This window comes from Pleurodeles waltl, chromosome 7 (genome assembly GCF_031143425.1).
Source record: "Pleurodeles waltl isolate 20211129_DDA chromosome 7, aPleWal1.hap1.20221129, whole genome shotgun sequence".
NCBI classification, from domain to species: Eukaryota; Metazoa; Chordata; class Amphibia; order Caudata; family Salamandridae; genus Pleurodeles; species Pleurodeles waltl.
In genome coordinates, this window is record NC_090446.1 from 224,798,888 (window position 1) to 224,943,066 (window position 144,179).

General features: G+C 43.7%; 1 protein-coding gene across 5 annotated transcripts; it reads right to left on the minus strand.

Moving 5' to 3' along the window:
* Positions 1–76,935: 76,935 nt before the first annotated feature.
* Positions 76,936–117,926, minus strand: TFAP2C (transcription factor AP-2 gamma). 5 transcript variants are annotated; one of them, XM_069243597.1, is made up of 7 exons: positions 117,785–117,926; positions 96,417–96,887; positions 94,656–94,707; positions 89,991–90,213; positions 84,498–84,616; positions 83,179–83,320; positions 76,936–78,729 (listed from the first exon to the last, which is right to left on the minus strand). In XM_069243597.1, the coding sequence occupies exons 1-7, from the start codon at positions 117,812–117,814 to the stop codon at positions 78,444–78,446; spliced, it is 1,323 nt and encodes a 440-aa protein (XP_069099698.1). In that variant the 5' UTR covers positions 117,815–117,926; the 3' UTR covers positions 76,936–78,443. The 5 variants fall into 5 exon arrangements, with proteins under 5 accessions (XP_069099698.1, XP_069099699.1, XP_069099697.1 ...); XM_069243598.1 differs by lacking the exon at positions 117,785–117,926 and adding an exon at positions 117,277–117,301; XM_069243596.1 differs by lacking the exon at positions 117,785–117,926 and adding an exon at positions 101,151–101,352.
* Between the last annotated feature and the right edge of the window lie 26,253 nt (positions 117,927–144,179).

A 144,179-nucleotide genomic window follows, 5' to 3' on the forward strand; every position in this document is an offset into this window, starting at 1 on the left:
CACGCATGCCTTTACCACGAATATACCTTTACCACACATGCCTTTCGTTGTAAAGGCATGAATGGTAAAGGTGCATGCGTGGTAAAGGTTTTAAAGGTAAGTACAGGTACGTATTAAGTGGGTTAAGTGATATATATATATATATATATATATATATATATATATATATATATATATATATATATCGTATTTATGGTGGGTAACAGTTATTGGTGGTAATTGCATTTCTAAGTTTTACGTGGGTATGGGTTTTAGGGGTAGTAAGGGCATCTTTAGGTTTTAGGGTGGGTATGGGTTTTGGGGTGGTAAGGGCATTTTTAGGTTTTAGGGGGGTATGGGTTTTGGGGTGGTAAGGAATTTTTAGGTTTTAGGGTGGGTATGGGTTTTGGGGTGGTAAGGGATTTTTTACGTTTTAGGGTGGGTATTGGTTTTGGGGTGGTAAGGAAATTTTTAGGTTTAAGGGTGAGTATGGGTTTTTGGGTGGTAAGGGCATTTTTAGGGTGGGCATGGGTTTTGGGTTGATAAGGTTATTTCTAGTGTTTAGGGTGGGTATGGGTTTTGGGGTGGTAAGTTTATTTTAGGTTTTAGGGTTGGTATGGGTTTTTGGAGTGGTAATGGCATTTTTAGGTTTTAGGCTGGTTATGGCTTTTTGGGTGGTAGGGCATTTTTAGGTTTTAGGGTAGGCATGGGTTTTGGGGTGGGAAGGTTATTTTTTAGGTTTTAAAGTGGGTTTGGGTTTTGGGGTGGTAAGGTTATTTTTAGGTTTTAGGGTGGGTATTGGTTTTGGGGTCATAAGGGCATTTTTAGGTTTTAGGGTGGCTATGGGGTTTGGGGTGGTAAGGGCATTTTTAGGTTTTAGGCTGAGTATGGGTTTTGGGGTGGTAAGGGCATTTTTAAGTTTTAGGGTGGGTATGGGTTTTGAGGTGGTAAGGGATTTTTTAGGTTTTAGGGTGGGCGTGGGTTTTGGAGTGGTAAGGGCATTTCTAGATTTTAGGGTGGGCATGGCTTTTGGGGTGGTAAGGGTATTTTTAGGTTTTAGGGTGGGCATGGGTTTTGGGGTGATAAGGTTATTTTTAGCTTTTAAGGTGGTATGGGTCTTGGGGTGGTAAGGTTATTTTTTGGTTTTAGGGTGGAAATGGGTTTTGGGGTGGTAAGGACACTTTTAGGTTTTAGTGTGGGTATGGGGTTTTGGGGTGGTAAGAGCATTTTTAGGTTTTAGGATGGGTATGGCTTTTTGGATGGTAGGCCATTTTCAGGTTTTTACATGGGCATGGATGGGGTGATCAGGTTATTTTTAGGTTTTAGGGTGGGTTTGGGTTTTGGGGTGGTAATATTACTTTTAGGTTTCAGAGTGGGTATGGGTTTTTGGGTGGGAAGGGCATTTTTAGGTTTTAGGGTGGGTACGGGGTTTTGGGGTGGTAAGGGCATTTTTAGGTGTAAGGTTGGGTATGGGTTTTGGGGTGGTAAGGGCATTTTTAGGTTTTAGGGTGGGTACGGGTTTTGGGATGGTAAGGGCTTTTTTAGGTTTAAGGGTGAGTATGGGTTTTTGGGTGGTAAGGGCATTTTTAGGGTGGGCATGGGTTTTGGGTTGATAAGGTTATTTCTAGTGTTTAGGGTGGGTATGGGTTTGGGGATGTTAATTTATTTTAGGTTTTAGGGTGGGTATGGGTTTTGGATTGATAAGGTTATTTCTAGTGTTTAGGGTGGGTATGGGTTTTGGGGTGGTAAGTTTATTTTAGGTTCTAGGGTGGGTATGTGTTTTGGAGTGGTAATGGCATTTTTAGGTTTTAGGGTAGGCGTGGGTTATGGGGTGGGAAGGTTATTTTTTAGGTTTTAAGGTGGGTTTGAGATTTGGGGTAGTAAGGTTATTTTTAGGTTTTAGGGTGGGTATTGGTTTTGGGGTGGTAAGGGCATTTTTAGGTTTTAGGGCGGGTATGGGGTTTGGGGTGGTAAGGGCATTTTTAGGTTTTAGGCTCAGTATGGGTTTTGGGGTGGTAAGGGCATTTTTAAGTTTTATGGTGGGTATGGGTTTTGAGGTGGTAAGGGAATTTTTAGGTTTTAGGGTGGGTGTGGGTTTTGGAGTGGTAAGAGCATTTCTAGATTTTAGATTGGGCATGGGTTTTGAGGTGGTAAGGGTATTATTAGCTTTTAGGGTGGGTATGGGTTTTTGGGTGGTAAGGGCATTTTTAGGTTTTAGGGTGGGCATGGCTTTTGGGGTGGTAAGGGTATTTTTCGGTTTTAGAGTGGGCATGGGTTTTGGGGTGATAAGGTTATTTTTAGGTTTTAAGGTGGTAGGGTCTTGGGGTGGTAAGGTTATTTTTTGGTTTTAGGGTGGATATGGGTTTTGGGGTGGTAAGGACACTTTTAGGTTTTAGGGTGGGTATGGGGTTTTGGGGTGGTAAGAGCATTTTTAGTTTTTAGGATGGGTTTGGCTTTTTGGGTGGTAGGCCATTTTCAGGTTTTAACATGGGCATGGATGGGGAGATAAGGTTATTTTTAGGTTTTAGGGTGGGTTTGGGTTTTGGTGTGGTAGTCTTACTTTTAGGTTTCAGAGTGGGTATGGGTTTTTGGGTGGGAAGGGCATTTTTAGGTTTTAGGGTGGGTACGGGGTTTTGGGGTGGTAAGGGCATTTTAAGGTGTAAGGTTGGGTATGGGTTTTGGGGTGGTAAGGGCATTTTTAGGTTTTAGGGTGGGTACGGGTTTTGGGGTGGTAAGGGCTTTTTTAGGTTTTAGGGTGGGCATGGGTTTTGGGGTGATAAGGTTATTTTTTAGGTTTTAAGGTGGGTTTGGGGTGATAAGGTTATTTTTAGGTTTTAGGGTGGGTATGGGTTTTGGGGTGGTTAGGGCATTTTTAGGTTTTAGGGTGGTTATGGGTTTTGGGGTGGTAAGGGAAAATATAGGTTTTAGGGTGGGTATGGGAATTGGGGTGGTAAGGGGTGTTTAGGTTTTAGGGTGGGTATGGGTTTTGGTGTGGTAAGGTAATTTTTAGGGTTTAGGGTAGGTAGGGTTTTTAGGTGGAAAGGTGTGTTTGTGTATATATATATATATATATATATATATATATATATATATATATAAATAAATATATATATACATATAATTTTATATATATTATATCCATATGTACATATATATATATATATACACACACACACACATATATATGTGAGTGTGTGTGTATATATATATATATATATATATACATATATATATATATATATATATATATATATATATATATATATATATATATATAATAATGTATGTTATACTTACCTCTAGTTTTTACCATGCATACGCCTTTACTACAAAATTTTCATGGTAAAGACATTTGTGGTAAAAACATATGCATTATAAAAACATTTCGTGGTAAGTGCATGCGTGGTAATGACCATGCATTGTACTTACCGCATTGTAAAGGCATGCGTTGTAAGTGCATGCGCTGTTCCATCATACATCCATTATTGCATAGCTATGAGTGTATGTATTTATGAAAACCTCAAACTCAGATATGAGATGAACAGATTAAATAATGTTGGGGGGAGGGTGCAGCCATATTTTAAACCTCGTCCTGTTGGAATGGCTCTGGATAGACCCTTGTTTGTTCCCAGGCTGACCTTTGCCCAGGTTTCCGAGGACAATAGCTATATTGACCAAAGAAGGTTGGCTGGGATGCTCAATGAGGCTAATTTGTGCCACAACAAGTTCCTCTCAACATGGTTGAAGGATTTGGAAAAGACAATGAAGCACATGTAGAGGAGTTGCTTATTCTGAGTTTGGTTCAATATAAGGATGCTAAGCACAACTAGGTTTTCTGTTGTACTCGAGCTGGGGCAGAAGCCTGTTTGGTTGCATGAAAACCGCCCAGTGTCCTACGACCATTTCTCCATTTCATGTAAGAGGATTCCAGCGAAGATTTGTGCCTCGGTGTCTAGTAGTGCAATTAAACAATAGTTGTCAGAGGCCACATAAGTGACTGAGTGTTTGGACACAGTTTCTGAATGAGTGTTTGGACACAGTTTCTGAATTCTCAAGGCCTAATAACAATCTTGGTATGGCACATTGTAGAGTCTGAAAATGCGAGTTTTGTAAGAATGTATTTTAAGATTGCTGTAGCCCAAAGGAGATAAAACTATTCCCTAGATCATAGTCTTACAGCCAACAAGTAGAAGGAGTGGAACAATCTTAAAGGTTTGCAGTTGAAATTACTTTGACAGGTGGAGGCTTGAATGAAAGCAGTGTGTTAACATTGATTCCAAGGATTCTGAGCTTGCTGGCAGGATCAATAGTGGTACCCATAGTGGAAGACCACCAAGCATGGGGCCATAGAAAAGACAAAACTCCTAAAATAAGGGCCTCCGTTTTCACACTGTTCAATTACAGGGGGTTGGAGGCTATCTAGTCAGGCACAGATGTTAGGCACTCATGAAGCCAGGATTGTGTGGAAGAGGACTCAAGATCTATGTCACTGGTCATTTGGGTATCAGCTGGACAGCAGAAAATGCTGAAGCCAAAACAGTGAATAAGAGCCGCCAATGGAAAGACATAAGCATTAAAGAGTGTTGAACTCAAAGAAGTGCCTCCCATGTCAGGACACTCTCTCCCACCCTACCCTCAGATATACAATGCAGTAGGGTGGAGTTAAGAGAAAGAGTCAAAGGCAGTGGACAGGTCCAAGAGTCATACACAGCACTAGCTCTAGGATCCATAATCATGCAGAGACTGTTCAGTCAGCAACAGTAAGAGGTTTGGTGCAATGACCTGAGCAAAGTCTAGCCTGGGATGAAATCAACAAAGAGTGCAACATGGAAAGCAACAAGACAAGACATTTAGGAGGATTGGACGGATTCATTTTCAAGAGTGGTTGAACTAACACCAGATTCCAACCTTTCGGGACACTCAATCCGAGAATAATTTGGTTACAGAGTTGGGTATGAGCTGAAACCATACGAGCTGCTTCCATCTGCATTATTCAAGTCTGAGAAGCCTCTAAAAGGGGAAACATCCTAAACAACTAGGTCCTAAACAACTATTTGCCTAAATCTCTACTGCTAAACAACTAAAAAGTCTCTACAAAGAAGTACTGAACAACTACTGTCTAAATAACGATTTTGCCTAAATAACGATTGCCTGAACAACAAATTTTAAGGTAAGTTTTTCTTTTTTTATGGTTTATTAGCTGTTTCGAATTTATTTATATATATATATATATTGACCAGTCCAAAGCTGTAATACTGTGCCTGGAGTGGTAAATGGCTTTTGTCATTTTACAGCTCGGCAAGGATGACACTATGTCAATCCTATGCTTAAAGATTTTGCTGTACAAGTGGCAAAAGACTTTGTCACTATCTAGCTCGGCTGGGATAGCACTGTGCTGATCCTATGCTTAAAGACTTTGCTAGATAAGCAGACATTTGAGGTGAGCAAATCTAGAGTGTCGCTGGTGTTGCAGGGTGCTCCTTACTAGAGCAGCTCTCCACCTAAAATTGGGAACTTCCCAGAGTTCTCCTTTGTTTTTTGCATATATATATATATATATATATATATATATATATATATATATATATATATATATATACACATATATATTATATATATATATTTATCTATATAAACTACTGAACAATTACTGTCTAAACAACAATTTTGCCTGAAAAACGATTAAGTTTTTCTTTTTTTTTATGGTTTATTAGTTGTTTAGAAATTATATACGGTGTAGAGTTTTTTTTTGTTGTTTAGCAGTAGTGGTTTAGGCAAGTAGTTGTTTAGGACCTAGTTGTTCCATCACATATTCCTCTAAAAGGAATCCAGATTTAGCATTAGCACACCTAAATAGAGTGAAAAATGTTATCCAAAGGAAAAAAAGAGGCAGACTCCTATCTTTTGCTATGTTAAGACAATCAGAAAGTTGACCCAAAGGTGAAGGGCTCAGGAACCCAACTCAGATTTCTCTCAAGTCTGTCAATAGAGAAAATGAATACATTGTCATAAATCACTTGCAAGGTCAAAATTATAGGACAATGTCATACAGTGCTAGTGAGATCACTCATAATTTCAAAGATTTCTGTGGGAGCATTTAAGTGCTTTTGATACAGGATAAGTGAAATTCCGGTCTGGTTCTTCAAATTGTTATTCATTACTTTTATGTCAAAGCCCATAATGAGAGCCCATAATGAGGCGAGCTTTCATGTGGCTTCTGCCTGTCTGTCTCAACATACCTTGGTTGTGGGTGATAGCTAGCGCTGTAGACTTTGCACCTGGGGGACCAGATTCGATCTCAGCATTAGCTCAACATCCAGTGAATCCAGGCGAATCACTTAACTTCCCAATCCCTTTAAACAATGAATTTGGGTCGAGTTTGCACTATATAAAAACTGCCAAAGGTGCACACAGCAATAAAAACATAACCTTAACATAAGAAATGTTGCTCTGTGACAATCTGGGCCAAGTACAGAGTTTACATGACAATTGTCTTGCGTTTAGATCATTAACGGTTCATGTTTCAAAACTGTCACTTTTAATATAGAACTCCTCAGTGTAGTACTGAAATGTGACATATTAATATCAAATCTTCTATTTGCTAAAGAAATAAACTTTTTTTTTATGTTGATAAGACTTTATCATATCATATGTCAGCTCAATAATATACTATTCTGCTTTCTGTAATTTTAGAAATGCTGTAATGTCTATGTTAATTTCGAGAGAAAATACTATAAACTGTTATTGCAAAAGAAAAAACACTGCGGTGCCAAAGACAAGCCCTTGTGTGCCCCTCTTCGCCCGCTGTGCATAGTTTTGAACTCCCTGGACCATTTACTACCCAGTCCTCAGAGAGGTGTTCTCATTCTAACTTATTTCAAAGAACAACTGATATATCTTGAATCTACCACTAAACACACAGTAGTGTACTGTGTGACCCACATGCTTTCACAAAAATATTACAATGGCTTCCTCTATCGCACTCTTAGCAGAACCTACTCTACTTCTATGTAAGGCCTATATAGAAGGTCTTCACGAGACAGTTTGGCATTCGGGCTAAGGATAAGGCAGTGATCGATTATGTGACTCATATGTAATAAGTGATTGTGGAGAAGAGCCAGAGAATATTTTCACTTATACTTCCTAAAAACATATCTTCAGTTGTTATTCCTCACAAATAGAAAATTGGAAAGTGTTCCTAGAGAATTCATTCATACCACATGTGGACTGTGACGTCAGCCGCGGGGTACCTGGCAAAGCTTCACAGAAGGATTACCTGCTTGATATACCACGAGGTGTAATTATGTTAAATACAAGTGACCTCAATAAACACTTGCAAAGTGCTTCAGTGCCTTGGTTGGTCTAAATTACATAAACAATGATCTGTTGCTCTTACAATGGAGCTTAACGCCTCGAATATGAGTGCAAATAAACCGGGTTTCGGAATTTTACAGGCGTGTTAAATATGTTAAATAACACCTTTTACATGTTGAGCCCCTCCCCCACCAAAAAAAAAAGGCATATTCTGTGGGTTTTGATGCTTTCCGCAAGAAAGTCTTCATGTCCCACTATTTACTAGTCGTTTTCCCCCCATTACATTTCAGCAGGTTTAACCTGCCAAAACATACTAGGAAGAATATTCAACTTTATGGTCCCGGTTGCACCCAGTATTCTCCATGATTGATAAACACAGACATCCACGATGATGTTTAAATATGATGTACTTGTAATCGTGGCCCAAGAATCATGCACTGAATGGATAAATAATGTTCCTTTCAACTGTACTCAGTTCTGGATCAGGTGTGTTTCGTATTGGGCATGTGATAATGTGGAATACATGGTGTGTCTTGGCTGGTGGCTGTCATCGTCTAACCGTGACATTACAGGGAGGGAATGGCACGAGCTAATTCTAGTTAATTGTACAGATACAGTTGGATTGACAAACTCCTTTGTTGTTTTGCAAATCTGTTTGTATCAGTGCGCAAGCAGGAGATCATGCCCTGTGCTTTCGTACTTGCTTCCTTCAGTGCATTCGAGCCACCTTTGATTCCACGGTGCTTAACGTTACCAAATTATTCCTTGTCATCTTTTCCAAGTCCTGGGCTTCTTTAACGACCAAATGCATTCTGGGAGTTGCAGCCTTGGTTCCCTTCTGTTGAACCCATGGGACTAACCGCGCTGGAAAACAATGATTTATAAAAGGAAAACACAAGACTGGAACATGGTGTCTCGGACACCTGAAGTCCTCTCGGAACCACAGTGACACGTGTTGTTCTCTTAAGTACCAGGAACTCTGATCCATACAAGCCATCTGCTGAAAAATAAATGGTGTTCAGGAAGTGAAAGCCGAGTTCACCAAGGTTGGCCCATAAAATCTTTCTGAAGAATGAAACCACCAAACCCCTTAAGCCCAACACCACCCCTACTAAGCACTAAATACCGTTCAGCCAAAGAACTAAAGCCACTAATAAATGGCAGAGGTTTTCCTTTCTTTTCGCATTTCAGATCTTATTTTTCACGACCAAAAGGTTCAGTATGTAACCGCCATCAAGCAGACTGTCTTTTCATTCTATTTCTGTGTGAAAACACCTTTACAGAGTAAAAATAGAACAAATACTCATTTGACGGAATTCAAGGCGCCTGCAGCATAATTACGTGCGGTGATTCTGCAGCTGGTGCGATAGCACTGTATTGGGGCCCTGCGTTCTGTGTGGTGCACTGCTCCCCATACCTCCATGCACGATGATGCACAAAAACAACAGGGGTAGCAGAAGGGACATTACATGCCCTTTGACTGTCACATAGGAGGAAGTGATATCATAGCACTCAAAGTTTTCACAGGAAGTGATGTCATAAGACCTCTGAACCTAATGAGGTAATATTAATTACATCAATAAAGTTAAGAACAATAGCTAATTGCAACAGTAATGAAATACTACAATGGTTACTAAAGCAGATACGCTTATTTTAGCTACCAATAATATATGAAGTAGAATACTGACATGAATAGTCAGGTTTTCATCCATTACCTCTCAGTGTTTCACCACAATTTCTACCTCTGACACAATATGTCACACCTCTTTCTTTCACAATCTCTTCCTCTTCCGAAGGTCATCCTTAGTATCCTTCTAACCTCCACAGCTATGTTATCTCCTTTCTTTACAGTCTTCCTCCCACCACAACATCTTTGTCTCTCTTATTCCTCTCCATGTTGCCCATTTTTTTTTTACTTCACCCACTCTATTCCCTCCACCTTAGTAACACGTTAACAGTCTTGAAGCACCAATTCGCTTTAAAATCTCTGCTCTCATTCTCACACCTATGGTCCATGTTCCCGCCAACTGCCACCTTTAATTGTCTCACACCGACTGCTCACCTCTTTCGCAACACACGTGCCTTTCATTCCCTCCCCGCATCCTGACAGTCTCACTCCTCTTTCTGTTTTTCTCAGGTTTCTTTGCACCTCCTTCACTCTCTCTTTTACAATCGGCCTACTTCGTCAAAATCAATCAGGCCCATATTTATACTTTTGTTGCGCTGCATTTGCGTTATTTTTTGATGCAAAAGCGGCACAAACTCAGGGGCATATTTATACTCTGCACCAAATTAGCGTCATTTTATTTTACTCTAATTCGGTGCAAACTAACTCCATATTTATACTTTGGTGCTAGACCCGTCTAGCGCCAAATTTATGGAGTTAAAGACATTTTTTGGAAGTGGAGACCTACCTTGCCTTAATGAGATGCAAGGTAGGCGTTCCCGTGCAAAAAATTACTCTATGGCCTTAACGCCATATTTAGGGGCATATTTATACTCTGGGGCATATTTATACTTTGTTTGCATCAAATTAGCGTCATTTTTTTAAACTCTAATTCGGTGCAAAACTAACTCCATATTTATACTTTGGTGCTAGACCCATCTATCACCAAAGCCCTGAATTATACTTTTTTTGCACTGCATTAACGTCATTTTTTGATGCAAAAGTGGTGCAAACTTACAAAATATTGGCCCTTATTTATACATTTTGCTGCAAAACTGCACTAACTCAATTTTACACCAAAAAGTTTACCACCGGCTTGCACCATTTCTGTGCACCAGCCGGGCACCATATTTATAGAATGGTGCAAGCCGATGCAAAGGGTACGCTAGAGTAAAAAAAAAATGACTTTAGTCGGGTGGGGCTGGCGGTATAGAAGAAGAGGGTTTAGCACCAAAAAATGACTTTAGGCAGGTTAGAGCAAAAAAAAATGACTCTAACCAGATTAGTGCAATTTTATGGTGCTAAACCTACCATGCCACATGACTCCTGCCTTAGAAAAGGTAGGAGTCATGCCCACTACCCCAATGGCCAGCACAGAGGACAAGGGTCCCTTGGGCATGACCATTGCACCCTGTGCCATGTATGGGGCCCATTTCAGGGCCCCTATGGCACTTTCAAAAATAAAATGCAATCTTACCAGTACTTACCTGGGATGGGGTCCCCATCCTCCGCAGTCCCTCTGGTGAGGGTGGGGGTGCCCCTGGGGCCTGGTGAGGGCACCTGTGGGCTTATTCTATGGTGTTCCACCATGGGAATAGGCCCACAGGTCCCCTGACGCCTGCCCTGACCAGGCTTTAAAAAATGGGGCAAAGCAGGCTTTGGCCCATTTTGTGACCCCCTCCTCCCTCCCTTGCACCATTTTTGCATGTGAGTATAAATATGGCGTTAAGGCCAAAGAGTCATTTTTTTGTACGGGAACGCCTACCTTGCATCTCATTAAGGCAAGGTAGGTTTCCACTTTCCAAAAATGACTTTAGCTCCATAATTTTGGCGCTAGACGGATCTAGCACCAAAGCATAATTATGGAGTTAGTTTTGCACCGAATTAGAGTTTAAAAAAATGACGCTAATTCAGTGCAAACAGAGTATAAATATCCCCCTTAGCGTAAAACAATGACGCTAATCTGGTTAGAGTAATTTATTTTGACTCTAACCTGCCTTACGTCATTTTTTTTTTACGCCAGCCTACCCTTTGCATCATCTTGCACCATTCCATAAATATGGTGCCCAGCTGGTGCTAAAAAATGGTGCAAGCCTGTGCAAAACTTTTTGGTGCAAAACTGCGTTAGTGCAGTTTTGCACCAAAAAGTATAAATAAGGCCCTCAGAGAATACAATGACATTGTGTAAGTTTGTGCCGCTTTTGCGTCACAAAATGACGCAAATGCGGGGCGACAAAAGCATAAACATTGGCCTCAGTGTCATTCCCTCAGTGTTGTTTCTACAGTTTCTCCACTTACATATATCTATTTCAATTTCTCTCCTAACTCCACCTCTTTCTCACCACCATTCTCGTTTCACTTCACTTGCAGAACTTGAATTCTCAGACCCCAATCCCTCCCAGTTTCGATTTCATCTCACTTGTATCTTTGACCACTAATATCCTCATCTCTTCATTTTCAATTTTAGTTAGGTTTAATGCTTTCATTCTCTCCACATCACAGCAGTTGATTTCTCTTTCTCAGGTGCTCTCATATCTTTATACCTCCGTATCCCTGTTTTGCTCTGACCTCACCTGTACATTAAACATTTTCGAAAACGTATCTACTAAATTCCATCTTAGTCTATCACAATGTTCTTGCACAATAGCTACACTCTCATCTCCACCTTTCTCAGTTTATGTGGTTCACTGAAGTCTCTGTTGCTTCCCTGACTTCGCACCAGTAGTGGTTAGTGACATTTAAAAGTGGTGGGGCGAAACAGCAGGACTTGGGGCCTATGGCTAAGGGCGCTCTCACAAGTCTGCCACGTCAAATTAGTTTGACTCTATGAGTCAGAAAAAAATACTTTGTTGAAATGAATTAAAACAAAAGTACTTACCGACCCCCATATGCAGGAAAGACCTGGAGACACGGGACGCCAGGACGAAAAATCCACCGTTCCCAGAAACCACGTACCCTCCGAGCCTGACTCGGAAGTGAAGAGTCAAACACCTAATCAGTCAAGGAGCTGTTCTCATGCTGTTTGCTAACACAGTGCTGTTTTTCGGACTAGGAGCCTGTACCTGCAGTCTGCCCGGCTGTTACACAGCTTATATTGGTGTGGCTGAAGTGAGCATGTCGGGGTGGCCGTTGAAAGACATCCAGCCAGTTCGACATGCACACTTTATGTTTATGTAAGTCATTATTGCTGCCAATCAGCAGCAGGAATGGTCCCAGCTCTTGAGAGAGACGGTGCACTTCAAATGGTCACGTCCATTGACCATTTTATATAATTTACATTTTCTACAGTTGCTGCATTCGCAAGAGGGGGGGCGGTGCATTTTGAACTTAAAGGAGGACCCACCACTGCTACACTCCCTTATTTGCATGCTTCAAACCTGGCCCCCATGACTCTGTTACATTCCTGGACAAGGGGACAAGGTGGTAGCTTGCGGGCCCCGGAAACAGGCGTGGGCCGGATTGGATCGGTCAGGGGCAGTAGGCTAAAGGTGGCCCAAGTTTGAGTTTGGGCGGTCACCCAGGGTCAGCAGCCATTGGCTGCTAGGTGATGGGCGGGGGCGCCTGGGCAGGCATCAGGGGCAGCTCACTAGTTAAATAATGAGCAGGGCTACCTGATGGCCCTCTTTTCGCTGCTGGCTGCCCCTGGTGACTGCGGACATGCCCCCTCCCCTTTTTTCAGACCAGATTTTAAATGCTTCTTACCAGAATTTGGGAAGGAGCTAAATTCCCAGCGAATCACTATGCCATAGACCATTTGAAGCAACCGAGACTGTCAGTAGACTCTGGGTATGCAGATAAGATTCTTATAATGAGGAGATTAGTCGCTTACCACATTCAGGCTTTAAAGTGGCAACTACATTTCCAGATTTAAGCCTTAGACCAATTGGCAATAAGGAATGTTGAGGTTTGCAGGAATACCCCTTGAGACTTCCCAAGAGTGTAGGGGGAGAAGGAAGGGATGTCAGCTTATTATGGGCATCTTTCATGGATGACCAGGGGACTCTCCGGTAACTTCTGCCTTGGAGAAGGCTCTCAGGCATGTACTTATGTGACACTCCCTGGCTCAACTTGAGCGAGGGCACAGTCACTCTGGAATGGAGTTTACAACCTTATATCAATTGGCCTAGTAGAATGTTGAGGTTCACAGGTTAATGGCCCTTGAGGCCCCCCGAGAATGTAGGAAGGAGAAAGGAAGGGACACCAGCTTATTATGGACCTCCTTAGTGGATGACCAGTAGAGTGCCCAGCAGGTTGCAGAAGGCTCTCAAGAATGTACTTATTTAACAGTCCTTGGCTCAGCCTGAGTGAACGCATAGGCACTCTGAAATGTCCAGTGGACTATTTTATATATTACAAGTGTTGGTATATGAATGTGTGAATATGTGTAGATATATATGGGTATGTATATATAGTTATGTATTTTTATATGTGCTTGTACGTATGTGTATATATATATATATGTGGGTACATATATATGTGTGTGTGTGCTATAGCAGGCACCCTTTAGAAGAAGGTTTGTATTAATGAAGGATTCCATCACTGTTCTTTTTTCACTAGGTCAAGTCAGATCCCTTTCTTAACTTCGTATTTGTTGATTTCAAGTGCTGTCAATGACTTTGAATAGGTGTGTGGTAAACTTTTGCAACACAGCAAGTGTAATTTGGTACCTGAAGTGTCATGCTCATCCCATGTCACAGACTTTCCTTCCAAAACATTGTAAGGTCAGAGTGACCAGTTGCTCAAAGTACTTCAGAGGAAGGTTGGTTCCCTGTCTCAATTATTCTGTTCATGACAATATGATATCCTTTATCCCGCCCCTCGATGGGCTATATGGTGCGAAGGAATTCAATGTGATATTGCTCTCCTGTTAACTAGGCGGAATGGAGGAGGGGAATACACCAAAAAGAGGCTATTATGAATGGTGAGTTCCACGGGTGTCACATTGCAAAACCCTGCAGATTTGTCAGGCAGCATTCCCCCTTCCCCCATATAAGTCAGCACCACAGGCAGGCTGCTCACCAAATAACTTTCCACCCTTCCTTAACATTGGACGGCAATAACCAGATAGACAGAAAGGAGGGTCAGTAAAGGAAAAACAGGCTTCAAAGGGCACTACGTGTGCCTTAACATGAAGTGGATACAATGGATGCACATCAGTAAAGAATTGTATTCTGTCTCCATCAGTTTTTTCCATTAGGTCGCATGGCTTACGCCAATGCTTGGATCCTCGGTCTTTACTTCGTTGGGAGTGCAAGGTCAACAAGCTCAGAACCAGTTTATCAGGCAGGCATGTTATCAGGAGAATCTTAGTTGAAGCTTCAAGGAGATTGCCACTGTAAGCTAAAAGGTGTCTGGGCTTGGTTTTTTGTGGGGACACATGTCATCCTGAAGGATAGTCTGGAGGTGGGACTGATCGTCTGAAGAGCCTGAATGAATTAGATTAATCAGGCATCTTGACCAAGCAACAGTTGCTAAAACACAGGTTGTAAAAGTTTGTTTAGTGTGGTGCCTCCAGGTGAGTTGTTCTTCACATAGATAGGGCGTCAAGCGGTCCATGAAGAAATCGGTGTCACTTGTTATGTTTGACATAGTTTACAATATATCAAAACATACAGGAATCTGGGGGAGGCCTGGCTGGTCGGAAAACCATCCAGGCCTGTGGCGGAGGAGGAGTCATGTTTGGCCAAAAGAACAGGTAGACAACCTTGGCATCAAGGATATAAGTCCAGGCGAATTCAGGATGGAATCTGTTTTTAAGCCTTTAACTGAAGCCGGGGCAGGGGTACTGCGGTCTTTATTGAAAGGCTGAGGACGTCCGCTACCGCGATTGTCCATAGCTGGGCAGGGTACTCCATTACACGGCCCTGGGGATACTGGGGGATGGTGGGCTGCGCCAGTGGACTGAGGTATGGCGCTGTTGACAAGGCCCATCTCCCAACAGGTGCCAGGGAGAGTCCCATTTATTGGGTTGCTCTGGCATGGTTGTTTGGGGGACCAGCTGTCCTGCTGGCCCAAGGTCCCTCTGTCTTGAGGGGACAAGTGAGTTCACCTTGTAAAGGACAGCTTATTGAGGGACCAGCAGGGTTTCATCCCAGGTCCAAGTCAATGAAATCAGTCAATGCCACAAGGGGCATGGGGAGTGGTCAACCATGATTCCTCATGTATTTGGTATTTGCTAAAATTGTTCATATATTAGTATTGAATATTTGTTAGGAATTTCATATATTAGTTATACACATGTGATAATTACGATGCTATCCTGTACAAAATGTACCTTAACATGAGAAAAGACATTTTTTCGTGTTTATGAGATGTAATAAATAAGGCCGGAGAATGTTTCATTCTCTAACGCAATAATGGCATCTTGTATTGTGTCCTTGCAGAATTATTCATGGATGTGTAGATGTGTAATGTTTGAGTGGTTGAGATATGACCGGTCTCGCTGTGGTCCCCCACCTGTGGACAAGGGGACGAGGTGGACGCTTCCTGCACAAAAACAATCTTGAGGGATGTTTTCCTCTTTCTATGTGTGCTCCAAGAGGAAAAAATTAGGAGAAATAAAACTATTTTTTCTCATTACGCCAACCCTGGGAAGGCGTAAGGTTTTGGCACTGTCCCAGGAGTACGCAATTAAGTAAATCTGAGGCAGCATCAAAAGCCAAGGGTATTGCATGGGGAAAACCCACCGCAATACCCATGGAACGCCTCCCTGTTGCGGAGGACGGCAATGCAGCGGCATGGGCTGCTTTGCCGTACTCCATGTCTATGAGGCCACGCAAAGAGGCTTAACGTGGCACCACAGATGTGGTTGAGAGGCTTGTGCCACCGGAGGGTCAAAAATAGTGACACTCCGGCGGTGCAAGCTTCTTGTAAATATGCCCCAACGTTCATACAAAGTCGTACTTCACAGGAAGCAGCTGAGCATGACAGTGGCATAAAGTTCAAAATGATGCGATACAGAATGTGGAGAGGTACCCTCACAAGTGAGGCTTCATATGAGCAGGAGCTTTGCAGACTTACATTACAAAACACATAAAATGCATGTGCATGAGATGTGTAAGCCTGTCTCACAAAGCAGCTGCAGTTTTTTTCTGCACGGTGCTGTTTTCCTTCCCTGCACTAGGATCTATGGCATCCGTGTCACACTACTGACATAAACCCGAACGTGATATACCAAAGTGCCGTTAAATCATATTTAACACCACAAAAGTATCATTTTGAAATTACCGTTTTGGCAAAGTAGAAGCAGCCAACAAACACAGAAGATTATCTAAAGGTTTGATGTCCCTTACTGAAGTACCACTCTGACACAGGCCTCCTGCGCCAGCGGGCCCGGGTCCCGCCATATCGGCAGTGATGTCTAATGAGCTCGTGCTTATTACAGCCGTGGAAAGTCGGCACCTGCTCTCACCTCGGTGGGCCTGGCTCCCAGCATGCTACCTGCCTCCGCTCGCCCGCTTACCGACATATGGCCCCGTGCTTACAAGGCGGGAACAAAAAGCTGACATACTTTTCCTGATGGTTGAGGCCGGGCCACTGCACGGGCGACTGGTTTCATTAGTGCTCGGATTATAGGAACAAAGTGAAGGGCTGGATTTCCAATCAATGTCTTTTTGTGGGGGGCGGGAAGGGGCTGTAACCCATTTTAAGTGCAAAATCCTTGCCAGCATGATACCATGTGATCTTAGTGTCGGGAGGAGTCTATCCGTATCCAGTTGTATGCAGGACTAAATACAAAATAAATATTAAATAAAATGAAAACGCTTTGCATAGGAGAAAAAGTACTTCTTTCCTAAAGCAGTATTCATATTAGAGACAATAATAAAAAAAATCGTCTTTTCTCTCTTTTGCCCAACATTTATCTTGACTTTGACAACAGGTAAGCGCAAAGGACAGCCGTTCATTAAATAACAACTGTTGGTCTTATTTTGGTGCTAAATTGTATTCAATCCTTTTTTAACTTGATTTGTAGATCCGAAATTTTAAACTCTTGTGAAGAAAGGCATATCATTTTATATTTTCAAAACTCTAATCTAGCCATTAATTCCGATTCAGGAGAAAGGCTAATTTTTTAAACTTTAAAATATATATATTTTTTGGCTTTCTCTCACCTAGAACTTTCTCCACTCTAATGCAAGTTACTGGGGAAATTGTGATTCCCCAATATTTCCAAATAGTCCATTAATGGTACATCCATACGTGCCTTGTCAGTCTCCGGTGCAGTTTTGGAACCTTCCGCAGTCACAAGGTTCTTGAATGTACAAAACTAATATGTGAAATTACCAAGCGCTTATATTTTGACAACAAAATCGTGGCCCCCAGCATAGCAACTCTGCGGAAGTGAAGACCAAACAGCCAAAAGAGAGATTGTGCTCGAATCCGTAACAATCATGCTAAATGAATGAGTCTTGAGGTGTGAGGTCCTTTGTGTGTTTGAGGTTTCAACTGTGTCTCCGGTAACCTAATACCTATTTCACATGGGTAAACAAAAGTAGCCACAGTGTGCCAGGATAATGCTCCTAAATGGTAACGCCCTGTTAGACTGGGGGCCTGAATTACAGCTTGCCGGGTGGAGTCCTCCGTCACAAATGTGAGAGTTACCCAGCCCACTGGATACCGGCTGCACTATATGCAATGACACTTGCAACACAGCAGCCCGGATACTTGTCACATTTGTGAAGTATCCAATTCGCCAATCTATAAATCAGGATCTAAATATCTTAATAAAAGGCAGCAAAGTCAGAAATGGAGGTTATAAAAGTTAAATTGGGGAAAGTGCCCATGGAAGAAAGAGCATGTCACACCAGGTTAAATGACAACTAACAGGAAGGCGTATTTGTGCCAAGGTTATGTTACAATCCGTTTCAAAACGTTAACATGAATGCCGCATTTCTCTGATTGCTTAGTACACTTAGTACACTTTTTTAATGCAGCAAAACAATATCACATTCACAAACACAATTCCATAGGGGTAAGTGATGATAAGTATTGTCCAAAAGACTTTCGTTGCAGGACTAAGAAAAGGAAAGGTGGGTCAAAAAAGTAAAAAATGGCATCCAAGTGTCTACCAGGACTGTCCCTTCCAGAATGTCTGAGTTAATCTGACTTAATGCCATCATCAACATGTCTAGGTTGTATGCCATAGACTACCCTGGAACAAAATGAGTCTGATTGCGTAGCACCAGCACGGTAACAGAGATGATAGGCTGTGTTATAACTCTTGGAAGAATTATTTCATCGAAGGTGACTAAAGGTGGTGGCCCATAAGAGGAACATGACTCCCTTGGGTTCCCAGTAATAACATGACAAGAGGATCCCACACTGTTGTCTGCCATTGAATTTGCACGCACACTTATAAGGGATATAGCAACAATAGTCCACCTGACTTTTACAAACTTCTCCAGCTAAGCCATCTGTTCCCAGTGCTCTCTTCCTTTAAGCTGCATGGTGGCTCCTTTAATCTCATGTAATGGGTGTAAAATGCTGGCTCTGTATGAGAAATGAAAAATGAGATATAGTGTGCACAGAGCCCAGGGGTTCCCCAGAGGCTTAACAGAGGCTAAAGTAGAAAATACTAATGATCTCTTTTGTGGTAGTGTGGTCAAACAGTTAGGCTTATCAAAGGGTAGTGCAAAGCATTTGTTGAACACACACTCAAGAAATGAGGCACACACTCAATGACTAACTCCAGGCCAATTGGTTTTATATAGCAAAAATATATTTGTTACTTCATTTCTAGAACCAAAATATTCTCATTGTAGGTAAGAACAGTAGTAAGTATGCATCAAACATATGTAGCAAATGTACTTTGTTTAGGTTTGGCAATTAAAACAGTTTACAGGAATGTACAATTTTTCACCTTCAAAAGTTGATACAGTGCAATTTTCGATACAGTTCTAGGGGAGGAAAAGTGCAGTTTTGGGGTAATTACTCGACTTACAGTTCCGGTCTATGGGGAGTAGGAAGTCCGCTGATCAAGGTTCAAGTTGATCCCAAACATACACCACCAGCAACATGGGGCCCGTCAGGTGCAGAGGTCAAAGTTGGTGTTGGATTTAGACTGGGATCCTATGGAGACTGGGGGCACTCAGAAACAGATCTGTTGGCAGGTATGTACCTGCGACTTCAGAGGGCAGACCAGGGGAGTTTAGGTGAGCACCGGGGTGGGCCATGGGTTAGCACCGAACACACACCCTCAGCAGCAGAGTGGTGGACGGGTGTAGGGTGCAAACACAGCATTGGGCTCCCAATTCTTTTCAATAGGGGATCCCCGGGATCACAGAGATGATGCAAGCTGGGTCCAGGGGGTCCAGTCCAGAAAACCAATGGCTGGACAAGGAGGAGGGCTGCCTGCTGAATGTTGCTGGACTGTTGGTCGGATTTCCCGAGGCCAGGGGGCGGCGGGTGCATGGGTACCTTTGGGCATCGGGTATGTGCGTCTGGTTCTCCCACGGTCGGGGGGGTCTTCTGGATTTAGGTTGCAGGCATCGTTGTGTTGACCAAGTGGGGTCAACCCAGGGTGGATACAAGGTTGGAATCACGTGGGGACCTGCTCTGGAGTGGTGAGCCGCCTGGACATGGGCCATGGGGGTCAGGTGCAGAGTGGCCAAGACTCGCAGATCTGGGGCTGTTATGTAGTCCTTTATGGAGTTCCTTGTGGACAAGGCTTCTGTCCTCGGGAGTTCTTGGTCCTCTGCTGGTCAGGCAGTCCTCTGGAAGTTTGTAGAGGTCACTGATCCTGTAAGATGTGTCGCCTTTTTGTAGCACAGCTTCTGAAGCTGCTGACTGGCCAGTATGGCTGGGGTCAAGTCAGTTGGTGTCTGAGTCTTCTCTCTTAGGGTCAGCTTAGCAGTCCTTCTTCTTGCTTCTTTCTCCCTTTCCTCTTGAGGTTGCCAGGAATCTGGTGAACTAGGACCAGGGGTGGCCTTAAACCCTAGATTTAGGGGTGTTACAGGGGTCAGAGGGCAGTAGCCAAGGGCTACTGTCCCTGAGGGTGGCTATACCCTTCCTGTGCCCACTATCTTTGGGAAGCGGGCACATTCCTAACCCGATTGGTCCCTGTCCTCCAACCAAGATGGAGGATTCTTCAGGGAGAGGGTCACTTCAGCTCTGAACAACTTAGGGGTGAACCTAGCTGGAGTGGTCCCTCCATCCAATTTTATCGAATTTTCTCGTCGGACTTGCCACCAAAAGTGGGGCTTCATCCAGAGGGTGGGCATCGCTACTATCTGTCGTGGAGGCACTGTAACAGGATGCCTGAGCCTTTGAGGCTTACCACCAAGTGTTTCAGTTCCTGCAGTGGTGAGGTGTGATGCACCTCCACCAAGAGCAGGCTTTATTTCTAACTCCAAAGAGCACCCCCTGGGGTCTTTTAGTGGCAGGCTAGTGGCAGGCTGGCAGAGATTGGGCCTTACACTAAAGGGTTAGTTAAAATACAGGGGGCACCTCTAAGATGCACTCTTGGTGCATTTTACAATAAATACAACACAGGCATCAGTGTGGGTTTATTGTGCTAAGAATTTTCATACTAAACTTCCCAGCCCTCAGTGAAGCCATCATAGAGCTATGGAGTTCATAATGACAAACTTCCAGCCCATGTACTTAATATGGCTATACTGAAATTACAGTTCCTAAGAATAGAACTAGACACTGCAGTGGAATATTGCTTATACAGCTATGCCCTTACCTGTGGTACAGTGTACCCTGCCTTAGGGCTGTACGGCATGCTAGAAGGGTGAATTATGACTTACCTATGCCACAGGCAGTGGGTTGTAGGCATGGTACCCTGAGAGGGGTGCCATGTTGACCTTACCTTTTTCTCCCCACAAGCACACACAATCGGCAATGGCAGTGTACATGTGCTTGGTGAGGTGTCCCTTAGGGTGGCACAATAGCAGCTGCAGTCCTTAAGGACACTCCCTGGTCACAGAGATCTTGGCACCACTGGTACTTTTTACAAGAGACTTAGCTGTGTGCCAGGGGTGTGCCAATTGTGGGAACAATGGCACAGTTTAGGGAAAGAACACTGGTGTTGGGGCCTGGTCAGCTGGATCCCAGCATACCCCTGTCAACTCAGCATCAATATCAGGCAAAAAGTGTGGGGGGGGGGGGGGTAACCATGCCAAAAGGGTCACTTTCCTACAATGGGTTCATTCAATGGTTTCTCATATCACCCTCAATTCAAGGCCACTTGAACAAGGGATTTGTAAATATCATTTATTGACTCACTCCTATTAACAACAGAGATTGTGAGATATTACTATTTGAACAAAGCAGTGATCTGAGAGTCAACCACCTGGTCCCCATCTGTTCCCATCCTGATTTTTGACCTCTTTGTACATGGCTTCCTCTCATCTGACAGCAATACAGCCAGTGCAGTCTCTTTCCCCATAGGAAATCACATTTTTACACAATGGCAGCCAATATCTTTATGTCCCTAGTGGTTTGTGCAGTTTGTCAAGGGGTGTGATCTCCCTTTCTATTTAGTTTATGCCTTTAAAGCTTTAAGCAGTAACCATGAATACACACTTTAAACACCTCCCAAATACCAGATATTTTGTCTGCAAACTAAACACGACCTCCATCAGAATATTCCATTAGAAATGCTAGGCAAACAGACTTATTTAATTCTGGGATTTGCAAAGTGACAGCTAAGTGAAAATGATCCTAGAGGATTTTAAGGTTACAATACACAACCACTTTCCAGTTGGCTAATCGCCAACACACAGAAAAAGATATTTTGTCATCAGTGTCATCTTGAGGATTTTGGGTGTCCCAGGCAAGACATACTTTGGTGCCCCTATTCAGAGCAGCTTTGAATTGTATTATCTATCCTGCCAAGCCTGCATGATGCTCAACAATATCATACCTTCATACAAAAAACAGGTGAAACAGGTCTTGTCCAGTTCCCCAAAATCCTAACAATGGCACAGAGTAGAAAGAGTCAGAGTCAGAAGTGGAGGACGAAAGAGAGAATGAAGGCGGTTCTGACACAAATTTAGAAAACATCTAACTAGGGCTCTATCAAAATAGTGCGGTTGGTACCTAGAAAGAAATAAAAGCAACAAAGCAACAAAAACAATTGGATCAGCAAGCTAAGATAGTCTTCATCATCAGGACATTAGTTCGGTCCTCAAGGCATCAGGATTCAGCATCAAAGTTCATAAAATGCAAAGTTTTTAAGCATTAGAGTAAAGCGTGTGTCTAGACGCTCAGTAAAGTAATGGCCTCTCGGCAAGAAAGAAAATGAGCAAATGTGCTGCCTCCCATCAGTGCAGTCCAGCTAAGTGAAATTTCCTAAAATTACTTCCCAAGTCCCTATTGGTCAAGGAATGGCATATTCGCACTTTGTCTAATAAAACTAAAATATAAAACTCTATAATTTCTACTAGTACTCAGTTCACATGTCGCTGATTGGCTTCTCTTTTAAAGCCCTCGTCGTGTGGCTTGTCAGGTAACAATATTGTTGCAGCTTATACTCCAGTCTGTGTCTCTATTGTTCTCTTCCTGAGAAAGTCAGTCTTACACACATTACACTTATACTGTTACATTTTACAAGAACATCATCTTCTAGCAAGCGGTTCTCATGAGAAAGACTTTTAGCTAGGAGCACATTTAGCTAGCACAGTGGAAAATTACAATTTAACTCTCTAAGCAAACATTTTATTAATCGGTTCAGAAATACAGCTTTGCATGAGGTCGTGCAAATAGGCCAAGACCTTGGCTAAGTTAGGACATAAAATTAATAAAGCTAAGACGTAATGTGTAACCCTCAATATGATGTACTACTATATTAATCAAACATAAGCTTCATATTTCATATTAATAAGCCATTAATAAGTATACTTTGTGAACACTGGCTGCCACTCACGTGGACACATTTTCTAAAGCGTGCATCATTTTCCTCTATGTTATTTAATTTTCTACACAAATCCATTACTTAGAATACATGAATATTCATTAATATTTTTATTATAACACCTCCTCTAACAATAGCACTGTAAAGATTCCCCTGGTATGTGTTGTACCGTGTAAAACATATCTGTGACAACTCCATGGCATAAAAATGTTGCATTTGGTATGGGTCTTGCAGCATTGCAATGTTGTCCATCCGCTCAACCCTACACACCATCAACCTGAAGCTGTCAATTAACCCATTCCACCCCCCAACAGTAGGCCAACCAAGCACATACGGCGATGCAGACTTGAAACTATCAGTATACGCTACAGAGACTTTCATCTTCTGCGCCTCTGTACACAGTACTGCTTTATATCAGGAAGGTGTGATCCTGCCTGTGCAGTTTGCCTCTACGGATGATCTAGGAGTGCTTCAGTCCTGATCCGCCTTGCTATTGTGCTCTCACCAACAGTATGAATCAGTTCCTTAAGCTTATGCCTGTGGGATCTTCCCCATCCTACACCTGATCTTTTCTAACAGGTCTGCACCAGTATCGGGCGAAGTGAAGAAATAGATCTCATCATCAAAAACTACTCTTAATCTGTCTGAACATATCATCACACAAAATAAATTGTTTATGCAGCGTTTTCTTCACTGAGCCAGAGGTATTTGTAGCATTTCTTATGGCTGCGGTGAAAAATAAGGGACATAGATAAAAAGTACTCCTTTCTCATCGTCTTGATTTCTAGGTCATGTTGCCTGTAGTTCAGAATAAGGGCAATGATTGGTCGGGGAGGTGGACCAGAGGCAACACCAGTTGAAGGTCGAAGAATTCACGACCTCCCTCAGGAACTGTTTCCCGAGTTATAGATGTGTGCAGTTCGGCCTACCCAGGATACATAAATTATACTTTGAGCATGGGCCTCTACTCTATGTCTGTTTTTGATTTCCCTAAATGTACCGTCAAGCTTCCAAATCTAGAGAGGGAGCGGCTCGCACCATAGTTTCCAACATGCTGACCCTATTTTCTGTTTTGCTTTAACTCTCTCCTAGTCTATCCACAGGGCATTTCATGGCCCCCACCTCCGATTCGATCCACCAATCTTAGTGAATACAGCCTTACTACCTGCCTTGATTTCCAAGCCAAAACGTTTCAGCACTGTGTGAACCTGTGTACTGTAAAACTGCCCAGCCTTCCTTCCTTCTCCTTGTTTTGTTTTTCTTTATTTTGTCTCCACATGAGGTAAGCAGAAAGACCATCACAGTCAGTCAGGAGCAAACTCTGCTCTGGCTGTTTCAGATCTCTGGGTGTAAGGCTTCTCTTTTTTTATGGTCAATTGGGCTCGTCCAGCTGTAAGATGCTGCTCACAAGGCCTAGGACAAAAGCAAAGGCCCAGTCTAGTCTCGCGCAGTCATCTTATGAACTGAGGGTTCTGGACCAATGGCCTGACCAGGACTGGTCTCGAAATCCATGAACCAATCAGCAGCTGGATCTCCAAAAGTCCTCTGCAAAGGTCTCTCCTCTTGGTGTGTGCAAAACCTGCCCCAACTAAATCATTGTTTGAAGATGGTCCTGCCCACACATGACTTAACTCTGTCACCACCCCAGAGTTGAGGTGCAAAGGGCTCAAGCTAGAGATCGTCTCCCAAGATCCCACAGCAGCCACATTGGGCATGAACACAATACTACTGTGGCACTACAGGACCCTCAGCTCGAACTTCTCCTCTTCGCTCCAGGACTATTGTGGTGATTCCCTCAGGCCACACCAGCACTAAGCACTGCCCGGGCTACGTGGCTGCACCTTGGCCCTGGATCCCAGCATCAGAAACTGTAGTAGATATCTGCTTAATAGAAGTGCATTTTGTCTCCTGGGGGTGACAGGCAAGCAATGGTAGCGTTGGATTTCAGTTTCGGTTCATATTAAGATATAATACAATTTTCAAGGCTATTCTGTGCCCCACTTTAAAAGCTGTCTCTGTCACTAACCTCCAGCAACCACCCTCTCTCTTAGCACTTTTCCATCATAGAAGAGCTTGTCTTGTAATAAGACCCTTATTGCATGGCAAATGCAAACTCCTACTCTGCATCACGGGGACCTAGGAATCAATTCTAACCACCACACCCCAGCATATGCAACTTATAGCAGCTATTCCAATTTGTATGCCATTGTACCTGATAAATGCTGAGGGATGTTCAGTATTAGAACAGGCTGCAGCCCTTTATGGGGCAAAAATTTGGGAAGCAGGAAGCATTAGTGGTCTAACGATAAAAGAAAATAATTTCATGAGATTATTATTCAACCTGCCCACGAGTACAATGATGGTTCCCTTGATTTATAATACAGAGCTAAAAAGAATTGGTGACTTAGCTGCATTAGAACCATTGTTATTCTGAGCAAGATTGTGGTCATCCCCTGAACTCCCTATAGACATGCTATGGAAGAGGTAATGGACTATAGGAACTGTAATCATATCCTGTGGTTCTGTCATATCGAAACACAAGTCAATGACTCAGGGTTGAGCTTGTACTGGAACAACCCAGCACTGACAAACAACCATACTAGATTAATGATCAAGGAGCCATTTTGTGAAAACAAAATAATTGCGAGCCAACCCACCCCAAAGGCAGGAGCTCTGATTGACAAATTTTTAACTTTTAAGCCTGCTCCAGCTTTGGAATCTTAAATAGATGTATATGTACTTCCTTATGCACGAACATTATATATAACATTCAAGTTGGGCATATTGCAAGTGAACAAATTTACAAAAAAGTGAAAGACCAATTGAGTTAGATCAACACACTGTGCACTTTGTAAATACTCAAATGAGGATCATTTATGTTTTTTTGTCAAGCGTATATAAAACCAAAAATGTCTTGGATAACACTACTCTCTAATGCTCTGGGCATAATAATTTTCAAGATAGTGCACAGAGTTTTAAGTCCAATAGTAACCCTAATTTATTCATAAGCATCAGCAACTATTCACAAGCACTACGGATAATAAGGAAATGGAGGGGGCCTTTTCTTTAATTTGTCAATTATCTGCTCCTTTGTATACTTGGCAAGATTCAACTGCTGAGATATATTTATTGCTTTTAAATGAATTGGTATTGCACACACAGAATAGAATTCTGAAGGTATTTTTTTTATTTTTTTATATATGAGTAATTGTTTTATACTTCTATTAATATATCATCAGGGTTTTATATGAATTGTGCTGCTGGATGATATGAGTGATGATGTTTTATTAATGTATCGTATTTTGTAATGGCTTATTTGTGTGGTATTATATGAGCTTAGTCCTGAAATAAACAATGAACTACTACTACTCAATACCATTGTCAAGACTAGACCTTCCTGTTATTTTCTTAAACCCATAAGTAGGATTCTTCTAGGATTCTTAAAGACATACGGTTTTCCATTACATGCTATTGGATAAACCAGATAAATGATTTCTTGTGACTATGCACATCCCTGGACTGGCTAAAATGATGTGATGTCTACTCCATTCTTTAAAAATAAAGTAACTGGATCCTGAAGTTTTATCTACCCTTTGGGTGGTTTCCAATCTTCCAATTTAAGCTAAAGTCCATAAGGTTCAGCCTAAACCTTTCTTAGCTAGAAATCTACTTTTCAGGTGTGTTTCAATATTGTTTTAGGTCAGGATGCAGCAGGGAAACTGCAAATGTAAAAATAGTTGTTGATGAAATTTGCACTTTAAACAAAGGTCCTCTTCATTATGGATCTGTAGAGAGCTTTAGACACAGTAACCACTCTACTGTCCTTTAAATTCTACACAATAGACTGGTTAGGGCAACAGTCAACAGATGGATTTTTTCATACCTCAGAATATAGATTTTCCACTGCCTGGTTGAAAGAAAATCTGGATTTTATTAAAGGCCTGGGGGCTAAAATTATGCAATATCCTTTATTGCCAGTACTCACAGCAGCTCCTTTAAAAGAACAAAGAACTTAGAACAACAATCTAAGAAAAGCACAGAGCCCCTAAACTTCTACCTTCTTTTTAGCAACTGTGGCTGAACATAGTTAAAACAGATTCAAATAGTCCTTGATATTGAGTTTGTATCCAGCCAAACAAACTCCTCAAACGTTCCTTAAAAAAGAAATCCACAACCTCGATCTTCATCAAACTTGGCCTTGTGGCTACAAAATAAATTAAGCAAAAATTAAATTAGGGTGTGGCTAATAGGAAGGATAATGTTTGCCTCCATGTCTTTATTAAAATCCAGATTTTCTTCACACCAAGCTGTGGAAAATCTGCACTTTATGGCAAGACCCAGAAGCTAACATTATGCAAGTTCATAGTCAATACTGTTACAACGGACAATTAACCACATTTTCAATTGGTTTAAAATACAATCTTCTAAAAGTCACATCATTGGACCAATCAGCACATCACAGAATGTCTTGCAAAGGACATCCCTTCATAAAAACTTTAGAAGCACCGGGTCCTCTTATTGACTGTTTACCAAACATGCTAACAGCCGCACCAGCTCTACTCATTATCTCTCACCCATCTTGCAAGCGTTGGAGAAGGCACCACTTTGCAAGGTTTCTTGAAAGAAATAAGTAGTTGACTCACTCCAATAGGTCTCACCCCTGATGTTCTCTTCTCGTACCCTTTCACACACTTTACCATACACAAATTCTCTTTCTCATAAAAAGAACAAAATATTTAAAACAAACTTGTTTTCGTTCTTTTAGTTAAAGAGAAACATACACTCTCAGGAGAACAAATTCTGCTTGTAGTATCAAGCGCTTTCACATCCGATACCCTCCTAAAAGAAATCAAACACAGTAAAATTGTCAACTTTATGGAAAGATCTTTTAATGATAATGACTCATTTGAATCACAACTAATCAAAAAAATATCAGACTTTAGACACATGCCAAACTGATTTATAACTGGAAACTGTGGGTTTTATTATTCTAATGCTTTTCATCAACCTACAATCCACCACATCATGATCCATTTACCAACTGATGATCTGCTGCTATTGCAGAGTCATATACAGTCACTGTGCTGAGGGACAAACCATGTTCAAACTTCTCAGTTAAATAAGTTACCACTTCCATTGAGGACACCGAAAGGGGATCAAAGTCCTTCTCCATGCACCAGCAAACCCATTTCTTCCATGCCAGTATATACATCTTTCTAGTTCCTAGAACCTAGGTTTCTTTAAAAAGTGTCAAGGCCTGTTGTGTAAGGCCTGGTACTTCCCATACTTTCCTGAAATGTTCCATACCACCTGTCTCAATTGATCTGAGATCACTAAGTTGTGCAACTCCCCTGTTGGACTCAGCATAGGTTCTGGAAACCTAGGCAACTGAATGGGAAAGTCCGCTGATAACTTCAACAGAACTGTTGTCTCCTTCCATCTGCGAACCATAATAGTCACACAGGCAATCACTGAGAAAGGGGGAAACACATACGGACTGAGACCTTTCGAAATCTGCCAAAAGGCATCCATCTCAGCTGACTCCAGATCTGGACGCCAGCTGAAAAATGTCCTCACTTGTGCATTCAACCTGTTGCCAAAGAGGCCCACCCCAAAAAGAACCCAAACACTTCTATTTGAAAGAAAATCATCCTGTTCAAAATCCAGTCGATCAAATTCTTGAAATTCCAAGAAAACCATTTCACCACCACATTGCTCAGAGCCGGAATGTCTCTGGTTGAACACAAACTTTCCTCTAAAGACAATAATCTCAAAACACCTTTGCTGTAGCTGTCAAACCTTTCAGTTTCGACATCCTAATTTGTTGACATACTGAACTGCTGACACATTGTCCACGTGCAGGAGCACTGTGCATTTCCCCCTGTCCTGCGTAAAACATTTTACCACAAAGGATCCTGCTAGTAACTCAAGACAGTGTATATGCATCTTTTTCTCCTAGTCTGTCCAGCGCCTTCCTGCCAATAGTAAACTACATCTAGCCCCCCAACCATGTAAACTCGCATCTGATTCTTTTATCAACTCCGGGGTTCCAACAAAAATCACTCTTCCATTCCAAGCTTCCATATTCATAATCACCATTTGAGCTCTTCTCTCACCTGCTCTGATAAAACAATTTCCTCTGAATATTTCAAACCACTTTTCAAATGCACTGCCCTCCACCTCTGCAAGGTCAGATAATACCAAGGTCAGGAAAAATAGCCAAAGTTGTAGAAGATGAAAGACCAACAACACAAGCCAACATTCTCAAGTAGATCTCACTTTTTAGTAACTCTCTTCGAAGTTCCTTCCTTATTCTTTTCAATGTTTCTATTGGTAGCTTTAAGGCACCAACTACCGTATTTATTAAAAATCCTAAAAACTCTGTTCCCTGTTTTGGAACTAAACAAGACTTCTTCTTGTTGACCACAAAACCTAATGATTCCAATAATCTGTCAGACATATTTGTGTATTCCATAACTCTTGCATTGCTCTGATCCATGATCAATATATCTTCAAGATATATGATCAACCTGACACCTCTTTCCATCAGTAAAGACTCTACCAGTCACAAAATCTTTGTAAAACACAGAGGGGCTGTGAAAGACCAAATGGAAGGCAAATAAACTTCCAAGTCTTCCAGCCCCATCTGGACAAGAGATACCTCTGATGCTGTTCCTACAGGGGAACTGTAGGATAAGCATCCTTTCAATCCAGCTGAGTCAACCAATCTCCTGTTTGCAAAATGGCCATCAACATATTCCTTCCTTCCATTTTGAAATTGTGATACATTACCCAGTCATTTAAATTTCTCAAGTTTATAACCAGCCTCATACCTTTGTCTTTTTTTTCTACTAGGAAAATATTGCTCACAAAAACTCCCTGTTCTTGAAATACTTCCGCAGTCGCTCCTTTCTATATTGAATTCCAGACTTCCTTTTCCGCTAGCTTTGCTCGATCTAGACCGATCTGAAAACCACATGGAACCCAACTTTCAACTGGTTACTTTATGAAATTGATACCCTGTATCAGCCTCTTACACCTAAGGATCTCTTGTCACCTGAAACCAATTGTGAGAAAATTGGGCAAGTCTGTCGTCCAACTTTATAGAGATAGCAGCAAGGTCTAACCTTCCCTGATCCTCAAAAATGATGATCGTTTCATCCTCTACGTCCCCTAGAATGTTGGTGCTGTGGATAGAGGGCAGAGGTTTTCCAAGCACCTTGTGAAGGGCCATATCCTCTAGAAAATGAAGATCTTATAACTTCCACCCCTTCGGCCGGATAAACGACCCCTGTATCTTTCGGTCCCTCCAAAAACATGATCATTAAAGACTTTCTTTATATCTTTCTGGGACTTCTGTATAAAGGAATAAGCCCCTATAAATATTGACATAGACCTTATAAAATCATCACCAAACTGAAGGCCTTTAGCAGATGCCCCGCCTCATTGTTATCTAGATCAACCAAATAGGGATACATTTTTAGTTGTATACTTTTCCTGCGCTCTACCGAAAGAGCAGTAGTAGTATTGCCTAATAGACAAACAGCTCGTTAGACCCACTGATGAAGCTCTTCCACATACAACAATGGTTTGTTCACATTAGCCTTCTCAACCAAATAATTTTTTGTTAGGAGTCCAACTACATCTAGTAACTGATTCAGACACATACAGAAACCATTGTCTAAACTTTACGGGGATCTCTCCTCATTTTCCCAATAAATGCCAAAATCTTTGGATCTAATTCTGGATTAACCATAAGTTTATCTTTGAAAGATGGTCTTGGACACTATGACCTCAACCTGACCCTGACGTCTTTTGGAATTTGCTTCTTGATCCATGAATAAACATAACTAGCAACATGCTCCAGAGCCAACCACTCTGGAGAAAGCAGATGTAGGAGAAGGAAAGGATCAAACATAGAATCCCCTAAAGGATCTTTTAAAATCTTCACCTTAGACTCCTTCATAGCCTCCTTATTCTCTTTCAATTTAATTACTTCATCACCCTCTGACCCAGCAGACTCAAACTTTGATGAACAATTTATTTCCACCTCTGCACTCCCAGGGGACTCATCAAAGTACACCACAGAGTGCTTACGACCTCTTTTTAAACTCTTATTTTCCTTTTCTGGGCCTTTGTACTGCCCACCATGCTTGTCCTCAACACTTCCATGGCCTGTATTCCCACAGCCTCCTTGTTCTGACAATGCAGACTTCCTTCTCTTCGCTAGTGTACCTTCTACTGAAAGGTGCTTCCTTTTACTAGCAATCTTTCCACCTTTTTGAACACAGGACATCTCCCCTGCTGACCAAACGTTTTCTTCCTCTGAGGCACCTATGTTTTTAGTTCAAATAGCTTCCAATTTCTTCTCAAGCTTAACACTCAACTCCACCGACGTTATGTCAAGGACTCATTTGAACCTTTCTTCAATTAAAGTCTCTTCACTCACCTTAATTCTAAATTCACTCATTTTGTAAATATATCTTTTTGGTTTCAAACACCAGTAAACAACAAAGTAAGTACACCCACAGAAATACAACAACCATCAAAACCCCGCTGACTAGTTCAATATGTAACTGTTAAAACTATCAACCTAAACGGTCACTAGCTAAACATATACTTCCTTAACTAAATGAAATTCTTCACAATTCATAAAGATGTTTGCCTCATGAGGTTACCTAACCAATCAGAACCTGCTTAAGGTGTCCTCGCTGTGCTCATCAAACGTAGGAAAGTCTTCACCACGACATGAACATACTGTCTAATGAAACCAAGGGCCAATCAAAATATATATTACTCAAATAAGAATTCTCAATATTTACCAAGCTGCAAATATAATAATATTAAAAATAATCTGAATTTTCATTCAATATTAGACTATGTAATCTAAACAATAGTCTCTCCTCTATCTCTATCCCTGTGAAAATTCAGAGTGATGTCAAATGCCAAAGCTTTGAGGATCAATCGGCCAGCAACACTGATAATGATTCCAGTAAGTAATGTACAATTAATAATCATTACTAGTATGGCTTTTTTTAATTGAAAAAAATCCCCTTGACCGGCCGATTTTAACAACCGCTGCCTAATTTTGATGCCACGCGACCATCTCACACACATGCGTGCACTCCTTCACTTGAACAGCAACTCAAAGAGGCCTGACGCCCTGAATCCGCCGCACAGACAGATGTGTTTAGAACCCAGAGAGCGCTCAGGCAACAGACACTACTTGAGGTGTCCTCGCGACCTTCATATTTAAACTAAGTGCATTCGCTAGTGAACTGAAACGCGCTCATCAAATGTCAGAAAATCTGCCCAGCGACATGAACATACTGCTCAATTAAACCAAGGGCCATTCAAAATATATATAACTCAAATAAGAATTCTCAATATTTACCAAGCTGCAAATACAATAATATTAAAAACAATCTGAGTGTTCAACCAATATTAGACTATGTAATCTAAAAACACATCAAGCAACAATCTCTCTCCCAACGTGTACATGTTCAAAATAAAAAAAACATGATCTTGGATACATACAATCAAAACCACATCACCCATCATACACATACGTACTTAACTGCAGGAGTAGCAAAAAAAAGGTGGGAGGTTGGGGGGGTTGTGCTTGTATTAGATTGGTGCTCTAAGTTCTGTGTTCTTTTAAAGACTCTGCTGGGAGTAGTGGCTATAAAGGATATTGCATAATGTTAGCCTCCAGGTCTTGCCATAAAATCCATTGTAAACATATGAAAGTAGAAAACGGTTGCCAACCCCTCTATGCTCCATTGAGGTGTTCCTCAAGGTTCTGTTCTGTTTCACGTTCTCTGAAATCTGTATAGGGACCACTTTCCACCTCTCCCAAATACCCAAGCTTCATGGACCATTTTAAACTGACAAAACAAAGCTCCATATGAGAACTGTCTCTCCTAAAAACATTGAAATCACTACACTAGTTCTGGATGAAATACAGTTATGAATTGTGTAACACCACCTTAGGCTCAACCCACTTATAACAGAGTTGCATCTCATCTCATCCCCTAACCTTTCGATCCAAAACCTGGCTCATCACACTGTGTATGATGAACTACCCTCCAAGTATTGTGGAGAGTGCCGAATCACTACACATTTTTGGGGCATGCATCTGAACCTTCAAAAGCAGAGCAACTCATTGACTACAGAAGTACATCTTCAGCTTAGGCACCTACCAAGTATTAAATCTCCCGTCTCCAAAGATGAAAGAAACAAGTGATTCCATTCCTTTTGTTATCAAGGTTGCATTACAATAACTCACTTCTGGAAAAATTCTAAAACTACACATGGTACCTCTCAAGACAGCCCTGCACACAACATCTTAGTCTGCCACTTGCTCAAGAAAATATGACCATATATCTCCATTTCCGATCACAGTGCAATGAATTTCATGGCATGCCATATGAACTCGTCCCCTCTCCCATCAACGTCTACTCCTGGGCATTATGGCCCTCATTCTGACCTTGGCGGGCGGCGGAGGCCGCCCGCCAAAGTCCCGCCGTCAGGTTACCGTTCCGCGGTCGAAAGACCGCGGCGGTAATTCTGACTTTCCCGCTGGGCTGGTGGGCGGTCGCCTTCAGACCGCCAGCCAGCCCAGCGGGAAAGAGGCTTCCACGATGAAGCCGGCTCGGAATCGAGCCGGCGGAGTGGAAGCTGTGCGACGGGTGCAGTTGCACCCGTCGCGTATTTCACTGTCTGCGCAGCAGACAGTGAAATACATGTAGGGGCCCTCTTACGGGGGCCCCTGCAATGCCCATGCCAGTGGCATGGGCACTGCAGGGGCCCCCAGGGGCCCCGCGACCCCCCCTACCGCCATCCGGATCTCGGCGGTCCGACCGCCGGGATCTGGATGGCGGTAGGGGGGGTCGGAATCCCCGCGGCGGTGCAGCAAGCTGCGCCGCCGCGGAGGATTCAATGGGGCCGCGGTACACTGGCGGGACCCCGCCAGTGGTGCCGGTCCGACCGCGGCTTTACCGCCGCGGTCGGAATCCCCATTGGAGCACCGCCGGCCTGTCGGCGGTGCTCCCGCGGTCCTCCGCCCTGGCGGTCAAAGACCGCCAGGGTCAGAATGACCACCTATGTGTGGAAGGACTCAAGCGTCCCAGGATTGTGGCAAAAAAAATTGTGATGCACCGTTGTTACCCCCACATCACCAGTACAGTCAATCCTGTCACCATGCAGGCATACCCAAAAGTGATGATTTCATGCTTCATCTGAGAGGTAGGTTTTCAGGATTCCAGGATCCATCATTCTGCCACGTGGGCATGGCTTGGTCCTTGTTGATGTGTGCTTGGGCTCTGACTTTCACTGGGCCTGGGAGTAATTTTGATTATGCTGGAGTAACGTTGGTAATTTCACATCATTTTTTGACAGGGAATCATCGATGATAACGTGACTATGCCCGCTTTCATAACTAAGTGTAATTTGAGGGAAGAAATTTAAATTGTACTACAAGAGCACAGTTGCAAGTAAAAGAAGCTGTTTGCACTGATTTTCATGTTTTTTGCATGTTGCTCCATTTTCTTAGCTCAAAATGCATCCTTCCATCTATTTTGGACACAATTGTGCATTTTGTGGTAAGAAACTAGCACTAAATTCCAGGAGTAAGTTAGAGGGAAATCTTACGTTCAGTACACATCGAGTGAGTGTGAGTGGTTGCTCGCACTGCTATTCATGATCTGTTGCAATAAACGCTTAGATGCAAAATGCATTCTTGCATCAAATTTTGGCACAAGGGGTCATCTTTTTTCAATAAGAAGATAGCACTAAATGCAGAATTACTTTTGAGCAATCTTGCAGAATTTTTAGGTAACACTGCGTGAATATGCTACACAGAATTACATGAGTTATACCCATCGCTAGTTTTTAGATGTGTTCCTCTCCTTGGGCTCAGCTCATTATCTTCATTTCTGGCTCTCTTCTCCAAACTTCTTTAAGCAAGAGGTCAAGAACATGTTCCCAGAAATGTTCTGTTTGTTACACTTCTTGAAATTCCATCAGCAGGGTCACTGCTAAGATTTTCCTTACATCCTTGGACTTCTTTGACCTCTCCCAGCATTGTCTTCAGAGAAATAAAATTAGAGATAGCTAGGGAAAGTTATTTATTACTTGTTTGGACTGTAAGACTCATGTTGAGCCACTGAACTGTCCCATGCCCCTACAAACTGGGATTCTGCCGTCCCTCAAGGTCATTTTGTAACAAGTGTTTCTTGGTCCTCCACAGTGTGATATGCAGGTCATTTGCAAGCGTTTGTTTCTGACTGGTGTCTCAAGTTGTGTAACCTGAACAACTCCCACAGGACATCAGGGAAAGATCAGTTTCATGACTATTCTTCTAATAAGATTAAGTTACTGTGCTTGTGTTTAATGATTATGCCAGTGCATCATTTTCTAGAGTAAATCTTTTATTATTTTAGTCTTTTGCTTTCACCATTCATGCGAAATCCATTTAAATGAAAAATGTGTGCATTTAAAGTTGATGTACGAGCAGAGAGTAACAGTAGTCTTGTATTCTGTTTAGTATATAAAACAGACCTTACTCACAAAAGACCACAGAAAATTTGAGGGATCCTTCATTTGACGAGCTGAGCTCTGTGACTGCACATAAATAATGTCTCTAAAGTGACTTCTATTATACCTCTATCCCCTTTCTTCCCTGTCCGCCATAAGTGCAGAGTGAAGTTCTGGACGTGCTCGATGCTGTGACGGGGAAGGAGACAAATGGTTCCACATCATTCCTGCAGCGACATTCAGATCAATAAGAAAGTGGTGACTTGAGTCTGAAAATGACTACCCATCAAAGAGGAAGAATCTGTAAGTCCCCTTATGGAAATAAAATGAGAATAGTCTGGGAATATCTATATACAGTTTAAACAGGTAAAAAGTACTGGATCGTCTTTGCACATTTGCATAAAGTACGAAATTTTTTAGCTTGATCACGAAGGTATTTGAGAGTATTTAAAAGAGGACTCCTGTAGCACATCTTCTAGGTCTCATAAATGCGTGTGTGAATTGGCCCCGTGTTGTGGCTCACCTCCTCTTCCTCTCAGGGACATAACACAAGCCCCTGCGGAGTATGAAGGGCTCCAGACCTTCAAGGGGAATCCCCTGCAGTCAAAGCTCACTGCTAGTCTCTGAGATAAAGGGTCTCAAGGGCCCCTCAAAACATACTGCAGGGAGGACCCATTATTTTGAGTTGCGCCACTCCTTCGGCCTCGTTTGTGAGTTTTTTTTTGTTTGTTTGTTTTTTTGCTTTTTCTCATCAACGGGGCTTCCTCCGGACTGAAAGTTAAATGCGGGCAGGCGAACATCTCGACTTGTTTCACTGATGACTCTTTAGTCGGCGCCGGAGTTATTTCTGCAATGGTTTGCAGCTGACTGGGCCACATTTGCCCTTTCTTAGGCCGCAAGGATGTTGACTGCACCCAGGACTTTGTAAAAACAGTTCCTGCAAGAACGTCCTATGGTTGGATAGTCACCCTCCCTGGGAGTTAGAGGAGATTGACATCTGGTTTTAGTCTTACTGCCCTTAGGTGCGGGCACTAGCTACAGTTAATTGCCTGCTCCATCTTTCTTGGATCTGACATGAGGATCAGGAATATAATTTCAGCCGTGGGTAATCGACGGCCATTACTGTCCAGAGTTTATGGTAATAACTCTCAATTTGTTAGCAGTATGTCTGGAAGGACAGCACTTGCATTTTATCTTATTCAAAGCTACATTTATACGATGCAGACCAAATTATTGCAAATTACTGCATAAACGTATAGTGGCCTTTAAAATACTTTATCACAAAAATAACCGATCACCACTGTGCTTTTTTAAAGATTCTTACTCTTTCAGCGTACATAAGTGAAGGTACAGAAGGCTCCACTGTCTGCATGATGCCAGACTTGGCCAGGAAACATAAGCCTGTGGAGTCAACCTGACATTCGGAGTGTAGGACTGTTCTCACGTTTCTGGATGTGTAGAGAGCAGATGGGAACTCGCTGGTTCTGACAAAAGTGTTTAAACACAAGCTGGCTTTGCAGCACACGTATGAAAATCTTTTTTCCTGGACCAGATCAAGCCCATTTGAGGATATAATTTGTTTCCTCTAACAAGTGAACATAAATCGGCAGAGGTCAACCTTCTCCTCTGTGACAGCATCGTTCACCTACCTATAAAGGAAACTTCATATCAGCACTGACATTCGTAAGAAAACTGTCCTTCTGACCACTCCCATTCAAAATGTAAGTCTGGAAATAAATAAACTTTATTGAAAGATGCATAGAATCTGACATCCTCGCCCTTCAACTAGTCCAACATGTTAGCGCCATAAGTAGAAATGTGTCACACTAAGTTATGGTTATGTTTCGTATTGTTATCATGATGTTATGCTAAGTTATACTATGTTATGGTAGTTTAGGTTATGTAATGCTCTGCGAGGTTTGGTTAACTACTTAGGGCCATATTTATGGCATGGTTTGCATCGCTCTTGTGTCACGCACCATGGTGCAAGAGCGACGCAAACCTTAAGTGAGAGTAATGAAGCCATGCAAGGCCACCTTGCACGGCCCGGCGTGGCTTCATAAGTCTCGAATAAAGTAACGCAGTGCAAATTGCTCTGTTACATTACTTGGCACCAGGGAGGCATTTTCATGGGTGTTGTGTTGGTTCTCCTGAACAACATCCATGGATTTTGATGCATTCCCAGATTTACAAGAACGTTTAATCTTGGGAATGCAACTAAAAGATACACCTCACCAGGAGAGGCGTAACAAAGAAAACTATGTTTAATTCTTGTTTTTTCCTCTTTCTATGTGTGCTGCAGAAAGAGGAAACGACCTCTCAGGATTGTTTTTGTGCAGGGAGGTGTCCTTTCCTGCACAAAACAATCCTTCATGCAACGCAGGCATCCTTGCACCATGGTGCAAAGGTGCCTGTGTTGGCGCTCTGCTGCCATAAGGGCCCCAGCACATGGGGAAAGGACAGGAATGTACCGTATTGGATAAATATGGTGCATTTCTGCCCTTTCCCTGCGACGCAGGGCAGTGCACCAAGGTGACTGGCTGCACTGCCCTATGCCACAAAGCCCTTAAACACGGGTCTTAGTATTTGACAACGACATTTGGTGTGGTATTGTGGCATAGTTGTTTTATACAGAAGTGCTTGAAGGCCACAAAGCATGCGTGTGTTCCTGGAGAAGTGTTCCTGGAGAAGGACTCCTGGAGGCATGTTCCATTGGGTTATAATGCTGGTGTTGCAGAGGAGATGTTTGAAGTGTCTACAGTGCATGGTCCTCTTAGAAGTACAAGAAATGGTTAAAGAGGTGTGGATGGGTATGTCGCATGAGAGCTAAAGTGTACTCCAACACTCTTGCTACAGGCTTGTTCATGCAACCAATCCTCAGTGTTACTGAGAGTTTTCCATAAAATACAGCAGACTTTCCGTACATACCATGGTCTTCAGTGGCATTCCAGACATTCTATTGTTTAGGCTGTGAGATCATTCGTGGACCATGGTTCCACCGTGCTGTTGATTCTGAGCTGGATGGGAGAATCTCAGAGTGAGTCAGTAAACAGCAGCTGTATTTAGGAACATCTCATCTCAATTCTATGGTGTTTCATGTTGTGCTGAAGCAGGGAGCCCCCCCCCAAGATCCTTATGAAGGCGTTACAATAATGTCTATTATAAAGACAACCCAGATACAATAAGCAAGGAACATAGAGAAGATCAAGCACTGAATTGACTGATTTTTAGAGAATCCAATACCAATATTACAGACAAATGAACCCCCTCTGAAGACTGTCCAGATTTGCTATGCAAGAAATACTGTGTCACCTAAAGTTGAGAGAGGGAGTATGAGAATTTCTCAGGTTAGAGACTGCCATGTCCAATCAACACGAATGTGAGATGTTGACAAGAGGAAGTTACTCGGGCAGCAGACCTTTTTCAGACTATATGCCTGGAAGGGGTTTGATTGGATGGACGAGTTGGAGGTCTAGAGATGTCAGAGTAATATTTACATCACATAGTACCGTTTGTTAGGCACTGAATCATTGCACTTTATTAATGTGGTTTGTAGTTATTAATGAGATACTTTCATACATTACCTATCCCTTATGTGAAGAAAGGTTTGATGAAGGACATTCACAGCAGTTCTTAGTCTCTGATTTTGTTCCAATTCGAAAACTGAATGGTTTGCAGCAAAGCATAGCAGGGACCAATGTTTTGGACCAAGGTGCTGACATAGAGCAATGTCTTAGTGTTGGTATGAAAAAACCTCTTGCATGGTGATGGACGTGCACCCCTGTCCTGAGTGCCCCAATGGTAATGCTGGTAATGATGTCTTGATCCCTGACAATGGTTTTTGTTGTCATGGTCGAACATGGATCATGCGTATGCACCCTGACATAGACTTGTCTCATGAATTGTAGTCTTTTCGGCCCACGAGGGGCACCCAAAGCATTACCCTTATAGTGGTGAAAGGCTATTACCTTTGCCAGGAGCTAAGCAGCATGAGCGCCCTGGTGGCAGCATAATATGTAGTGATCAGAAGAAGTGAACAGGCCTTTTTACCTGTGTCTTTGGATTGAGGCCTACAGGCTCGCTCAATTAAATTTCCACTACGGTGTGCTTAACACATCCTTGGCCTACAATGGTTAGGTGTGTAGTGCTACACAGTGCATGTGGTTATACATGTGCTGAGTGAATGGAATGTGCACCTGTGAATGGTACAATACAATGCTGATGCAGTGCTAGGTAGTGTGTGTGCATTATGTACATGTGCTGGTTTATGTGTGCCTGCAAATCGTACAGTACGAGGATATAAGCTATGCAGTGACTGTATGTTATAGGAACGTGCCGGGTGTAGATGTGCCTGTGAATGGTACAATACATGGAACAGTCTGGGCTCCATTTTGGAAAACACAGGCCTAACTGGAGGAACATCAGGAGGTGGAGGTATTTCTCCCCCCGACATATATGTGGATTGCTACCTTCCTGTGAGCTGGGTAGGACACACTGAGGGAACGGACAGACAGGCTCATAACTGTACTTCACACATACTCTTTGATTCAGAGAGAAGTCACTATGAAGAGGACTTGGCACATCTCAGGAAGCACATCAGGCTGATAAAAGAATCATAAAGAGTATGGTTGCGGCACTGGGGTAACATTTTGATACACATAACACTGTAGCTGATATCCAGGTGTAAACCTCTAGTCACCGCAATGGCATGTGTTGCGGGACTATCAGATTTGGAGCAGCTCCTGCTGTGACAGACTACTTTAAGGGGAAAGAGAGAAGAGAGGAGTGGGCACTTAAACACAAACTTCAAAGATACAAGCTCTAAATTACATTTGGTGTTTGTAAGTGGACTATAAGAAAGAGAGCTTGAGGCCCAGAAAAATTGTCAAGCAGACAATTGAGCTGTGTGAGGAAGAGAATCTCTGCAAGGTTTCTGCCTGTGACCAAGACTGGGGTCAAGGCCTGCCAGTCTTCCAACTAGGTCAGGGGACATCACCAAGGGAATCCAATACCACCTGCTTGCCGAGTCCAATGTGCCCTATGAGAAAGAAGTGAGTGTTGGAGGGAGCAAGGTCCAGCTGGGGATCCTGGTGATTGGATCCTTGTAATGAGATGGCTGCTGCACCAATAGGGTCGTTACCTCTGAGCATGTTAAAGCCAGTGACCCCCATATGCCAAAGGAGGGCTGCCGTAAAGTGTGCCGTGGGTGTTGCTGCACAGATCGGGTCAGGCCGGTGCCAGTGGGCAGGTCCGAACTTGATGAACCAGGATGCCAGGTGGGGCCACCATGAAGATTACTGTCATGCTGTTTGGGCATTAGCTCATGTTCAGAGTAAGTTGGTGACACCGTCTGTGAGGTAGAATCATCGTTAAGTTTGTTGTTGTGCTGATTGGGCCGTAGCCCGTGGACAGAGTGAGGATGGTGACTCCGTGTACCGGAGAGGCCACCAGGACAGAGCAAGAAGTGTGCTCCAGTCAAGACTGTGGCCGAGAGGAAGAGGCCACTGTGGTGATACATGCAGACCTAAGCTCTGACTGAGGACTGGTGGCATGAGCTTGAAATCTTCCCAACCTGTGGCGAGTACCCAAAGAAACGTACCCATGTCTGAAGAGTATTGAGGACCCCCCACCCGGCCGCGGCCTCCACACAACCGCATGTTAGGAACTCGAGGACACCCAACCGCTGCCTCTGCAGGTCTGCATGAGAGGATTACTGGGACACACCTGTGAGCGGGAGTGCTTGGAGTCTTCAGTCTTGTAGGTCTTGTTGGTGTAATAAAGATGTATCAAAGGTCTAACGGCATCAGGGCCTCAGCGATGGTACGCTTTTGACCATAATAAAGAGTTGGAGTGGGACTCCTGAGACTAGGACTATGAGTTGGGCTTATCCTGGATGTCACCTATAGTGAATGGGGAATAATCACTACTGCTAGTGAGAGGGGAGTAATAATCAGGAACCTGCCAATTAAAACACTTGAGCCTTGACCTCAGTGGATATTTTTTTCTGAATTTTGTATTTTGCTTTGTATTGGCATATAAATACTCCTTGTTTCACAGTAGCAAGTATCTGACTGGACAATCAGTTATTGCTTCTGCTGATCGCATTTTGAGTTGTGAGCCTTTGTTCAATTATCCCTCCCACCCACTCACCCAGTGACTAACTCCTACCGAGAAGTCTTGTTCTGGGTGACCCGCGATACTACTGAGAGCAGCACTTGGTCCAGTTACTCAGGATCCATGGTAGGTTGAGCTCTGGGACATCAGGTATAAAAGGCCTCAAACACCATGGTTGGGACCAGTAGATACTACTGGCCCTATGAATGGGGTCCTGACACTTAGCGCTCTACATCCAGTAACATAGAATACATTTCTGAGCCTTCTGAAGGGGTGATATGTTCTTTTTATGGTATTCAATATATGCCAGTGCTACAATGTCATAAGTGTAGAAAATACTTCTTTCAATATGGTCCAGGTAAGTTTTGCAGAGTTTCTAGCCGAGGGCCCTGCAAGCTCCAATCAGAGCCAAAGAAGGCAGTTTTCATTTAAAATTTCCCTTCATTTCAGACCTTCGTTGGAAAAAACACCTTGGCACTGGGATGCCCGGGTGATGATCTAGAAGATGGGGAGCACCACAGTTGCATAATTCTTGACAAGAGTGGGCGCCATGTTGGTTAAGCAGGTTAGGCAATTATTAAAGGAAGAAAGAAATTCACAACAAGACGCTTTTGTATAATCCACAAAAATGTCATGTATTTACTATAAAAAGTACTATCTAGGAGTGGGGAGCAACCTCCTTGATGAAGACTGAGGATTAACATGGTAAAATGAACAACACATATAAATACAGTTCCAAATTGTTTTAAAAAGTAAAACAAAGTCACATAAACGAGAGGAGCAATCAAAGCACTCCTCCACAAACCACAAATTTATCAAAAGCAAAAAAGAACAGATGATGGATAGAATGCAGCACAAAACAGGTCTGTGACTGGGGTGAATGTTTGCATTGTTAAGAATTCTATTAATCATCTGTTCTTTTTGCTTTTGTCTTCTTAAGTGTGAAGGGTATGCCCAGACGTGGGTGCCATGCACACTGTGCCACTGGATTCAAGCTAGCCTGATGGATTAGGGGTGATATCCCAACACCAGTCCCAGGATGCTCGTTTGCAGTCCAGGGAGAACCTGGCCTGGCAGTTCAGGCTGGACTGTTCCCATAGGGGTGCAGGGTCAAGACTGATTTGCATATAGCTGGGTTTAAACTGGGGTGCTGTGGTGATCAAAAATACCATGGAATAAATTCAGATCTGTGACTGTGGGTGAACGTTTGCATTGTTCTATGTTCAGCTTTCCATCCATCATCATTTCTTTATGCTTTTGTCACCCTAAGTGGGAACGGTATGCCCAGACGTGGGTCTCATGCACACTATGGCTTTGGATTCAAGTTAGCCTGGCTAATGAGGGGTGATAGCCTGAAACCGGTCCCAGGATGCTTGTTTCTCTGTCCAGGGAGGACCTGGCCTGGTAGTTAGGTCTGGGCTGTTTCCATGAGGAGCAGGGTAAAGACTGATTTTCATAGGGCTGGGTTCAAATTGGAATGGCGTAGTGAGCAAAACAACAATGGATTAAACTAGATCTGTGACTGTGGGTGAGTGTTTGCATTGTTCAGCACTCCGTCCATCATCCTTTTGTGTTACTTTCTAAATGTGGCATTTCTATAATAGTAATGTAAAATCCGACCACACCAGTAAACAGGATTTCTCACTGCCATTCTAGACATACCAAACATGCCAACGTTAGTCCTTTCAGATCAGAAATTACCACTTAAGAATATATAAGGGAATTCCCAATGCTAACCTATGAGAGAAGCAGCCCCCACAGTAGTGAAAAACGAGATGGACTGGTTGTCCCTAGTAGGACATGTAAAACATATCAGCACATGTCCTGCTTTTTACATACACAACACCTTACTCATAGGACTATCTAGGGCCTACGTTAGGGGTGACATGCATGTAGTGAAAAAAGGGAGTCTGAATTGCCAAGTCAATGAGGCAGTAAACTGTGCGTGCAGGCACTGCAGTGGAAGGCATTAGACATGTTTGAAAGGCTGCTTTTGTGGATGGGGCAATTAGCACTGCAGGCCCACTGCAAATTACAGGCCTTGGGCCCATGGTATACCAATTCACAAGGGACTTAGAAGTAACTTAAATATGCCAAACAGGTGTAAGCCAATTATACCAAGATTTAGGGGGGAGATCACATGCACTTTGTGTAGGAGGCTGGCCTGGCTTGTAGTGGGTACCAAGGGGTACTTACACTCTGTACCAGGTCCAGTTATCCCTTATTAGTGTAGAAGAGGTGTTTCTAGCAGCTTAGGCTGATAGAAGGAAGCTATAGCAGAGCAGCTTAGGCTGAACTAGGAGACATGCAAAGCTCCTACTATACCACTGGTGTCATATGCACAATATCATAAGAAAACACAATACACAGATATACTAAAAATAAAGGTACTTTATTTTTATGACAATATGCCAAAAGTATCTCAGTGAGTACCCTCAGTATGAGGATGGCAAATATACACAAGATATATGTACACAATACCAAAAATATGCAGTAATAGCAAAAGGAAGTAATGCAAGCAGTGTAAAGTTACAATAGATTGCACTAGGAGCACATAGGTATAGGGGCCACCCAAAGCATATACTCCAAAAGTGGAATGCAAATCACGAATGGACCCCAAACCTATGTGAGCTTGTAGAGGGTCGCTGGGACTGTAAGAAAACAGTGAGGGTTAGAAAAATAGCCCAAGCCAAGACCCTGAAAAGTAGGTGTAAAGTGCACCTATAACCCCCAGAGAGCACAGAAGTCGTGATAGGGGTTTCTGCAAGGAAGACCGACACCAGCAAAGCAACAACAGTGGATTTCTGGACCTGAGTACCTGTGAAACAAGGGGACCAAGTCCAAGAGTCACGACAATGTCGAGAGTGGGCAGATGCCCAGGAAATGCCCACTGAGGGTGTAAAGAAGTTTCCACCGGATGGTAGAAGCTGTGGAATCTGCAAGAACAAAGAGGACTAGGAACTTCCCCTTTGGAGGATGGATGTCCCACGTCGTGAAGAAGCTTGCAGAGGTGTTCCCACGCAGAAAGACTGCAAACAAGCCTTGCTAGCTGCAAGGGTCATGGTTAGGGTTTTTGGATGCTGCTGTGGCCCAGGAGGGACCAGGAGGTCGCCACTTGAATGAGGAGACAGAGAGGGCGCCCAGCAAGTCAGGGAGCCCTCACAGAAGCAGGCAGCACCCGCAGAAGTACCAGAACAGGCACTTAGAAGAGGAGTGAACCGGAGTTCACCCGAAGTCACAAAAGGGAGTCCCAAGACACCGGAGGACAACTCAGAAGGTTGTGCACTGCAGGTTAGAGTGTCGGGGACCCAGGCTTGGCTGTGCACGAAGGAAATCCTGGAAGAGTGCACAGGAGCCGGAGCAGCTGCAAATCAAGCGGTACCCAGCAAAGCAGTCTAGCGTGGGAAGGCAAGGACTTACCTCCACCAAACTTGGACTGAAGAGTCACTGGACTGTGGGAGTCACTTGGACAGAGTTGCTGAGTTCCAGGGACCACGCTCGTTGTGCTGAGAGGGGACCCAGAGGACCGGTGATGCAGTCTTTTGGTGCCTGCGGTTGCAGGGGGAAGATTCCGTCGACCCACTGGAGATTCCTTCAGAGCTCCTGGTGCAAGAAGGAGGCAGGCTACCCCCAGAGCATGCACCACCAGGAAACAGGCGAGAAAGCCAGCAGGATGAAGCGATACAAGGTTGCAGTAGTCGTCTTTGCTACTTTGTTGCGGTTTTGCAGGCATCCTGAGCAGTCAGCGGTCGATCCTTTGGCAGAAGGTGAAGAGGGAGATGCAGAGGAACTCTGATGAGCTCTTGCATTCGGTATCTGAAGAATTCCCCAAAGTAGAGACCCTAAATAGCCAGAAAAGGAGGTTTGGCTACCTAGGAAGGAGGATAGGCTAGTAACACAGGTAAGAGCCTATCAGAAGGAGTCTCTGACGTCACCTGCTGGCCCTGGCCACTCAGAGCAGTCCAGTGTGCCAGCACACCTCTGAATCCAAGATGGCAGAGGTCTGGGGCACACTGGAGGAGATCTGGGCACCTCCCCTGGGAGGTGCAGGTCAGGGGAGTGGTCACTCCCCTTTCCTTTGTCCAGTTTCGCGCCAGAGCAGGGCTGGGGGATCCCTGAACCGGTGTAGACTGGCTTATGCAGAGATGGGCACCATCTGTGCCCATCAAAGCATTTCCAGAGGCTGGGGGAGGCTACTCCTCCCCAGCCCTGACACCTTTTTCCAAAGGGAGAGGGTGTAACACCCTCTCTCTGAGGAAGTCCTTTGTTCTGCCTTCCTGGGCCAGGCCTGGCTGGACCCCAGGAGGGCAGAAACCTGTCTGAGGGGTTGGCAGCAGCAGCAGCTGCGGTGAAAACCCGGGAAAGGTAGTTTGGCAGTACCCGGGTCTGTGCTAGAGACTCGGGGGATCATGGAATTGTCTCCCCAATGCCAGAATGGCATTGGGGTGACAATTCCATGATCTTAGACATGTTACATGGCCATGTTCGGAGTTACCATTGTGACGCTATACATAGGTATATTGCACGCGTGTAATGGTGCCCCCGCACTCACAACGTCCGGGGAATTTGCCCTGAACGATGTGGGGCTCCTTGGCTAGTGCCAGGGTGCCCACACACTAAGTAACTTTGCACCCAACCTTCACCAGGTGAAGGTTAGACATATAGGTGACTTATAAGTTACTTAAGTGCAGTGGTAAATGGCTGTGAAATAACGTGGACATTATTTCACTCAAGCTGCAGTGGCAGGCCTGTGTAAGAATTGTCAGAGCTCCTTATGGGTGGCAAAAGAAATGCTGCAGCCCATAGGGATCTCCTGGAACCCCAATACCCTGGGTACCTCAGTACCATATACTAGGGAATTATAAGGGTGTTCCAGTATGCCAATGTGAATTGGTGAAATTGGTCACTAGCCTGTTAGTGACAATTTAGAAAGCAGAGAGAGCATAACCACTGAGGTTCTGGTTAGCAGAGCCTCAGTGAGACAGTTAGTCATCACACAGGGAACACATACAGGGCACACTTATGAGCACTGGGGCCCTGGCTGACAGGGTCCCAGTGACACATACACTAAAACAACATATATACAGTGAAATATGGGGGTAACATGCCAGGCAAGATGGTACTTTCCTACACTTTGGCACTGATTAGCTGTGCTAAAGTGCCCAGAGTCTTAAAACCAACAAAAAGAGGGTCAGAAAAATAGGAGAAGAAAGGTAAAGAAGTTTGGGAATAACACTGCAGAAAGAGCAATTTCCATCATAACCCCTGCCAGTCTAAAACCAGTGTAGACCAATCAATAAATGTATAGGCTTCCCTGCTTGGGGTGATAGAACATGGGCAATGGCCCGTAACTCCAGTGGCAGCACTTGCGAGTTCTACGTTACCCTGTACCCAGTTGGATCACTCTGTCCATGCTCCTAGAGCTCACTTTATTTATTCCATTTCTCACCAGTTCCGGGGTGGTACCCCAAGACTGGTCACCCAGCCCACAGTCTGTACTCTCAGGCTGGACAAGGGTCAGTGTCAAGGCTTTCCTCCCTCTGCCCCTGCTACTGGGGTTCCAAACCCTCCTTTTTGGGAGTGGTACCCCTAGAATCCAGAACTGTCAGTCCAGGACTGGGATAGTACCAGTTGGCAGGGTAGACTCACAGATGGTAGAGTCTAGGTGCAGATAGATGCAAGATATTTTATGTCCCTGAGGCTTCAGTTCAGAAAGCCAGCAAACAAACCCTTGCAGACACTCTGGCTTCTGGATTCATCAGATGCAGGTCCAGTGTTTCTAACCCAGGTAAGAGGGCAGCAGATCAGCATACCAAAGCAGGAGTCCAGCAGAGTACAGTCCAGCAGAATGGCAGTGCTTCAGCAGCACAGTACTCCTTCTTCCTGGCAGGGAATCTACAGATCCAGAAGTGGGGAGAAGCTTCTAGAGGCATGTTTTGGAAATACACAGATGCCCTACGTTTCCTGTCCTGGCCCCAGGCTAACTACAGGAGGTATGCAGCCCTTTGTGTGGAGACATCCTATTCAGATCTAAGTGTGTCTTGGCCCAGCTCCTTCCTCCCATCACGCCAGGAGTGGCCCATCTAGTAACACCTAAGTACCCTTTGTGTGGCTGTCTAGGAGGAATACATAAAGCTCACTGCCAACTACACCCAGTCATGTGACCAGAGGGAGGCTGCAGGCACCAAAAGTCTAAAGTGAGAAAAGGCCAACTTTCTAAAAGTGGCATTTTCAGAAGCACAAACAGTGCTGCAGGACAACTAGTAGCATTTAATTTACAGGCCCTGGGCACATGTAGTGCACTTTGCTAGAGACATATATGTAAATTAAATATGCCAATGTGGTATAAGCCAATGATACCATGTTCTGAGCAGAATGCGCAAGCACATTAGCACTGTTTAGCAGTGGTAAAGCATGCAAAGCCTTAAGGCCGGCAATGACAAAGCCATCAAAAACAGGAAGTCTGAAGGAAAAACGTTAGATGAAAACCATGCCCAGGATGCCAAGGATGCCAAGTCTACCAGGGGACTTTGAAAATAAGGAACTTTTAACTTTTGACATATTTTTGCATGAAATCGACAAGGCAGCTTGGGTCTCACCTGATCGGCGGAGGTCCACCACAAAGAATCTTCTGTCAATATATGTTACAGGTATCATCCTGAGAGACTTTAGATCCTCTGTCACAACCTTTACTTGCATATATTGTTTGATGCCGATACCTGAGACATAGCAATTTTGTCCCTTACAGGATAGGACCTGAAAGAGTATCTGTACACCATCTCCAAAGCAGGTATTTCCAGTTAGACTATGAATCTGATGACATGCCAAGCTTAGCTTGTTGAGTGATCCACCACCATCTGCAGTGTTTAGCTGTCGATAGGTGCTACTTATGAAATACTTTAGAAGGCACTTTGGGTGGGATCTCAAATCATTTTTGACTGGTGCTATTTAATATCATTGGGGCTAGGTTAAGGCAGTGGTTAGTGCAAACAACTTTTACAAGTGAGTAATGAAAGCAGGTTTCAGGTGGTGGTATTATGTGGTAAGAACGTATGTGCATTGATGATGTCAGCCAATTTGGGGAGGTTGTGATGTGTCCTGTTTTTGATCAGCTTTGTTTTTGAGCTGCATTATTACAATATGATGTGTTCTGTTTTGTTGTGTTGGGCTTACCAAGTTTTTATTTGCTATATTGCTTTGGTTATTGTATTGCATTATGTTTTATTGTTTACTTTACATCTGTCAACATATGCGGCTAGATTTCCAGGCAAAAGCAGCAGAAACCTTTAAAGTTTCAGTAACAAGAAAACATTTACCACTGTTTAAGGTAGGTAAACATCACTGCTCCTACTCAACTATTTAAGATACCAACCAGCCCAAAAATGTTTAAGAAATCATGGGCTATAATATACTTAGGGCACACTGTCCCTGTTAATTTAATTTTGATAGTATTTTTCTTTTTTTATACATTTCACTTCCTTTCAGACGCATTGTAATGGCACAGTTTCTATTCTTGTTACCATAAGGATCATGGCTGTGCTTTGTTGGGTGACCAGGCATCCCGGATTTGCTGGTATAGTCCAGGTTTTTCATCATCTGTCCTGTCCCGGAAGATTTCACTAAATTCAGCACATGCGCGGGTCAACTAAGCATAGAAGGAGGCAAGCTTTTATGTGTTCCAGTGTGGGATTGGCTACCATCCTTTTCAGAAAGCAATTTAATTTATACAGAAAATACTATGTGCAAAAGTTGAATTTTCCTGATAATACCTCCTTTTCTGTGTTTTCTAAGTAGATGAGTGCTGTCAATTAAGTCCTTTTGTGCTCCTTGGTAATGTCACGTTGTGGTTCTCCTATGTTTGTGAAACCTCCTGCTTTTTTCAAAATGAGGCCCCCAAGTGATGTGCCACCTCTACGAGTCAGCACCAAGAACTTAAGAGTCTGAGTGACATGAAACATTTCAACTGCTGTAGAAAAGAGGACAATTAAATCATCTGGTGCTCGTCATCATGCTGGTACATCCTTTAATGTCATCCCCCCTAAGCAGTTCTTAATTTTTGCTTGTTGTTTCTGGTGCCGAGCACCAACACTTAATTTTGAGGGCCGGCACATATTTCTCTACCTCAAGCATTTACTGCGAGCAAAAGATACATATGGGAAAGACAGAGGAAGAGAAACACGAAAAAGCGTCACAATGGGAGAAAGCTGTAAGAGTGAGCTGAAGGGGCAGGGAGTGGCTGTAAATGCATTGAAGAGGCACGAGATGTCTTCAGGATTACACTGCCTCAGTATTCCTTGTTCACACATTTAATTGCAGCAGCAAAGGAGGGCTTTGGGCACCAGCACGTTTTTATACACAAATCAAGCACTGCCTCAATGTTCACAGGCTAGACAACTGCAGGATAAAGAGAAATCAAAGGTGAAGTAGATAGACATAGCACGTGCTTCCAGGACACATCGCACACACAGACACAAATATAATAAGTGGTGTAATGCAAAATATGGTGAGGCTGTTGAGTCTCACATATCTTTCAGTTATGCTCTGGTCTGGTTTGGGGCTCCCTGAAGCACTGTGGGTGCCTTGAACGGTTAAGGTGCCCCACGCGACGCAGGGGCAGTAGGGGCCTCTGTTACGTCCCTACATACAATACATTGCGGGACCTTACCAAAATGAAGGGGTCTTATATGTGCAACAGTGCTGCTAAAAAAGTAGGGAAAGATATAATCAACTATTTAATAACTACACGCCCCCTCTGGGGGCTATTAGTAGTCCGGCAATCATGTGGCAAATCTCAATGGAACTTAGCAACATGTGGCAGAACCAAGTAAAGCACCTTTCGGACCTTCGTTAAATTTGTTTTAGTTTACTCTATGAAATGGCGGCCTTGATTCGTGACTCTTTCATTTTAATTCTGCCCTGGAATCACGGGCCTTTAAAAACGGCGACGATGGGCTGCATACACACAGCATGATATAACGCTGCATTTAGAAATGTCTTTATCGGTGAAACTGAGATAGGCTGTTTTTGGACTGTAATTGCACTTCCAATGGCAATTACGTCATACTTTTAATTACTCCTATACCTGGTAGGAGACCACCCTCTGTGCGCGCAGTATTTCCTGTTTGAGGACTTTTTCCTGCCAGCCGTGGTAAACATTGCCTTTTGCTCTGGTGGATGCCAAGGTCTGGAAAGATGCATTTACATGCGCGAGTTCTAATCAAGACAGAAAACAGGACAACAAATGTGACTAGGCTGGGAATGCATTCCTCTGACTGCCACTTTAATAAACATCAAACATAAATAAAGATGTTCCTCGGCATGTTCCACTCTATCAAAAACATATGTGGAGTCATCTGCGCCCTGGAAGTCTGTTTGCAGCATCTCAGCAGACTGGAACAGTGTCCCAACTGCTATGAACGCTCATGGATTCAATTACAGAGCCGCGTGGGGGGGTGCAATCGAACACAGGGGCAGAAAGTGTTTACTTCCGCTGCGCAGCACACCATTAGGGACCTCTTGCTCGCAAAGGATAAACTCTAGATATGAAGATCCGCAGTAGGTCATTCCCTGAATAACCAGAAAATCTTCAGTGACTGTGCCTTGGCAAAGGAACTGACCACAAGGGGGTAGACGGGGGTGTGAGGGGGTCGGGCACAATAAAGCATTCTCAATCTTGGCATTAATACCTAAACCAGAATGCTGTCAACAGGCTGTCTCAGGCCTAACTTCTGAGAAGGTTTAATCAAAACAGCATGTCTTGGTAAGAATAGCAGTAGTTATCGTTTGTTAACCCATCGGAAAAGACAGAATTCAGCTACTAGCTGGACTGAAGACAATCAGTTCAGGCTTTAAAGAACCCATTTATGGGAGGAGGGTAAGGGGGCGATGAAGAGAATGGTGAATCATGGGCCTGATACGCTAGCATTTGTTCATATAAGATTCACTAAGGAGACGTGGCATTATGAAGAGGGGCGGACGAAGAGTCCGTGGGAGTCACGCGTTTCACTTATGAATACTCAGAATATGACTGTGCACTCATTTTCTCCTTATACTTTGGCTCAGGTCAAACCTTTGGCATGCAGCTGAACTTCAGAGGACAAAGAGTGGAAAGTGGGCCCCATGCAGATCAATCTGTAGTATTACTCAAGGAAGGGACATCTGAATTCTGGGAGGGCCAGTTGCGCCGTATGTTGATAGAGTGCAGTTACTAGTTGAATTAGCAGGTCCTGGTTGCGCACCATAACTCCACCCTAACTCTACCTATTCATTGACTCCCTCCCATCTTGAAGGCAAAGAGCTGTATTCTAAAGAACGGATGACAGAAAAGTCCTCAGCATAGTGAAGACATGTACCCCTGACATGACTGCCCAACTATATTGTTGTGTGGATCCATAATGCTAGAATATTTGTTGTAGGTGAACACGTATCATGCGTGTCTACCATGAAATAGGCCTGTCTCAAGGACTGAGGTCTTATTGGACTGGAAGAAGCACCCAAAGTGCTACCCTCATAGTGGTGAAGGCTACTGGCTTCACCACGAATTAACCAGCACAAGCGCGGCAGGGGCAGCATACCTTTTTAGTGACCAGTAGTAATGAGCAGGTCCTTTCTACCCTGTCTCACTACAGTGAGGCCTACAGGCTCAATCACCATTTAAAAGTTCAGCTGCTGTGTGTTTAACTCACCCTTGGCTTACATCAGGTTGATGTTGAAGTGCATACGTCAAGAAAACTTGTGCTGAATGCAGGTGAGCGCACAAGACATACACTACACAGAGGGCAGTATGGAACAGTGTGCACATAGTAAACGTGTGTGTGCTGGCAGTGTGTGTTTAAAGTGACATACTCTGGTGCATTACTGAAAGACAGTGTGCACAGACTTAGTGCATGTGCTGCTTGTGGGAATACTGATGCTAGCACAGTAAATGGGCACAACAGTACTAGACAGAAGGATGCACTGTGAATGTACACCAAGTACAGAAGTGCTAGCACCGGTACATTATATGGAGAACTTTGGGTTCCATTTTGGGAAGGCCAGGCCTTCCCGGTGAAAACATGAGGAGATGAGAAATCCCCCTAGATGGAGTTGTAGATTGCTGCATTCCTATAAGGCGGGTGTGACAAGCACTGGATGACAGGAAGCCAGGCTCTTCCTGTGCACTTCAAAGGGCTCTTTGATTTAGTGGCAGATCACAAGGAAGGGGCCTGGACACAACTCAGGAAGAGGTACGTGGGAATGAAAGGATAGGGCTGAGGTCCCAGGATTAGTCTTTGATGCATACCTCTCTGTGGCTGACATCCAGTTGTGAACTTTGGTTACTCCCATGAATCTTGTTGTGGGTTAATCAGCTTTAGAGTTCTGCCTGCTGTGACAGAAATGCTTTCAGAAGAAAAATGAAGGGGCGAAATGTCAATTTTAAAGAAGCAGAACCCATATATAAAACTTCAAATGTCCAGACCCTCAATCATATTTGGTGTCTGAATAGAATTATAAGTAGGGGAGTCTGAGACCCCCAACTAGTCATCTACTCAGCAGTCAGCTGTGCTGCATGAGGGGGAGAGGCTCTGCAAGACTTTCTCCTGTGATCAGGACTAGACGCACATCCTGCTAGTCTCCCTGGTGGGTAATGGGATACCAAACCAAGACCACCTGATCTGGTGTTTGGAGCACCAGTACCTTCCTGCTCTTCAAGAGTGGCATGCCCCTGAGACAGAGGGGCATGTTGGAGGTAGCAAGATTCATAGCAGGATCCTAGAAGTGTGAGGTCCCTGAGTGAGGTGTGAGGAGCACTGATCAGGGCGTTGCCTGTGTGCATCATTGTGAGCTTGGCGACCCCATGTGCTAAGAGGTGCTGCTGTGCACTAATGACCAGTGCCACATCCATCAGGCCGTCACCCATGTGCAGCATTGGGGAAGTTGGTTACCCTATATGCCAGGAGGGGGCGCTGGGTGCCAAAGAACTGTGCTACTTCGATCGGGCCATAGCCTGTGTGTGGAAAAGTTGCAGTGACCTCGTGTGCCAGGAGGGGCCATAGGGGAGGCACCTTGACGCTAGCAAGACCCAACAAGCGAGTTCATTGGAGCGATTACGTTTGCCAGGAGGGTCGCTCAGAGCACTAAGGCCGGAGGTCCGGGTCATTGCCCATGACCCAAAAGTGCTGCTACGACCAAGACATGGGGAGTTTTGTGACCTAAGAAGCCTGAGGACAGAGGAAACACTTTTGGAGCCACGCTTGAGCATAGATACTGCACCCAACCCCAAGTAAAGAAAGAAATGACTAACTGTGTGTGGCTGCAGCTGGAGCAACTTCGATTGTCAAGACATAGGCTCAGAAGAGACAGTCTGCACCTGCCAGGAGCTCCATGTGTGAACTTTGTCAGGATCCGCACCACCGGAGTGGGTACGTTGGGAACTGGGCCTACCAGATACCGGAGGATATAACACCTTTGGTTTTTCCAACCCTACTTGACTCTAAGTGATTACAACTTACTGACTAAATCTGAGAGGGAGATGCCCCATGACCGGGCCTAGTAGTTTACACTCATTGGATGTCACCATATGTGAATGAGGAATGACAACACTTGTTACATGGGCATCGGGGAGTGGCCTGACAACTAGATTGCCTACCTAACATGGGGAACTATGCTATTGCTTTTTGAATGTCATTTACCTTTTGCATGAGCAGACTTAAAAATAAAATATTTATTTTCATACAGAAACAAGTATTTGGATGGATATTGATTTATTGTGTACGCTGCTTGCAAGTTGAGTTATGAGTCTCGTTCACTAAACTGTATCTACACATCCCCTCCAATGGAGCCTTGACTGCCCATGCCACACTATTAAATGAGAGTCAGGTGAAGAAGGGGGTGCTTGAACCAGTTGAGTCAATCCATATTATGGTGGGCCTGAACATCAGAACCACCTCGGCTGAGCCCAGTAGCTCCTGAGTGCCCTGTAGCCCCTCTAAATGGGGTTCTGACAATGGACAAAAAAGGAGCCTTGATAATGGGCATTAGTAACATAGAGTTGCTCAAATATGTTTCTTATTGGCCAGTGCACATCCTAATCAAAATTCACTAATTTGGTGCGCACCCAACTCTTAAATATTAATTGATTCACATTTTCACACACATTGAAGGAATACAGCTGCATTTCACAGGATTTGGAAATAGGATCACAGTGATGGGACTTCATCACAGACTCTGAAGATGCTTGGACCTTCTTGTGCTATAAAAAAAAATAGAAAAATAAATTGATATCTAAATTATTAGATTCAATTTCAGACCACTATCTCCTTTTAGAAGACATTCCAGCAAAGATAATGTGTTAAATCAATATCAGATCCAATAATGTATTTTTAACAAGTAGCAAAAAAAATAACTCTCAGATGTAACCAGTATGTCTTTGTAGTTTTCCTTACAAGGGCATTGTCCAGAAGATTCTAAGCTGTTTGAATTTGGGAAGAGAAAAAGGGCCTAATGCAGAAATCTTGCTGCATTTGTTATGGTTCTACAAGCTTTTTATTCAATATTTGAGGAAGTAATTAATCTTCAAGATGGCAATATCATATTGAAAAATTCTCTTGTAACAAACGAACTTCTAACATAAAGGATGTAAAAAGTTTTCAACTATAACAGACAGGTATTCGGTGTTGTGAAGTGACAAGCTACTAAATTTGCTGAACATGTAATTTTACATTGTAATTGTAATCGTATTTATATAGCGCTTACTACCCCTGACAAGGCGTCGAAGCGCTTTTCGATGAGTAGCACGCTACTCCGGAACCCAACAAGAATTAGTGATTAGTGATGGATTAGTATCGTTAAATAATGAGTACAGTTTTAGCATTATTATGAGTTAATTTGAGCCGCGGATATGAGAGTTTGTTAGTTAGACTGGAGTAATGGAGGGGTGGAGGAGGAAATAAATCCAGAGGTGTTAATTGGGAGTATATCCTTCATTTACTCAACCCAAAGGCTTGGGATGAGTAAAGGGGGGTGGAGGGAGAAGAGTATGTGGAAGGGTTAGGGAGAGCATAGTAGCAGGGTGAGATGAATGCAGGAGAATTTAGTAGGGTTGTGTGGGAGGTCACAGAGGTAGAGTGAGGTTTGGTGAGTTAGATGTGGAGGGAAGAGCTTAGGCAGAGATATTTAGGAGATGAAAGTGGTAGAAGGGATTTGGGATGAGTCAGAGTGAGAATGGAGGATAGTTTGATAGAGACATGACATAAGAGTGATGAGTAGATAAGTGTGATAAGATGAGAGCAGGAATTCATAGATATCTAGTATAACAACCCAAAAAAAAAACAGGAGCCATGCAATGATCCACGAACATGCCAAGCACAGAAACAACATATACACATACATATATATATACATATATATATATATATATAACACACACACACACACACACATATGCACATACAATACATAATTAGAATCATGGGTAAAAAAATACTTAGACAGGTTTAAAGAGTGTGTGTGTATTTTATTGTTATGACATAGTAGCAATACATATTTTCCAAAGAAACTATAAATAAATAGAAATATACATGTAATCTGAAAAAAATATTTATCCACATAGGCATATGCAGTTCATAGTTGTTTGAAAAAGGTGGTTATGAAGGAAAGAGCCAACTCTTGAGTAGTTTTCTGAAGACAAGAAAGTTATCTGTGGCTCTTATAGTTGGGGGTAATGAATTCCATAGTTTGGTTGCTTGGACGGAGAAGGATGTACCACCTATAGTCTTTTTCTTGTATGGTGGTGTTCTAAGGCGGGGTGCCAGTCTTGAGCGGAGGGTTCTTTGTTGGATGTATTTGGTCATTTTCTTTCTGATAAAAAAGCGGTCCTGTTCCATGTATAGCTTTGTGGGTGATACAAAGCAGTTTGAAAGTGCATCTTCTGGCAACGGGTAACCAGTGTAGTGCTCTCAAGGCAGGGGAGATGTGGGCTTGCGGCTTTATATGCAGTAGTAGCCTGGCTGTGGAATTCTGGATACGTTGTCGTTTTTTCATAACAGATAGAGATGATCAATGGTAGAGGCTATTGGCATAATCCAGTTTGGATAGTACAAGTGAGATGGTAGCTTGCACCTTGTGTGGAAATCCGAGGTGGGGGAAGATGCGTCGTAAAGTCTTTAAGGTGATGAAGCTTGTGCGTGCTAATTTGTCTACTTGGGCATTCATAGTTAACTTGGAATCCATGGTGATTCCTAGGTTTTTAACGTCCTTGGATAATTTAGGAGGTGGTCCGAGATCGTCAGGCCAGACGCACAGAGGGTCATAACTTTTCCAGTCACCACATATGAGTATTTCTGTTTTGGAGGTATTTTAGTTTGAGATGGCTCCAGGTCATCCACTGATCAACGGCTCTGGGGCAACTGAAGATTTGTGAGTTTTCAATGTTTTTGGGGTCTTCTAATTTAAGTAGTATTTGTGTGTCATCTGCATAGTTGTAGCATGTGAGATGGAAGTCATTGATCAGTTCTGGTAAAGATATCATGTAGATGTTGAAAAGCAAAGGTGAGATAATTGACCCTTGGGGGACCCCTGCTTTTGTGAGGTAGGGTTCGGACGAGAAGGGGGGGCGAGTGGATGATATTTGCTCTATTTTAAAGATAGGAAGTAATCCAGTCAAGAGCAATCCCTTGTATGCCGGCTTCATGGAGTCTTTGAGTTAGGGCGTCATGGTCAACCGTATCAAAGGCAGCCTGTATTCCTTTTGTTTCTTGTATATGAGACAATTATGTATTAAACTGTGTTGACATGCAGTTAGAAACAAACACATAAGGACCAGTGAGGGTTTAAAAGATTCGCAAGAACAGCAAGATAGCTAGACTTCGGAAGGGGATGTCAAGTGAGACCTTTCACTAGATTTAAGAGCGCTTTTCACTGAGCCGAGTTTAAAAACAACCCTGAATAAAGCAGACTTCATCCAGGGTGTGAAAACATAACAAGGTCTGGCAGAGGCATTGTGCTATAGTTGCATGTATACAGTGCTTCAGGTCCTGTCAAGATTTTGGACTGGTAGCAGGCTATTTTGTGGGATTGTTATGTTTTTTGTTTTTTTTTCTTTGTTAGTGTTTTATAAAGGGAGAACCTTCTACTCTGTGTCTCCAGTAGCGGAACATAGAACCCGCTCGTCACAGTCTTATACGGATTACGCCCCAGTACATCATCAATTCACCTCCAGGAAGGATTCTAGATTTTTTTCTGCTATGGAATCTCTGAGCGCAGAGCCTTCCTTTATCTTTGCCAACCCCCAGAGTTAGGGTGGCTTGTCCTTTCCAGAAGCTGAGCTTCAACTGGGGCACCTGCTACGTTTATATTTGTAAGTGCTTCCGGTTGAGGTTTAGTTTCTGTAAAATGAGCATCATGGCCTACCCAACCGGAGTATTTTCTACGAGTAAGTCAGTAAGCGTTTACCTAGCATGTTTTATATGCCCTGTTTATATTGTACACTAAGGCTGCGTGATGGGTCATGGGGGAAACGTCTCCAACAACCTTGTGTGCCTTTGGCAATGTGATTGTTACTAGTGCGTCTTTGTGGAGATGTCCTCATGCTTCTGCGCATCAACAACCAACCACCTGAAATCGGAGGTAAACGCAGTGGGGTCGTTTTGGAAAGCTGTCCATCATCCTGGTAAAAGGAGGGAATTCCTTTGCCTACTACGAGGGTGGACGGGGCGTGGCTCACCGGGCGGAGCTTACAGGTGACTTATAAAGGGAGAACCTTCTACTCTGTTTCTCCAGGAAGAGGAAGATAGAACCCGCTATTCAAGTCAGATACAGATTATGCTCCAGTACATCATCAATTCACCTCCAGGAAGGATTCTAGATCTTTTTCTGCTATGGAATCTCTGAGCGCAGAGCCTTCCTTTATCTTTGCCAAGCCCAAGAGTTAGGGTGGCTTTTCCTTTCCAGAAGCTGAGCTTCAACTGGGGCACCTGCTACGTTTATATTTGTAAGTGCTTCCAGTTGAGGTTTAGTTTCTGTAAAATGAGCATCATGGCCTACCCAACCGGAGTATTTTCTACGAGTAAGTCAGTAAGCGTTTACCTAGCATGTTTTATATGCCCTGTTTATGTTGTACACTAAGGCTGCGTGATGGGTCATGGGGGAAACGTCTCCAACAACCTTGTGTGCCTTTGGCAATGTGATTGTTACTAGTGCGTCTTTGTGGAGATGTCCTCATGCTTCTGCGCATCAACAACCAACCACCTGAAATCGGAGGTAAACGCAGTGGGGTCGTTTTGGAAAGCTGTCCATCATCCTGGTAAAAGGAGGGAATTCCTTTGCCTACTACGAGGGTGGACGGGGCGTGGCTCACCGGGCGGAGCTTACAGGTGACTTATAAAGGGAGAACCTTCTACTCTGTTTCTCCAGGAAGAGGAAGATAGAACCCGCTATTCAAGTCAGATACAGATTATGCTCCAGTACATCATCAATTCACCTCCAGGAAGGATTCTAGATCTTTTTCTGCTATGGAATCTCTGAGCGCAGAGCCTTCCTTTATCTTTGCCAAGCCCAAGAGTTAGGGTGGCTTTTCCTTTCCAGAAGCTGAGCTTCAACTGGGGCACCTGCTACGTTTATATTTGTAAGTGCTTCCAGTTGAGGTTTAGTTTCTGTAAAATGAGCATCATGGCCTACCCAACCGGAGTATTTTCTACGAGTAAGTCAGTAAGCGTTTACCTAGCATGTTTTATATGCCCTGTTTATATTGTACACTAAAGCTACGTGAATGGACCACAGTGAAAACGTCTCCAGCAACCCTGTGTGTCCTTGGCAATGTGATTGTTACTAGTGCGTCTTTGTAGAGATGCCCTCGTGCTTCTGCGCATCAACAACGCACCACCTGAATCGGCGGTGAACGCAGTGGGGTCGTTTCGGAAAGCTGTCCATCATCCTGGTAAAAGCGGGAATTCCTTTGCCTACTTCGAGGGTTGACGGGGCGTGGCTCAGTGGGCGGAGCTTACAGGTGACTTCTAAAGGGAGAAACCTTCTACTCTGTGTCTCCAGGTGAGGAAGATAGAACCCGCGCGTCACAGTCAGATACAGATTACGCTCCAGTACATCATCAATTCACCTCCAGGAAGGATTCTAGATCTTTTTCTGCTATGGAATCTCTGAGCGCACAGCCTTGCTTTATCTTTGCCAATCCCAAGAGTTAGGGTTGCTTGTCCTTTCCAGAAGCTGAGCTTCAACTGGGGCACCTGCTACGTTTATATTTGTAAGTGCTTCCTTACATCATATAACAGTTCCCTTGAGGGAACAGAAAAAACGGGCAAAAGAAAGCAAAATGGTTTTTATGGTGGAAAAATAGGAAAAACCGCTGTGCAAGAAAAAAAAATTGCCTAAAAATGGCACCATCAAAAGGTTTGTTGGGCTGAGATCAAATTCTTGCCAGCTTTCAGGGCCAAGCAGAGCTGTAAAAGGCGATCACTTTTTTCAGCACAGTGTTTGCATTTTTTAAAGTTTAGTCCATTTATTTCCTATCTTTTGTCATTTCAACCTTCTGTAGTTTGTTGTGGAAACAGGTGTGAAACCCAATGATGAACTTAGAAAGCTAGACCCTTCTGAAAAACTGGACACATTTACAATCAGCAAGGGGTAATTTCTGTAAGTTGCTCATGAGAATACTCAGGAAAAATAGCAATTGGGACAATGTTTTTATCTAGAGTTTTTTTTTTCTCCCCAGATGGTTGATTTACAAAAACAAAACACCATTGCATCTATGAGACCGTTCTGTTTTCAGGAATATGTGGTGTTTGTTGGTTGTCCTAAAACACGTGATACCCAAAGCCAACAACTGAGCTGCAGTTTGTAATGATTTTTCATTGTATTTCAGAAATGCAGCAACTCATGAGGTAAAATTTAATGCAGGAAAAATGGGTCAGACAGATTCCAATGTATTTTTGACATGTACATAAAGTAGCGGGTTTAGTAATAATGTTTATTTTTGCACCTCAGAATTTTGGTTCGTTCATACTATCCTGTGATTCAGAAGGCAGTTTGCAAAATGTAATATTTCTTCCAGACTTTTGTTATATTTGGAAGCCAATAATGGAGAGAAATGCATTTCCTAAATACAAATCCTATACTATTCTCTGTTCCCACACTTCTCCAAATTAAAAACTCAATCCACTTGAGCAGCTGTGTCTAGTGCCTACAAAACAAAAGACCCCAAAACAGGTGGAGACATTTCCTATTAATAAATGACCTTTTCGGTGATGAGGTAGCTTAAGTATTTGGGGCCAGCTCTACCACTATCTAGGGTAACCTAGCAAACACAGACATTTTTAAAAACTAGACTCTGAGGGGTGCCAGGGGATATGCTCTCTGTGAATCATGCAATGTTTTCTTACCCACAAAGCCCAGCATACCTTAAGCTTTGTCTAAAGTCACACATTTTTCTCACATTACAGAATCTGCAAGGAGACACAAAGTTGTTACCACCTGTGTTCTCACTCTTCTTCTAAAAAGCTATCTCACTTGTGTAGCTTGCCTGGTGCTTCTTCTCAAAAGACTCGGCTGAGTCCCAAAATGGCTGGCAACACTTCCTGGTTGATGTGTTGGCAGCCAATAACATCTCAGTGTGATATTTCTGGGATCTACAGTGTCTTTGCATCCCTAGATATCTATATTTTTAACCTTTAATAACTCCAAAACTACTGAACGGATTTACACTAAATGACAAAATGTACACTTTCTGGACCAAAAGCTACATTTCTGCCAAATTTGGTGTAATTCCGTCCAGTGGCTCGGGCACCAGCTGTGTTAAAAATCCCTATAGGAAACTGCATGAGGAAAATGTGTTTTGGGACCCCCTCATTTCCTCGGCCCTCGCTTGACGAATCACCCTGAAACTTTCAAGACAGCAGCTAATGTGAGTGGCATACTAGTTCTGAAACTTTTGTGAAGATTCGTCAAACGGGGCCAAAGTTATTGGCAAAACAAAAAACACTTTTCCTAGAGCAACTAGGTCCTAACTATAACTACCTACCGGTGATCACCAGTAGGTAATATATAATAATACATACATATATATGTACACTCACACATATGGATATATATGTATGTATCTTCACACGTTCACCATCACAGTGAGAACCCTCGTATGTAGTGTGTACCACTTATCATCCTGCTTTGAAGTTGTATTCAATGCAATCTCAACCCAAGGACATTGGATCACTTTACACAAGCATCAGAATATGTTACACAAGGTCAGATTCATTTTTTTGGGTCACATGGAGTCTATATGATCTCTCCAGATTTCAATGGCATTGTAAAACATTTGCAAACAAAATGCCAATTGAACCATCACTAGTGGTAATGGGGGCCAACATTCACCTCTCCTCGCTCCACAGCAGGAGCCTTCAGATGCCGCCACTGCCGTTTCTCCTGCAAAACCAACACAGCAGCACACGCTGCCTCTGGCACCCCTTTGGCTAAAACATCACCCACTGTTTCCACTGCCTCCTGCTCAACTTTCTATCCCTATGCAAGCAAGGAACCAAGATGAGGGACACCATCACCACCCTAAACCCGACAGTCTTCTTCACAGAAATCTAGCTCAACAGCATCTCCACATCCATCATTACTGGAGCCTGCCCACTTTCTACAAGATCGTTTATAGCAACCGCATCACCAAACACATTTGTGGACTCACCATCATCTACAAAGAATCCATCAACTGCTCTACCGCAACGGACGACCAAACATCCATTTCCAGCTCAGATTAGATAGCAAAGACACCATCAAAGGCACTTTTACTTACAGGCCCCCAGAACCCTGCCCCAATTTTGGTGATATCATCCCCGATTTCATCGCCCCCCAAGTCATCGACACCAAACAGTACATCTTCCTAGGCGACCTCAATTTCCACCTCAATTACCCCAACTAAGCCAACACCACCAACCTAATGAAAAGCAGGAACAAATCTCAAATAGTCACCTACCCAATGCACATTGCAGGACACATGCTAGAACCCATTTTCACAGCCAGAAATAGAATCAAATACAGCCACACCATCAAGCTCACCTGGTCTGATCTCGCCATTGTCCATTTCACCTACACATTGGCCCACGGGCACGCCACCAGACCAACCAGCACCACTCACCGCAGCTGGAACAGAATATCCGAAAACCACTTTACCGACACCCTAAACTCCTTCCCCGACACCTCCTAAGACATCCAAAAAGCCATCAAAAGCTTCACCTCCCGGATCTCTGATAGCCTGACAGTGTTGCCCCCAGCAAAACCTAAAAATACAACATGCCCACCAGATAAGTCAGCTGGTACACCCCAGAACTAAGGACCTCGAAACAAAACTGGAAAGGAGATGGCATCCCACCAACGAGCCAACTGACAGGACTACCTTCAAGAACTCTCTCAGCCGGTACCAGACACCTCTGAAAGACAGCAAAAGGAATGCCTTAGCCAACCACATCCAAGCAAGCTAAACCCACAGCAAGAAACTCTTCAGCATCATCAAGGAAATCTCCAATCCCTCAGCGTCTAAAAACAGCATCACCCCCCTCCCAAGACCTCTAAGACACTCTCCCTGACTACTGCCATGACAAGATATCCACCATTTACAGAAACTTTGTGCCCCATCCTGCCACCACCAACCCTCAGCCCCCTAGACCCCATATACACCACAGCAACCACAAGATCACCAGATGGAACCAGCTCACCACCCAAAACACAGCCATCATCATGCACTTCGTCCACTCAGGGTCTCCCATGGACCCCTCCCATCACCACATGTTCAACTTCGGAATCTACACTAACAGCAGCAAACTCACTGACATCTTCAACACATCAATCACTTCAGCCACCTGATGAACTTGCAGCTTCTGGTGCTACAGGGCTTCAGCCTGACACACCCAGCGGCTCACATTTCACTAACGTTATCAGCAGGAGGCGTCAAGTCATGAAGACAATGATTTTGCCCACCTGATGACCCTACAGGCTTCAGGGCTGTGAGCTTATCAGCCCGCAACTGGTGATTGACAGCAGCCTGCCAGTAAGACAAGATCGGGAACAGGAGGAGAATGCAACTGAGGCGCGTGCTTTTAAAGTGAACACATTCTGTTTATCTTGACTGTTTTTTTATACTGTTAGCAACACTAGGGAAAATAAAAAGCACTTTTTGAGGAATATAAAAGGGGGCAGTGCCCCTTTACCCAGATAAGAGAACCACCCATGTCAGCCTCAACGCAGACAAAACTGAAGATGTTATCTTAGGAGCATTACCGCACCATGGGATGACTCCTGGTGGCCTACCAACCAGGGGACAACAGTCAACCCCACAGACTAAGCCAGAAACCTCTATATTATCCTGGACAACAAACTTACCATGAAGAGCCAGATCAAAACTGTCGCCTCGGCCTGCTTCGTCACCCTCCCCATGCTCAATAAGATCTTTAAGTGGCTTTTGGTTTCTAGCAGACACACCATCACCCAAGTCCTCGTTACCAGCCACCTGGACTATGGCAATGATCTGTACACCGGAATCATATCAAACCTTATGAAGCGACTACAAATCATATAGTGGCTAGACTCATCCTGAACCTTCTCAGGCACACAGTCATCACCTCCCACCTGAGGAAACTACACTGACTCCCCATACACAAGAGGTGACAATTCAAGATGCTGACCCAGGTCTACAAAGCCCTTCAGAACCAAGGACCAGCATACTTCAACCACTGCTTCAACTTCCACCTTCCCTCCAGATCCCTACAATCTACCTCCCTCTCCTGCCCCTCACACATCCGCCACTGCAATAGTGAAGGCCATTCCTTCTACCGCATCAGGAAACAAAGAGCTGCCCTGTGTGGCATGCCTTCCAGGCCATGGTGTTGGTGCAGCAAATCCCCTGCACATAAAACGTCTTCCAGCTTGTGAGCCTGTGCACAATGGACGCTGGGAAGGCATTCTATCCACACCCTGGCAGACATCTCGTGCCAGAGAGAATGAAACCATGCTCTGGAGCGCCATTTACTGCGATGAGTGAAGGGTCCGCACCTTCTCTTCAGGTTGTTAGCACTCGGATTGCACACCATGCAGCGGACTCCTTTACACGCTCCACAACAACATTCCTCCTCTCCTTCTAGCCTCTACTGTATTCTCTCCACACAAAAGCTCAACCGGGCTCCTGCACCCTATACAGGAACTCAAGCAGAGCGAAACGAGTTTCTAGGTCTTTTCACCTGACTCTATTTGCTTTTCAAGTTCCAGTTTTTCAAGCTGCTACTTGAAACAAAGCTGCCTGAAAAGAGTTACCAGGACTGAACTAAAAACACTACACTGAAGCCATAAGCACGCATAACTTGTCAGTGAATTATCTGTATGTGCATTCATGAGAGTCTGCAAGCTTTAGCAGTTAGAGCAGAATCGCACACCACCATGCAGGGCAAAGTAAATACATCAACCCTATGTTAGTTCATCCTAGGGTCAAGGGCAATGGAATGGAGATCACACACCGGATGACATGGGAAGGTGGATCTCATGTCACAACTTCTGTCCATTATCAGCCTATTGGACGATGAGCAGCGTTCATTCAATAAAAAATAGATAGAAGTGCCTGTGCCCAATTATTTTTCTTAGAAGCTTGCTGCCACTGTCTCCGAATTCCAGGGTTGCCCAACACCGCCGACTGGTCTTGATTCCACCACGTGCCTTTTTCTTCCACCACACTTCCTGCCTCATTCCTGCATGTTGTATTTTATCTGGTTTCTTTCTTCGTTACCCTTTCCTATCTTTCTCTTCTTCCTTTCTCCCTTTTATGCCTCTCTCTGGGTCTAATGATGACATACGCCTCGGGCCCAAAAAAGGAGCGTCAACCATCTGCCAAGATTGAATACAACCGATATGGAACTAGAGTAGGGAAAACAGTGCAAACTCTAGAAAGTAAACCTTGCTCTCTCAGCTTCGCTTACTTTCATTCCCCATCAATCCCTTTATGATCGTGGATAAAAGGGTGTGAAGGGGCAAGCCAGAGATAAAAGCAGGTAACACCAACTCCCCTAATTAATGTCATTGTCCACGTTCGTTTTACATCAGTCTTCCGCTGGATGGTCCCTGTTAAGACAATCATGACAGCTTCACTAGCCTGTTCCCGTCAAGAAGCTCGACTTCTTGGGGTGAGGCACACACACATTCTGTACCACGCGTTGGCCAGCCTCACACCGCAGCCTTCCTGTGGTGCTTTCCGCCTTCTCGTTAGAGCATGGCCCTGTCTACCATTAACATAACGCACTTAAGAGGCTTTCGCTCTTTCCTACCTAGGACAAGTCAAAACGAGCCTTTAAAACAGGGCGAACGCACAAGTTTGAAATCTAGTGCCCATGTAATTCTTGCATGTATTTACTAAATAAAGAAAAAATGTACTTTGTGCCAGGGTACCTGCACCCTGCCCCTTATTTAATACTTGAATATATGCATCAACACCATAGTTACCCATTTCTTCAGCTACGATGTTGATGGAAATACCAATAGCATTAAGCTAAGAAATAGTCCAGGAAGATTATGCCATGTTAATATCTCAGGCGACCGGACAGCAAACGCCAAAGTGCACAGTCCCAAGGCATTTACACGGGATTTAAATTAACACATTTCATTTTACTCTATCCAGAAAGGTGAGGTTAGGGACAAATTCCAAAACCATCCTATTTACTTCGCAGGTGACATTATTTCTCATCTGGCTGCATCATGTGCCTGGTTTCACTTAATGTGATCATCGATGAGATTAAGACACCTTTTTCTCTAATTTAGTACACCTGACATTTCAGTCAGTCCGGCACTACTTTCTTTCACACATCGTGGGCCATACAAGATTTCTGCCTTCAAATTAATATTTCTTACGGACAATAACCTAAGTTTAGAACCGGAACTAGCGCCCCTTCAAAACAGAACAATGACTTTCCCATCCTCAGGCATTTGGGAAATAATGGGTGGGTTAAACTAGATCAACCCCTACCAGCACCCCCTTCCTCCTGCAATCATTCCTTCCTACAAGCTAGCACGCTAAACAGTGCTTATCATGAAAAGGTGCTCTACTTTCCAATGTTTCCTGGTGTTACCTCACAGGGAATCATTTTTTCTCCTTACAGGCCACCTCCGAGTAAGTGTTGGTTATTCACACAAAGACGGTAAATGGCAGCCATGCTTTCATGTCGCACATTTTCGGTTGTCTGTAGATCCCTCTTGAACAGTACGCTCCCAGTATTACAATCTATATCGAAAGTGAAGATACCATCATTCCGTGTTCCTCCAGTAAATGTTCTCCCTTCCTAGTGCAATGCGCTGACAGTTTTTGAAAGAAACCAGTTTTACTTTTGCTAGGAGTGTTGTTTACCACCACCTCTACAGCAGTCTGTCCACTTCCGAAAGCTCCTCGTGTGACACCTCAATCAGGAAGTTACTGTGCCTAAATGTATGTTCTTCACCACGGCGTGGTGTTACAAGCAAGCATAGCAGACAAAAACAAAACAAGACAAAGATTAATTAAAAAGCGTCGTCCATCACCTGCTAAACTAAGGATGAGGCTTTATCAGTAAGTAGAGATTTTAAAATGTGGGCAACTCCATGAGGACCTACATCTATGGAAATCCCTCCAAATAATCCAGCGGTTACATAAATCCGGAGGGTTAACGTCCACCGAAGGTTGTAGTGCAATCTGCATGCCACAAATGCATCTAACCTTAAGTTTTCCTTCTTCACAGGTTCATAAAGTGAGCAGCACAACTTGGCAATATGGCTACTCCATATTTAAAGCAGTTAGTGGGAATCAATTGTGGGATCTGTTGTTGCTGTATTGTGTGCTCCATTGGATGTGAAAGAATCTAAGAATTAAACTATTCAACAGATAAACCCATCAAATATTTTAAAAAATGATTTCACTACATTTTGTCTTCCACATTCTAGAGATAGCACAAGAGTGATTTTTTTGCAATGGCCGCTCAGCTGACCGTGCTATGTTATCAAAGAATATCACAGTAAACTTTGCAATTGGAATGCAGAATCAAAACAGCCCCGAGATATCCAATGATCGGGTAGTATTGTCACCGATATGCAATTGATCCGGAAGAAATGATTTGAAACAATAGATCCAGAAATGTTGCCTCCCAGGCCAGTAGGTCTATCTTGAAAACATGCTCAACATAGAAATCTTCACAGGTGACAGCAAATAGTCTTGCTGGTCCAAATGACTGGCTACACGCTGCTCACATTTCTTATTACTGCAGATAGCAGATTCCTGAAGAGTATGCGGAAAAGATTTACTTCTCAGCCTAAATCTTACTTACAACATTTTATAGTTGTGGCGTTAGCAGTAGGAAGCTGAAATGAAATAAGTTGATCAACATGAGAGATATCTTATGTCATAGGTCTTTCCTGCAATGGAATTTCTTTCTGCTAAGATTTGCAGAAGTTATACACAAAGGATGCACACCTTTGAGTCATTGCATTGTTACATATTTTTAATTAGGAGCTCTGTAATTAGGTCCAAATTAGACCATCTTAAATGGTTTGATGAAGATTGTTCCAAGAGCCTGCGCCTTTTGAAAGCTGCTCTCAAAGAGCCCCCCCAGATATAAGGAGCTTGTGATGAATCGCCGGAAAGACCATCAGAGGGCCATTAAGAAACAAAAACATATATTGTGTAAGGCTGCCTTGGAGGATCTAGCCCAAGCTTGTGAACTGAAAGATGGTGTTCTATTTTGGTGGGCGATTATCAGGTCCTGTTACAACAAACATGCAGGGCCGGCACTGTGCCACCACATAGTGGAGAAGCAGTGGGTGGACCATTTCAAGTGTATCTATAATGATGAGTCTCTGGAGGGGTGAGTGGCATCAGCCTTCCCTGGTATTGGGGAAAGCCAATGTGGTTTTCACATTTGAGGAAGTTTGCCAGGGTATTCAGGCCCTTCCTCGTAATAAGGCCCCAGGTCCAGACGGTATACCTCCTGTCCTATTCTGGGATAATATTAATGTGTGGGGGGCCAGTTCTTACTCTAGTTTTAAACGCTGCAATCAGGGAAGGCTCCTCACCCTTGTGGTCCTCGGGTATTATTGTGCTGATTTTTCAGAAGGGGGGGGGGGGGGGGGGGGGGGGACAGGAACAACCCACAGTGCTATTGTCCAATATCACTTTTAGGCGTTGTGGTAAAATTTCTAGGAAGGCTATTGCTAATTAGGCTTGTGCTGGGGGCAGATGAAAATAACATACTTTGAGGTCCAGCATGGCTTTCAACCAGCAGGTTGACTATCAGCGTCCCTAACCTATATTTAATTATAAATAAAAACACTGTTGCCCAACAGGGCTTGTTTCATCTAGCATTCATAGACCTCACATCCGTTTTTGATAGGGTAAATTACAGCAAGCTTTGGGACGTGCTCCTTAAAATGGGGGCAGACCCGCAAATTCTTCTTATTTCGAACCTCCATGCTAGTACTTTGGCTGCAGTGAGGTTTTCCCTGGGAGCAGCTCTTTTAGATGACTTTAGCACTAGCAGATGTACGTCAGGGTTGCATATTAGCATCTTTGCTATTCACTCATTATATTAATGGCTTGAAATGAGCTCTTATATTGGCAACAAATTGTCCCAGGGTAGGTTTGTGTTTGTCAGTCTTACTGTACACAGACAATGCAATGTTTATGGTCTGCATAGTGGTGGGACTGCAGTCTTTCCTGGACCAATTTGCCTTCTAAATGACCAGTTTGAACGTGGATGTCAAATTTTCCAAATCATACACATTAGTAGTGGGCCCTCAATCAACACGCTCAAAAACCTTCAGGGTGAGGGTTCATATCCTGGCCAAGGTTCCAGCCTTCCCTTATCTGGAGATATTATTTAATGCCAACATGAGCTAGAATAACTTGGTGGAGGGCAAGACTAATGATTTAGTGAGGACCACAGGGGTAGTAGCCAGTTTTGCTCAGAGGTTGGGTTCATGGCAACGGATACTTTAAGTTGTTCCAGTCAAAGTGCAACTCTAAAGTGTTACATGGCAGTGAAGTATGGGGCTGCAGACAGGTGGATGGGACCCAAACTACAGAAAATATGTTTCGAAGGCAAATTCTCAGGGTCACACATAGTGCCCCGGTGTTCTCAGTACGAGGAGTTAGGTCTCAGATATATTAGTGATCTGACAGCTCTCAGGCCTTTGCTGTGTTGGATCAAGATATGGACCGGGGATAAACTTCAGCTTAACAGGTTGATTTTGTCAGACCATCTATCTCTTGATCATATGCACAAAATTCCTTGGACAGCGTAAGTGAAGGGCAACCTTGACTACCCTAGGGAGGCCAGATATGTTTTATAACTATCAGTCGTTGTGTCCACATGAGAAGAGAAGGGTTGCAGAATTGTTTTTTGAATATGCCTCTATGCAACGTGACCAGTCAGAGCTTGGGAAACCCACGATGTGGGGTCATTTTATATTAAAACGGTTCAGGGTATGAAGCCATACCTATCCTTGCTATCAAATGCTAGGGATAGGTTTGCAGTGGCTCGCTTTAGTTTTAATATGTTGCATTACCTTTTGGGCCTTTCCTAGTGGCCGGTCTAGGTTAGGCTCTTTAGGGCCCTGTGGCTGCACCAACGAGTCTCCACAGGATACCCTTCATTTTGTATTAGTGTGTAAATATTTTAGTGTTGCCAGGAGGCACTTTCTTTTACCTATTTTAACCACTTCGCTGCCAGGCCTTTTCCCCCTCCTGTGCCAGGCCTTTTTTTTTGCCTATTTGGGGGCAGTTCGCGCTTAGGCCCGCATAACTTTTTGTCCACATAAGCTAACCAAGCCAAATTTGCGTCCTTTTTTTCCAACATCCTAGGGATTCTGGAGGTACCCAGACTTTGTGGGTTCCCCTGAAAGAGGCCAAGAAATTGGCCAAAATACAGGGAAAATTTTGTTTTTTTCAAAAAAAATTTGAAAAAGTGGCTGCAGAAGAAGGCTTGTGGTTTTTCCCCTGAAAATGGCATCAACAAAGGGTTTTGCGGTGCTAAACTCAGCAGCTTCCCAGCTTTCAGGAACAGGCAGACTTGAATCAGAAAACCCAATTTTTCAACACAATTTTTGGCATTTTTCTGGGACATACCCCATTTTTGCAATTTTTTGTGCTTTCAGCCTCCTTCCAGTCAGTGACAGAAATGGGCATGAAACCAATGCTGGATCCCAGAAACCTAAACATTTCTGAAACCTAGACAAAATTCTGAATTCAGCAAGGGGTCATTTGTGTAGATCCTACAAGGGTTTCCTACAGAAAATAACAACTGAAAAAGAAAAATATTGAAATTTAGGTGAAAAAAAACAAATGTTTCTCTACGTTTTACTCTGTAACTTTTCCCTGCAATGTCAGATTATCGAAAGCAATATACCGTTACGTCTGCTGGACTCCTCTGGTTGCGGGGATATATAGGGCTTGTAGGTTCATCAAGAACCCGAGGAACCCAGAGCCAATAAATGAGCTGCACCCTGACGTGCGTTTTCATTCTATAACGGGTATACAGCAATTCATTTGCTGAAATATAAAGAGTAAAAAATTGCTATCAAGAAAACCTTTGTATTTCCAAAAAGGGCACCAAGATAAGGTGTTGAGGAGCAGTGGTTATTTGCACATCTCTGAATTCCGGGGTGACCATACTAGCATGTGAATTACAGGGCTTTTCTCAAATAGATGTCTTTTTCACACACTCTCCTATATTTGGAAGAAAAAATGTAGAGAAAGACAAGGGGCAATAACACTTGTTTGCTAATCTATGTTCCCCCAAGTCTCCCGATAAAAATGATACCTCACTTGTGTGGGTAGGTCTAGCGCCCGCGACAGGAAACGCCCCAAAGCGCAACGTGGACACATCCAAATTTTTGGAAGACAACAGAGTTGTTTTTTGTGAAGTGCCTACCTGTAGATTTTGGCCTCTAGCTCAGCCGGCACCTAGGGAAACCTACCAAACCTGTGCATTTCTGAAAACTAGAGACCTAGGGGAATCCAAGGAGGGGTGACTTGCGGGGCTCGGACCAGGTTCTGTTACCCAGAATCCTTTGCAAACCTCAAAATTTGGCTAAAAAAAACACATGTTCCTCACATTTCTGTGGCAGAAAGTTCTGGAATCTGAGAGGAGCTACAAATTTCCTTCCACCCAGCGTTTCCCCAAGTCTCCCGATAAAAATGATACCTCACTTGCGTGGGTAGGCCTAGCGCCGGCGACAGGAAACACCCCAAAGCGCAACGTGGACACATCCTAAATTTTGGAAAAAAACAGAGGTGTTTTTTGCGAAGTGCCTACCTGTAGATTTTGGCCTCTAGCTCAGCCGGCACCTAGGGAAACCTACCAAACCTGTGCATTTCTGAAAACTAGAGACCTAGGGGAATCCAAGGAGGGGTGACTTGCGGGGCTCGGACCAGGTTCTGTTACCCAGAATCCTTTGCAAACCTCAAAATTTGGCTAAAAAAAAAAAACACACGTTCCTCACATTTCGGTGACAGAAAGTTCTGGAATCTAAGAGGAGCCACAAAATTTCCTTCCACCCAGCGTTCCCCCAAGTCTCCCGATAAAATGATACCTCACTTGTGTGGGTAGGGCCTAGCGCCCGCGACAGGAAATGGCCCAAAACACAACCTGGACACATCACATTTTTTCATAGAAAACAGGGCCTACCTGTGGATTTTGGCCTCTAGCTCAGCCTGGCACCTGGGGGAAACCTAGCAAACCAGCGCATTTATGAAAACTAGAAACCCAGGGGAATCCAAGATGGGGTGAATTGTGGGGCTCTGACCAGGTTCTGTTACCCAGAATCCTTTGCAAACCTCAAAATTTGGCAAAAAAAACATGTTTTCCTCACATTTCAGTGACAGAAAGTTCTGGAATCTGAGAGGAGCCACAAAATTTCCTTCCACCTAGCGTTCCCCCAAGTCTCCCGATAAAAATGATACCTCACTTGTGTGGGTAGGCCTAGCGCCCGCGACAGGAAATGGCCCAAAACACAACCTGGACACATCACATTTTTTCATAGAAAACAGTGCCTACCTGTGGATTTTGGCCTCTAGCTCAGCCGGGCCCAGGGGGGGCAGAAATGGCCTAAATAAATTTGTCCCCAACCCCCCTGCCCCCCCGGGAGCGACCCTTGCCTATGGGGTTGCCCCCCCTTGCGTGACATTGGTGCCAAAAAAAAAATCCCCGGTGCCTAGTGGTTTCTGCCCCCCTTGGGGCAGATTGACCTACAATCGGCCAATCTGCCCCCAAGGGGGGCAGAAGATGGTCTAAATACAATTTGCCCCCCAGGGGAGCGACCCTTGCCTAATGGGGTCGCTCCCCATCTCTACAAAAACAAACAAACAAACAAACAAAAAAAAACCACAAAAAAAAAACAATTTGCCCTGGTGCCTAGAGGTTTCTGCCCCCCCGGGGGGCAGATCGGCCTAATACCAATAGGCCAATCTGCCCCCAGGGGGGGCAGAAACGGCCTAAAATAAATTTGCCCCCCCAACCCCCCCGGGGAGCGACCCTTGCCTGCAAGGTCGCTCCCCTTGCGTGACGGCGCAAAAAAAAAAGATCCCTGGTGCCTAGTGGTTTCTGCCCCCCTTGGGGGCAGATTGACCTACAATCGGCCAATCTGCCTCCAAGGGGGGCAGAAATGGTCTAAATACAATTTGCCCCCAGGGGAGCGACCCTTGCCTAATGCGTCGCTCCCCATCTCTAAAAAAACAAACAAACAAAAAAAAAAACACAAAAAAAATTGCCCTGGCGCCTAAAGGTTTCTGCCCCCCCCCGGGGTCAGATCGGCCTAATACCAATAGGCCAATCTGCCCCCAGGGGGGCAGATTGACCTACAATCGGCCAATCTGCCCCCAAGGGGGGCAGAAAATGGTCTAAATACAATTTGCCCCCCAGGGGAGCGACCCTTGCCTACAAGGTCGCTCCCCTTGCGTGACGGCGCAAAAAACAGATCCCTGGTGCCTAGTGGTTTCTGCCCCCCTTGGGGGCAGATTGACCTACAATCGGCCAATCTGCCCCCAAGGGGGCCAGAAATGGTCTAAATACAATTTGCCCCCCAGGGAGCGACCCTTGCCTAATGCGTTGCTCCCCATCTCTAAAAAGCAAACAAACAAAAAAACAAAAAAAAAAAACACAAAAAAACTATTTGCCCAGGCGCCTAGAGGTTTCTGCCCCCCCTGTGGGCAGATCGGCCTAATACTAATTAGAAATGGCCTAAAATAAATGTGCCCCCCTCACCCCTCCTTCTGTCAATTTCATAGAAAAAAAAAAATCCCTGGTGTCTAGTGGGGTTTCAAAAGCCGGATTGCAAGCAATCTGGCTTTTGAAACCCCTCGAGAGACTTCAAAGGGAAGGAAATACATTTCCTTCCCTTTGAAGCCCCTCCGGGCCTCCCCCACGTGATCGAAAGAGACGCGATGGGGGGAGGTTGTGTGATTGTCAGCGCGCGCACTGACGTCACAGGGGGGGAGGTGGGGGGGTCGGGGGTTGAAGGGGAAGGGATTCCCCTGTCAGCCCTGACCTAGGGGGGTGGGGGGGGCGGCCCTCGGAGGAGCGCTAGCGCTTCTCCCGAGGGCAGCATTCAGGACGTAATGGTTATGTCCATGGCGCCACACGGGCGCTGCCATGGACATAACCATTACGTCCGTGGCGGGGAAGGGGTTAAAAGTTCTGGGTTTTGTGCGAGCTCGCCCTGCACTAACGCACCTACAGCTTTTGCCAAACATGTAAGTTTTGTCTGCTGTTTTAAGTTTCTTTCGAGTTGCAATGAGCTTAAGGTGCCCTAGGGTTGGATTATTTCTGTTGTTGCCCCACCATATTATAAGATATCTGATGTCTTTTTTATATTGTATTTTAAAATGTGATATGAAGATATATTTTATGACTTTCTGTGCTTTTAGGATTGTAAATACAAATCGCATAAAATGTAATAAGAGCTCTGTGATAAGCAACGATAAGGAGTTTTGGAAACACCAACAGCAGATTTTGTGAAATGGCTGATGTAGGAAAACATTTTTGCATTCTGTGTTTTATATTTCGATGCAGACGGATGATAAGCTGTCACTTGTTTTCACTGGTGATGTTCCAGATAGGATCTCCCTGGATATCTCAGCAACAAACCAGCAAATCAATGTAGAGAACAGCCACACCTGTAAAATGGTCTCACAAGCTCCTCTAGAAGTCATGCAAAGCACCATGATTGCTGGAGGTGCAGGTTGAGAGTTAGTAGTGTTAGCGGTAGCAGATGTGCTGTTTACAGTGGCATGGATGAGTTCAAGTGTAGTTTAAATACAGATGAGCTTCTTTTATCTTCTTGTACTGATCTGTTGAAATGTTCTGTTTGTGAGTGATGAGTAGTATGTCCACGAGGGATGAGACTTGTGCACAGCTTTGCAACAAACAATTCGATATCAGAGGCAAATGAGTCCACTGTTCTACTTCTTCCGTTTAACATTATAAAATGTGTCAATCCATTTTAATCACACCAGGTATGTCAGAAGCAAACCTATTTTGCCAATGTAGGTGTTCATATTGCCCATAGCAGTCCCTTGTACCCGCAGATAGCATTTGCTTTTGAAAGTAAAGTTGTTGCATTTCAGGACACTTCTTGCTATGGGGATGAGCTTTTAATAAAGTATTTATTAGGAGTTTCAAATTTCAATTTGACTGTTTTTATTCACTACGACCAAGAAGAATTACTAACATCAAGAAGATTATTTATGTTGGTAATTTAATTCGTCTTCCGAGGTCCAAGATGCTGGTGTTTGATCGCTGGCCATTGCTTAGTTTCTATGCAATTCTTTGGAAACCTCAACAATCTTTGAACTTGTCTCGACTGACAAGTACAATGCAAAGGGCCACATAAAAAAATACTATCGCAGTTGACCAGATGTGCCAAATGTGAAATCGGAAAATAGGATCCAATTGCAATGGGATATCAAAGAGTGATGCTTCCACATAAAGCCACCTAGGAGATATATCTTCTGATAACGCATTGCTGCTGGTGAGACCTCCTTGGAGGTCGAGGTGACCGGAAGCTGTGGTGGAGCTGGTATTACAGCAAACTTCGGTTGAGGAACAAAGTCAAAGACTTAGTCAAACAACTGATCCCAACAACGCCTGTTCCATCAACTTGAATCAAATGGCAGATCACTCATCATTCATATGGCGTCCACATAGCTGTTCATATGGATTAAAACACTGCATGGTTCTGTAGCTTGGCCCATTGTGGTGTCATTTTAAGGATTTTGGGGACCCAGAGCAAAAAATATTTAGAAGCAGTTCGTTCTGAAGAACTTCATTTTTTTTAAAACTATTTTCTGGAAATTCAAATCTCATATGTTGAAGGAGGAGATAGAGAAACGGAAGTGAGCGAGAAAGTTCACTCTCCCAGGGACCTTTTGCAGATGGGAGGCACTGGGCACTTGCTAACTTTGCCCATGCCTTAAAACATCTCTGGAACCATATATTCTGTAGAGTACCCGAAGGGTAGATCACTTCATGCTTATTGATGATGTTCCTAGGGTCATCCAAAGCTTAAAGCGCTGTACTGCTGACCATTATAGGGTCATGGCCCCCATTACACACACCCCTAAGGGTGAGGTTCAACAACAGCAGCCAAAGGGGCGACAGGCATGGAGAAGCAGGGACTAAATTCAGTAGTGGCAGAATTCACCTCCCCCCCCCCCCCCCCCCCCCCCCCACCCCCCCCCCAAACACCCAATATCTTCAGATTATTGCTTAAGCAGCAGGAGGATGACCTCCCCAATCATGGACTCCTCATGGAGTATTTTCCAACACATACAGCATAGGTTTCCCACGCAAAAAGAACAGAGGCATGGGAATCCATTAGGGAAGGGAATCGGTTTAAAAAGAACAACCCTGTGAGTCCAGTTTGTCAGGAAAAAAGCAAGTGTGCCCTCACGAACACGTTCTCTTTTATAGGCAAGTGAGGTAAATTGTGAGGGTGAAGGGGAATGGATTAAGGAGGAAGGCAGACATATCCCAATGATCTTTTCTCTACTAGAGACAGTTATCACTGCATGGGAAACTCTGGCTTACAGAAGAAAGTGCTCTTTGGATAATTCTGACTTAAGGATGTCCCTAACTAACGCCTTCGATTTAATAAGTGTACGAGTTAACTGAGAACTTGAAAGTTCTTTAAGACTTTTAAACATACGAAGCCTGCATACATTCCATAACCACCCCCTGTCCAACATCTCCCCACAGCAGCTTTCCATTGGCCATGCCCTTCCCAAAAACAGAGCACTTCTCCTGGCCTCTGCCCCATCACTGAACATGGGTGATATGTTTCTGGACCACAGTCAGTACTAAAAGTCAATCAGCATGTGCAACACCTGTAGGAAAATCGTTCATTCATAAATTAGTAAACAGAATGTCAAAATCCATGAGTGAACTTTTGTTGTTTTTTTTAGATAGGTTCTATAAGAAAGACAAACTTCTATCCAGAATTGTTTTTATTACATGGTTATGATATACAACACGTTATACTGGGAACAATTTCCAAATATGTAAAGAAAAAGATTCATAGCCTCTTTAGAGTCCACATCGACTATGCAGCTTTCACGCTTCTATTGTGCAGACATCGATTCAGCAACCAGGCATGTGGTACACAGACGTATTGCCGTGGGAGCACACATACACACACTCAAACCCTCACACATCAGATTCAAAATGTGTTTAGTGGCATGAATTTCAATTTCAATTTCAATCTCTTTTCAGAAGAGAGAAAATACATTTTAAATACCCTGTATAACATACCTGTGCGCAAATCTAAAAGAGGTGTTTTAGTTCTCCCCCCATTACCTTTGAAATATTTAGCAAAAAAATTACACTGGAAACCCATTTATAAAAAAACGTTCTAAAAAAATTCACCAGTATTTACAAATCCCATTAAATACATAAATAACTATATACAATCAAGAAACATGGTCTCCCTTACTATACATCAAATATTCCCTGGAGTTTGAAAGGGTGCGCCTGTGGTCTGAGCCTCTGGTTTGTGCAGGTGGGGATGCGAGCAAGATTTGAGTATGTGTTTTGGTGCTCGCTTTGCTGGGACGCACATGCAAAATGCTGTGATAACCAAAAAGGGGGAAAAACAGTGCTGGCAAGAATGTGGTTATAGTACACCAGAATGGCATGTTTTAGATCTACTTTAGCAGAGCATAAATGATTAAAAAAAATGTGCCGTAAACGATGAGAAAAAAAAGAAAAAATGAAAATGAAAATTGAAAAATAATGCATAAAAGTGTAGAAATGTGCTATTAAAATGCAAACAAGTGTCCACTCGACTGGTATCCCATTCCACAGTGAAGCTGGTGTAGATCCTGAAAGATGAGTACACTACTTACCCTTGTTTTGAGCAACTGAATGTGCATTAGTGTAAATACCCTCATGTAATACTGCATACAAGCTGACCATTGACTCATGGACATATATGTGGACAAATGAATTTCATTTCGGTCTGTCTTGGCTCCATGTGCCCTTGACTTTTCTTTGTGGCCTCGCATTAATTCCATCACAGAGGCGGAAGGGTCAAGCGATAGCGCCATCCTGCCATTTTAATGAGAGACCAGGTCTGCTTAAAGGCCTAGAAAAAAATCCTTTTCTTACATTGTACGTGTTCATGGAAAATCATTTAGTGCCAGTTTTAAAGAAAAAGCAACCAAGGTAAGTTTTTTTGATTTACAATCGTATCTTTTGGTTACGTATCCACAGGGGAGGGGCACTTCAGTGTTGAAACGTCAAATTTCAAACTTACAGATCCACAAGTCCCAATGTTCCAAAACAGGGAATCGCCAACAGCTCCCGCTTTCAACGTGACTGGCATCCCCCCACCTCCTCTGCTGCAAGTCAACAGGGCCATCTCTCAATAGGGAGGGGCAGATTTTTGCGGTGGTTTCCTGAATTCAAAATTTTACAAGTCATATCACTCAGCCTGGGATCACTTCCTGTGCTTGTCCATTTTTTCAAGATTTTTGTTGCTGTCTGCCGGGCTCTGGTCTCCAGCGTTCATGTACATTTTGTCCGCTATTTTTAATGCTTCATTGAGGTAGTTCTGGACCGAAGTCATGGCTGCACAGATGGCCGCGCTGCCAAAGCCATGGGTGATGAGGCTAAAGTGAGCTAGGCAGCCCTGAATGCCGGGCTCAAGGATTGGATTAGGCCTAGCATTACCAATTGGAGTCCGGTCTTGGGTCAGAAGGTCTGTGAACTCTTTGCAGATTTGCCTGAAAATGCCAAAAGAAATCATGTCACTTAGACAGCAGTGCATACTATTTTAAATCAACGCCAGTAACATACCACAAAAAAAAACATTAAAATTAAGTTAGCATTTCTTCTATGTGCATGGTGGTCTATAGCTACATACATTTTAATCCATTGACCAATATTAGCACACGAGGCTGTGCAGAAGTGCGAAGAACAAAAGATTGTTTCACATCTAGTGCAACTGATATTTTTACTGGGGTATGAAGGTTCCACAATAATCACTACTTAATATTCAGGAGGTAAACCACAAACGAGTAAACTACTGGACCAGAATCTTGCAACTCTACATACAGGCGATGGCTTTGGTCTAGAGATGGGAAGCCAGAACACCTCTCCCATTCTAGTCTCTTTATTTTTTTTTATCTATTTGCTAAAGGGAAGAATTTGGTCTTGATTTGATCGCCTCTGCATGCTTGTGAATGTTCATTGGGCCCGAGGTGTCAGCACAACTCCATGTTTTATAGGGGTCCACCGTGGAAGAGAGGGAAATGTGGTTGGGGTAGAAAACCCTGGTGTGATACCTTTACTTTATCATTCACTAACGTCCCCCAAAAAGCAGCTTGAAGCTAATGGTATTGAAGTTGTAGGATTCCATGTACCGCACTTCAGTTTAGGTCAAACCATTGCCGGACTGAACTCTACAAAGCACCGAAGAGCAACTAAAACGGATAGATGATTTCGCACTTTCCACACTGCACCAATTTTAACTTTACAGTTAAGTTTTGGTTAATAAGTCATCAACCCTTTCTGCAAATTGTTAAGTAAGATTCTCCCAAGAACTGCGATTTCGTAGAAAATCAACTCAGCTGTTTAAGATTTTTCAAAACGTTGAAGACTAAGTAATCTATAAGATTTTTTTGGGAAAAATAACATTAAAAAGGCCCTTGCACTGAACGATGACACAAATTGGAACTCAATGAGGGACACTTGCATTGCCAGAAGAGTAGATCACAAAATGGTGACATCCAAAATACACAACCAGAAACATTTTTGATAAATCATGTAAAACTGCAGGCAAAAATAGCTAACCACAAATATAAAAAAAAAAAAAAAAAAAAATACAAATCTAATTGATAAATAAAATTAACAAAATAAAATCAATAAATAAAAGTTTAAAAAATAAAAAAAATAAAAAAAACAACACACTAAATCAAGACACCATCGCAAAACTACGTTCTGCACATTTTTGTGCAACGACAGCACAGACAACTAGGGCTACATAGAATACCATGCCAACAAGCAAAATCAAGGCTCCAGATGGTGAAATCATTCTTCAGCTTTGATGCCCATTCAGTCCTAGACGTGCCCGAGAACAAGAGCCAACAGTGGCACAGACTTCTGGCTAAGCGGGCAAGGGCTACTACAAAGTGGAACGAGACTACATTCCATAAAAGCTGGCACACAAGGTTCCATATGGCATGAATTGTTGATCACTGCTGTCCCGGACAGAATACGAATTGGCAACCTGGAGGCATACAGGCCCTGTGTCAAGCTGCTGTGCCAGTGCGCCCAATCTTCCACCAATGCCAACTTACTCCATCTGACTGTTTAAATTGTATCTTCTGTACATCATAAAACAATCTCGTCCACCCCCTCAAAGAAGCTGAATTTTAACATTTTATAACTTAGAAACATTTGCTCAGAACTGAAAACAATTCTTAGAACAAATGCATACATTTCAATTTCCCAGGCCATATAAACATAGAAACAATAAAATAAAAAAAGGTGTTCTTTGTAGACAATTTCCCGTAAGGAAAAGCTTAGTACAAAACAAGTCACCTCGTGACTCGATTCACACAATAAGGAAGTCGCATATATTATCCAGCATAAATATTTGATCAGCAACAGCGCAAAAACACCAATCCTGCTAATGGCCCATTTTACATTTAAAGCTCTCTGCATAGTTTCAATTAAGTTCTGACGCGCTAATATTTTTGCTTTAACGCCTGGGCAGTCCCTTGCCCGCTTCTCAATCCTGGCAGTTCCGCTTCATTTACCCTCATTTTCGGATCAATTTACTGCACATTCCTGTGAGAATTTTCACAGCTGCCGTTAAGTGATTTTGCAAAGGACGAATGAATTAGGGAAAGTGCTTCGAGGAAGGGGGCACATTTCCCAAGCCAATTAATTATAGTTGCGGAATATCCGCGGCATGTCCGCTAATATAAAGAATTAGACTAGTGAGTAGGAAACAGGGGTTGGGTAATTCATGCATTCATCGTCAAGCCACATGACTTCCTTCTGGTGAACTCTAGCATAAGCACAATGAGGCTTCCTCAAGATGGATGCCACGCCCTCTCCAGGCATCGGCCTGCTGAAAAGACCGTGCAATGAAGGGAGATCATGGTGCGTCCCCTTAGGAAGGCAGATTCCACTGCAAAGAACAGCAAGAGCAACAGTAGATTTGAAAATATCTCATGGAAAGGGGCACTCATAATTGACCACAACTTGAGATCCTTCTGGTAAGAAGGCATCAGTACTAAAGACAGCTTCATCGCTTGTTTGAAGCAGGTATGAGGCACGGGTGACTACGGGGCAGAAATGGATATCAGATGATGAACTTGGCCACCACAGTTGTGTTTTGGATAGGGGAACGTCTATCGCTTGCAGGATAGATGCTCCAGCGAAGCCGATCATAATGAGAGATTAGGGGATATATATATATATATACACACACACACATATATATACACACACACACATATACACACACACATACACAGTCATACTTCAGTGCAGAGCAACTCAGAATTCTAGAACCAGGTGCAAGAGAAGTGTGTGAAGAAGGTGCAGAATTAAGATAAGATTTTGTTACTTCTCTGAAATCAGAAAACGCCAAAAAAGTGGCTTTTGTATTAGGACATTAGACAAAGACAGAAGTGAAACAAGAGTGGGGGTAAAGGAGGACTACATGAGATGTGTAGTTTTTAAAGCGGAAAAGGAAATGGAGAAAACTACATGAGTCAGTTTTCGAGCTTCGGCAATGTGTCAATGAAAGACCTTTAATATTTCACCCAAATACAAATTGGATGCATTGGCAATGTAAACTGGAACGCCTTTGTATGCAAACTACTTTCCATCAGCTCTTCTAGATCTGATTAAGCATTAATTTATGTGATTAAGGGACTACAATCTATTTCTGCTCTCATACTAATGAAATTGCTGTGCCATTATGCGGATTGTTAAAAAAAGAAAAAGAAAAAAAAAAAAAACACACAACTCTGCTACAGGTGCATTAGCATGGTAAGCAACCTATAGCTACACTAAGTAAGTATTAGCCCTCATTTGAGATGACCGTGAATACAGGTAGAATTCTTGTACACAGAATTACTTATGTTTCGGGCATGAGTAATTCTGAGGTGCGAACATACATGATACTCTTAAGATTGCCCACCTGAAATGGGAATATCTGAGATTCTGTGTTTCGACAAACATTCTACCACTTTACTCCTCATTTTCCACCCACTTCTTCCAGGTGCATTTAATCCTTTTTAAAAGGAAATAAAATCTCTGGTGTGCAGGTAACCTCGATACGGCTTGTACTAGCTGAATTGGGATATGATTTGCAGACATTTCACCGCGAGGAAAACAGACTCAATCTCTATGCCAGTGTTAGCCCTACTGTGATTGCCATCTTTTTTTAACTGGGTTTACCACCCCGTGCACCCGCTTCCCTTGCCACCCTTACAACGGGTATTCTGCCAACAACAACTGCAGCCCTGTTTGATTAGCAGGCGGTGAAGTGCCCATTGGCAAGAATGGCAGGTCACAGTCTGCATACCAGAATTATCCACACCCGAGTGTGAGGGCCCTAGTCAACACATGATGGACGTAGTAGCAGGAGGACGGTAACCGCTGTACATCCAAGTTTGGTGTATATTGTACCTAGAAGTTGGACCCCTGGCACTGGCTGCACATTATAAGATAATAATGTCTTTCTTCATATACAAGGCTATTGTTGCCTCACTGATGTCAGTTCACGTTTTCTACGTTCCTCCTCTTCAAGTCTGCCGGAGCAGTTCATAAAATTACAAACTCTTAAATGAATAGCACACCATGAACCGACCACAAGGAACAAATGAACGCGGCACCCACAAACACTTCGCTGCATTAGTTGACCTCGTAGAGCAAAAGATACCCACACTGGTAAGATGTCCACAACAGGCACGTTCTGAAGACAGGTATGACAGGGTAAGAGACACAAATCACCCCCAGACCCTTGGAAGCGACAAAGCACCAGGAGAACAATGAGGCACACATTACAGTGCCACGTCACATGCCAGACCATCAATTTCAACGAGAAACCGTCATGGGAAAATGTTATTATGCCAAAACTAAGCAAGCTTCTAAGTTATAAAAAATAAACCTAAATATGAAGGCAAGGCCCTCAATGGGCACTGTGCACTTACTTAGCAGCCAGAAGCATGTTTTTCCTGCTGCCCATCTCGTTGCGCTCCATGTGAGGTCGGCTTAAGTATTCTGCGACTGCTTTTGATGGGAATTCTGTCTCACACACATATCCAAAATCCCGAGCAAGGTGGACGGCTTCACCTGAGGACAGGGACCAAAATTACAAATAATTGTTTATTTTAATTTTAAGGCAACATTTCCTAATTTTTAACAATATTCAAGTACTAGGTGCTGACAACATCAACTGACTTTATACAAACAAGGGATATCATTGTCCTTGTTGAGTTACAAAGCACACAAGATTTACTTCACGCTGAGCCCTTCCTTAGTCCTCCTTTATTCACAACCATCTATTTCTCAGAAAGTGCATCATGGGAGATTTGCATATTAAACGGAGTATTAGAGGAAGCAGGATGGAAGGTGAAATGAGGAAGACGTGCTGGAATTGGTTTGTTGTGTGCCCTTGATGAGCCATTCAGCATCTTGTTTAGAAGCAATTTCCAGGATCTTGGCATAGTCAATTTGACTGTGCAAAGTTTAGATCACTCCGTTATATTGTATTATTTTATACAATTATATTATTTAAAATGCTGTAAAGAAAGATGGAGAATAAAGATCTCCAAGCTAGTCGGTCAGTCAAGCCATCACAACAACACTCTTGCCCATAATGCTGGAGATTCTCCAATGTCTGATTAATATGACCAAGATGTGGACACCCTCCCATAAATTATCAACGCTTTCCTTTCTGAAAAGGTATTCCCTAATTGCCCAATTACTTTGCTATCACTCTGGTCAATAGCTGCCATTTTTCCCAGGTTCATGTGTGATGTGCTGCTCCAGGTAAGATTTTTTTTCCTTTGATTTCTGGGACTTGTAGTCTCCTTTTATAAAGAAATAAACACAAGTCCCAGAATTCAAAGAAAAACCCTGGACTTGAGAAGCACATCATGCATGGACCTGGGAAACTTGGCAGGCTGCTAGTCTCGACTGGATAACACAATCTCCCTTTACAGTTAATTTTTGCCCAACATGTTGAGTTTAATTATAACCCAAAATGTTGAGTTCAATTATAATCATCAATATGCACCATAAACTCAATTACAAGCTTGATTGGAGGGTGCTACGGTGAGCCAACATGCTAAGAGAAGGAAGTGGCTGTGTGCAAGTGGATTTCACTTAAAAAAAAAAATCCCTTTAGGTTTTTAACATTATAACCACCTGTGCACCCAGTAGGCTAATTTGTATAATTTCCCTAGTCATTTTCACACTCAGGATTATCAACTCATATTGCTCTTCAAAAATCACACCAAGAACCCACCTTCAACCAACGACGTCAATAAGGTCACATTGGCGGCTTTTCTTCTGCCAGCTGGGAGATTTAAGCCAATTTTGTCCAGTTTTTCACGAAGCGATCGCCCACCATTTTTGGATTTTGCTCTGAAACAATTTAATCACAGGGACATATTAGTGATGAACATAGAGGTAGGGGAAAAAAAAAGGCATCGGAATATTGAAAAATCTATTAAATTCACTTGCATTACATCACTTTCCACAATTTTCAGCACTGATATGATGTTCGACATTTGCACATTCCAGACCTCCTTGTTAGTCATGACAATTCACTACTGCAAGTAAGACAGAATTACAAGGTATTTTACTGTAGAGCGTGACTAGATTAATTACTTAACACTACGCTATACAGTCTTTTGAATTAAAGGATAACAATATGAAGGCAGAGGATGCTGTGTTTTGACTAATAGGTGCAGTTGTGAAAACAATTTAAGTAATGCGAGGACATGGGGGGCTGCTCAAGAATCTTGCAGGATGATTTGACCAGAAGCTTCACAAATGCTGGTCTTACGGGGGTTTACGGCGGTGTTTGATGGTGGGGGTTCCACAGGAACAAAATTTTCTATGCTCATGAACTTCCTCAGTAAAGCTGAAAATGCCTTACTCCTTTAACCCACCCTGTAATGCAAGACTGCCTTTCTCACTATTGTATGTGGTAGGATCAGAGGGGACAAAAAGCCTGTGGTTTTTCCAAAGTCATCTCATTAATACAGCAAAATTAGACAAGCATCAGGGCTCCACCCTCCCCGCACCCCCACCCTGAACTAGACCGCTCCTCAACACACGGTCGTCATATACACGGACACCACATGATCCAACCGCGGAACCCAGCTGACAGGAAGGATACAAGGTCAAGCACTGCTCCGTCTACTTTACACCCTTCTACGCCGGTGGCATAAGAAAGTGCCGCACCATATCGGCAGTTACATGATTGGAGCATCTCCTTGGACCTTACAGACATGTGGTACACGCTGTTCGACACCAACGTTTTCATTTCATGTAAAGGAAGAAAAAGGCCTAGCTGTCTTGCAGGTGTGTGGCTCGGAGTAGGACAAAAGGTGCAGGGTCTAGGGCTCAGAGGGGTTAATGTGCCTCAATCATCGCCTTGTTTTCCGACTATCAAGAGCATGGCAGAATGGGGGCCATTTTGCTTGTTTGAATTAAGGTAAGCTCGCTCCTCGACGTGATCACCGACCAATAACTTATTTACAGTTATAACTGTTACTGTAAATTCAGATGCTCAGAGCAATGCTGAGGTCAGCCATCAGCATAAGCATTCAAGCCTTGGTGCTATGTCGCTATTTATTCTTTGGGTGCCTGGCCACTGGGTAAATTACTCTAATGTGATTATACGAGCTTCTTGTAGTCAGGTGAGGAATGTGTCACACATCCATTAATTACTAATATTCGCAGCTGGGACGATAGCAAACTTCTCAAGCACTTCACAAACACTGCCGTTCCACCTCCTCTCCGTGGCTCTCAGCAAAGGCCTGTTTATCTAATACTTCTTTCATTAGTGCACAAGGTCAGTTTCTTCGTCCACAAAGAAACTGGGCACCATTCACATCTACAGATGCTTTATGCCTTGAACCAACGACTGTTTCACAATCCCAAGGAACAGGTAGGGTCGGACTGGCCTATTGGGCAATCTGGCAATGCCAAAGGCATGATCTGACAGGTCACTGTGCAGGCCAGTTTTTGTGGCTTTATATAGGCCTGTTTTTTTTATCCACCGGGCCATTGTTTACTGTTGATTTCCCTGATATTACCACAACTATCCCTGTAGTAAGCACAAGTACATGCAGTCTTCCACTCCTCAGAAAATATTACATAACTTGCCTGGACACGGAAAACGCCCCCGATTTGCAGTTGTGGGCCAGTATTTTAGTTATCTGATTCACTAGAGAGGACCCCTTTTATTTAGGTACTAGGACCTATATTCTGTCCCAGGCCGAGTCTGGGTACCAAATGATCATCATCCTCCAGCTCGGAAAAAAAAAAAAAAATTAGGAAGAGACCATTGTTGGCAGGTGTTGAATGAAGTAGTGGGTAAGGAGAAGAAAAGCAGCATACAAGGGAGACATCAACACAGAAGTGGGGAGGGAGAAGTACATGATGGAGAAGGAGCAGGGGAAGAAGCAGAAGTGAGGTTTAGTGAGAGCTCTGGGCGAGAAGCATATGATGGAGAGTAGGGGGTGTAAAAGAAGAATAAATATAGCAACACGGGGCGTGGGGAAAGTAAACAAGGATGAGAGCAACACAGAGGGAGTAGCATGATTGAAAAAAAACACGGAATGCATGGGGAGAAGCACACATGAGACACAAACTTTGAACTCCCATTCCCACGTGGGAGCAACGAAGAGCACGAGGGCAGGTACTTGGGGAAGGGACACATGCGGGAGTAAGCTGGGAAGCACATGTACACTCTCTCTCAACCTAACTAAAATGAAAATAAAATCCCTAATAGCAGTGGAAGGATAAAAATGAGCCAATCAAATCGAGTATAAATAGAAGAAGCTTGAGTGAATGGACAAATTCAAGATGGGCAAACTGGAACAAGCAAGGCAATTTAAATAAGGAGCGAGCAATGAGAGGGACAATAAAGCAAACCAATAGTAAGCAATAGTTAAGGTGCAAAGCCCATTGTATTTTTTTTGTAAATCCACACTGGGTCTTTCAAACCAGGCAGCTTTCACGGTCTTGTAGGCACAAAACCAGCAATATGCTAGAACAAGAGCTTGAACAGCAAACAAGGCAAGCCCGAGACAAGTTGGAAAAATTTGGTGGCTTAAGTATTTTAGAGCCAGTCAATGTAGTTTGGCAATCTATGTTTTTCCAGACACCTATCTCATGGAACCCTTACGCAGTGCTGGTGTCAGACATTACAAATTACTCATATCATAAGAAGTTATCACTGCAAAAACATTTAGGTTTCAGGTTTTAAAAAAAATATATTAAACCTAAACACTTGCAGGATCGCATCAAATGGTATTATAAACTTGTCTTTTTCCGAACCAGGGAGTCATGCAGACACCAATGAACTAGATCAATCAGGAATTTCAAGTTAAACCAGAGGGCTTATTCCGCATGAGTCTGCACAACGTATCACTGACACTGCAGGGATCAGGCTTTCCCGGGTACAGCCTTGCTACATCACTAAGATTACTGCTGTACTAAAGGTGGGATCGTGTAGTATTCATCAGTGAAAACACCTGATAAAATTGCCACATTTCCACTCAGTGTTTGACACTGCAGGATATTTGTTGTTTTGAATAAAAATGTTATGAGAATACAATAAGAAGCTACATCAAAACCCACCACCTAAACTTTGTTATTGGAGTTGTGTTGAGAGCAGACAAACCAGTTCAACTACTTTTCATACCAGTACAGACAAGCACTGACAAAAAACAAAGGTTCTGGCCTTCGTAAATTGGTGAATTTAACTTTCAGCTGCAAGGATATACCAAGACCATTAAATAAAAAATAAAAAAGTGTACCATATACTTGGAATGAAAATTGGAAAAGCAATCACAGATGTGGCTGTTTTACTAGTGATGTTTTGTTTTTTGAACCAATAAGACGCCTTTCGGTCGTGCCACGGATGATAATATTTGTGAAGGAAACAAACGAAGAATCGGGGGGGGGGGGGGGGGGAGGAACAACATTCTATTAAGGTGGCATTATTAAAAGATATCAAGACTGAATAATAAATAGCAGTTAAGTTCTAGAGCCTGGAGCCCCAACCCCCCCCCCCCCCCCCGCTCAAGAACCCCCACCCACCGCACCCTGGGATCACTTGAGGCCCCTCATAATGGTGCCTGTGCCCCAGTTTGAAGACCCTGCTAAGCATCCCATCATCAGAACTACAAAGCAATAGGCATGGAAAGTGTGCAATGATCTGTCCTGTAGCACAGGAGCCATGGCTTATTGCCACAGACCGGAAGTCCATACTAAACGCTGCCAAGATGTTTCTAGAGAAGGAGCTCTCTTCCACTCCCAGAAGTATACAAGGATGGAGCTAATTATTAAAATTAATTCCCTAAAAGGCTGCAGGTACTTTGCCTCTGAATATACAAGTGCAATAGGGGACCTAACTGCAAATGGACTAACAACGTGAAATATCCAGAGGAAATAAAGATTATAAAAATCTATCTATAAACAATACACTCCCAACCATCTCTCTCTAAGCCCCAGTCCTCTATACCTTCCTTCCACAGATACAGTTCCCTGTTACACAGGGTCTTTTGGTTGGTTGCCACATACATGTTGAAGTATCTAAAAGTAGTCCGAATCACTACGGAAAAGACAAAGCAGCATAAAATATGTATGTAACTTTATGGTTCACTTAATTTCAAAGCTATGGATCAAGCTGTACGATGGAGAAGACTCTACAGGTCTCCATTCATTTCTTGATTAGATCAATGGAGTATTCAAAGGTACAGTCCATGGTACAGGAACCAAGACAAAATGGAATCAATGCAGATTTGCACCAGAGAAGTTACCGACCTTGGACCGGTGCAGGGTGCTTCTGTCTAAGTCAATTTGAACCTCATCTGCCGCTTATGCAATTGTGATCAGGGGTGCCTGATGGACCTAATGGGCCTTTCCGAGTTAAGGGACACTGTTCTAGGGTTCGCCGAATTGAAGCCTACTAATAAGTATGGATTCACTTTTTGTGGCCTGTGTTACTGAAACTGCACACTGCATGGTGTTTCCATTGTTGATTTTCAATACTTATGCTAGAGCTTCTGTTAAGTTAATTTGGCCATGGGTTTACTAGGGGTATATCATTCAAGTGGGGTGAGAGCAGGCTCTGAAATTAGGACAATCAATACACTCGGTTTGCATTGCCCTTCATTGCTTATATGACAGACTTCATAACTCAACTTGAAAAGGGACAATTCAACTTGAATCAAGACTTTAGGACCATGTGAGCAGACGGAGGACCAAGAAGAACAAATGTAATCTACCATCAACTGCCCTTTTTCACTGTGCTATACATTGACAATAGAGAGCATTGTCTCAGATGTGCACTGATGCAAATTACACATGTCAAAGAAAGGGGTAATTTGACGCCACAACAACTTGCCAAATGCGGATTTGGGCCACTGCAACTAGTCCTGTAGTCAGGAGACTGTTGATTGCACCAATCTTCTGCCTTTTATGTAGGACATCTCTCCCCAATGGTTCAGGTCTATCTAGGTTGACGCCTGCTCAAAGAATACTGCCCCAATAAGACTTTCATTTGTCAATGACCAGAGATCTGGGTAATAGTGCCTATTCCAACTATGCATTTTTAATATTCCAAGAGAAAAGCTAGGGAGGACCTGACCTAACAGTTGAGATGAAAAGAACTCAGCCTTTCAGATTCATGCCTTACTTATTAAGAGATGAACCTGTACAATTAACAATATATTCCAACATGAATTTCAGGCTCAGCTTAAGTAATATCAACACTTACCTTCGGAGTACTCCACCCAGTAGAGAGGCATTCAAACACTCAGGAGGAGAAAGCCTTCTCTGGACCTCAGCCACTGTCACCTTGTACTTCGACGTAGAACTTAGCAGAGACAATCTCCCAGGAACAGAACAAAATACTTCATTGGGGTTTATCACCATTCCCATCAAAGCGTCTTTCTGAAATGGAATACTCAAGGCGTTGTTTTTATTCATTGATATCGGACCTGGAGAAGGGCAAATAAAATAAAAAACAACACACAAAAGGTGTTCAGTGTTAGGGAAGATCAAAAACTAAGAGGAGCCAAGTCAACTTAAAGCCAGTTTTGTAATTTTTAAAACAAGGTGTTTCCCAGAACACAAGGGATCCAATTGCACATCCTCAGAAACTGAGGAGTCCCACCCAGAAGTTATGAAACGCATAGCATTAGACTAAGGAGGAACAAGTGGAAGTTGAAGTTAGATTTTCTGCTACGAGTACTTGTGGCCAAAGACCACAACATTGCAGCTACAGAGGTGATCAGCTCACAAGAGATGGTTAAAAAGAACTCCCACGCCTGCCTTTTACATGGACATACTTGGGGTATTTTCATTTACAAAATGTGTGGTGCCAATCCATAGCATCATTAATGCTAAACCCAAAACCCCCATTTTATTGTAGGCCATCGCATTCTACAAGTTACTAGATTTCAAAGTTTTTTTTAGAGGACACAATGTTATTGGGACATATTTCCCCAATGTCCCTTCTAGATGGCACAGTCTTGGTTTCTCCAGAAATAATACACCAAACAAACATTATCCCTAAACACAAAGCCCATGGCTTGGATGGTGTAGCCCAACATGAAGTCATCTGGTGAGAATTACAACAGTAATCCAGTCAGAACAATACATAATAGTGAGTGAGTCCCATCTGAAAACTCAATTTATCAACTATGCAACGTGTCCAACTTAGTATGGAGAGTCCAGGGGCATTGTGGTTCAGGTGAGCTTCATTCTAGTTCGATGTTCAAAATCGAAGGGGTAAATCACCTCGACCAAGAAGGCAGAACTTTAACCAAAAACAAAATCATGAAAGCTACACCGCTCTGAGGCGGACACTCGCCACGAAGATTAGCACAGAGGCCTGTGTACCCTTTTGCGACACAGTTTGGATGCTCGTTTTGCTGACATCTTGTGCAAGTTTGTTTACCTCCCTTGGAATCTTCAGCCTGATAAGCAGACAGGGGGAGCGCTTAGAAACAAGCGGAGTCCGGTACCAAACAAAACATGCCAGCAGTAAGCAAAACATATAGTCCTATAATAGAACTTTTATTGGGTGAAATAAGAGGGAACACCGCTAAGAATATATACACTACAAAAAGTTATGGGAAGCCACAAAACTCATGGAACACATGCACTCTTTTGGAATACATGTGAACCATCAGTGCTAAACACCGATGAATTAATCAAATTACAATCGAAACTAAGGAAGTTAAACTGCCCAAAACACCAAAGCAATCATTTTCAAGTTGACAAACATTTAATTTTTCATTATTTCCAACAAGTCATGAAAATGCGCACATACTAAAATATGTAAGGCCTGTGAAATGCATAGCAGAAACATGCCCTGGGCACACTGGGGTTCACTAATTTTACTTCACAACTCCTGATCACCGATGGTAGTGCCACACACAGATTTCCTAGCGCCACCCACCTATACCTGCAGTCTTGAATCCAGCATTACTGTGCGAATCATTTCCAGAGCCAAAAAGCCCAGGGACAGCCGCCATGCTATGTTCATCTACAAGCCAACTAATCAACATAATGCTTATAATCGAAAAGATCTGCGTTGCTCATTCCCAAGGTTTGTGTAACTTATTTGTTGACTAAACAACGCACTGTCAATGAATTCTACTCCAATGGGAACAGAAACATACATGAAATCTATTTCTCAAAATAAAAGAAACTTTCTATACATGCATCTCTTTTTACTCAGTCAAGTAAACACCTCAATTGGAGAAGAAAAAAAAAAAAAAAAACACAACACCCATAAATGTTCAACTCAATACCTCAATGTGGCATGTAAACCCAGGCACGTGGAAGGCTGAATCATGCACTGCTAGTTAAGCAGTTAATGGCATTTTGGGGGGGGGGTTTAGTCTTGGTCCCATAGAAAGACAGGCTTCTCATTCGAGAGCTCATCTGTGCGTCATCAATTATGTAATTTAACAGCTCATGAGTGATGTAATATGTAAGGTCATAAGCAGTGCATGAAAAACTCTCTCAACATCAACATGCATTTTTGTAAATGAAGCATCGACCCGAACGCTGCATTCTTCCAAGTGAAATGAGCTAGATGACCAGTCAATCAGTTAAAAATGAATGTCTAGTAAACAGCTTATCATATCTCAAAGGCCATGGGCGCTTTTCTTTCAATAAACACATGGTGTAGTCAAAGCCTCCGCCTCACAGTGTTGTGACCAATATATCAATCTAAAGCCCAGGGACATAGCCAGAAAACACCAGGGTCACTTTAGAAAGACGCAACACAACATAACATGTTCAAGTAGGGCTATCCCAGGGACGAGTCCCCACCCATCTCAGCTTAATGATGGATAGCTGGCCAAATACAGGCTTTCCAGCTTTTTTAAGTCAGATTACATCCTCTGAGCAAGCGCAAACATTACACACCCAAGACCCTTCTTTGCCCAAACATAAAATACATTTTCTATGTGAAAGATGCAGATTGCACATTCCTAGGACTTGGTACATGTTGTTCCTTTGAAGCACAATTGTTCCGGTGCCCAGAATGGCCATACACAGACTGAATATCTTGCCTTCAACTCAGTGGTACTTCTTTTATTGTCGGACGGAAATTATCTCATCCCCACAAAGATTTCAGCTAGTTATCAGTCGTTTAAACACTGACTTCCAGGACACATGCCCATCCACTGATACCTTTCCCTAGCAGTGACAATTTCGACCTTGTTGAGAGTAGAAAAATGATAAACCGAAAAAAAGACAAAAAAAAAAAAAAACGAACACATTTTTGGAGCATCTAGGCATTTGTAATTTCAGGGTGAGACCATTTTAAGGCCCACCTTCCAGCATGGACGACACGCAGGGGTCGCAGTTGCGACCGCTGGCCTCAAAGATGGCAGAATCAGGGCCAGGAACACAGTGGCAGCCCAGCCTTATGGTCGTAGGTAGGGGCTTCACTCTGTTTTCTTTCAAGTTTTACACTAACAGTGACTAACGTTTCATTATTCACTGCTAGTGTAATACAAATGGAGCACAATTAGCTGTAATGTAGCCTTCCTTGGCAGCGGAGATAGGTTAAAAGAAAGGTGCTTTTAGAAGCATGTTGCGTGCGTGTATCTGTGCGAGTGTAAATATGTGCATGTACATGAATGCGTGTGTGAAATTGAAGGGCAAAGGGCGTTCATACACTCTAGGTTCTCAGAGTCTTAAAATGGAGTCATCCTTCAATGGGAATCTAATCTCATGAAATCAGGATTGCTGAGGAACACGCTGTTGAAGTTACAATACACTATATAAAAAGAGGTTTCAAAAGGGAATGTAATAGAGCCAATAGAATGTAAAATTAAGCACAGCAGAATCTCCAGGCTGGAGCTCCCAGGCGCTCACTTAGAGCTATCCCGCGGCTGACAAAATCCACCGTCATAGATTTAAGACCACGCAATTAGAGTGGACGAAATTGTAGCCATCCAAAAATAACCGCATTGTATTAGGAAGTACATTTTCTGCGTGCAGCCTGGAAAGCAGAGTTTTACTCCTGGCGAGTAGGTTTGAGGGGCCCGGCTGCGCGCTGGCACTTCTGTGCTTATAGGGAGCGTGTGGACACTCCCCCGAAGGCCTCACTAGTGCTGATCTGCCACACTGATGTCCTGGGAAGCACTGACTGCACGCGAGCACGGACCCACTCGTGCACGCAAAATAAGTGGAGAGGATACCACGCCACAAGCCATCGAGCAAACCACAGGTCAGTGTTCACGTTTCCAAAATTATAAACTAGCCACTCTCAAAAAATCCAAAAAAACTTAAAAAATTAATTAAAATTCGTGCCCAGTCTACACAACAATTTCACTATTCATCGGCCACGAATGACCAGAGGCCAAACTGAATCATCTCCGTCCACGATTTAGTGATTAGAAAGCACTACATAATTTATTTCAGTGGCCATGATATATAGACTTAATAGTCAAGTGTTTATGACACTCCTGTCTTAAAATCTACCTGCTCAGTTGTGTGGCTCAGAGCACCATTTCAAAGACAAAACACTTCATAAAGTGTGCAACCAGCACTCAAACCTTGCTTTTTTATTTAAAAAAAGCAACGTACAAGCCTTTGTCGGCTCTGCAAGGGACAAATTAGCACGGCTGTGTATTTCTCCTTCCAACTAACTACTTGATTAACAAATAAAAATTTGCCATCCTGTCAGGCCTAAAGCCAGACAATTGCCCTCCGAAATAAGTGTCAGTTGAAAAAAATATTTTTAAGAAACACACATTAGTTTAGGTATGCTCGCAATCTACATATCAAATTTGCATAATCAAACATTGCCATTGGCTGAACAATGTATTCAATTTATTGGGTGGGCCGAGAGCACAAGTACACCGAAGGGTAACCATGTAAAATTGGAATTGGTTCGAACTACGCCAAAACCCACCTTTTTTAATGACAGTCTGATCTTGCATTATTAAATTCTGGTCTTCCACATTCTGAAAGGTAAAATATGCATTTTAGAAGAGTTACACATTAAGACAGGAAGTCATTGAGGATGCATGCTTTCGTGTCGTGGCCACTTTAAATTTGCTTTCATATGTTTTCCAAATGTATTATCTGTGCCCAAAGCCTTACTATCCATGCCTGCCAAAGATTTTACTCCTGTCTGAATTCTAAACATTTTAGAGATTGAATGTACATTTTTACTTTAAAAAGTTTATCATTTTCAGGAAAACAAATATGCTTTATGGGCCAGACAATGACATTCTTACTAGTCGGCTTCATCTCTCAATGCTGGGTAGAAGGAAGGGATCTCAGCATCTCTACCAGACTTTGGTACCCATAACTTACAGGATACAAATCCAATAGGAGAAAGGTGACACAGAGAGCATAATGAAGGAATTTCACTACGGATAGTTATTTTGTGGCAATCCACCTATTTTTCACTTTGACCATATATTAAATGCAGACTTACTGGTTTACATGCCAGTTGTACAAGAAACAAATGTTCCTAAATGTGAACCTGAAGTCTGGTGAGGAAGAATGACTTATGACTTGAATTTGCAGAATGAGGTAGAAATTCCCCCCAATATCCACAGGGTTAATGAGGTGACTCCATGGAATTTAGTTGTTGTACAATTACTCCTCTGTAATGCTGGATAGGTTTAAATGTGTCCTCGACATTTCCGAAGTCCTGGGGTGAATTCCAATAGTTTTCTATCAGCTAGAAACAGTCATGTCAGTCAGTCATGTCCTCTCCATCTATCAGCGTGCCTTATAAGCATTAGAGCTCCAGGGATCAATTATTCAAAATCTTCATATCTAGCCTTCAAGATAATAGGTGAAAATCATGTAACAGCTTCTTGTTTAGCTGTATGCTATTATATTTTGTGGAAGTTTTTAATGTGGCACATTGCACTTGTGTTTCGCAAGTGCTTATCTCCTTATAACTGAAGGCCATGTCTGAGGTCAGAATGAGTGCCGGCCACCGAAAAATTCAACCACCTAGGCTTTACAGTGTAAACTAATGGCAAAAATGCTGCTACTTGAACTGTGCAACATTCCAGATGTTATAGGCAAGCAGAAAAAAAAAGTGGTGCAACCAGCTAAAATTTTAATTCACATTCTGAAAGGGACTGAAGGTCTCAGTTTTGGATTCTAGTTAAAGCAAAACACGTTTTTTTTTCCTCCTGTCCATCTTCTAGAAATCAAGATGTCATTCTGTCTCAAAATAGAGACACTCCCTAGTAAACATTCATGCATTCTCCCATCCTGTCTCAGCCAATTAAACCGGTTCAGTTACCAAAGATGGGGATCACCAATGAAAAGGGCAGGCCAGGCAGGAGGCCATTTTCTCCCCCAGATTGTCCCTCTGTGAATGGCCATCACATGGGTACATTTCTGTATGACACGGTTACGTCACTGACTTTTCAATTATTTGTCATATGGTATTTCAGCTCAATTGGGTTCGAAAATAAAGTGAACCAAGAATATAATGATAAGAAGGCAGGTTGATTTAAAACCTTGCCTGCAGCTTCGTTTTGAAGCTCTTTGTATACGTTTTGACAGATTATGGTCCACCGTGGTTTAATCGGCATATACTTGATTATGTGGACCCGACCAATAACAGGCAGGTTGAAGGTAGGAAGCCATTTTGTTTTACTGAAGAACTACCCACAAGCAATTGGCCCGCGCCGAGACCTACCTGTACCTCTTCCATCTGGTGTGCCATCTCGTGCAGACCCAGGTTCTCGGCCAGGTTGGCAGAGTCCAGGTTGTGCCCATGTTGCAGGAGGATCTCGGACCGCCTGTATGCGTCCCGTCGCAGCCCCACAGACCCCGCATCCAGAGCGGACAGGTGCTGGACAAGGCCCGCCCTGGAGTGGTGGGAGAGGCCAGAGGGGTCCTGGTTGTTCCTGCCGGGCCAGCCCTGTTGCTGGCTGGGGGAGGGCTGGTGAGCCTGGTGGAGTGAGTTGATGGAGAAGGGGTCGAGGTGGGAGTATGGGTCGGCCGACTGGGAATACGATAAGGGCTGGTAAGGGGGCGGGAAGTACGGAGGCTGAAAGTCAGACGAGCCGGAGTGAGAGAGAGGAGGGGCCGGACTGTACAGGTGCTGGCTCATGGCCGAAAGGTGGGGTAACCTGGGGTTCCCGTTGCTGCTGCCGTCATGTCGGTCCTGAGGAGAAAGGAAAACACAGGATATAGGTCATTGAGAACAATTGCTCCAAAAATCTGCACACATGCTTCGCATATTCAGTTTTACTTTTTTTCCCCTTCAAACGATTCAAAAATACAATTATGCGGCAATATTTTAAGACATGAATTCTAATGTCATAGAATTGCTAAAATAAAACATATGCATCGATAAAATCAATGGTTCATTAAAAAATTAGCTACGGAATGAGTAACTGCATTTTTGGCGCCAGATACTCCGTATCTAATACCTACCCCATACTGGAAGGTTGTAGAATCGAGATGGAGAGAAACAAATACGATTTGCCCAGGATCACACAATTTTGATCGGGCTGCAAAACATGTTCTGAAACTCTGGACTCCTGATTGCATAAACTGCAGTGTAGCCTTAATCACATGCCTGAGAACATGTTCTATATGGATTGATGCACCTCAGCTGTGTGATTTTTATATGTACCGACAATTCTGCAAAGTACGGCTTTCTTTAGGAGGCCCCACAGCGGAAAAGGCAGACACAAGCTTGCAAACGAGTGCCGAACTCTAAATAAACAAAAATAGAAGGGTCGCCTAAGGAGGTCAAAGCGCTTCTAATATGTGGAACAGACAGATAAACATTGGTTTTTTTTTGCTTGTCGGAATTTCAAAAATGTATAACTAAAGATAGACGCACACATACCCTCGTTACAGACAGAAAACGAAGGGTTTACACTGGTTTTACGGAAGCAGCGTCACCGTCTAACTGAGGGGAAAAAGTCAAAAGGGAGTTCTGACGGCGGGATCGCCGTTTCGTGCATCTTAAGCAGAACAGATCATGTGTGCGCTGGTTAGATTGTAGATACGTTTAAAATAAATATATAAACTACTGCAACGGTTTTATGGCTAGGTATATTGCAGCACGGCGCCGTGCCCAGATGTATTCACATGTCGGCAAGAGACTGCGATAGGGTGGAACGAGTGCTTCCGTTGCGACATATATAAATATAAATCTCGCATACTTTCTGAAGCGCGACCTCTATGCTCATGCTTTCCCCGCTTTTTTTTTGCAACGCTTTCTCTTTCTAAAAGAGATCTCTCAAGGCACCCTCATTTAGAGAGTGTCACGTTCATCGGGCTTCGTGCGGTCCTCGAAGAAACAAGATACCCTCGCCCTGCACATCCATTGCCTTTAATGGGCCCTCGGTGTTGAGAAGATTAGAAACGTGGGCACAGCCGGACACCCGCTGGATATACCATACTGGAGCCGTGGTAAAACAGTGCGTTGATGAAACGCCGCTAGGGCTGGGGAAAGTAACTGCCCTGCTCCCGCCACTGATGGGAATGAGGCGGGACGGCGTTGTCAGACCTCGCAGAAAAACACCGTCTAGAGAGCCTTGACGCAGGACAGGGACATAACGCAAGCCCCGTGTGGCGCAGGGGCCACATCCATCCAAAGGGGCCCATTCAACCCAAGACCAATGAATGGCAGTGAGCTAGGAGGCTCCACCAAACTCGTCACATTCAAGGGGGGGGTGGGGGGGGAGCTCCTTAACCAGTGTCCCAGGACTACAATGCCTACCACTCCAGTTAAAACGCGCGGAGGCCCACGCCACGATAACGGGCGCTAGATAAACACGTTAATGCAGAACGGTGTGAAAACAAAAAAAAGTATTGAGCAGTAAGAACTGTGAACTGTAGGAACCAACAAACACAACGTTTAGACAATAATCGGTTACGCACAGTCCCGTATCCCACGCTGCGTTTTTTACCTGCGCATATCCAATCCGGTTGGACTTTTCCTGGTGCGTGACCACCGGCATGTTGTTCAGGTGAGAGAATTCTTCCCAAAAATCAGTCCGCGGACTGAAGACGAGCAGGTCCGGCCTCGATTCAGGAACGGTTGGACTCCTGCTCCAAGGGAAGGGGGTTCTCACCGGTAATGCGGGTGCAAGTTAGGGCGCCAGCCTCTGGGAACTTGGGTAAGGTCCCTCCTCCTGAGAGGGGGTGCACGGGTGGTCGTGGAATCTGGGCAGGTTAGGGATGCCTGGGGCAGCGTTGAAGGGAGACGGCAGTATGTGGGTGCCGTTGAAGGCTTGCCCTGGTGTGGGATGTCACAAGATCCCCGGGTGGGGGGCGGTTCTAGGCTCTGAGAGCCTGTCCTGGAGGATGATTATGCGCCTGAAGGCTCTGTGCGTTGCCCGGGGATGGTTTGCCAGGAGGTGGGCCGGTGCGCTGCATTAAAATGTCAGGGCTCCTTAATCAGTAAAAAGGCGGGCCCAAGGGTGCGGACAGGCCCTCCCTGCTCACCAGCCGCACTGATCCGGAATGAGAGCTGCTCATCGGAAGGAGCAGGGCCAGTGGGCACATTGAGACCCCTCCCTGAGGGTGCGGGCATTACATCGGTCACTATAAACATATACAATACAAAGGGACACTTTGTTTGTTTTTTAGGGAGGAGGGGCGTGGGGCCTCGACAGGAATCGGTCGGTGCAACGATATAACCAAACATCAACAGGTATTGCATTGATTAAGCTAAGAAAAGCGTGACCAAAACGTTTCAATAAGGTGTGTATATATATATATATATATATATAAAATAACGCCGTAATGAAAACGACATTCTCCGTGGAAACAGACAAGCCTCGGTGAATATAGCTTCACATGGAGTCATCATCTTAGAATAAACATGCTTTTGGGAATATAAACATGTATCCCGCTTTGTAGGGGGGTGGGGAGGGCAGCGGGGAGCTGTGGGATAAAATATCTGGGAAATATCTTACAAAACCGTCCAGATTGACAAGAGGGCACGTAGGCTTCGTGGATGACAAAATGAATGTGACATACATACCTTATTCCTACCTTTACCACAGTGCGACAGTGGTGCAGGCCCATGCGAGAAGAGTTATGCGGAATAAATAGTGCTCACCTTTTCTGATTATTAACGGAAAGTGAGAAGGTAAAACTGCGAATTTTACCTGGCAATGTTGTATAAAGGAGGCGATAATGACAACTACTTATACAAAAAAAAAAAAAAAAAAAAAAAAAAAAAAAACACACGCATCCATCTACTTGACATACACACCGTTAGTGGCACAGACCTTATAAGCATTAATACTCAATCCCCAAAGGAAAGCAGGGGTTATGCTAAACCGCACTTTATGCGATGCGTGGCAGGAGTTATTTCTTCCCCAAGATAGCTCACGGGTTCAGCAGTAGACCGCGGCTGGTGAACTTGCTCCTCAGGGCTCACATAAGTGTGTTTCTCGCGCCCTCTGGCGGTCACAAGAGTGATCAGCGCGCTGAGGTTACGTCTTTCAACCATGAACCAACCGGTCGGACAGGCTGGTTCGTTCACCCGCATCAACTCTCCCTCAGTTTTCACTCAGCGTGTTTGTCTTATCTGTGCTTATGCATCTCCTCGAGCGACGGTGTCAGTTGGTTGACGGTGCCTCGTTTTAAAAATATATTCGAATCTAAGAGGCCTATAGTAAACACTCGGGGTAAGTAATGTAGGGTGAGAGCATATGTATCGCCGACGACTATCAGTGATGATGCGTGAATGCCCGAGGACTCCGCGGTCATGTACCTTCAGTTGCTACTTGTAGTCCTGGTGCCTGTTCGGGAGTCTGCCTCGTCAGCCTCGTGTAAAAGTGAGGCACGCCTGATTTCCGCCGCCAACACCGAAACACGGACTTCGGTGTCATTAGGCTCCTTCCCCAAACGCGGTTTTCCTGGTTCACAGTTGACGCGCTCCCTCTAACCCTTAAAGGCGTATGTGCTCCACGAGAAACAAATGTAATATTTCGAGGAAAAAGCCAAACTGAATCGCAAATAGTGCAGGGATTTGTGATTTATTTTGCGAGAGGGAGCGCCCACTCCAAAACCCAACTTCAGAAAAAAATACTTTTAAAACTAAAAAATCGAGCCCTGGCTCCACAGTGTGTGCACTTCCCACCAAACATTCCCTGCTTCAAAGAATTCGGGTTTACTAAAATGTATAACAAAGGTGCAACGGATATTTGGAAAAAAATAAACTGGGATTTTGAAATGAAGTGGCTACATTAATTGGTATCAGCCATACTCCAACGGTATAAAAGGCAACACTTCCCACGATCCACCTCTGCAGGTGGAGCCCGTGAGCAGTGGAGTAATTAGCAGCTAATTATCTTGCTAGCGCGTGAGACATCAGGGGCTGAAGCCCGCAGTCGCCAGGTGTGATCTATGGCACCAGTCTCGTGCCCACCGAGCTTCTAATCACGTCGCTGCTCACCTCGCACTCGTCCTCGTACTTCACGTTATCTGCCAGTTTCCACAGCATGGCGTCCAGTGTCCAAAAAAAGCCCAAACCAGATCCAAGCCAGGAGGGTGCAATCCGAGGCAGTGGAGATTAGGAGTACAGCGGTCCCTGAGTCGGCGCTGCCAAGCATGGGAGCTCGTTCAGAAGTGATTTCCCTCTAATGGCCACAGGGAGCTTTCCCCTGTCCTTCCCTCCCTCTCCCAGTCCTCCCACCCTGCTGCATTACCCTAGCTCCTCCCTAGGGAGGGGGAAGCGCCCTGCAGTCTGAAGGGGGTGGAGAGTGTGGGAGTTTCAGCCTGGCACACAACACTGCGCCCTGAAAGCAAGCAGGTTGGCGCACAGTGGGGTCTCCCCATCATCGGTCTGACGCTTAGCAGGGAGGGAGAGGGTGTTGTGGCAATTTCCCACACCGGTCGGGGAAGTATCGTGGGATGTAAAACTGAACGGAAGGGGCTGCCTCGAACCCATCGTGGCTGAAAGAGGTAAATCAGCCAACGGCACTTTCAGTTGCTGACGTGCGTCTCGGCGCTTCAGCAGCCTCGAGGGCCTACGTAAAACTGGGTTGGTGCACTTGCTAGTGGCCTAAAAAGGGTGTTAAGGGTCAGAGCAAGCAAAGAAGTCGTATCCCAAGTCCCGTGGTTGGGCAGTTAAAGAAAGCCAGGAGTGTGGTGCAGTGTGCCCCTCACAGACTTAGGCCCTTTGCCGCTGTAACCGCTGAACTATGGATAGTTAGGCTCTGTGCCAGTCAAGTGTGCATAACACGATGGTAATTCGAGAAGGGCAAGTGTGGGGGTCACGCTGCCCAGTAATTCTAGGGCTAGCAACATTGGCACCGTGCCCACATACGTTGTCACCACCTAGGATGAGGGAACGGGGAGATGTACGAAGCTGGTGAGTGTAGGATCACGAGCAGGGCGCAGCTTGGTCAGTAAGATTGTTGGGAACTCTGAAGCTCCCACACACCCAATCACGCTGGTACAATGTTGAAATACATTATACAGCAAGCTGGCGCACAGGAGGGGCTTAGGGGCAGGAAAGGGAGAGGAATGCAGATTGGAAGGGACACTAAGTGAGGAAAAGCACGCTATTTTGTGAAATAACCAGCATTATTGAAGTATTCCAAAACAGAGTGAGGCAAAGAGTGCGTATATTTTTGTTTGTGTTTGTAAAATTCATGGTGAAATCCGACAGACACCTCACTCTCCGACTAAAAGCCCTTGTACCAAACTATTTGTTGCAAGATACAAAGTCTGATGAGGGAAAACAAGGTGCCACAAGAGATGCCAGGGGTAGGCCCCATGCTCTGGCCAAAACAAGCATTATGCAGATATGAGAGCATTGTTTTAAGCAGAAATTATATATATATATATATATATAAAGTGACAGAACTTAACTGCAATGTTTGAATAAGTCTAGCCATATTTAAACATTGCCAACTTAACATAATCATTGTGAAAAATTCTGAGGTGGGGAATAATTATTTGTTTTCCACTGGGGGAAGGGGGGACACAATTAAAAAGTTTGAAAAGCCCTGCTTTGGGAAGGGGTTTGACTCATAATTGAAATACGTCCAGGGGACAATACCAGCTAGTAAATGTGAATCTCCCATTTGAATTCTGCTTAACTCGTAATCAGGGTCCAAGTCTAAACCACATGAGAATAATCTGTAATCTCCTTACTAAGGAAAGCCATACTTTTATGAAAATATAACAAATCACTCATCAACCTACTTCCTCACCTTCCTACCAGGAGTATTTTACTCTGGTCATCGCAGACGCCTTTATTATATAGCATTTGCCCACTCTTGGCTGGTTTTAGTCCACACTTTATAAACATTTCAGTCAATGAATTCACCTCCACATCCATTTGCACTGACCACCATGGTTCAGGATCAACCTCATCTGTACATGCGTGGTGAGCCCCCCTCCAAATGTCATCATGAGAATCAGGCTTAATGTTTGGTGATCAAGTGTGAAGGACACAAGCGTGCGTCCTGTCAGAATCATGGGCACAATATCAGCCTTTAGTGCATGGATGACGCTGGTGATGAATTATTTTAAACTGTTGGTACTGAAATGTTGACATAGCTCAAAGCTGCAATGTGGCTTTGCACCCTCCCATACTACAAACCACTGCCGAGTGGCACCCAAGACAGAGGAAGCAAGTACAGGGCACCCTTTCTCATCCACCCTGGTGCCATATACCAAAGGGAGTGGTGAGACAATGCAATGGTGATGGGTGTTCGGCATACTATGTGTTTTCCAAGCAAATACGTACTTTTCATGTTTGTAGATCTGTGTGGTCGCAGAGGTTATGGACTTTGCAATAGTTACTGGGTAGGTTCTTCTCCGACTCAACTTCATTGATGACACCTGCTCTCATGTCACGATGGTCACATTCAACAGGTCCTTGCTTTTTAGCAATAGCACTTTGGGCTGGGATGTGCAGTCTAGGCTGTCCCTTAACAGAGTGGTACTTTCACAATGCTTGCCTGTGCCTCATAAGCATATTCCAATTTGTTCATCTTCAAGTGCTTGTGTTCACAGAGCACAATCTTTTGGAACTCATGAAATCTGCACTGTTTTTTGCAGGCCACTCAATTGCTGTCAGTGGCCTGCTGCAGAGGCCTCACCACAGACTGGCCTGTGGGGCTATTAGGAAATTTCCTGACAGCCATTACTGTAGCAGAATCACCCACAAGTCATTCTCTGACATATGCCTGGCTGTATATCCAAACTGGCTGCTAGAGGCCCATCTTGGTTAAAAAATGTCCAATGTTATAACATATAGCTTCACTCCCTTGTTACACTCTTCTTGCCTTTATAGCCAGCACCTAACAAAGGCACCAAAGAGCTGTCTTTTTCAAATTAAGGTGGAAGAGTTTGCTAGAACTGTGCATTTGTCTATCCTGAGTAACGAACTCAGGAGGTGGAAAGCCAAAAGTTCCTAACATTAGTTGATAAGCCCCACTGTTCATGCATGGTAGTAGGGCAGTCCATATACCTTCTGGAGTAGCTTTATAGTGCCATCCAATAATCCTTACAGAATAAAGAAAGCATATAGTTATATTTACCCAGGTCTACATCACCAGCAATGAAGATTCCAAAGCGTCACTTTGTGTGATGAGTTATGGTTGAATGTTTAGACTCTAATAAGGCAAGCAACAAATTAACATTTTCCGTAGTTCCCTTGCTGGCTCCAAATTTCAATATATGGGCTTCAGTATGTTACAGAAGTGTTAGAAACATAAATGTTGAAAGTTAGAAAGTTAAAACATTTACATAGTGCACTCAAAGCTGGTGGGGTGGTTCTAGGCCCTGTGGTGCTAGCTGCAATTAAGAACTATTCACGAAAACTGGAGGAATTTTAACCGATCTATGAAACCTCTGGGGGAGGGTGGAGGACGGTGGGGTCCTTAGCAAAATAGGAATATTGTTCCATAATTTGTCAGCTAAAGATAAAAAAGATCCTAGCTCCCATCAAGGTAGATTTTTGTATAAAATACCACAGGAGACTGGTTTTGTAACCTTAGGTAGCTCACTGAGGATTTTCCTGCATAAGTATTATGTAGCAGTTCCCCTGAATAGTATGCTAATGTAATCCTGCCCTACAGTTTTACCAGTGAAGATTAGTGCAAGCATCCCAGGCATGGAATTACCATCCTCGCTTCATAATTGTGGCTCCCAGGTTTATGGTATTTTTTTTTAAACATTTCCTTAAGCAATTATCCATATTTATTTGTTTTACTCCACATATACATTTATCCCTATTGATTTTGTGAAAATGAACCAGAAACGATAAAGGTATACTTGCATTAGGCTAGCTGACGGATTTCAGTGTCATAATAAGTCAAGGATGATGCATTGCTTATGTCATTCTCACATGACAACCATGTGCACACCTACAATCTTTTAAGACTTCTTTAAAAAGGTTGTGTGGCAGTCTGCACAGCTGTTGGGCTGGCAATCATGCTTGACGGCATCAAAGATCACTGAAAAGAAGACTTTTTTCCATTTAAAAAAATAAATGTACCAAAATAGAAGATTGCTAGAATATATCTACCTAAAGATTGTAAACTGTGAACTTTCTTTATAATGAGTCTTGCCACTGGAATTACGCGGTGGGGAAGGACCAACTTATACGACAGGGTCACTCCTTGAAGTAGCCTCTACACTATCAATCTTCTTATTCATTCAAGATTGGTTTACTGCATAATTTAGTCAAAGTAAATTATGCGGCCTTAATCTGCACTTTTTTTGACAGCATTGCTCCAATTTTTTGTCATTTTTACACATGGTACCTTTTGGAAAATATTTCACCTCATTAGTACCAGTTTAATACTAAAATACAGCAATAGGTAACTGAAAGAGGATCAGACAAACCTTTTAAGGGCCGTCCACTGCGCAGAAGAGCGTTACCATTTTTTATTTTAAAGTAACTGTTGATCAATTTGAGCCAGAAACTATTTTTTTGAAATAGTCTGTAGATTATGCATCAGATAATGGATTATATGGAAAATGATGCAAGTCCAAGTAATGCCCCTAGGCTTTATTTTATGTCAAGCCTTTTTTCTAACACCTTCTGCCTTTCAATCACACTCTTGGAGGTTATTTTTCACTCCTGTTTTCTCGGCTGTCACTGTTTTAATTTGTTTCTCTTGCTCTACTTTCTCCGTTTTTGCAGTAATTTTGAGCAAGGTGATGAAAAATAAATTCCGACCCTCAAAGACAGGAGTTGGTGCCCACAACCTGCAAAAATTAAGCAGTGGGTGGGAGTATGGCGGAGGAGGATAATTTCTAGTATTTGCCTAAAGATCTCACATGTTTCAACTCATAGGGCATTGAGGGCAGATCTGACAGAGAAACAATCAAAGCAAACCGTGTGAACCCTAACTGAAGGAAAAAAATCTTGAACAAGCAGTATCAGCCACTCCCCAAAGTCACTCAAACTATCGTTCTGACTCTTTTAAAATGCTTTTATCATTAACTGAGATTTTGCCCATGTACCACACCATGTTGCTGCCTAGCTATGTTTGTGCAAAACTAGAACCTTTACATACGCAAGTATGTACATGCAAGGTAGCTCTGGCCTCCTTTCCGGGGGTTTTCCTGAATGTCATTAGACAGCCTTCTATCTGTGGTCATTTTTCCCCCGAGTGTCATATGTAAGTCAGCAAGTACATTTATATTTTTCAGAAATAAGCTGGAAAGCAATTCCACGTGGCGAGCCCCTCTACTTCTAGCCTGCATTCTGATCCCAGCTTTGGAAATTAGGAAAAATAAATCAATAAACAAAAAATTATAATCCTATCGCTGCATGTCAGGGTAATATCATGCTTTTTTTTTGGGGGGGGGGGGGGGGGGGGGGGAGTCATTAACCAAATCATGCCTTCTGACACTCAACATCTTTATTTACGTCATTCAAAGAACTCAGCATGTAAGAAATGATTTGTACATGAAGGCCCAGGAATGGCTATATGGTAGCCCCCAGCACCCTGTGTGTGAAGTAAATACAACAGCACCCACTGCTTCTTTCAGCCTGGTTTGCCCTATATCAAATACTTAAATTAGTTTGCATCATATATAAATAGTTGGGTCTTTAGACAATGTCATAGTTATCTGGACAACGCAGGGTTAGGTTTACCTGTTAATGAACAGGGGCGAGTTCATCATTACTGGTATAGAAAAAATAAATAAGTTATCCGTGTAGAAATTTATTTTAATAATTTGCAGCATTTATATTCTACCTCCTGGGGAAGAGTTGGAAAATACTGATATTCCTCTATAACAATATTTAGTGAGTGTCTACACCAGGACAGCTTCTGAACATACGCTGGGATGCAGCAAAGTGTGTCCCAAAACATCCTCCCACTCCAACCAGGCAATGACAACCAGGATGTTAGACTACATGTTTTATCACATCTTATTATTATGAAAGAACAGTTCAAGACATATTATTGCACTTGTCTCCCATTTTCTAAGGCACACCTAATTAAAAAGCATATTCTAACTGTTCTCTACAATATTAGAGTGTATTGGTTTAGGCCCCATTATACAGGCTAAAACTGGACACTACAATTTCTTTCCACCCCCCATCACAAAGTCGAAACCACCTGCGTGTCAACTTCATTGGGACGATTGTGGACTACAGCTCAAAATGGGGGATTTGTGGCCCAGAAATTCCACAATTACTTGTTACAATTAAACAGGTGAGGAACAAGTCCTACACTTTGGAGTGCTGTGGGTAGCTAAAGCAGCATCCATTCAACTATAATCCAGAAACAAAATGCACCCATCAATCCTCCAGCTGTATAAAGTAATTATTTCAATATAAAGGCCAGTCAGGGAGGGTGATGGAGGTGTTGTGGTACACTAACCGGAGTTGTAGCTGCTGCATGGGTCCACAAACACTGAAAGGTGAAGTGCAAAATAGTGCCTATCCCAAAAGAACAAACAAACCTCGGTGTGGGCCTACCATTCAAATACAGAGGAATGACAAATGCTACAAACTCCCCAGTCAGTAGCAGAATGTGCCTCCCTCTACAGGGTCACCCAGTGAGAGGAGCCCTGGCCAGCTGGGGAGATCGAGAGAATAGAGTATGGGATCTTGCCTCTGGTAGGCCAAAATGGTTGGGACCCAATGATTAACTACCTTGCTCATGCAGAAGAGGCAGCCTTATGTATACACTCCCACTTTATCTAAAGGATAACCCTGGGTCGCCACAGCGTTAAGGCATTTTTTGTTTCAATGAAATTGGTGTTTAAGTCCATCCATAAGGGGCGAACTACTGGCACCTAGCCCACATACGTTTAGTTTTATTTTGCACAGGACAACGTATCATCGAGGCAGGCTGACTCGCCACAGCCAGGAGGGAGTGCCTTTTCAAACATACCTCCAGGTCATTTCTAGTCACTGTAAAGCGGAGGTGGACCACACTGCTGGATAGTTCTGCCAGGGAGAGTGGTGGGGAAATATAAATGGTCAACAATGGGGGTAGGAGGTTCGAGCTCTAACCTGTATTTCTGTGCTGGGCCCCACTGCGTAATCCTGGGCAGCCTGCCGCTTTAAGCAATCAATTTATCCAGCACTTGGACAAGTAGGGCTAGGCAGAACAGCCTTGATCCTACACGAATACTGTATTCTTACATATGTTCAATAAAAATGCATATATCTTGAAATACTGCAGCGGAGGAATAAAAGGATTATCCTAAAAACACAGAACCTTCGTCCTGTTAAAGAACAAGACAGTTTAAAAAATAAAATGGAAACAATGGAGAATATCAGATCGACAAAATATCACGCGCAGTTCCCCTCAACAATACATGTGCCTTGTGGTTGTACTTTAAGTGACAGAACACAGCGAGGAGATGCAATGTGTTTTATGTAAGTATGTACAGCGCATCACTGGAAAATAAATAGTTTCTTGGCAAATTATCGCTAACTGGCAACCAACAGATACCTATAGATCATATTAAGTAAGCAGCAGGATGTACAGATTTACAAAAGGCAATTAAACGCAAGACAGAGGTGAAATTGTATTGGAAAGAAGTATTGATAACAATTTGCGGGTTTGGCTTAATTGTGCTACAACAACCCTAACTTGCAAACTCATAATTAATGGAAAAAAACACTCCCTGGAAATGATTTTCCATTTTGATTCGATTAGCTTATCTCATGTGACTGCCTAAGAAAGGCATAGATATGGATGTCTCTTTTTAATTAAAACATTCTCCACGGATAATTCACATTCTGTTGTAATCATTCCATGACCCCCTCAAAAGGTAAATCCAATTTTGTGGAGCAATTGAAGTTTGGCCCTTAGAGCCCATTCTGCACGTTTCAAAAATATGCGACGAGGTTCTAATAGCATTTGGTTTAGAGACAGACAGTACAAATGTATGTGGTGCGACATCAGCTCAGTTGTCATTAATGTACTCCCATGAACTTTTTTATTGTATATAAAAAAAAAAAATTAAAAAACTGACGTTAGAAAACAACTAAATAAAAGTAAGCTTCTCTTGAATGTAGTAATCTGCCTTTATAAAAATGGCAACAATTTTTAGGACTGTTGAGGGGAGTATACATTTACGACACTAGTGCCTTTTGGTCCCTTTTGTTGGACACATCAACGCACATCACGGCGCCTCGCGCTGCACTTTCATTAGGCCCTGAAAACACTACCAGGGGCTACGTAAAGGCCCCCCGCCTCCTATAATGCAAGGGAAGGTGTTTCTTTTCATGCAGGTGCCCATTGAGAGCAGCCCCATTACAGCCCCATAAACTGTGGGGCGCCCTCTAATCCGCATTAGCATTTCTGGTGGGGCCCACGGAGGACTACTGTCCCAGGATAGAGGCCCTTTGAAATGCAGGGATAGGTGATCTGCTGGTTGTCCCCCCGGGGCGCTTGGAAGGGCAGACAGACGTCCCAAGGGGGCCTGGCGTCACTACGGCGGGCAGCGTCGAGTCATCCAAAGCCAATAGCAGCGGGCTCCAATGCTCGCGCCTTATAGAGGTTCCCTGCATATCAATGGGGCCCACAGGTTGCTCTTTTGTTGCAGCGAGCTTCAGCCCTATTATGAGCCCAACCCTGTTATCTGCTCTGCATTCACAGAAGGGCATCTTTTTGGTTTTCTTTTTCATCCTGTGAGGGAAACAGTAAACAAACCAGGGAGGAGGAGGGAATCTTCATTCAATGAGACTTTTTCTTTTAGGACTGGGCTGCAGAATCTGCTCAGGTGACGCAAATCTGCTCCGAGATGTTGTCTTGTACTAGATTTCTTATTGTGATGGTGAGGTATCTTGCATATTTTCTTTTCTTGTTGTGGGCGACCCGTGATTATTTGCAACGCCAAAACAAACAAGAAAGAATGAAAAAGAATCAAAGTTTTTCATATGTTTTCTACCTACATTTATTTTGCTATAAGTGGGGCATAGTGGTATGATTGTTGCTAAGCGACACATTACAGTTTGCACCGCCCACGCAATGTACATAATCGGACCCAAAGTAAGCCGTATAAGAAATGTCAGCAATACATAGCCGTGTGTTAAATGTAAAGGAAAATTAACCAAGAATACATTGCGATTTAAAACGTTTTAGGAACTGGAAGACTGTGCACCAAACATATTCTACCGTACTTTTCCTTACGAACGTAAATCGTTTATTTAGGCGCAGTTACGTTTAGAAAGTTTGTGGCAGGTATTTTTTGTATACAGGCACTTGGTTGTCTGAGTTGTTAGCAATAACGTGTGAAAAAACGCACTCACTGAAAATGTTGGGGGCAAATGACTGGACAAGAAATTTATATCGTAATTAGAGTAGCTTGTTTAACCTTACATACGTTTATTCAAACTTGCAATTCGTGAAGCTGTTTTGATTTTTTAGGAGGTGTAAATTTTCCACGCAGTGGTATTTAATTGCCTCGCAGCAAATTAAAATACTGTAAACCGCTTTGCAGTGTACACAGCATCGAATCGTTTCTTGACAGTGGCTTGTTTAATATGCCCTTTCCCACAAATAGGCCCCGCGAGTCCCCATTTCCCACATGTAGAACTCGTTTACAAGAGGCCTGTATAGCTTCCCGAGTGGTGGGGAGGTTTATTTTGTTAGCAGAACTCTTTAAAGTGGGTTGACTATTTCCTCGCCGACGTATCTCGTGTTTCCTAGAACTGGCGATAAAGCGACTTATACTGTAAAGCCCCGTGGAGTCTGTGATACGTGGACTAGTTCACGCCACCAACCTGTTTAATAATGTATTTATTGCACAGATAGCGCCGGGAAGTGGCTTGGGGGTTGTCCCCTGGGTTTAGAACTGATGTACAGAGCGGTTTATAGCCGTTCCGGAGCTCGTAACACTTTTGATGTGGCATCCCTGATCGCAGCATAAGCACCCGCGGAGTCCCACGTTTCAATCATGACAGTGGCTTAACATGGGATTTATTATATAACCGAGCTTTTGGGTTTATGTATATGACCAAACGTGCATCTTTAAGACGTTTTACGAGAGGATAGAGTTTAATAAACCAGCTCTGCAAGGCTACATTTCAAGTTTTTTTATGTTTGTTTTCGCTCGTTGAAGCCCTGTTTGCCCACTAAATAATCGTTACGTGGGATACAAAATGAAAATTAGAAGTTTCCTTACATTTTGAATGTCACCGATTTATTTATTTCTTTTTATAAACGCGCCGCGGTTCATATGGGCCGCTTCACATCGCTTTTCAATCTGAAAATAATTTGCTCAGGTGTCCGAATCCAGGTCTGCTATATTTGTCCAGAATCTTGGTTTTTTTGTCTTTGGCATGCAAAAATGAAACTTTCCAACCGCTTTTAGAAAATAATTCGCTACAGGTTTGAGAAGCCTGTTCCTACCTATGCCTTTTTTTCCTAGAATTCCAAGCACATAGTAGTGAGAATCTTGCATTACAGGTACAATGGTTCAGGAGCTAAAGCAGGAGCTGGAGGCACATGTTTGAATTCTGACAGGGCCCCCTTGACGTCATGACCACATTTAATTGGTCATGATTAAGTCAGGGGCATCTTAACGCGAGTTTAATCGCAGAGTATCAAACCCCTTGGGGCCTTATTTATTTATATATAAAAAAGGTATCATACGTTGTAACCGATTGAAAGAACTGTGTCCACTAGAAAGAATCGTGAAAATCCAGAAAATAATTATATTTTCTTTTCCAAATACATGTTTAGGGTAGAAGGCTGATTTTTTAACAGCCACAAGCGATTTATAATGCTGTCGTTTTAAGAGGACATGCTCACTGTCAGGAGTTGAGCGGCTATAAAATGTGTTTTTTCCCCCCCCCCCTAGAAATTCTTGAATAAAAACGCCATTCTGCAGCCGGTTCAATGGGGGGGGGGGGGGGGGTTTATACTATAAATCGGTCGTAGCACCGCTTGTTTTAAGCAGAAGCCGTTTGAGTGCAGGAAGCGGCGTTGCTTCACACACCCCTCCAAGGAGGCAGGATGCATTCGGCGCACCGTGTACACGATCCTACCATAACCAGCCCTGGGGGTGTTTTTATAAGAGCATTCCAGCGGGTAGGGCTCTTGAGAGAATAAAGCGGTGTTTAATCCCAGCACCCTCATAATAATCCTTTATTAGAATACACACAGAGCGGGAGCGACATTTTACACAACACGAAGGCGTCAGATTCTGATGAACGGAGTTACGCAATAACTTTGTTGTTACTTTTAAAACAGTTTTTAGAAAGGATAAAAGCCTTCGTAGAGCGTATATTAGACGGAATCTCCAAGGGGGTATATTTTGGCAACTAGACGCGCCTGCCAGTGATTAATATCAGCAGCCGACCATGATTTAATTCAGTTTATTTGGCAGCAGAGCTTCGTTCACCACCCAGAGAGCACCACGTGTCTAACCGCTTTAAAATAATGTATCGCTTATAAAACCCTACCCAGGCGCAAATCAGGTGTGAATGAGGAGCGGAGTTGGGGTCACCGCATGTACGATAGCAATTTACGGATTTTTTTTGTTTTCTGTGAATACCAAACACAAATCTGGCATATCATTACAGCGATGGGGAGTCCTGCTGTTTACACCCTGAAATACTTAAAATTAACGTGAGCAAACATCGGTTCAAAAGTGCGATAATTTCGCGAGCCATTGGGACCCCTACCATATAGCACCTCGGCGCCACTCACAGCACCAAGATCACACATTGCTCGGCCGAGACTCTTCCAGCTACTCGCAGCTAATCTTTCCATATGCCCTAGGAAGCCCAAGATTGTTACGTTCACAAAGATTTATATAGCGCTTTGTGGTCGTTATTCAGGCATCGTAGCGCCGTGTTGACTCTCCTCCAAACCCGTGAGATCGGTTTAAAGTACCACTATACTAAAATACCAACTTGGGAAGCCATCAAAGGGAAACCCGGCGGCGTAAATATGAACCGCTTTATACCCACCCTCTAAATTACCTTTGAGGGAGCGATATTTTAGCCGTAAGAATAAACACGTCTAAAATAGGAATCTTGCTTCCGTAGCTCCATGACACACTATGACCTGTATAAACGTATGTATTATCACTTAAAACTACAGCGAAACGAAATTATACCGACGGGATACATTTTGTCGAGTTATTCTAAGTAGCACAGCGTTGTATACATCACCCGCATTGACGCACAAGGTGCCGCGGGTAATATTGTTAAATCAGAAGGCAAAGACAGCCGTCCTGCAAAAAGAACCGATCTACCCCACCCTCAAACCCCAAACAGAACAACGTCACAATCAAGTCTCAAAATGTAGCAGGCAGACTATGTTTCTTCAAAGTTGCATCGCTTGAGTCCAAGCACTGGCCCGCGCACATACTAACATCATATCAATAATACATTTACAAATACACACATGAATACTAATCCGCTCCACTGGCTTACAAGAGGAGAAGTGTATACAATGCAACTCTGTGCCATAGCGCCAAGAGGGGCTGCCACGTCACAATCCACCAAGAAGCAGAAGGCGAGTGTTTCCTACATTGTTTAAGAACACCGTAGGCTGCATCATAGGCAGGGCCACTGGGATTATGAGAATCTCCAGCAATTCCCTCATAGTTAAGAAAGCACCACACAGACAATAATTTTATATATAATTTGCAGAATTTAACCAAAAATGTTTCTAGTTCACATGAATAAAAAATTATGTGGCCGAGTGTCAGACACTTTACCATCCAATGACAGATCTTCGTCGTTCTTTTGATGATTCCTGCATGTAGGTGTTAAAATAATACTAACGAGGTGAAACCTCTGCTCAGGCAGTTTTAACATTGTAAAAATAACAATAATGATGCAATACTGTGACAAATACCAAATTCTGTTGCCCGGGATATGTCTTTCTGCCACTTAATTTAGCTAAACCTGTTGAATGAGATTCCCACAATGCCGCACAATTCTAGCGGCTCTGATTAAAGGCCCCCATAGTCACATATAAAAAAGTTACTTTCATTTAGTAAACTACTTAATTCAGGAGTGTGTTGTTAGCCCACTCCTTATGTTTTAACCCTCTGCTGGACGCTGAATGCGACTGTTTAGGTCAGAATCTCTGTCTCTTTAAAGTGCTATATACTCCACCCAGGGCCACTGGGATTATGCGGCAGGAGAAGGCCAAATTATGCGGTGTAATGCAGCACATTTTGCAATGTTATTAGTTCATTGTCTAATACGGCGACTCTATGATTATGCAAAAATCTCAGCTGCCGCACAATCGCATAATTCCAGTGGCCCCGACTATAGAATAGTTGTAGACAGCGACTATAGAATAGTTGTAGACAGCGACTATAGAATAGTTGTAGACAGCGACTATCCCCCACCAATTCACAAGAGATCATTGCAATTTAACACCCTCCTAGAAATCTCAGGGCTGAGACATGTAGTGTTCCGCCTTCCCGTCAATATTCACTCTGGTGGTTGGGGGGGGGGGGAGGGGGGGGCGCAGATATATTTAAATACTAAGCTTGTTTGTGGAAGGTATTACATTACATATGAAAATGATCAGGGCCATTTGAATTATGCATTTCTGCGCCTAGGCGTCTTCCACACAATTATAGATATATAATTATGCACTGCCACCACTGCACATTATGCGGCACCTGTCACATAATGTGCACCATCAACTGTATGAGTTTAAGTGGCTGCAAAAATATTTCAGGCTCAAAAGGGATCAAAAGTTAAAAAAAAAGCAGCGCACATGGTGGAGTGCAGAGGCAAGCACTTTGACACAGTTTGCTGGTATGTGTTGGTAAAAAAATAAAACGTACTGACGAGGGAGACATTTGGCCAAGATAGTATTACTGCTGTAAATGATGAAGTGGGGGTTGATGGATACGCATGTGTATTACATGGGAAATAAATCATTTTACTGCAATTGAAAGATTGCAAAAGATGGACAAACCTTTGTTCTAAACAGGGGTTCCCAAATACGCACACTTTTCTTAATCCTCTCACCATGTTACATAACATTGAGGCCCAAGTCCGTCAATGAGAGTCAAAACAGGAAGAAGGCAGTGATGCAAATATAGCTTTTTCTTGCCATATAATTAATAAATTTGGGTTGTATTATTTGGTCCTCCACGGACCAGCGGCCTACCAAGGGGCACATTGGTTCCAGACTTTGATTTGCCAGTAAAAACGAATCCCTCTGACCGCCTGGGCCCTGGTGCCACTGCCCCTACTGCACTAATGATAGCTACGCCTGAGGCCTAATTATAGTGCTCCTAAATGTATCTAATCTTTATAGGCTCGGATGTAAATTAAAGACCTTTATATTGTAACGTTCCTCCTTCTGCGCTGAGGCCCAACATCACTTTAGAGGTGGAGCTTTAAGACAACTCATGATGTACTGGGCCCTCCACAATAGGTAAAAACTCACCCATCTATACAGGTAATCTGCATCGAGAACATATCTAGCTATATATTGAGAGAGATTCTGTAATTGCGTTTCAATATAAGTATTTGGCCCAATTTCGTTAACTTACTTTCACCCCAACCAATCTGTCTATGCAAAAAGGACCTCAGCTATATATGTGCCCCTTACAAATAACCCGGCTCATTAATGAGGGGGTGGCTCTCTGTTTGGAAATGTGCCCTCCTCTCCGGGAGATGCCTCTTGCACAAAGAGAAAACACCCTCATTGTCACAATCCGGTTGGTGCGATGCTGTCTCGGATAAGGGCTTGTGCAGCCGGGCGAATAATTGTTGAAATCAACGCGCGGCCGAGGAAGAGAGACTCCGGTCAGGTTTCCGTGCACGCGGGAGGGAAGGCAGGGCCAACCCTGGCACACACTGCAGGCAGGGCACAGTGACTTCACACTTGTGGCCTGCAATGATTCACAGAGCCCACGGGCTTCTATCTACGGGCGGCCACCGCTCCCCAGGGGAGACCCCTGCGGCCGACGGAGGTTTCAGTGTACCAAACACCCGACCCCCTCCCCTGGTATAATGTGTGGCACACACACACACTGTGGACACAACATGACAGCCCACACCAATTCGGCAACATAAAGCAGCTGAGGTAGGAGGGGGCGTCTGCCACTTGCAACAGTCCATAGCGCCCATCACAGATCTTCTAGGCCCTGGAATAATAGGAGCAGTTATTGTAAGGTTGTGTTGAACCACTGGACAGACACTCTTCTTGTCACGAGTAATGTTTGACTTACTCCAGTCCTTCGATCAAGGTTGTCAGGGGTTGCAGGTTAAAATAAACAGCCGTGGAATGCTCCATAACGTGCGGTATGAAACCCTCCCCGATATCTCACACTCTGCACCTCAAACAGTTGTCTGGACTTCGAAAGTGTGGAGTACCTTTGTCAGTGGCAGGTACACGGGACTTCTATAGAACTGTAGCATTTAAATAGCGGTTAATACCGCTGCGAGAGACGAGGCGCTCAGACTGCAAACGGGTCTGTTAAATGCAAGGAGCCGCTAAAACGTCGCGACATTAAGGACCTCAAACTGTTACTAAAAGCAAGTTAGTCATTGTATTTCTCGGCGCTTGCAACCTCAGCACTGCTACTACCAAAATTAATGAGAGCTCACTAACCTTCAATGACTGACTGCTAATGTGGTAAAACGTACGTGGCCGACGGTACCTACGATTTGCTGAGTGGCCACAGGTGAGAGCTCCCGGCCCATTGAAACGAGCTACCCCTGTCTGGGGAGCGTACACCTATCTTTGTAGACAAAACAAGTGCCCCAAGAGGAACTCCACCATCTGCACGGGCAAAAGATTACCGCCACGGGCCGGGTTACTCCGAAGGGCGCTAGGTTGCTCCTAGATGGACTGGGTCGAAGAGGTCCGACTCTCGGCCCGGGCGCTATTTCACCGCCACACAGTTGGGACTGGATTTACTCTGGCACCATGTTACCGCCACGGAGACTGAAGTAAACACATGGGGGGGGGGGGGGGAATACCGGACCCGAATTACTTCGAAGGACTCGGGACTACTTCCAGAGGGACTGGATTGTTTCAGTAACGCAGTTTTACCTCCCAGGGACCGGATTCACACTGGCAGGCACCAGGGTACCGCTAACGGGCCGTGCGCCCTCCGCCGCCTCAGGGACTGGGGAACTCAACCATCTTTACCTGCAGTGGTAACAAGCCCTGGGGGCCGCGTTACCGCCAGGGCCGCTTGGCCACAGTCAGTTACCGCCTGGCAAGTGTCCATCAGTTACCAGGCTGACATCACGGCACCGAGTGAGCTCCACTGCCTTTTGGGGTTGCCAGAAGACTGTACTCCCACGACAGTCGCTACACGCTGCCACTCTAGTTGTTTAATTTAACACATCGGTGCACTCTGGGAACTGAAGTCTTCGGTTGGCCAAGTTACACCAACTGAACTAACAAACGTGAAAATGATTATTTGTTCAAAAAAAAAAAAAAAAACTCCCGGCCCGCAAGGCTGGTGCACTCCAGGCGTGGAGGGCTGTGTCCAAGGCCACAGGCACGACCTAGAGCCACTGCGCGCCTCCACAGCCCGGGTGGCCCCAGAACTCGGCGCTACACCGCCGCGGGTTCCTTCACACCCCATGAAAGTTGGGAAACTCTGGCGCGCAGGGAAAGCAGCCTGGGGTAGACATTTAAAGGCACATACCTGCCATTCGGTCCTCCCCAGTAGCGCCATGATTTTCAGGTGTTGGGGGTTGTTTTTTCCCTCCAGCTGCTGCCTCTTTAACTGCGCCCTAAGTCAGAGAGACACACCTGGACTACTGGCTGCCTGGGGCCTGGCGCATGCGCAGTGCAGGGGCCGGGTGGTTCACCTGGCGAGGTGAAGCCCTGCCCCATCCCCTCCCTGCTTCAGAGCCGGCCTGATGTCACTGCACATCCAACCCTGCTGCGCCAGGGCGCTGCTCTCCCAGCAGGATGCATGGTTTGCACCACGCGCAAGTGCAAGGTAGACACCTCAAGCACCAAGAACACGCACTTAAAGACAGGCACTTAGGACGCATAGACATAGGAAACAAAATATACAGTTATTACACAGAACATATTCACGACATATGTACAAAATACTCAGATAGACTACATGTATACCTTTAAAAAAACATGCCCACAAAACCATACATACATTGAAAGGCATACACAAGATAAATTTACACATGGCAAAGCACATGAACAGACAATATACGCGTTACACACAGCACATGCGGTCCTACGTACACATATAGAAAAGCACACAAAAGACACGAAAAACATGTCCGAAGAGGCAAAATACTTCCCTGCACATTCATACCTACATAAAAAGGCACAAACAAGACAGCATAAACAAGATAAATACCTACGAAATTTACTTAGAACTAAGCAAATGACTCATGCAAAAGATGCAAATAGAACTAGAAATATGTAATACTATGAGACCGTGGCTGAAAAAAGGCAAACAAATAAAGGCAGGAAAAGACATACTTCACAAATAAAGGAAAGGGTACTCAAAAACATAGAGACAGTAATAAATAGATACAGGACTACAAAAAACGAATACCTACCTCCAAGATATTGCAAAAAAGCAGCCATATCAAAATCCAGCCATAAAATATACTGAAAGATAGACCTAAACAGCCACGAGAGTTTAAAAGTTCATAGAGCACCGATAATTAAAAATACGCATAATTTGAAAAATACGTTTATGAAAGACGGGGCAAACTTGATATATTAAATAATAGACTAAGTCATAAATAGACGACAATGCACACCTTAAAAATAAACATAATAAAAACATAAATCACATTTCCATAAATGTAAAGCAGTAACCCAAACTATATTTAAAAGCACGCATGTATGAAAAACATGCAATCATAAAATGTATATAATCGCTTACGAGCAATACATAAAATAAATTTGCAGGGGTCCCTTCACAGCGAACATTAATTGCAATTACATTGCATTAATTCCATATTGAGAATATATAAAAATACCAGCTTTTCACGGTTGAAATCCCCCCTCCCAGTTAGACCCATTGACGCCTCCTCCCTCACCCGCTTCCCCCGCAGGTGCATTCGACGCCCCCTTGGATCATACCGGCCAATAAATAAAATGAAATTCTATTAAGATCGTTCCGGAATGGGCGTGGTTTATTGCAGTGTTAGTGGGCAGTGGCGTTTCTTGCCTGTAAGCATTAGCTTGGAGTCGTAATATTGTCACCCAGTAGCTATCGTTGCATTTTGTTCAACGCTGTCATCGTTTTAATAAGCTGTAGGGTGTTAAGTACACACCACCCCTTACTAATTGGCACCCTGGACTTCCACGCCTGTGATCCTGGGCGGCCCCATGCAGACAGTGCACAGGTGTGCTCCGTTCTTCTGTGATCGATAACCGATGGCGGGCTGGCACTGCCCTGGCATCCGCACCCAGGCATGGCATGGGCACACGTCTCCAGTGCACCGGACTCCCGAATTCTGTGGCCAGTTTCATGCCCTTGAGCATTCACTAGCAGACGAATCTGTTTTAGAAAACGCAAATCTCAGTTAGAAATCGTACTCTCGTGTCCCTCGGAGCAGCTCGTAATACTGTTTACCATCGCCGCTCACTAAATGGACGGAAGGGATTGTTTTGACCTCAGAAATCACAATTGTAAATTTCGAGAAGATAATCGAAACTTTGAAAAATCAAGACACTAGTGTGCAAGAAAGGAATGCAGTTGATGGTCGGAAAGGTGTACCTACAAACGAAAAGTATACAAGGATTGAAGCAGCCTGGGAATGTAAACATATTAATGAACCCTTCGTCAATCGCTGGACTCTTTTTGGCGCTTTCCAGTGTTTGCAACAGCAGCGCTGTGTGGAGTATGTCAAACCGTTACAAAAATGATTAATTTATAAACTCAATTAATATTTAAAAATATATTTTCCATCGAAGACGAATATTTTTTTTAATGAACGGTCCGAGTAAATTGATTCATTTTGCACATCAGTAAGTCTTCTTGAATGTAATAAGGCTCTGATTCAGAATTTTGTAGTCCTAATTGTCATGAAAGTGAAGATTTAGTCTGTCAAAAAGACGACTATTTTACAAACAATTCGATAGGGTACTTTTTCACATTTCGAAATCTATTCGAAAGAGTTCAGGTTCTTAAACTAGAATGTCAGTTTCCAAATTTTGGATGGGGTTCAGTTCGCTCCCGGCAATTGACGATCTCTCCATATTGACAACAAAAGCGACAACCTGCGAATAATATAGAAGAAACTTGTACAACAAAACACGTTATTCATTCTTATTCGCACTCGATCTTCTTCTCTCAATTTGAAACTGCATTTTGTGTGATTTTTGGTAATTCCCAACTGTTACCAAGCCTCGAGTGATTGCAGGCTGACCGAGAGGCGCCGCACATGCCTGTCACATGCATTTAGAACCAACGGTCACAACAGGAGGAAATAAGCACCCCCTGAAGAGAGTTTGGGGGTTCAATGAACCTTCGTGGAGACATCTCGGACCACAATCTTGCATACAAACTCCCTATTTTGAGTATACTGTAACAGTTTACAACTAGCAAAATTGTTTTCTGTATGCGTATGGTAATATATATATATATATATATATATATATATATATATATATATATATATATAATGAATCCTGTGTTTTTAAGTTTCCGGGTATGTGGCGCTAGCGTTTATGTTTTCCTTAGGATACCATCCGGCTGTGTGAAAACAAGGTACCAGCCTGCCTCTAGAGCCCGTCCTCTGGCGCCCATAAATCTTCCCCTGGGACCCTGATTGTGGCTGACAGGGCAGGTCTGCGGTGTCACCGTGAGTGTCAGCAGTGGCCCGAGGCCTTCTGAAGAAAGGCGGACACCTTTCGACCTCCGCGAGCTGCACCGTTTTCCAGTGTGTAGCTGCCCGCCCCCTCCCCTCCACACACGCACAACAACATCAACCAGCCCTAGAAAAGACCTGCCCACCTCACTTAATTTCCAGTGAAGGCAAAGGCTCAGGATTTAATTGAAAAATGAAAATAAACTCATAAATGTCTTTGCACATTGGTCCCAAAATCACGTAAAATGGCAATGCGCGGAGGATATTTTGCTGAATAGTCATAAATAGTACAAATACAAAGAATTGTGCACTCTTTGTCCTTTTACTAACAGGGAGGTGGACGTTTCAGGGTAGACCTAGAAAAGTATTTATGAGTACATTAATTAGTTCCCAGGAAGGACTACTACATTAATTCATAAATGACTTTGTAAATCGGCTCCATAATGGCTACAGTCTGTGGCCTGTTTTGTTTCTACCCCAACCAGCAAAAATTCATACAAGTTTAAAAATGTATAGGATGCTCACCCCCAAAAATATTGACAGCTTGTAGAGCGGTGGCCAACTATTGAAAATCACATTTTCAGAGTGTTAACGTTGGACGTCAATTCACCGAATGCCAGGGATAGCGGATGTGACATCACAAGCCCTGTGACCTCTACTTTCACTCACACACACACATAAACACACAAATTCACACTTGCATAAGTCTCTCTCACATAAACGCACTCTCACCCGCAAGCTCGCACATAACATACATTTAAAAGCATTTTTAACTTACCTCAGCTGCCATGGAAGGGCATATCCCAGCTAAGTGACCTCCATTTTTTACACTAATAGTGAAAATCATTTTGTTATTCACTATTACTGTGATGAGAAAGAAATTGACAACTGACATCCTCAAGGAAGACCTGCTCCTGTGTTCCTAGCACTGAATTTGCTACCTCTGAGGCCAGGGGTCACAAAGGCAGTGGTAGTGGTAGCAAAAGGGAAGCCAGGGGTCACAGCTGCGACCCCTAAATGACGTCCATGGTGTTAATATGCACATGTAAACACTAGGGACACAGGAAAACAAATTGTTTAAATATTTTTCATTAACTTCAATTGTTTTGGGAGTTCACCACTGAAGAAACAAATGGTGTTGACACTGATACTCACCATTTCTCCCCAAATAATGTGGATAGGTTCACTCTCACTTACTGTCAGCTGTAGGAGTCCTTAGACCTATTTTGCCTTTCCCAGCATTGGTAGGGTCCTTTTGGGTTCACAGCTTGGTCAGCTGGGAACTATCATGGCCTTTTTTTTTACTAAAATACTGTGGTAAATGTTATGGACGTAGCTCTATCACTTTCAGAGGGCGCTCACTAACGACACCTCCGTGGCCTGTTGAAGGCTTTACTACATAGGCTACCAGGTTGAAACATCAATTTAAATTAGCCATTCACTTACTAAACTGGACTGCGGTAGCTGTCTGAACATTTCCCTAACTAATGATTGTTTAGCTGCTTAGTTTACATTTGAGGTGCCAACGGCCATTGGAAGTATTTTGTGTATGCGCGTACAGCTGAAAGATTTCTGCACCATTGGTATCATTTCTTAGAAACGTACTCCTATGAGTAAATATCAAAATTACACTTTGCATTGTTTGCAAGGCCTGTCTGCGGCGAGGTACTTTAGACTATAGGGTGCATAAATAGTATTGCTATTAAGAGTAGATCGCTTAAGCTGTGCTACAAATTAATCACACCCTTAGTTTTTTCATTGTCAATAAGTTCAGCAGCTACCACAAATCCTGTTTTTTTTGCAAACAATGAGGAGAGATGATATAAGGATCTTTATAGAATTGGATAGTACCAGATATCTGGCATTCCCAGTATCCCTCTCTCTGTATACTATATTTATCATCCAGCGTGGCACTTTCTCAGGTCCCCCACAATTCCTGTGCTCTTTCTCATCATCATAACAATTGTGTAGTGCACACTACACCCTGGGGGCTCCTGTTGCTGATCTAAATGTTGGAAGTCTAGAACAAGCAGGACTTAAGTGCTGTTCTAAATGATAATAGACTGAGTGCTGTATTTTGAAACTTTAGGAAGGGAGTTCCAGAGTAATGGTCTTCGAGAAGGCTCAGTTTCCCCCATCCCTTTGTTTTAAACAAGGGACACACAGGAGGGTTTATTCTGGCTGCAGAGGGTTAGCACTAGCTCCTATAGAATGAAACGGCAGGTCATATATTGAGGTGCTAGATTATTTGTGCCCTCACCCACTCCTCTTTGCATGGGGTGTATTCTAGAGTGTGCAGAAGGGATACTTAACCTGCTGGCTCGGCCGCCCTGGTTGGGGCCATCCAATGCAAACAGAGGCCTATATCGATTTTGCTGTATACTAGAGAATGCTCTTCTCGCATGCTGGGCCTGAATTCCTTCTCATACTGAACCAGGTCATCTTTTTAAAACCAATGTCAATTCTTATGACATTTAAGTATTTAAAAATATCACACTACAATATGGAACATTTTCATAATAAATACTGCTTGAATTAGAACTATCAATGGCCAACTTTGTATTTGCCTGTTGACCAGTTCTTTCTATTTTCATCTTTTAGGACCCACTGGAATCGGAAGTTCCTATCCACCAGCTTTAAGACCTAAAATGTTCACCACTAATATTTAGTACTACATTTTTTTTAAATCAGATGCAACCCTCAGGGGCTTTTGTAGGGTGTGTGAGGTGCCCCCACCTTTCTTCTGCGGTGCCATCCTCTCTCCTCTGCTGTCAGATCAGTCACTGCCTGGTGCATGGTGTTCACCTCTTACTTCCTCATAGAGCAAGGTCCTCATTGGTTGCCTGGTTACCATAACCAATCCTGACTCTTCTTCCATATTTAGTCAGCCACAGTCTTCCCTGAATGCCCTTCGCACCTACGGGTCTGTCTTCTTTTCAGTCTCTCCTTTCTTGATCCCATACAGCCACATTCCCTGATCCAAGCCTGATTCCTTGATCTCAAATACCTTCCCGTATTTCCCCTTCCTTCTCACTCTCCTGCTCTTCCAAACTTACTTCCCCCATATCTTATTACTGCAGCATTTGACCACTCCAGCTGGAGCCAAACACCTCCTTAAAACATGATTGTCAGACTTGCACTGCTGAGCAGCATCTTGCTCTCTCATCTTCTTCCTCTGGAGCGCTTTGGCCCCTCCCCGCTCTTGCATCCCTTGTTGGGCGTGTGGCTGTGCCATGCCGAGATGCTGTTGTGACTGGGAAGCTCCTTTTTATACGTAGAGTATTGCTCTCTTACTTTATTTTCACGCTTAGTTCTGTTACCCCTTTACCCTGTTCATCCGGTCCCCCAGAGACGCTACCTTCTTAATCCCAGTTCCTCCTCCTCTTGCTCTGGTCACTCAACCTCATGCCTTTTTGTGCTCTGACCCACTACCGACTCATATAGCAAATTATCTACTTTCGGGGGCTCCCCCTTTTCACTTCCCTTCCATTTCCTGCTTCCATTCCCTCCTGCTCATTAACCACAAATCCCTTGGCTTCATGGCACTCTTCGAGCGCATTTCCTACCGCTGCACATTACTTGCGCCACACATCCATGGTGACAACAGTACCAATATTGCAGCGCCCTGATAGCACTCTCTCGTGTAAGACCTCAAGACCTGTGGCCAGGGCTTTAAGTGGGACAAAACCAGGGGGGGGCTCTTAAAAGAGCGTAGCCTATGTAATTAAGGGTATGGCTTAAAAACACGTAAGCTAAAAATCTGTGCATATTATGCCCCTGACTGATACTTTGATGCTTCTTTCTGTCACTGCATCCAAATATATAATACAACAAGCAACATTACACCTACAAGAAGCCAGGACTTTGTCAATGGTTGTTAGTTGCATAAAATAAATAAGTAACAATGGCTCCATTGTATTTAATATGGAAAATGCTTAGGCTCTGAAATGATGAGACTGTGAAAGTACTATAACGAGTCCCTCTGACGTTGTATCAAAGGCAGTGACGGGTGGTATTGTTGCAGAGTTAAGATTTTTTTTCACCCTGAGTGTGTGTCAAGTAAAAAGGAAATGTAATGGAATAAGTAATGGTTCCTGTCAAATAAATGAATAGGCTACTTCTTTCTATATCGTCATGCACATTGATTCCAGTCCTGGGCTTGTAACCTACAACTCATTGATAACAGGTTTTCAAATCAAATTAGTTCAATGTTAACTCACGAAACTATATCACCCAAAACTAGGCTGTCAATTAAGAGCAAAGACTGGAAACATTAACCATACTGGCATGGGCTGAGGTGGCCACCGTGCACATAAATGAGGAATAGAGATCAGCAGGAAGGATGCACATATTAAGAAGCTTTATAAAAAAAACAAAACAAAAAAAAAATGATTGAATCAAATGAAAATGATCAAACCCTTGCAATGGGGCAATGCAGTCAAAGCCATCTGCATTCAAAAATCGAAATAATTTCTAAGACTTAATACAGAAGAAGACTGCTCGTGGGAAAGATTATTCTCTAGATAGCTAAAGCAGAGATAAAAAGATTTTAAATCCAACCACTGTGACTAATACAGTGATGAGGACAAGAACGAATGATTCATCACCTTGCAAAGGCAGTGAACAACTAAAATGGAATACAAAATAACAGCAATGATCAATTACCAGAAGAGAAAAAAGAATAGTAAGCTAGTTAAAAGACACTAAGAAGTGGAAATTTAAAACGCAGGCAGAAGTAGTAGACAGTGTTTTGGGAATTGAGGCACCCACCATGTCAAGTAACTGATGGGGTGGTCTGGGATTCAGCATGAGTAATACCTAGAGGCTGAAATTAATTAAAACATTCCATCTATCACTTTTTTAATTAATGGAGACACCCAAAGTGTGACGAGTATGGCGAGACTTGAGTACTGAGCTCACTGTGCCTCTGGAAATGTGCTGCACCTGACTGAAGAGGCCAAATTAGGCCAAAAGCAATCTTGACTTTCTTGTATTACGGTTCAGAGTGGTCCTGGCTTGGAGTTTGAGCTGGACTGTTCCTATTGGAGCAGGACCTTGGCTAATTTTCAAATTTCTTGGTGTTATCCAGTGTTTTAAATGGGCTGGTTCTGTCTGGTACTGAGTACCAGCACTTTTTTTCATTTTGAGAGGGAGAGTATCTGCACTTATCAAGAAAAATGTAATACTTTTAATTGGAGAGTACCGGCACTTCCCAGAAACAATCAGGTACTCTGATACAGAGTACCCGCACTGCTATTTTTCCATGGCAAGCGCTGGCCTTATCTGAAATAGCATGGAGGGCAACAAAACAATGGACTGGGATGCAACCTGAATAATTGCCAGTGGCTGCAAAATTAATAGATTAATTCAAGCAACCCATCCATTACTTTTGTGTATTCTTAAAGTAACTGATGGCAGTAGCAATGCTTCACTTATGCCTGGTCATTTCTAACATGTATAATTCTTCCTCAAACTGGATCTTTCCTTGCCCATTTTCAAAGGCACCGCCTCATCTACCTTTACTCACAGTTTCCTTAACTTTCGCATATCGTTTAGCCAAAATGACTATGTTTAAAAAATGTTTATTTTTTCCTTTTTAGGTCGAGGGCAAGCATACAACCGCTTACATACTTTTAAGTGTACATCTTCTGTGGGCTTCCAGCTATTTAATTTGTTAGTTTCAATGTCATTTAAAAATCCTTGCTTGCTAGTGATCAGTCATGCCTTTTTGTCCCTCCTTCTTCTGTGTGGGAGCAGGAACCAACTACTATATAATTAAGATTTGGCCTGTTTATCTGGTCTGTAGGGGACTTTTCTTTAAACTTTATTTCCTGCTCCTGTCCAGGGAAGATTCCCTTTTGATTTGCAGAGCATTCTTGCTCTGAGCTCAGCTGTAAACAAGGCTATAAATCAGGCTTTGATTTGATCTTTGTGGGCTCTCTGCACCCTCTATCAGCTGCCTGGCTCCTACCCTTCCCTGGCTTGGATTTCTTTTACCAAGTGTGCCTGCCTATGGTCCCCAAAGCTGAGGATCTCTTGTATATCAATCAGTCAATCAATCAATCGGTCATTTGTAGAGTGTGCTACTCACCCGCTAGGGTCTCAAGGTGCTGATGGGTGGGGGCGGGGAAGGTGCTACTGCTTGAATAGCCAGGTCTTGAGGCGTTTCCTGAAGGTCAGCAGGTCCTGGGTCTGTCGTAGGTGGATGAGGAGGGAGTTCAAGGTCTTGGCGGCCAGGTGGGAGAATGTAGTTCGATGGATGCGAGGAACGATGGCAAGGGCAAGGTTGGTGGAGCAGAGTTGACGGTTGGGAATGTTGAAGGTGAGTCACTCATTGAGGAAGGCAGGGCCAGCGTTGTGGAGTGCTTTGTGAGCGTGGATGAGGAGTTTAAAGTTGATCCTCTTGTTGACAGGGAGCCAGTGTAGGTCTCTTGGGTGGGCTGAGATGTGGTTGTGGCGTGGGATGTCGAGGATGAGGTCTGCGGAGGCGTTCTGTATACGTTGCAGTTTTTTCTGGAGCTTGGCCATAGTTCCCGCGTAGAGAACGTTATCGCAGTCCAGTCTGCTGCTGACGAGGGCATGGGTGACCATCCTTCATGTTTCGGTGGGGATCCACCTGAAGATCTTGCAGAGCATGCGGAGGGTGTTGAAGCAGGAAGATGAGACGGTGTTGACTTGCAGGGCCATGGTGAGCACTGAGTCTAGGATGAAACCTAAGTTGTGTGCGTGGTTGGTGGGCGTCGGTGCGGTTCCTAGGGTGGCCGGCCACCGGGAGTAGTCCCATGCGGAGCGGTTTAAGCCGAGGATGAGAATCTCCGTCTTGTCTGAGTTCAGTTTCAGGTGGCTCCTCTCCATCCGGTTGGCGATGGCTTTAATTCCGTCATGGAGGTTGGTTTTAGCGGTGGTGGGGTCCTTGATGAGTAAGAGGATCAGGTGGGTGTCATCGGCGTAGGAGATGATGTTGAGGTTGTGGGATCGGACGATGTTGGCGAGCGGTGTCATGTAGATGTTAAAAAGGGTCCGGCTGATTGAGGATCCTTGGGGAACACCGCAGATGGTCTTGGTGGCTTCAGAAAGGAAGGGAGGGAGGTGGACTATCTGGGTTCTGCCAGAGAGGAAGGCTGTGATCCAGTCCAGGACTTTGTGACGGATCCCTGCGTCGAGGAGGCGTGTGCAAATGGTGTGGTAACAGACGTTGTCGAAGGCATCTAAGAGGTCTAGGAGGATGAGGGCCGCAGTTTTGCCTTTGTCGAGCATGGTCCTGATGTCGTTGGTTGCGGCGATGAGGGCGGTCTCTGTGCTGTGGTTGCTACGGAATCCAGATTGAGAAGTGTCCAGCGTGTTGTTGTCTTCCAGGAAGCGGGCCAGTTGGCCGTTGACTATCTTCTCGATGACCTTCGCCGTGAAGGGGAGGAAGGAGATGGGCCGGTAGTTCATGAGATCTCTGGGGTGTCCTTTGGGTCTCTTTAGCAGGGCATTGACTGCAGCATGCTTCCAACTCTCCGGGAAGGTGGCAGTCTCGAAGGAGTTGTTGACGATCATACGAAGTTGGGGGGGCGATGATGGGGCTTGCTTTATTGAAGACATGGTGGGGGCAGGGGTCGGAGGGTGATCCGGAGTGGATTGTGCTCATGGTTTTGTTGGTGTCCCCGTCATTGATGTGGGTCCAGGAGAGCAGGAGGTTGGTGTGGCTGGGTGCGTTGGGGTTTGTGGTGGCCACGGTGGTCGATGGGGTCGAAGTGTTGAAGCTGTCGTGGATGTCCATGATCTTGCGGTGAAAGAAAGTGCAGAGGGAATCGCAGAGGTCTTGCGAAGGAGGAGTGTCGTTGGAGCAGGACTTGGGGTTGGTGACTTCCTTGACGATGTTGAAGAGCTCTTTGCTGTCGTGCACGTTGTTGTTGATGCGTTCTTTGTAGAAGGATCTCTTGGTGATCCGGATGAGCTGGTGGTGCTTGCGGATGGCTATCTTGAGGGCGGTATGGTTGCTCTCTGTTTGTTCATGGCGCCACTTCTTCTCGATTTTTCCCTACTCCCGTTTGAAGGCCTGAAGGTCGGCGGTGAACCATATGGCCTTAGTGCTGGTGCGGTTGTTGGAGGCTTTCCTGATCGGGGCGAGGGTGTTGGCGCAGTCGTCTATCCATTGTCTGAGGTTGAGGGTGGCTGTGTTGGGGTCGGTGGTGATGGGTGGCAGGGCTCGGGCGAGGGTGGAGATCAGCTGGTCTTCAGTGATCTTGTTCCAGCTGCGGCGGGGGATCTGTTGTGGGTGGTGGTGTGCGGCGGGTTTCTTGAAGGTGAGGTGGACGTAGCGGTGGTTGGTCCAGTGGAGTTCAGTGGTATGGCTGAAGGTGACATGGCTGCTGGCGGAGAAGACTGGGTCGAGTGTGTGGCCGGCGGAGTGGATGGGCATCGTGACAATTTGTTTGAGACCGAGGTTGGCGAGGTTGGCAATCAGGGCGATGGAGTTGCTGTCATTGGCGTTCTCGAGGTGAAAATTCAGGTCGCTGAGGAGGATGTAGTCTGTAGAGGCAAGGGCGTGGGTGCTGATTATGTCAGCGATGGAGTACTGAACTGTGGCTGGGGGGTCTGTAGACTAGGGTTCTTCTGAGGGTGGTGTTGGCATTGATGTGAATCTGGAAATGTAAGTGTTCGGCGGTGTCAAGGGCGTAATCTGTGTTGCCTGGGCACCCAGCTCTACCAGGGCTCTGCAATCCTTAGAGACAGTGCACACTTCTGCTCCATACTGGGATCCCACTCGCAGCTCATCAGTGCACCTCAGTTCACATATTCCAAGCCCTCAGCTGTGCCAGTGCCAGAACCCCACACATGCTGACTGCCAGAGCACCTCAGTTCTTTCAGTCAGTACACTCTGCTGCTCTAGTACTGGGACCTCGGGCGCAGCTCTATCAGTTCACACACACTCTCAGCCCCTCAGCCATTCACATGACAAAATGCCACACACGCTGTCTGCCAGAACACCTCAGTTCTTACAGTCAGTACACACTGCTGTTCTAGTACTGGGACCTCGAGCACAGCTCCACCAGTGCACCTCAGTTCATACACTCCAAGCTCTTCAGCCTTGCCTGTGCCAGAAACCCACACATGCAGTATGCCAGAGCACCCCAGTTCTTACAGTCAGTACACTCTGCTGTTCCAGTACTGGGACCTCATGCACAGCTCCATCAGTGCACCCTGCCTATTCACCTCTTTTCCTATACTGGGACCCTGCTCACGTACAATTCCCTTACAGCAGCTCAATTCTAATATTCAGTCCCACTGCCAAGCCAATACTGGACCCAAAAGAGCAAAACACAGCTCAGCCAGTGCACCTCAAGTCTAACATCCAACACCACTCTTGATAGGAACCACCACAGCTCCACCAGAAACCATCAATTCTAACATTTTGTGTATGTTTCTTCTCAGTACTAACGCTCACACACATGCTCCTCATCGCTTCTGTGGTTCAGAGGCAAAGCCACTCCCATGCTGGGCCCCTCTCACAGCTTCACCAGGGCACCTGCAGGCTAACACTCGGAACAATGGCCCACCAATACTAGGTTCCACACATAGCTCTATTAACATACATCACTAAAGACCTTGTGTGCCCGTATGCCCATACTGCAGCCCAAATACAACGGTCAGTGCACCTCAACCCTCTTCTACAGTGCCCCATTATTCCAATACAAGGAATTACATGGCACTCCATTTCTCATTCCTCACCAGCCGCCTTTCTGTTATTCGGGCACTGGGACACAGCTCTGTCTATACCCTGAATCCTGATCTGAAGCACCCCAATATTGCTGTATTGGAATTTGCATACAACTCTGCTAATGCACCTCCTGCTGTTCTGCAGTACCCCCTGCTGTTAAACACTCTGACTTCTGTTTGAGGACATAGGGGAGCCACTTAAATCATTTCTTAGCAGCCATCTTTATTTGGGAGGGTCTGTTTTACTTATCTCACTCCATTCTTTCCTTTACTCTGTTTACTCTCAATGTTTTCTTTCTCCTCCACTTTTCTCTTTCCAGCTCTTAAAATCCACACGCTACGAGTTTAACTCTTTCTTTCAACTTTTTATAGCTACTTCTCTTCCCTTTGAATTTCCTTCTTCATCATCCTACCTCCTATTTCAAACTCACAAAAACTTGGTTATTTGTTTCCATGTGTCGTTCCTCCCTTTTTGCTTCATCAGGCGTTCATTCTTTCACTATTTTTTTCTATTCCCTTCATTCTTTTGTTTTCTTTTTATTTGCTCTCTCCTTTGACTTGGTATGCGTCCTGTCACTTTTTTTAGATCTTTCTTTTTTCCTTTCTCCGGTGCTTTTCTTGTCTTTATCTGTCAATTCACGTTTTACTATAAATCCCTTTTCCCCTGTCTGTTTGTGGAAGCCACGAGGTGCTTGTCGGGACCCGAAGTAACAAAGTGGCTTTCCCATTCTGTGTCTGTGGGAAATGGGTCAGTACATACATGCCCTGGTTCTTTCGCAGCTTGTTTCTCTCACCATCTCTCTTTTTTTCTAAATTTCATTTTTCTCTTTCTTTTCCCATTTCTTTAATTATTTTTTCCTCTTTATCTTTCGTTCCCTAGCTTCCTTTCCTTTTTTCTTTTGACTCATGCATTTGCTATATTTCTTTTCTTAGTTTTATTTTCATTTCTCATTCTTTCCTTCCCTTCTTTCTTTTATTTCTTTGCGACCCCTTCTATTTCTTTCTTTTGTCTGTGGTATTCCTTTCGCTTCTCTTTTTCTGACCCATCCTCTTTCTCTCCTGAGGCCTAGTTATCAATGGAGCAACATGTGCAGTGGCACTGGGGCCCAAAGACCTAAAGGACCTCACTCAACTTTAATTACTGCTCTATTTTCCTACCACAATTCCAGTCAACCATTTTCCTTTCTTACTTTAGTGCCGAAGACACCGTTACTTCGCCACAAGCCCTCTCCATCTTTACTCCCAACTCCCTCTTTCCTTTTACCCTCCAATCCATCCAAAATTATATTTTTGTTATGGTGTTTTGAGCATTACACTCTAATGCCAAAAGTTTATCTCTGATAAAGGTTTTTATGATAAAATTATATATTTTAAGATAGAGGAAGAAGGTTAATGGAAGTGGTTTAGTTAAATGTTTGGCACATCAATTATATGGCAGGAAAAGATTACATTATGAGGCATGGTTGACCAATTTATGTGGCAAGAAAAGTCCAGTTACAAATTTACAATGCCAAGAGCTTTAACTCCAGAAAATGCGAGGCTTATTACATTGCAAATGCTTGTTTCATATAGTTCTTTTCAACACAGTGTTTTGTCTTTTTTCTACAAAATCCAACTCAAATTTGATCTCTACAATTAAAAAAATGATTCAGCTGTAACACATTGGCTAGTAGGCAGAATTTCCAAATTTCCTCAAACTAAACAGCACCTATATAAAGACATCCTGCTATTGGCCTCTCTGCCACCTACTTTGGTGTCCCAAGGAGGTGCAGTAGAAGTCCTTCTTCTTTTCATTTAGTTGATGTGCTGCAACAGACCTTCTAATAGCAAAGGATGAATGGGGAGTTAGGAGCCCCACAACTTATACTTACCCTGCAGCACCTTCCAAGGAGCACTGCTGGTGGGTGCAGGAGAGGGCTCCTAATCAGTCTGCGGTGCTCTGTTAGGGAAGGCATGACAGAGAGAGACAAGAGCTTCTTAAAATGGGAATGCCTTTTTAGGTCTCACCTACAGACAGCTTCCATTTGCCTGTTGTCAAAAGATCTCTTATGGACCATATCAAGAACTTTCAGTGTGCTTCAGCCCAGCCTTTTGCATAACATTTGGTTGGCGTTCTTGCCATTCACATTGCTTGCTTCTTATTTAATGCACTTCCTTCTAATACATGTGTTTATCTCTCCCCTCAAGCATAACCTCTTTATCATCCTTTGACTAGATGACATGTATACTTCCACTGCTCACATTCAAATAACTATTTTTTTAATGTTATGCACTCCATGAGCATGCAAGTATTTTATTGGTATCTTGCTCTTGTGCTGCTCCCCCATCAAATACATGCTTCGTATTGCTTCCTCCTCCCCTAAACCCATGTCGTCCACTGTTTCCCCATTCAACTGTTTTAGCCCACCCCCACCTCAGGCTCTTCTATTGCTCCCCACCCATTAGACACTGCCCCCTTGACCTTTCCCCAACCACACCCACCCTTCATGCAGCATCGAATAAAATATTAGCAAAGTCAAGAGGTTGCATATGCATATTGGCTTTGCCAGTGTTCAATATATCAGTGTGGACACACTTTTGGAAGGATCAAAGAAGGGCATAGGTTGATCTCACTGTTGCCATTCAATTTTTTTGCCACGAGACAATGCAACTTTGAACATGTAACACACGTCACATTCCCTCACCCAAATAGTTCTCGTTGAGGCAAGTCTTGTCTTCTGTAGCTGAGTCACCACTTTAGACTTCTCCGCAAATATACCTGATGTTCAAATCTTCATACCTGACGTCTTTTAGTTTCATGAGAATAAAGACGGTCCTGACATTAAACATTTTGTCATTTAAATGTTGCAGCAAGTATTTATCAGAATCAAAACTCAGATTGTTCCTGTGAAATTGAGCATATATATTTGTTTGATAACAAGCCATTAACAATGTTGATCTTTTTAGGTAACATACATTCACGAAAAAAATGTGAGTCTTGCTATATTTAAAGAATCTGTGTTGGTGGGTGGAATGCAGATATTCTTTAGGGGAAATATATGCATGTGTTCAGCCAGCAAATGATGGTAGCTCTGTAATCTGATACTAAACTATTCATTTTACAGCTGCTGCACCTATTCAAAACGTTACCATTCTGAAAGTGATTACAACATGGCAACACTCACTTTAATACGGTACCTGGTCCTGTAATAAGGTGAAGAGAAGTAAAATATGTTAAAGGGATTTGTAAACGAGAGGAAAAGAAAAAATGAACATGAAAGAAACATTATGGTCATTGGAGCTTAACAGGAACATGGTGACTGAAGAAATTGGTGAGGGCGAGGTGATGCATAATAGAACAACATTTGGAGTTTCCTGACAGCAGCAGTTTCTGATAAATGGTAATAGCTTCTTCTTACATGGAAAAGAATCATCTGTATTTAGACTAAAGTAGATTTGACTACAAATTTATATCAAATAATTTGTTGTTTGGTGTAAAGCTCCTGTATAGGCCTGGGAGGAGCTCGCAGAGTTTCACTCCTAGAATTCAGAGTTACCCAAAAATTCCGACAAATCTCACAGAGTTCTGAGTTTTGGGGGGTGTACTGAGTCAAAATATTAATGCACTCCATTAGTTAAACTAGGATAGAGTACGTGATGTTTTAATTTAATTTGTACATGTTTAAACATTAAACATGACTTTCCAGCCAAGCTGAAGGAGTGTTGCTAAGGATCTTAATCTCTAAAGGGCTGACCCTTACTGAGGTATGTCTGGGCAAGAGTTGGACCTGGCCCTTTTTTGCAGGGTCATCCCCCAGCTTTTTGCCCACTTCCTCCTATCTTTTATGACCTATTTTACTGGCTTTAGGTCTCTGGGCACCTTATCACCTCTGACCAGTTCTAAAGTGCAAGTGTTCTCTGTCTAAATTGTATTGGTAATCCATGATTGGCATATTTGGTTTACTAGTAAGTCCCTAGTATAGGTCACTAGGTGTGTCCAGGGCCTGTAAATCAAATGCTATTAGTGGGCCTGCAGCACTGATTGTGCCACCCACATGAGTAGCCCTGTAAACATGTCTCAAGCCTACCACTGCAGCATCTGTGTGTGCAGTTTTAAACTGCCAGTTAGACCTGGCAAGTGCACCCACTTGCCAGGCCCAAACCTTCCCTTTTATTACATGTACGTCCCCACCAATGTAGGCCCAAGACAGCCTTGTGGGCAGTGTACAGTGTATTTAAAAGGTAGGACATGTACTAGTGTGTTTTACATGCCCTGATAGTGAAATACTGCTACATTTGTTTTTCACTACTGTAGGGCCTATCTCTCCCATTGGGTAATATAGGGATTTCCTTGAAATATCTTTTAAGTTCAGTTTCCATTGGGAGCAAATGAAGCCTTGGAGTTTGGGGTCTCTGAACTCACAATTTAAAACTACATCTTTTGGTGAAGTTGGTTTTTAGATTTTAAGTTTGAAAATGCCTCTTTTAGAAAGTGGGCATTTTCTTCCTTAACAATTCTGTGCCTCTGCCTGGGTGCTGAATACACATCTGGGCCAGAGTGACAGTTGGTCTGTTTGTGAATTCACTCTAGACAGTCACACAAAGGAGCTGAGGTGTGTCCTTTATATCCTGATGGGTCTTCCTGGGCTAGAGTGGAGGGAGGAGCTGACACTTGCAGCTGAATAGGACTGTGCCTGTCCTTACACAAAGCAGTCTCCAACCCTCTGGAGTATGTCTGGCGCCCGGACAGGGAGAGGCAGGGCTTTGTGCACTAAAAAGACTTTCCTTTGAAGTTTGCCTACTTTAAAGGCAGAATTGAGTATAAGTATTAGACTGCTGACCCCACAACTTCAGAATACTTATGGACTGAGGGCATTCTGCCAGGGAGAAGAGCAGGATGCTTGAGGAGGACCTGCCACTCTGACTGTTGCTTTGCTGTGCTGGCCTGCTGCTACTACTTCTACCTTGGGAGTGAAAGGACTTGACTTTGCTTTCTACATCCTGCTTTCCAAGGTTCTCCAGGTGCTTGAACTGAGCTTGCCTCCTGTTGTGACGTCTCAGGGACATCCACGACTTCATATGCCATTGCTTGGGCTCTTCTGATGAGAGTCCTGACTTTCCAAGTGGTGCCAAATCCAGTCCCTGGGCCCTTGGAAGTGGAAGCTGGTGAGCTAAAGAAAAATCCACGCACTGTGGCCATTGCAGCAAAATAATCTGCGCAGCACCTGCACTGTGGCTAAAAAATCGTCCCAGGGCTGGCACAATCGATGCATCTTCTGTTTCAGCGTGGACCCTTGTTGCCATGCATCTGGATTTGCCATGCATCATCCACGGGCGTCAAATCATCAACATCAACGCAAGGAACCAAAGCTGCGTGACCAGAAATCGACGCATCGTTTTCATGGAGGTAAACAGTCGATGCTTCACCTACCTGGCATGGAAAGAATCGATGCAAGGCCTCACATGCGAGTAAGGAATTGGTGCATTGCTTGCTTTTCTAATGCTTCACTTCTCCTGTGGCGTTAGTTTTAACCATACCAGGTACTTTGTGCTAAAATAACACATCCATTGATTCCTATGGATTAGGTCTTTTATAACTGAAAAACATTGATATCTTTTCTTGTATATGTCGGATTTCTATAATTTTGGTCTTGGTTTAAATGCTGGCTAAACTGGCATTGAGCACTTTTGTGATGTTTTCACTGTGTTACTGTGTGTGTGTGTGTGTGTGTGTGTGTGTGCAAATACTTTACACATTGCCTCTGAGATAATCCTGACTATTCGTGCCAAGCTCCCAAAGGGGTGAGCCAGGATTATCTTAGGAGTGTGACTTCTTTACCCTGATTAGAGTGAGGGTCCCTACTTGGGCAGGGTGTAAATTGACTGCAAACTAGAGACCCCACTTCTAACCGCAAGCATGTTGGAGCTTGGCCGGAGGGATCACAGCATCAACGATGTGGGGCAAATACTAGGGATGCAAGAGAATTTGGGCATAGGTGAGGTCGGATGAAAGCAATTGGAGAGGAGGAAGGGGCCGACAGGAGCTTTTGGGCTAGAAGGAGCCTCTCTGTTGATTCCAAGAAACAGCAGCACATTAAGTGACAGCAACAAAATTCAATTTGCCTGAAGATAGTCCTTACAATCACTGCAAAATAAGCATACAGTGTGCAGCACAAGAGTTGGTCTGAGTGCGGGGCACCTTGCTAGCCCAATGACGACGCAAAGACGAACCCAAGAGCCAGCTTTGTTGGTAATCGAAATTCAAATGAAAATGGAGTGCGCAACGTATGCAAATGTGGCAGTTACCGTCTTGATATGGAAAACAAAAGAGAGGGGGTAGAATATAAACATCATAAAATGAAACCTGTGTTTTAAAATGAGACTTAGGTGCACATTTTTCAAATGTTTAATGAGTTGAATTAATAATATTGGATAATGTAGAGCATCTATTTTGCCATAGTGCTGCCCTACGCTAGCCTTAAAGTTCACGTTGCAGAGGCAGAGTTAAGAGACAGCATGAGGTGCGAGACAGCAGGGGTGGAGGTACAGCACTGGTTAAGTGCATGGGTGCCACTAGAAGCACATGCCCAGTAGAGAAGAAAGCACACTCACCAGTTAGTCCCGCTCTTATCATTCAATACATCACCTTGAGCAGCCTGCAAGGCCAAACCATTCTTGCTGACTTTACAGCCATGTCTATGTGGGTGCATCAGTAGTCCCTACCAGATGTATCTCACGGCCTCTCTCTTGGTGTGCCGCCTTCCCCTTCCTTACAGATTCACTCACAGTCATAGCTCAGAGCACTGCCCTCTGCTGACCGGGGGCTGAACTGTACTTGCATAGCTGTACTACCTGCTGCAACTAACTAACAATGGGATTAATTCAGGCACAAAAGTTGACGCAACTTGGTTTACAGAATGCAATAGAAGTCCCACTATGGTTGAGGCCACAGGGCACTTCCCAGTTTACCCTCACATGCACCAAATTAAGTTTTCTGCACAGAGCTCAAACCCAGCCAGGCTGGGAAATGTAGTTTTTTTCAGAGCAAGCCGGTAGACTCCGCTACATGGGTGCATGCTGGTACCCTCCGCAACATGGGTGGCAAAGTAGTTTTTGCCGAACTCCACGCTCTGAGCGCAGAGCTGACCCCTGGTGGCGTGGTGCTTACCGCACACCTTTACTCTTATAACGGAATATAACTTTCTTAATAAAACAAGGCACTTAGCCAGAATGTGAATGGCTTAAACAATGACCCAAACCTAATCTGAAATAGCAAAATACACATCAGGCTTGGCTAAAAAATAAATTTAAAGAATACACAAGTAAGTTAACTGAAAAGGGGATCGTGTTCTGTTGTTTGTAGGTACAGGTACCACCAAGATATTCATAGTCATACTTTCCAAAGATATGAAGTCAACTGTTCAATTATGGTGAAAAGAATTAGGAGATCTTTGGATTTGGCAGTAGTTTGTCAGTTCTTATAACTCAGGTTTGAAAAATGTATTTGATTGAACAGATTGTTTGTTCACAAATGAATATTTCATTTGACATTAGAAGGAAACATAAGTTGGCTAGGAGACAAAATAGAAACATTCAGATATATCTAACTCAATCCAGAGCTTTTTGATTAGAGAACCATAAAACCTGTCTTCTGAAGCACCTCTTGGAAATGTCTGTTCACAGTAAAATTCAATACTCATGTTCTTAGCATTGAAAAAAACACTTCATTTCGAAGTATGATGCGTTTGTGACAGGTTAAATAATTGATGATTAACCTTTCAGATGAGACAACTAGATACAGATGGGTGAAAAAGCAGAGAGACACTTGCACAGTCCTACTCGTGTGAAATTTAATGTATTTAATGTCGTAAGTAATATTTAAAGATCTTTAACGTCAGTAATGGCAGCACTCGAGATTTAAAACTCCATTAGGAAGCTTGAGAGGCTACTACCTAGTTTCAATTTCATGTTTCAAAGCAAAATTAAAATACAAGACTAATTTTCATTTAGAATGAAAAAGAAAATATTAATTGTTGATAAACACACGTATTCCATAATTATTGCAGATGTGGTACACATTTCTGAGTCTCAGCCTTGACACTTTTTCCAATCAAGATATATATTTCTGCCTTATGTCACCTCAAGAAATGGGATGGGCTACACTGAGATGATTTGCAATATTCAAGAACAAAGCATAGCGAAGATGCACCTGGAAATGTAGAAGGCCTCAGAGGACCCCTAATCTATAAATTCTATAAATGTATAACGACCATTAATATACTCCATATCTGTCACCACAATTGAAACATGATTATTGGGTCAAAATAGTCCTAAAGTGTAACCAAAATGTATTATGATTGATTGCTGAGTAAGAAGTTTACACAGGGCCTGAAAAGTGGTGACATTTCCAATACAAATAGAATCCAAGTATAGTTCTCTAAGATTTGCTGGCTGACAACTGTGATGCTCTCTCAATAGTTAAAGTAATGTAAGTAAGTGAAATAAGACTTGCGCTATAAAGTATGAAGATATCAGCTACTGTAATCTTCGTAAAAAATGAAAAGTTCAAAAGGGATAGGGCTCAGACTGCCATTTAGCTTTACTAAACCTTGTTTATAGGATTGTCTCTAAAAGTGCTTGCTAATTGAATGGAAGAAAAATGATATCTCTTAAATAAGACTGATGTACAATAGATAGAGATATATTCCGTCAATCTCATATAATTGCAGTTTTGCTCAACAATGCTACCTAGGAAGGAGGACTTATCACCATGGTCAGTACAGATGCAGAGGCACTGTTTAGAGAATGAAGTAGGGATTGTTTTGATGGTGTTGAAGAGGCAGCTTAAGTTGGGGAAAACAGTTATGTAGACATTATGGGAAAGCACGAGACAAGATAATAGTAAACTATATGTTAGATCTCTTGGTTGGCATAGCATGGAACACTTGGCTGAAGAGTGCAGTCTCTTTTATTTGCTTAATTCTTGGCACTGCTATCCCAAAAGTTAAAAAAATATTTTAAATTAAAGCGAACAACATATCAGTTTAATTTGATAATCAATTTATACATAGAGCACACAATTCACTTTTTCAAGATCATAGATGGTGGTGACCTACAGACTCCAGTGTCATGGCCATTCCTGAATGGCAGATGACAAGCAAAGAGCTGGGCATGGAGTGAGAGAAGCAGTGCCAGATCACATTTCTTGCAGTGCAGAACGCTAGGCTCAGGTTGTAGTTGGAGGAAAAGAAGTACATTTGGGGGGAGAACATTATTAGGTCTACCCTAAGACAGCGTGCGTGCGCTGTCACTTGTAAGGGATATTGTATACAAGAAGGGGCTTGGAGCCGCCCCTTCCTTTCAATTTGTCGGCTTCATTCTCACTCTTCTTTGCTGCCTCATAATTGGCCACTGCCTGCCGGCTTTACTTTCTACTCTTTCGTATGGAGCATGGACAAAGCACTGATTGTTCATCTTGATTAGTGTCCTTCCACTGACTGCAGTGTGATTGAGGTACTATTTTTATTTTTTATTCTCAATGTCGGTATTGCTTCTCCCCCCTCAAACCCCTGTAGTCCATGCCGCTTCTATGCCACCCATACCCACTTGTTCTTGTTGCTTTTTCCCCTCACACCATCCCTTGTCCCTGTTGCTTCTTCCTCTCCCACCCTAACACTTGTCTGTGTTGCTTCTTCCCTCCCACCATCAAGGGGTCCAGGTTGCTTCTTCCCTCTTACCGCATCATCCCATTGTCTGTGTTGGACCCCCCCCAAAATAAGAAATATAAGTTGTATGACACAGCCAGCACTGGATGTGTCACATCGCTCTTTTTACCATCCTGTTGTCCGTTTCTTGCAACCCTCCCTTTGCCCCTGTTGTTCCCATCTATCTACCACAAGAAAAAAAAGCATGAAGATGCGTCGAGGGCTGGTCGCGTCATAGCCCTTTTATCTAACTTCTGTCCACACTACATAGCAGCTGCTCTGCTCTACAGAATGGCTAAAACAGTTTGGAAAAATCAATAGCTCTTGCACAGGCGAGACTATTGACTTTGCTTCTCCCCTTCAGGAAAAGTAACATGCTTAATTGAATTGGATACAATGCATCAACGCAGTACCTGTGGAACAGGATCATGCACTGGTCCAAATAAAGAAAACAAGAAAAAGCATAAGTATTTAACTCACAAGAAAAGTACACCAACACAAGCAAAACAAACGCTTGTAAGTATAAGAACAAATGGTGCGAACCAAATGGAAAAAATAAATGCAATCCCCCCTTAAGAATATATGCGGACAGCTACTTTTGCCAGTACCTTAAAACCAGAGGTAGAGTATCTTTTTTTCGTGGTCACAGCTGAAAAATGTTGATAGGAGCGTCTTACGCCCATCTATCAACAATAACAATGTCTTATTTTTCAGTTCTCTTCTTTGCTATTTACAGTACACAGGTCGTCGAGTTCTTTGGAAGGGAGAGAACAAAACAAAAATACCAGGTATGTGCCACGGTTCACATTTGACTCATTTTAAGAAGTCTGATGAATATTAAAGCTTCAAAAGCGAGTACAAAAATTACAGGACGGAGACTGTCAAATGTTTAGAACATTTTGTTTCAGCTTTGAGCATTAAGCACCTGATCCTGTCCAGAGACGAGCAACGACTTCTAATTGCAGTGTTTAGCAGCGGTAACTTTACTCATCCTGTCAAACGGGTAAAGTGACATGGTTCTCAGAGCTCTGTTAAATGTCCAGAAAAACCTTCATGACGGCTTTTCCTCCAAGGCCCTCATTATGTGTGGCTCGGATTTAGGGGTCGATGATGGCGCACCTGTTGGTACTGGTAGGGGCTCATAGGTAATCCTGAATAGTGGTATTACCAGGGGGATCACAAGTTGATCTTCTGTATCTCAGTATGGAATGGGGAATATCTTTGGGAATCGGTATTTTAGCACCAACAGGTAAATCAGTAACTCACTGCATTTTACCCCCCGTTTTCCAGGTGTGACCTGTAGGATTTGTTTGCTATAAAAACGTGGTGTCACTACACCCGGTAGTATCAGATGTGGTAATGTCGCACCTCTTGTGGTTGCAGATGGGGCTGGGTGGCTCACCAATTGCTGCAGTGCCCCATCAGAGCCTTCATTTGCGAACAATGGCTATCTCCACCCAGCTCTTCATTGGAAATGGTAGATTGGAGAGGGGCAGACTGTTTTCAATTTGAGTGGAGAAGATTAGAGTGGGCAGACTGGAGTGGAGTTGATTGTTTTGGACTGGAGTGGGGCAGATCGTTTTGGACCAGAGTATGGCAGTTTGGAGTGGGGATGATTAAAGTGGGGCAGATTGCTTTGGATTGGAGTGGGGCAGATTGTAGTGGGACAGATTGTTTTGGATTGCAGTGGGACAGATTGTTTTGGGCTGGAGTGGGGCAAATTGGAATGGGGCATATTGTTTTGGATTGGAGCGGGCAGCTTGCTTGGATTGGAATGGAGCACATTGCTTTGGAATTGAGTGGGGCAGATTGTTTTAGATTGGAGTGGGGCAGATTGTTGTGGATTGGAGTGGGGCAAATTGTTTTGAATTGTAGTGGAGCAGATTGGAGTGGATCAGATTGTTTTGGATTGGAATGGGGCAGATTGTTTTAGATTGGAGAGGTGCAGATTGTTTTGGAGTGGGTCAGATTGTTTTGGATTACAGTGGGGCCAAGTTGTTTTGGATTGGAGTGGGGCAGATTGGAGTGGGGGTAAACTGGAGTGGGGTTGATTGTTTCGGACTGGAGTGAGGTAGATTGTTTTGAATTGGATGGGGGCAGATTGTTTTGGATTGGAGCGGGCAAACTGTTTTGGATTGGAGTGGAGCAGATTGGAGTGGGGCAGATTGTTTTGTTTTAGGGTGGCTCTGCGTGGCCTTGTAGATATGGCCCTACGGTGTGCGCTGCCAGATGGTTACTAAAATTGACGTTCAGGCAGCACAGAGGGTCTTATAAATAAGCTCCTTGGTTTTGAAGGGCACCCTGACATTATTCCTGTACACTCGGTCATGTTCACCATAGCAACCATAGTGCCAAAAGGCAACCCACAAGCAATGCAGTACTTTCAGCAAATCACACACATTATTCTTTGCCTCTTTTATACTGCCAAATAACATCACTATCTCACCCTACTGAAAGTCTGGAACATGTTTATTGACAAAAGCAAAGAAGTTAGTAATTGGGAAACAAACCCATATAGCTTTGCTCTCCCACAGTTATTGAGCAGCTAGAGCAAACATATCTTGAGACTGCATTACTTTTACACATTTCATTTTCTTCGTATAGCCATAGAAACAAGTCACATGCCAAAAAGTGAAATTTCAGATAATAGGGACTGGAACAGGTGCCTCACCTACTCATAGTAAAGCTGTCAAGAGACAGAGAGACATGGGAAAAGATTCTCTACTGAACTAAGAATCTAACTTTCTCAACTATGAGTGCCAAGGTGAAAACGAGGTTCAGGCGCTCCTAGGCAAGGGGGCCTGCACATCTTGGTACAACATAGGAGTATCTTCGAAATGTGGTTTTAAAATAAGATTTTTTTAGGGCTTCTACTAGTGGGACATTACAGGGTGCAGTGTTGGTTTACTGTCTTTCAACCATAAACCTGAGCTGCAGTGGGTCATTGTCCAACTATATTGTAAGCATGTTTAAAGCTGGGCATTTTTCTTCCCTTTTGAATAAAACTTGCAAACTTCACAATATGAGAACCTTGTAAAGTTAAAAAAAAAACACCAAGTGGAAAGAAAACATTATTTGGAACTTCATAACCCTCCTATTACACATTTACCACAGTGTCAATGGCCTCTCAAGTGGCAAGTACACATGTGCTGCCCACTTCCAGCCTTACCCTAGTAACATCAACATGGTTGAATTGCCACCAGTGCACAAAAGTGAGGCACTATGGCCCTCATTACAACCCTGGCGGTCAAAGACCGCCAGGGCTGTTTTGTCGATTGCACCGCCAACAGGCTGGCGGTGCAATCTTGGGAATTACGACCGCAGCGGAAGCACCGCGAACGCACCGCCGGGACCGGCGGTTTTCCGCCACGTCGGTCCTGGCGGATTTAATCCTCCAGGGCAGCGCTGCCGAGGGGATTACGAGTCCTCCTCCCGCCAGCCTTTTCATGGCGGTAGGAACCGCCATGAAAAGGCTGGCGGAAAGGGGTGCCTTAGGCATGGGCAGTGCAGGGGCCAAAAGCGCGATGGGTGCAACTGCACCCGTCGCACTGCCGCAACACCGCCTGCTCCATTTGGAGCCGGCTCCCATTCGCCCGCCGGCCCAGCGGGGATGTCAAAATGGCCACCGCGGGAGTGCGGCCGCGGTTACAACTAGGCGGGCGGCAAAGTTGTAATGAGGGCCAATGTCTTGTATGCTCAAACCTACACCAGGCTATTCTAAGTCTGTCTAGGCTTCCATTCACCCTCATATCAAGCAATAATGAAGACAGTATAAATCCTGCGTCTATGGTTATTGCAGAGGACCCAAAACAGTGTTTCTGAATGTCACACTAAAAGGACAGCAGCAAAACTG

What these genes read in the sequence shown, in the direction of transcription:
- TFAP2C (XM_069243595.1), bottom strand. Translation starts at nt 98,700, where the DNA reads ATGCCGGTGGTCACGCACCAGGAAAAGTCCAACCGGATTGGATATGCG. An exon ending in TCAGACTGTCATTAAAAAAG is followed by an intron (nt 90,214 to 94,655) that starts GTGGGTTTTGGC and finishes GCCCTTCTCCAG; the next exon opens with GTCCGATATCAATGAATAAA. An exon ending in AACATGCTTCTGGCTGCTAA is followed by an intron (nt 78,730 to 83,178) that starts GTAAGTGCACAG and finishes TGGCATTTTCAG; the next exon opens with GCAAATCTGCAAAGAGTTCA.